The sequence below is a fragment of the Nelumbo lutea genome, chromosome 4, assembly GCF_056320005.1.
Source record: "Nelumbo lutea isolate HS-2025 chromosome 4, American lotus-T2T, whole genome shotgun sequence".
In the NCBI taxonomy this organism is placed as follows: domain Eukaryota; kingdom Viridiplantae; phylum Streptophyta; class Magnoliopsida; order Proteales; family Nelumbonaceae; genus Nelumbo; species Nelumbo lutea.
Window position 1 is genome coordinate 33,516,236 of NC_142687.1, and position 121,896 is coordinate 33,638,131.

At 39.3% G+C, this 121,896-nt stretch overlaps 4 protein-coding genes across 11 annotated transcripts; 2 read left to right on the top strand and 2 right to left on the bottom strand.

Annotated features, from left to right (window-relative positions):
* Positions 1-5,197: 5,197 nt before the first annotated feature.
* Positions 5,198-13,692, bottom strand: NUDX25 (nudix hydrolase homolog 25). Its single transcript, XM_088984288.1, has 6 exons — positions 12,900-13,692; positions 11,729-11,779; positions 11,018-11,110; positions 8,779-8,873; positions 5,626-5,737; positions 5,198-5,535 (listed from the first exon to the last, which is right to left on the bottom strand). The coding sequence occupies exons 1-6, from the start codon at positions 12,963-12,965 to the stop codon at positions 5,455-5,457; spliced, it is 498 nt and encodes a 165-aa protein (XP_088840414.1). The 5' UTR covers positions 12,966-13,692; the 3' UTR covers positions 5,198-5,454.
* Positions 13,693-40,510: 26,818 nt separating this feature from the next.
* LOC148855084 (P-loop containing nucleoside triphosphate hydrolases superfamily protein) lies at positions 40,511-91,317 on the top strand. 8 transcript variants are annotated; one of them, XM_088986413.1, is made up of 26 exons: positions 40,511-41,072; positions 41,670-41,782; positions 41,911-42,037; positions 45,766-45,864; positions 50,033-50,101; positions 50,194-50,328; positions 50,409-50,477; positions 60,320-60,378; positions 60,523-60,682; positions 61,905-62,069; positions 63,003-63,087; positions 63,237-63,470; positions 63,598-63,692; positions 63,836-63,878; positions 70,399-70,556; positions 70,856-70,966; positions 72,365-72,433; positions 72,579-72,722; positions 72,835-72,909; positions 72,994-73,170; positions 73,290-73,375; positions 74,036-74,090; positions 75,038-75,163; positions 75,281-75,394; positions 90,873-90,989; positions 91,079-91,317. In XM_088986413.1, exons 1-26 carry the CDS (start codon positions 40,956-40,958, stop codon positions 91,142-91,144), a joined length of 2,868 nt encoding a protein of 955 aa, XP_088842539.1. In that variant the 5' UTR covers positions 40,511-40,955; the 3' UTR covers positions 91,145-91,317. The 8 variants fall into 8 exon arrangements, with proteins under 8 accessions (XP_088842539.1, XP_088842540.1, XP_088842541.1 ...); XM_088986414.1 differs by having other exon boundaries at positions 60,323-60,378; XM_088986419.1 differs by having other exon boundaries at positions 40,845-41,072; positions 41,919-42,037; positions 60,323-60,378.
* A 2,268-nt stretch (positions 91,318-93,585) lies between these two features.
* LOC148855085 (uncharacterized) lies at positions 93,586-95,253 on the top strand. Its single transcript, XM_088941626.1, has 2 exons — positions 93,586-94,057; positions 94,157-95,253. Exons 1-2 carry the CDS (start codon positions 93,791-93,793, stop codon positions 94,994-94,996), a joined length of 1,107 nt encoding a protein of 368 aa, XP_088797752.1. The 5' UTR covers positions 93,586-93,790; the 3' UTR covers positions 94,997-95,253.
* A 470-nt stretch (positions 95,254-95,723) lies between these two features.
* On the bottom strand, positions 95,724-121,434 carry LOC148855086 (SEC12-like protein 2). The gene is made up of 10 exons (XM_088941625.1): positions 121,035-121,434; positions 120,080-120,174; positions 107,849-107,999; positions 100,065-100,156; positions 99,798-99,897; positions 99,276-99,351; positions 99,071-99,191; positions 98,487-98,603; positions 98,341-98,408; positions 95,724-95,947 (listed from the first exon to the last, which is right to left on the bottom strand). Exons 1-10 carry the CDS (start codon positions 121,329-121,331, stop codon positions 95,865-95,867), a joined length of 1,200 nt encoding a protein of 399 aa, XP_088797751.1. The 5' UTR covers positions 121,332-121,434; the 3' UTR covers positions 95,724-95,864.
* Between the last annotated feature and the right edge of the window lie 462 nt (positions 121,435-121,896).

The following is a 121,896-nucleotide window of genomic DNA, read 5'->3' on the forward strand; positions in this document are numbered from 1 at the left end:
CAAAGCTGAAAATTTTAACTTATAAAGTCACTTTTAGCTCAAAACTCATTATGCAAAAAATAATCCTTTTGGAATAGAATTTTAATCAAAACATAACGTTAGTGGCTTCCTTGCAAATAGTGCAGCTATATGGAGTCCGCGTTCTATGCACCCATGTGTGCACGGACGAGTGCATCTACCTAACAGATCTGCTCCTCACAAATGGGCGCCTCATATGCACATCCACCGTGCATTAAAAACATCTCCCATGAATAATAACAAATAAGTATTAAAGATATTCCAAATGCAAGATAAGATATGCATGTGAGGAGCAGATCCGGTCTCATCACAAACATCCACGCTGGCGTATTTAAAATTCACTAACTTTAACGGACGTTTAGTTGTTGTTGAACCGGACTCCTCTACAAGGCCGGTGTATACGATGCAGAGCCAATAACCTCCCCTTTCTCTCTCTCTCTATAAAGATCCCCAAACCACGTAGAAACTCGAACAGCAGAGCAGGAAAAGAAAAGAGGGAAAAAATTCCTCCCGGCAAGGAGGAAGAATTAGGGTGGAGAGATTACGAAGCTACGACAAACGAAGAAACCCCTCTCTTTCTCTATACTCTCTTTCTTTGCTTCTACTTCTCTTTATATTGGCCGGTATTTTTGTACATTAACGTCGTACCAGAATTTCTAGGTTTTCTTTTGTTCTCTTTTTGTTTCGTTTCTTAATTACGAAAATTACTACCAGATGGGGATGGTGATTTTACGCACTCAAGACTGTTTAATCGAATGCATGAGAGTATGCCCGGTGGCCTTGCCTCGCCATAAACCACGCCGGTAACTCCAGGTCTTGTCGGAGACAGGCCGCATGGCCTGAACCTAGAAAACGCTTCCCCCAGCAGAGCCCTCGATTTCGAAGGAATCGACTGCAAGCTCTGATGATTCGAGATCATTGTCATCGTCGTCCTCGTCATCGAAGGGTTTGGTTATGGGACAGGTGACCATCTTAAAACGTGGCGAGACTCTTGAATCCAAGAGAAGGAATGAATATTCCGCTAACAAGACCATAGTTTAGAGCGGGGAAGGGGAAGGAATTTGCAAGTTAATTGCGGGTTTCTCTTCCCCTTGTAGGGGTTAGAGTTGGGACTGAGGAGTAGCCATCTCGAGGCAGAGAGGGTGAGTGGCTGGTTCCCGGAGGCGCATCGTTGTTGAGCAACTTACAAATGTGGGGCTTCATGGACGGATGAGTGGATTGTTGGTGAGATTGGAAAACACGGTTTGTAGAGATAGAAGGAGTGAGAAGAATTGAGGGAACGAGAGACAACGTGAACAGAGGATCTTCAGATCTTGGATTTATATAATTTGTTTGCTTTTGGATTTGAAAATTCAGGTATGGACTATGTAGAAAGAGAGAGGGCTGCAACTGTTGTGGATGGAGATTGGATAAGAGAGAGAGGAGACAGACGGACAAATTGACGATGATTTGGAGTGGATCTGGATGAAGCTGCGACAGTTTGCAATTTGTAGTGCACCTGGGTTTGTAAGAAAACAAGGAAACTGCCTCCGGTTTTTGGGTTTGGCCAGTTCGACACTTCACTTCCCTACTGTGGAACTGAAACTAGAACTTGGCTTATGCGTTCACGATGCCGGTGGAACTGGAGAAGCGTTGCCGGCGAACCGCACGGTTGAGCTTTGGCTTCGTGGTCCCAGCGTTATGAAAGGTAAAAGGCAAAAAGAATGAGAACTCAGACCCATTCACACCTGCCGCCGGTGGCTTCTGCGACCAGTGAGATCGCCGGTCGCAGGTGAATGCTTCTGGGCTAGGGGTTGGCGGAGGAAAGTACGGGAGGAAGAATGACGTAAGGTGTGTTTTAAGTTTTTTGTCTTTTTGTGTCCGGTTCAACCGGATTTTTTAATTAACAGCTAAACGTCTGTTAAAGTTAGTAAATTTTAAACACACCGATGTGGACGTTTGTGATTGGCCGGTGCACTCTCAGAACACGGACTCAGGTACATGTCATTTTGGTCGTTCAAGATAAGGACCCATCGTTAGTGGTGAAGTATAAGGCATAGACCATATGATATGCAAATTACTTTTGGAATTTTGTTAATTATTTAAAGTACCCTTGAACTATCTGACATATACTTAAAGACCCCTGTAAAGAACTATTTCTGGGTCTTTGACAGAAATATAAAATAGTGGCATGCTTTGAAAATTTGAAGAACATCAAAGGCAAAAAAGACTTTTTGTCTAATTTAACGGCAAGACTTAACGGAACTCAAAATTCCAAAACTTTAAATAGGTTTTTAAATTTCAGGGGTAAGTATTTGTCAAATAATTCAGGGTATTTAACTAATCCTTTGGAATTTTAATAGTAAATCATCCACCATTAATGTGATTCTCCCTTTTTGGTATCTATTAGGTTGTTTGGTATCGATGGTGTTTATAAGATAAACATTTTGTATGATTTTATTTAAAAAAACGAGATAAAATCTGTTTTAAACATTATATACGATTTTTTTTACACCTAAGGGTCATTAGGTGCCATTAGACGCCATTAGGCATCATATAATTCAAACAGTGAAAATCGGTCTTGAAAATGAAAAATGTCAAAATTGATGTTTTTCTAATAAACGGTTTACACGATTTTTGAGAAAGCCGTTTATCAACCAAATAACTTTTTAAGCATTTTTTGGTTGAATGCATCTTCGATGCTGAACGGGCACCATTTTTTCCAAAAGTTACATCACACCAAACACCATCTAAGGAAATAAAAAGTAAGAAACACTTGTAAATCACTGCAAGAGGTGATGGTATAAGAGGCTACCCAAAACCAAATAAATAAGAGCAGAGCTACTAAGCTAGGCATGAAAGCGAAGATAGAATCCCTTCTCATGAGATGACATACAACTTGAAATATCCAAGCTACAGCTATAAGTCGTCTGTGTATTTTAAGAGGGATTAATTAACCATGGCCCTGTTTGGTTGGGCTTTTAAAAGCCTTAAAGCTCAAAAAGGAATTTTTTTTTTTTTTTTTGGTTTGGCAAAGTCCGCTTTGAAAGTCACAACCATACCATGTGATCCCATGTTGAAAGAGGTAGACATGGAGAAATCAGATCAACAGAGTAATTAAGACCTGGAGCTCGTCATAGTCTCATCGTCTCAGGGACAAGATTGATAATATCTCCATCTCGTGTAATTTCAAGAAGCGACTTTCCATAATCGGTATAGGTCCACGGCCAGGGGTGTAACTTGGATGGGTTCAACCCGAGCCCGGACCAATTCATCATGCAATTTTATATGGGTTAAGCTTGGATTTTTGGTCCTCGAGCTGGGTCTAGGTTGAGTGGTTGGGCCCAGGCCTAACCCTTAGTTAACTCAAATTCTGCCCAACTGTATCCCAATCTGAATTTATACATGCATGTATGCATATATAGACATTTGTAAGCATATATGCATATACATGTTTTTTTTGGTAAAGCATAGATATATGTATACATGCATATGTATATACATACATTTATATCAAATTTTAGTCTGGAATGATTGACCAACCTGAACCCAACCCTAATAAAACAAAAACAACCCAAGTGCATAAAATTTCAGTGTAGGCCGGGCCTGGGTTGAACAACTCAGGCTTGACCTTAGGCTCAATTCTTAGGGTTGGGCCTAGATTGAGCTTAAACCAAGCTGAGCCCACCCAATCTGCACAAGCCATGCCTAGCAATTCAAAAGCATTATCTGTCTAAAAGCCCATCCTTAAATATTCATTCTGTGGCCAATGTAAAAGACTGCTCCCACAGCAGTTAGTGTGCTTAATGAGATGTGCCAATGGGGATTTATAAGATCAATTAGCTGATCATTGTTAACCAGAAAAGTTCAAAAACTATGCATCCATTTGGTTCAAACAATAATCGGAATTGGAATAAGTTGGAATGGAATTTCATTCCCAAGGAAAAGGGAGGGAATGGCTATTCTCTCAAATGGGGGAATGTCATTCCAGGAATGAGAATGGGATTCCGATTCTACCCAACCAAACAGTTGGAATTGAAATCAAAATGACCCATTCCGATCCCAATTCCAGACCCCTATTCCTGTGAACCAAATGGTCCCTATATTACATAGAACGTCACTAATCCTTACCAGGTATTCACTTCCCCAATCAACGCCCTTGTCTATTATTGCAGTTTTCTTTTCTTTTATTTTTTTAAGGGAAATTGTCTAAAACTCACAATGAGTTTTCAGCATTTCTCTTAAACTCACAACTTTTCAAAATGTCTAAAACTCACTATGTCACTAACTTGACATTAAACAGACTAATGGGTGTTAATATATTACCATTTTAACCTTCATATAAAAATATAAAATATATACAAAATAAATTAATGAATGTTAATATATTACTATTTTAGTATTTAGACATGAAAAAGGAAAAAGTTCAAAAAAATATTTTCAAATATAAAATACATAAAAATTACAAAAAATTATAGAAATTGCAAACAAAATAAAAAATACAGGAAAATTTATAGATAGTAGAAAATAGAAAAATGTAAAAAAAACAGAAATCATAAAAAACATTAGAAACTATAACAAAACACTAAAAATGCAAAAAAAAAAAAACAAAAAGAAATTGAAAACTGAAAAACACCATCTTTCCTCTAACTCACCATTCAAGGGTAATTTGGTCATGAAAATTATTATTTATGCTGACATGGACACCTCTGTTAAGAAGCATTAACGGTACACTAACGGAAGGTGAGTTTTGGAAAATAAAAACTTACTGATATGGTGAATTTTAGACATTTTGAAAAGTTGCGAGTTTAAGAGAAATATTGAAAATCCATGGTGAGTTTTAGACAATTTCCCTTTTTAAATAAATATTTGTTGCAATTTTCATTAAATGCTATTAACGGTTGTTCACCATTCACAGTTCCACACTGTTAAATGCTTGCCGCATTAGGAATCAACTCAAGATTTGGAATTCATCTCTTGTAAATTTTCTTGTGTTTGCATTCGCTTAACTGAAGAGCATTGCTAGCAAACACAATGACCTTATGTGCAGCACCTGTATTTCTCTGTTGTATTGATAAGGTGGGACCATGAAAAGATATGTCCAACTTTGCCTGAGGTCTCATGGGTCTTACCATGTCTGTGGTCTGAATAGTCCAAGAGACACAAAACCGTTCTTTACTAGCATTCCTCTTGGACTAAATTCAGGAAAAATTACTGCTATTCCTTGAAACTTTTTTCCAAAGGTGGCAAACAACTTCTTAGGACACTGACGGGGAACAGACAACAAACCAAGTAATATCCCAAAAGCAATTCTACTTCTAAACAATAACTCTAGTTCAAAAACTGCAATGCCATACCATTTACAAAGTTACACTAGTCCAAATTTTACTATGCTAGTTCAACCACAGGGACAGATGAAAGCCCTAACCATCACCTGTACAGTTCGTTGATTTACATTTAGGCTGTCTCTTTTCCATTGAAGTAAGGCATAAAGGTTCTTAAGACTTCCTCGTATGTTGGCCTCTTGTAATCCACTGCCTGCATCAATTATCCCCATGCCCCAAAAAGGTTTTCAGATAACAGTAAGACTTGAGAAAATACCCTGAAGGGGATGCTTTTTCGGCATACCTGCTCAATTACTTCTTCGGGACTCGCCCACTTCCACTCTGAGAATTCAGGGTCAACCTCACCATTTGCCAAGTTAACCTCATTGTCATCTCCAGTTAGTCTCATGAGAAACCTGCCAAAATGCAGAAATGCACATAATAATTACTAACACAAAAGTAGATAATGTGTAATATTTCGTATAGTAAGAAAAAGGCATCAAGTAAACCACATATATCAACTTCATCAAATGTATAGATATGGAAGCCAGGAGAACAATGGAAGTATAGATATGCTGTAGGAGAGATTAAAAACATCATGTGTGAATTGGGCTCAGTTTGGAAGGAGTACAAATACAAATTTGTAGAGTACAAAACTTTGCATTTTATATTATTTTGTATGTATTTGTGCTGTACATATTTGTATTTGTACTCTTTCGAAACTGAGCTTTGAGAGCAAATGTAACCTGGATACCAAGATCTGCAAATGGATTGGCAAAACAAGAGGCCACAAGGGAAAACATGTACTGGGGTCTAGTGATGTATTGCTGTGATCTGTTTATGTTTTCTGTTTTATGGTGGGTGTTAGCCAACTCTAACTACTCCACAGAGTGTATGATTTGATCTTGTACTTATTTTAAATATTAATAAAATTCTTTCAGTTACTCGTCAAAATCAAATAAATAAATAAATAACTTCAGCAATGCTTGAAACTAAGTTACATGCATACAGCATTTTCAATATTTTACCATGATATGGGTATGCCATCTATCCACTATCCTCCTATCCTATGTAGTAAAATATGGTTGTTTTAAAAACTTAATTCTTCACAATTAATGTCATATAAGCACTTCACTCAAGGGTTTTTCTTAGAGTCTCCCATTTCGGGGACTCATATAACACTCAAATGCAAAGAATTCTTCAACATAAATAAATGAAAATTGGATGGCATGCACAGTGCAAACTTAAGTTTGTAAATTTTGTTAGTAATCAATTTTGTCTTGAACTAAGAATAAAACATAATGTATTGCAGATGTAACTAAAACTGAAGCAGTGACTATTTATCAATTCAGATTCCAAATAAGAGCAGTTTAATGTCTTTTCATTGTAGTGGCTGGGGAGGGCTGAAAAAGGAAGTAAATGCTGATTATTGGCCTTGATGAATTCAATCATCATCTAAGCCTTATCCCAACCATATATGGGATCTTGATGAATTCAATATCCATCCCAAATAATGTTGGTATGTTTTTCAGGAAGGATATAACTGAAGTTACTTTGAGTTTGCTCTCAAATGACAAGCTGTTATCAATTCCAAGCTTGACTCAGCCTCGAATCCCCTCACTCTGAAAATTCCCCAAGAAGATTTAAGCAAATTTGCATGAATTTCCTTGGAGAGATTTTTTCAACCACATTAAAAAAAAATTATTTCGTTCTGGTTTTCCTTTACCACATGGATGCACAAGTTCATCATTTAAATGGAGTCATTATGCTCATCACTAAAATGAAAATGAGTGTAACCATATTCATTAATTCAAAATCCTGAATAAGTTAGTTTAGACATCTACATGCTTGTGTATTTTTATAAAATCCTTGATGTACTCATTTAAAATGCTTCTTAAAACAATTTGACATAATTTCATCTTGACATGGTTGACAAATAGCATACCACATTTTTTTTTTTTTGTTGAAACTAACGTTTTTTATGTTTGAGGAATTTACTACAGCCAATAGGGATTTTCTCTTCTATATCCACAAATACCAAATCTACATTAGGGTCTTCTGCATCCACCACACCTTCAAGAGTAAAGAATGCACGAAAGAATTTGGCATCCTAATTGCTTTGTAAAACAACTTTGGACATTTAGCACCAAAGATCTCATCATCATGGTAGATTTTAGAAATTCACTTTTAGTTGCAACTCTTCTCAATATCTCCTACATATAGTTATCTCTTCCATTCTACTAGATGTAGCAATCCTATATGTGGAAAAAAAAAAAGGTTGTAATCAGGTCAATCAGGGATCTTACTAGATGTATTGTTTCATGGATAAGGGAATCTCAACTCAACTTAAGAAAGCCTTGTCCCAATTATATATATGCGGTAGGTTACAGGAATCCTGTTCTGCCATTCCACTCTGTTTAGACTTTAGTGTCATATACAATGTTAATTATGGACCCTCAAATCATTTCCCACCATTTAAAATCCATGCCCAGGGAACTCTTTTGATGTGTTTATTCCCTTGGTTTACGCCAACCCTATATGCCACCTTGTAGTGGAGCTTTTCCCAAGATATACAAACTGTGCAAATTTTCAATATTATAATTAAAAAATAGCCTCCAAAGGAGGGATTATTTTGCCCATGTGGCAAGGGGTTAAAAGTTAAAACTGAATTTGCTCCATGAATACAAGGAAATTGAAGGAAGAAGTGGTGTGTTTGGGGGCCTCAACCATATTGCAACGCAGAGGGTTCTTGGGTCATTTAGACTCCTCCACTAAGCAACCTGGCTAGCAGAGGCCAACATGCAAAATGAAAGATTGAGAAACAGTAAAAGAGTCATTCTGAACTGATTTGGAAAAATAGAGATGAATGAGTTATGCATGATGGGATACACATAATAACAGTCAAGCATACAGCTCTCTGTGCTAACAATTGATATAATAAGTTTGAAATTTCCACTGAACATTTCAACATAGATAACCTTATCACAACGAAATAAAATACTAAGTAATATTCAGATGCAATTAGGAACATTAAAATGAGCACAGACAAGGTACAATGGCTGAATATGCACAAGGGGGAACTGACCTACCAAACCAATTAACAGAACAAGTGGACTAAATTATAACAAACTGCTCTTAAGGCTTAAGAAAAACCATAGATATCTACTTTGGAAATCAAGAAGATAAAATTCTTGTAATAAGCTCAGTGAAGCTGCTAAAAGTGCCAGCAATAGTCACAGTTAGAGACATTTGGCTATGAAATGTGCATTATGAGTGACGCAGGAAATTTTGGTAATATCAAGGGAATAAAAAAAAAAAAAAACTAATTCACAAAAAAAACGATAAAAATAGAATGCCAATTCAATAAAGCTTTTGTCATTGTCTTCATTTTTCTTGTCAATGATGAGAAAATGAAACATGGATACAATGATACTGTCTAAAGAAGAATATAACTTACCACTTCTGAGCCTGCCCATGCCATTCACCTCCCCACAGGCGGTTAACTTTGGCCTTCACTGCAGGAGGAAAGTCATATGTCAACCAATGGGAAACCTGCCAATACACAACTTTATCAGAATCATGAAAAGCCCATTCATAATCTTTTTCCAGCACACTTTTTTAAGCCAACATGTGGAGGGATGTGTAGCAAATGCTGAGTGTTTCGTACATTATTCAGTCTTCAGAGATTGCATTGAGTATAAGTTAATAGAATATTTCCCTTGAAGTCATTGCTATGAAACTTGTATTAGATACTTGGACTGATAGACTATTACCCTTCAAAAAATGCGCAAAAATTCATATTTCCATAAAACAAAAACCAGAAAGTAGATGCTGGGTAGACTCCAAGGAAGGTTGAGGTTGGGTCATTGGTTGGGCTTGTTTTCTATTTGTCTTCCATTTGTGTCTTATACATTTTTATTATAGTTTTCTTCTTTTTTTTTGAAATTTCTCTAGTTTCTGGTCAAAAGAAAAGCGCCATTAGGCTTTTCAAAATTGAAACCAAGTAATACAAGTTGAATGAACTATTTGCATTTTATTGCTCAGATTACACCATAGTTGTCAAGGCAACGTCTAGGCGGGCACCGAGGCAACAAGGCGACCTTGGAGGCTCGCCTCGCCCAGTTGCCAAGCAGTTTTCTGTACTATGTTATAAAATACTTTTCTATTTTTAATTTTTTGACATTATAATTATAAAATAGATATTGTTAAACTAGAATATTCATTTTATGTGTTCATATACTAATTTCTTTTTGTAATTTTCTTATTCATTAGGGTTTAATCAATACAAACATTGCTAACTGCTGTATTGAACCCATGGTTCAAAGTATCGATACACTTCTATGTATCGGCAGAGTTGTATCGGTACTTATAACAATACTCCCCCTGTTTTTTTATTTCTTTGGTTTTCAATTTCATTTATATATATATATATATATATATATATATATATATATATATATATATATATATAATTTAAAAAAAAGGGTCCTCGAAAACGCCTGTAAACATGTGTATTGAGACCCCAAAGATACAATACAATACACCCAATATGGGGCATATCATATCGAAATTTTGATCATTGACTGAACCCTCAAAGATTTCAAAACCTGAACCAATAAGCAAGGGAAGAACTTAAAATTTTGTCTAATCAACACATTTTCTTCTTCTTCCACATTTTCTTTTCTTCTTTTCCTATAACAAAAGTAAGGGTTCAGTCCATATACTTTTTGAATTTTCTTTCCTTTGTTCGTTTTCTTCTCATAAAATTTTGATTTTCTAGATGGTTATGGAACCTAGGGAACTACACTAGGACAACAAGGCACCCCCCCTATCACCTAGCCTCGCCTTGGCGCCTTGAAAAATATGGATTACACCAAGCAAAAAGCGTGTGATATTAATTTTGATGCTAGGAATCTTTGTCATTTGCATAACAAGTATAACCTACTATGAACTTTACCCTATCTTATTCCAAATTGTTATTATGATCATATGGATGACTTTTAATGTAATATAGTTGTTAACTTTTATGGTTTCATAGAATTCCCTTAGTTTTGAAACTTCCAAAATATATGTCAATTCCATAGGGACAGAAATACACTTAGACCAACATTTACAAATACGGCTATGATAGTAAAATTGATTCAAACTTGGAGAATGATTGAAATGAATATTCTCTTTCCTTATCAAAACTCTCAGCCCGTATGATTCTTCAGGAGAAAGCTCTCAAACCTTGTCCATACTATTATTTGTGTATCTAGAACTTCTAATTCTTTTAAATACCTCTAATAAATTTCATCTTGCAAGTTGTAACCGCATTAACACATGCATGCCTCTGTGTGTATCATTGTTTGTCAAAAGTATCGGTTTCATTTATTCATTATATGCTCATACGGTTCATTAAAATACCACCAATAATCCATAATTACTAATACTCTCGTGCTATAGCTTTCCTTATTCTTCAGAAATTCACACCAACATGGATATAATTCTTTTCTTTTCTTTCTCTAGAATCTCTACCACTATTGAAGTTTATTGCTTGATTTAACACCCTATATTTTTCAAAATGGTTTTGTTGCATTCATCTATCTCCACCCCTACCCCCCACCTCCAGAGAGAGAATTAGACAAATATACAAACTATACATAAAATCATTAGTATAGATGATGCATCATTACAAAACCACTTTTTGAACTAACCTCTGCAATAATTTCAGCTGACACTACTCCAGTTTCTTCCCGTAGCTCTCTGACAGCTGCAGATTTTGGTTCCTCACCATCTTCTATACCTCCCTAAATTGACAATGTAAAAGTGAATTTACATGTTTGATACTGTTAGAAGATTTAGAAGTTTGTTCTTAGTCACCATATTCAAAACATTGTCAAACAAGCAAAAGGAGAACAGAAAACAATCTCAAGATTTTGATCAGAGTCCATGATGCAGAGATTCTTTTCCATGGAGATTCATACCAAAATGTTTGAAATTTGTTTTCCGAAATCAAAGAAAATTCAGAACATGGTAGCCGAATAGCAATGCAAAGCCAAAAAGGCATCCCCCATGACCTAGGCACCACAATAAGAGGCATGCATGTGGTTGTTCTTTAACAGGAATCCATACTCCTAGCTGTAAAATATCATAGATATGTCTATATTGCAGGTGTATGACATAGAAACAGCCCTGAACCTTTGAATAGCTGTAAAATATTTGAGACAATGTGTATAATGTCCTCTCATATAAAAGAACACGTTTCTTAGGAAACAAGGATTCGATGCTTCTTTAAGCAATAACTGAAACTAAATAACCTTTTTCTGAAATTTACTAGCTCTGAATTGTATCTGAATTTAAACCAGCTCTTCTTTCTATAAGTATATACAAATCACATTTGCTTTGAAGAATACATAATATTTTACCTGAGGCATCTGCCATGCTCCAGGAACATTCAACCTTGAAGCCACAAAAACCTACAAGGAAACAACAGAAGACTACTATGGTGAACCACATAATCACACAATAAGACCTACAAATTTGTGGAAAAGGGAAATATAGAAAAGTATCACTTTATGAAGAGAAAAAATCATAACTGGAAACAACTACTTACTTCATTTTCAAAGGTTTAATAAGCCCAAGCTTTTCAGTGGAAACATTTTTTCACCATTATGCTGGTTTCCTTCTTAGAATGGATCAAAGACTGTGATTACTTGGTATAAAACTATTAGTTGATAATAGTCCAGTCCATTAAATAATTCCATTTTTATAGATTATAAATATTTTTTCCTGGAGAAGAAATATCTTTAAGAGGATATGTACCAGCATACAATATCTTGTCATCTATGCTTCCAATTCTTTCTGGCACAAAATTAATAGCATTAAGTGTTTAGTTGCCTCCTTCTACACTAGCTCTAGTTTTGCTTTCGCACCCAATCTGATAGTAACTCAGATTTAAAGATTTTATTCTTCCACTCTTATTCCTAAAACCCTCTAAGTTCACTCTTAAAATTGGTCAAGTAAATGCTATTTATATATGTTATTGACTCCCCCTCCTACTCTACTAATCATATTGCACTCGACAGCTCTAGTTTGACAATAGATTGCACTCAATAATCAGTTATTTCACTCCCATTCCTAAAGTCATCTAACTTATAGCTCTTAAAACTAATGAAACAAGTAGTATATTTACCAATTTCCTTAATTCCATTAACGACGTTTCCAATCATATTGCTCTAGTTTTGCACCTGGTTCACCAGCAAAAATCACACCTAAAGATCGATTATTTCGATCAAATTGCTAAAACAATCTTAAAACTGTTCATATTACAAATTTTGAACCTCTTACAGTCAATTCCCTGTTTCTCCATCTCAAAACCAACCAAAAAAAAGACAAGTTTATTCCACTAATACCAACCGTGTCACTGGAAATTAGAAATTATCTAATAAAGCAACCAAAGAGAAAGCATACATACAGATCATTCACCCCAAGAGATGAAACTTAGGGTTCCAAAGTCTACCAAAAATAACTTATTTATTAATATCTGCATGAATACAAAACAATAACAAGAACAAGAACAAGAGCAGAGCGGAGTACCTGATTCTCAGAATTGATGAGGCAAACACCAACGTTGGGACGGTAACCAGCTGGAAGACCCTCCATGGATTACTCAGAAGTGAAGAAGATGCTCTCACTCTCTCGCTCTCGCTCTCTCTAAATATATAGAGAGAAAGAGCAGGAGGGAAAGAAGGAGAGTGAGAATGCAAGAAAAGGGAAGGAGGATGACTGGAGGAGGTTACGTCCCTTAACCTGCGCACTAAGCAACTGCCAAGTAAAGGCCGTGGATTGGAATAAAATAAATAATAAAATAATGCACTTCTGCCACTCTGGGAGGAGGTCGGTGCACATTAGCAGGCTGCAGGCCAGGTACATGCAGTCAAATAGGGAACACGCGGAAGGAAAAACCGCACAAAAGCCATAAAGCATGTACTGTGAGTGCGCGAGGTTGGCGTTGACTTTTTTCAGTGAGAAAAGCTGCAGGTGGGCAACTTTTGTTAGTGATCTTCATTATCGTCGTCACCATCATGACCGTCCTTTTCATCATGACGTTAGAACTGTTTTACCTGTGTCTCAGTGGGTCAGCGTGGATCCTGATTCCATGCATCGCATATATATATAGAGAGAGAGAGAGAGTTCTTGGCTTGGCTGGGCTTATACTGTGGGACCCATTTACAAGCACCAAAGCGGAGCGGCTGGAGCTGGAGGAGGTTTTTCTCGGGCTCGGGTAGGGGTCTTTATCTTCTGAGTGTAGCCACGTGGCGTGATTGACACACCAGGGTCCAGGGGTGGAGGGAGACTCCCATGAGAAATTTAAGAGAATGTTTAAGATGGAAGGAGGACAGAATGGCATAACAAATTTATAACCGTTAACATTAATACTATAGGAAAGACCTCGGCGGTTCACGGTCAAAAACTTTTTGGCCTTGTGTTAAGAGTGGACTTAATTAAGAAATTGTGATATCGAGATAAAAGACAAGCTTTTGGTGGGGTCACCAACTTACCATTGACTATTGGATTGAGATTCGGAATTTGGCAGTTTGGGAAAGTGGGAGATTCCTATGAATGACACGGAGGTGAAATCAGTTGCTCCCGTGGTTTTAGCCCCTGTGAAATTATGGCCTTTGGGCTTTGGAGTTTGGACGCATTGTTGTGGTCCTTGTCCTTGTGGTCTCAATTTGAGGTCATTTGTGGATTTGAGCCGAGTTGACCATTTGGTCAGCTCGGCATAAAAAATATGAGGTCTGAATTTGCGTTCGAAACATGAGTTCAAATTTTGCTTAATTCAAGTTCGATAATTAGCCAAAATTCATATAATTGAAAAAATGTATACATATAAAAAATAAAAAATATATATAAAAATTAAAAGTGTTATATATCATAAGATCATTTATTAAAATCCTTCCTATACTTTGTGTTTTATTAATACACTCCTATAATTTGCAATTGATTTATTTAATCCATTCTTAGATGACAGTGGAAAATAACAACTTTAACCTTAATGTCCATTCAAATAAATTCAATAAAAAAAAAGAAAATGGAAATGAAAATACCATTTTTCCCTAATAACATATAAGCAACCACTATATTTAATTATTTTTGGTCAACTTTATTTTCTGTTTGAAAAAATATTATAAGTATTTTTAGAATAAACAACTATAGAGCCATGCCTTTTAATATTTTTCACTCAGTATGGGTGTGAGGTAAATGAATATTTGCATTCAATATTATTTTTAAGTCAAAAAGACAAATAGGCCAGACTGTTTTTCGATTTTTCAAAAGCTAAAGTTTTTCTTGATTTAAGTACAGCATAACTTATATTGGGTTCGGGTCAGTTGGATTGCCCAGGACCACCGGGGCCCTTTTTATGCTAAATCCAAATTTCAAAACATTGATCTGTAGTCAAATCCACTAACAATATTATAATTTACACCAGATTGTTGGGTTACTAAAGTTGGTGACTAGATAAGGATATTTTCATGTGATAATTCTACCGTATCTCTATCATTCATTGGTTAAGAGATTCAAAATATTAAAGATGTGGAGTTTTTTTTTTAAATAATTTCTAAATAATAATGACATAAGTAAATCTATGATGTTGGAAATGTATGATGCGGGAAGAGCTTTAACCAATCGAAGCCCCTTTGAATTTTGATGAATACCACCTAATTGGTTAATCGCTTTTATGATAATAAGTGGTTTTTGAGTATCATGCATTTCTCCTATGATAGTTGAATGGTAATGTTTCTTACTACTGTTTATGATAGTGTTCCTTTTTTTTTTTTTGTTTGGTAGAAAATGAGCTTGGAGGAACTTGACATCAACCAACGCATTAAGGGGAAATACATTTTCTTTCTCTGAGTCAAGTGGTCCACAACCTCTTTGGAATCATTTTTTTCTGATTGGAGTTTAGCTTCGAAAGTTTGGATTTATTCCTCACAGATAAGGTGTCAATGGTATTCAAAAATCCGATGTCTAATTCAAGATTTGATATAATCGGATCAAATTCGGATATGACCTTATTTGATTCGATAAATATCTGAATTCAATCGATTATTTAATTCTTATATATAATATATAGAATATTTAAATATTTTCTATAATTTATATATAATAATTAAATTATATGAATAATTTATATATTGATATTCTTTATATAAATAAAATGTTTATTTTATATATTTATTAATTACCTAAAATAATTATTTGGTTGAATTCAAATTTGAATATTTAATCAAATTCGAATTTGAATATTAATTTTCAATATCCATCAGATATCAAATCGAATTTGGATGTTGAATTTTCTAATCAGATTCGATTCATTTATACCCCTACTCACAAAGCGCTCCTCATGGCATTTAGAGCTGCACATCTAAAACATCTCTGTACTTGAAAGTTATCATTCATAGAGAGATATTCCCATTAGTTGAATCTCTTGTATACCTACAACTATTGAATTTGTTATAGATTTGATGAATGAACACCACGTATTCTTTGCAAGGTGATGGTGTTCCCATGTATGCTTTACTTAACACTATCCACTATTAGTCTAACAACAATATTTATTTACTTTTATTATTTATTTTTTAACTTATGTAGCCCATAATTCATGAACCCAAAAATTGCAAGTTTTTTCTTCCCTTTATATTTTGCACTCTTCATATTTTCTTTACCCTATTTCCCTTCCCCAAACCCTAATCTCCTGGTTTTCTACTATACTAACTGAACCAAAGCAATTGAACACTTCATAAAAGGATTAGCATACTCCAAACTCTTATGCAGATAACTATTATGTGACAAATATATTTGTCATTGGATAAGTCTTCATTCTATTTTGAATACTGGTAGTTCTTTTTGGCCAATACTGGTAGATTTCAACAATATAACTTAAATGATTTGATTAGTTGAATATGGCTTTCCCCTCTTTTGGCTACTAACAAATAATTCCTTGGATTTGATCCTTTTCACATTGAGAAGTTTAGCAAACTGTCCCCAAGAGATGTTTACTTGAGCAACTGGTGACATGTATGATTAATACATCAACAGTTCTTCTATTCAAGATCCATATGTGAACAATATTTACAGAAAAATAAGCTTTTGCTTGAATGACAAATCAAGTAAACAAATTAAGTAGAGAAGCAAGGATATATTACAATAGTTAACCTTTAGTTGAGGACATGGCTTCAGGTATGAAGACGAGTGGGTCGTTAGAGTTTGGGAAGCAAGGATATAAATAAAATGTGAACAATATATATTGGGACAGGTAAAAACTGGAGCTGACCCAAATATTAATTTGACAAAATCATGAAACCAAATTCGAACAGTAGGGCTGAATCAACCAATTGACAACCCTAGCTATATCTAAATGCCCAAATTAAAACATCCCAACCATCCTGATTCAACAAAGGGAGGGATGGTTGAAAATGACCTTTACCTCACTTTTATTGAACAAATTCTTCCACTCGATGGATTATTCATTAGGAGCTTCGAGACTTTATTGAGATGGCATTGCTGTAGATGGGGGTAGAAATCTTGAAACCTTGTAAAAAGGGAATCCAAGGATATGATGCCATCCCTATGTCTCCCCATGCCCTGTCTTAAATTGGGCTGTTTCGGCTGATATGTATTGTATTAGGGGTTTTCTAGTACGTCCTTATAGGGGGTATTTCAGGGTCTCGATCGATTCATAGGTGGATGGACTTTAAATCGGCCCTTCTTAATCAGATTCAGAAAAAATAAAGAAAAAAAGCTACTGATACTGCCCGATATATCACTACCGTCTAACAATATTTTAAACCTTGCTTAAAATTTCATGCCCCATTCTCATTTTAATTTTACATAAATGGCCCTAGTGAACTCTTTGGGATTGACATACCTAGCTTAAATACAAGGCACACATTTTAAAAAGATTTTTACACGATAGGAGGGTGGATTGGTCAACATACATGCAAATGCAATGTGTATGGGCTTTAAGAATTGATCTTTGTTAACAATAGAAGAGCTGAATATAGTAATAGCAAAGAAAGTTGTTTCATGAGACGATATTTCCTTGAAAAATCCGCTTGGTACATTCACCTCACGAGGCATTAAAAAATAGTTTTGATTAGCTCGAATTATGCCCTCTACACATATTTTATACTAGGCATCTAGAATATAGTTAATGGGACCACTGGACTGGTAGACGTTGAATGCATCTAAAATGATGCAATGTAACAAGTGCGTGGTGTATATACGGCTGAAAGTCGGGTTGCCCCGCTTGAAGAATTTGAATTACATTAGGCTAGGATTAGGATTCGGGTCAAATTTTAACAAGTTGAAGAATTTGAATTACATTGGGTTCGGGTTAGGATTCGGGTCCATTGAAAATTTAACAAATTTCCGACTCAACCCAACACAACACAAGTTATATTACTATGTGTTTTTTTTTTTTTTTTCGTATTTGCTTTTTGTTGAAAAAGTTGCATTCATACGTTAAGACCCAATATTGCATATTGGAGACTAAAGTGAAATTCTTTTAATTTTAATTTTTGCCTTTCTTTGTCGTGACAGACCAATTGTAAATGGTGGCGGTCAAGGGTTCAACCGTCTGGATCAATTGGACTAACCTGTGATGTTATAAGTCAAATTCATATCCATGTCATACTAATATTAATATTAAAATTGTGAATGACGTGGAGCTTTTGTTTGACTAAAAAAATAAAATCTTTAAATTTTGAATTTGGTTCTTTAATTTTAATTTTAATAATCACTTTTTTCATCATTAAAATTCCTCTCATTAAATATTATATTTAAGGCATTAATTCCCGTTAACATTAATTGAGTCTCATTCTTGATTACATTTTTCCTCATTTAATTCCTTGTCATTAAAGTCAACTTTGGGAGTGAAGTAATTATTTGAGAAGCCTGAGTTCTCGGGCTTATTCTCAAGTGTTTATTTAATAAGTGCTTATTTCCTTTATGGCATATTTTGAACTGACATATCATTTTAAAAGCATCTATACTGTCATTGTTTAAAATAAGTGCATTTATTTTTAAGCACTTGTTTTTCAAATAAACACTCCCAAACTTGGCCTAAGTCTTATATTTAGGGTATTAAATCCCATTCTTTAATTCATGGTTTTCGAACCACCGTTGACCCGAACAGTTAGACCATTCGGCCCAGGCAACCAGTTTTGTTTTACCCCAAAACTAATCCCTGGTCCAAAACAATTGAACCAATCAACAACCCATTGATCCAGGTGGCCGAGCCATCGACCCGTTTGACCCATTCAAGGGTTTTGGTCATTTTTTATTTTAATTATTTTTTAATTTTAAATTTTTTTTGTCAAAACGAGTCATCCGTTCAAATCGAGTGGTCAAATTGTTTTTATTGATGACAAAACTAAAATACCAATTTAAAACCAACCAAAAAATAGAGTTGTTTTCCACTTGATGGTGAATCAACAATTCAACCTTTTGGGTAAAATGTGTCAAACTCTTGATGTTATAATTAAATAAAAATAACAATTAAAATTGATAAAAACTCACAAAAATATAAAAGTTACAACAAATTTTATGAAAACGTTTGGACACATCTCTAATGTTGTGTATTTGTCATATTAAACAAAAATAAATGTATCAAATATGAATAATTTTGGAAATATATTATTTACCATCATCATCATCATCATAAAAAACTGCCACATGCAAACTTATTAGTAATATTTGTACCATTTATAAAAACAAGGATGGTGACAATGTTTCATCAAAAAGTCTGATTTTCACTTTCCATTTTTACCCTTTTATGTTTTTTATTTTTCCAGATTTATTTAATTAATGGTTAACACTTGTAATTGGATAAAGCAAACAAACTAATAATAAAACTGATGTGGAATCTATTCCTTTCTCTGCTTGGGTCTTATTTGATCTTTTCCCAAAGCACCTACCTAACGAACCTCTTCACTGATTAGAGCCAACACGTGTCAAGTATCGGATAGTTTTTCCAAACCACGAATTGGAATTGAAGGGAGGAATGGACTTTTTTAAACCTCTCTGTTTTCATCATCATTTAGCTAATTAGATGATTAAATAAAGCTTTTTTTTTTTGTTTCCTCCCTATTTTTTCAGGTATTTTTCCCATTTCTCCTCAATTTTGATCGTCTCTGTCAACATAATAAGTTGTATTTGATTGGGAAACACTTTCATGTTCATTATATTAATTTGTTTTAGGGTGCTTTTTCTCGACAATCATTGGGCCAGTCCAGTAATCTAACACCCTACCAATGTAATACCATAGGAGTTTGGTACTTGGTAGAATCATAGGGTTTAGAATGCGTTTTGTTGGCAAGAGACCCAAACTCTTCTATGTAAATCGGACGGTTGTTCAATTCGAATCAGAATATAGATAAATCAGGATCAACCTATATCTAGATGCTAGCCGTTAGATATGCAAATAACGGCCCCACCATTGACAAGCAAAATGACAGGAGGCAAAACGCCAAATGTCATTGTTCACAATGAAGCCAAGACAATTTTTAAAACCCCATTTCTCTCCTGTAAACCTCTCTCTGTATAGTGTATATCTTATCCATTCCCTCCTACTTTATAGTAGGAAGGAGGAAGGAGAAATGGAGTCTCTTTTATCCTACACACATTTCTCCTCAAAATGAAGAAAACAATATAATTTACAAAAAAATAAATAAATACACAAAAAATTTACAAAAAATATAGAAAAACATAAAAATTTCTATACCATATTAAAAAAATGAAACTATTACAATTGGTTTGGTCAAAACACCCTAATTTTAGTTTCCAATTTTACCCTTAGCTTTCTATTTTTTTCATTGTATATATTGTCATTGCAAAATAATTATGAAACACATAAAATGAAGAAAACAATATAAATTACTAAAAAAAACAAAGGAATACATAAAAAACTACAAAATATATAGAAAATCATATAAAGTTCTATACCATACTAAAAAATGAGAATATTGCAATTGGTTTGATCGAACACACCCTAATTTTACTTTACAACTTTACCCTCAACTTTCTATTTCTTCCCATTAATGTATATATGTCATTGCAAAATAATTATAAATAAACACATAAAATGAAGAAAATAATATGAATTACAAAAAACAAATAAATACATAGAAAATCATAAAAATTGAAAGAAAATAATATAAATTACAAATCTATACCATACTGAAAAATGAGAATGTTGCAATTGGTTTTGTCAAAAGACCCTGATTTTACTTTCCAACTTTACCTTCAACTTTCTATTTTTTTCCCATTGTATATATTGTCATTGCAAAATAATTGCGAAAAAACACATAAAATTAAGAAAATAATATAAATTACAAAAAAAGAAGCATAGAGAACATTTAAAAAAATATATAGAAAATCATAAAAGTTGAACGAAAAACATAAATTACAAAAAAAAGAAGAAAAACAATAAATTACAGAAAAATCAACGAAAATGTAGAATAAAATAAAAATTTATTTCTACTATCATATATAAAAAATGAGAAAGATTTAGTTAGTGTGGTTGAAAAACATTGATTTTTCATACTAATTCTACCCCTTAGTTTGGGTGGGTTAGGTACTTAGGTTTGAGTTGAGCTTCAACCCTACCCACCAACCTGCTAATGACCCATTTTGGGTTCAACCCAAACCCACCATAACCCAACCCATTAAATTTTCACATAAAACATAAATTCTATGAAAATATATAATATATAAATAAAGATAGAAAAATAACATAAATTAAAGAAAAATAGAAATTTAAAAATAATTATGAAAAAACACTAAAAATGAAGAAAATAATATAAATTACAAAAAAAAAAAGAAATATACACAAAATTTGCAAAAAAAAATGTAGAAAGTCATGAAAATAGATGAAAATAACATAAATTACAAAAAACAAAAAAAAATCCGTAAATTACATAAAAATGAAAATACAAAAAACTTCATTACATGGGCCTTAGACACGTTTGTCAATTAGGCCTAGGTCTTATAATGGTATTTGGCCACTGGGACTGCATGTTATCATATGTGCGGTTGTTAAGTAGGGCCTGCAACTCATGTCCGTTGTTGTATCACGTATGCAACATTGTGACACATTATGAATTATTTGATTGTTTTATTCTTGAACAAATGTGTGGAGGCGCTCAACATACTTAGAAGGTGTTTGTATACATGCTACTTTAGTGGTTGGTTGATAAATTTTGTTTCCAACTAATTTTTTTTGTATCTTCTTAGTTAAAAAAGTAAGAAGAATTTGTTTTTAGGCTTAAATTTAAGTTATTTAATAGTCATCTTAGATAATGGCTTATGCTATTCAATGATTACTTGAGTAAATTAATATAATAGCTTTGTTTACTCCTAACCATTAATAGTAATTATTTTCATAGGTTTTAGGTTATCGCAAAACAGGAGATTGGTTAAGAGTGGCATCTCCTATTCACCATAAATTTTGCGTTTCATTGGGATGAACTATATTTGAATATAATGTTGAATGTAATTTTATCATTGATTTGGTGCATTAATGTTTCATTCTAATTTCTAAGCATAGTCATGTGAACTTTCATCCATGCCCAAGATATAAAAGCATAGTCAAACATCACTATCAATATCAAATACCACATGCATTGCACGGGCCATTCCACTAGTAAACATTAAAAATGGATTGTGATTCCCAAAATTTGTAGAAAATAGGTATATTTTTTATTTTATGCACTCTTCATATCAAATATAAATAAGTGTAATAAATGAGAAATATCACCATAAAAATGTTGGAAATGGCTTAAAAATACCAAATAAATAAAAATAGAATTAGGCCCTTTCACTTTTTAGGAAATTACTTACCCGGGTAAGTGTTTCTTGGCAAATACTTATCTAGGTGAATGCATTTACCCATGTTCTTTTATTTTTCAAGTAAATAAGAAAATGACTGTTTTATTCATAAAAAGCCATTATTAAAAGGGGGAAATTTGTCCAATCCAAGTATTGGAAACTTTTTCCCAAGGTGGGAAATTTATTTCCCCACATGGAAGATGGGTATCACTTATTCAGATAAGTGATGCCTAGGGAAAATAAGTTTTTCAAAGACCCCGCATAGATATGAAAAAAGAGCATGGGTGTCTTGGTCAATGGGAACCAAAATCTCATTAACTAATTTTCCTATATCTCAAAATTCAAAAAAAAAAAAAAACTTAATGAGATATGCACATTAGAGAATGGGCAACACCCCCTAAAAATATCTCTTTCCAAAGCTCTCCTCAAAGCATCTTTCTCACTTGACTTTTATTTCCAAGTTCATATTGTTTGTTCACTATTGTGTCTGCTTGCTTAGGTGGTCTAGTTTTTCATAGACCCCACATAAATATGAAAAAAGAGCATGGATATCTTGGTTAATGGGAACCAAAATCTCATTGACCAACTTCCCTCTATCTTAAAATCCAAAAAAAAAAAAAGAAAAAAAAAAATTGCCCTTAATGAGATATATAGATTAGAGAATGGGCAGCCCCCTAAAATAACTCTCTCCAAAGCTCTCCTAAGTGCATCTTTCTCACTTGGCTTTTTAGTTCAAAATTCATATGGTATGTTGTGTCAGGCTTGCTTAGTGTTGGAATTGTGTTTTGACTTAGTTGTTACGGAATGCATGTTGGCTCAGATTTCTCTATTAGAGTTTTTTTCCCCCTTCATTGTTGGCGGTTCTTGATCTTTAATGCCGTGTAGAGGTCTCACCAAATACCACTCTTGATGCTCAATTTACTATCTTCTTATTAGACCTATTCATGGGTTGGGCAGCCCGATGGGCTGGCCTGGCCTGGCCCATCCTAAATTAGGCTTGAATAAAATTTTAAGCCCGCGGGCTCGGGCCCAGGCTCTAAAAACTGGGCTCGACTATTTTTCGGGCCGAGTTCATATCGACTTTCTCAAATAAGCCTAGCCCGAGTTTGAGCCCAACTCAATAATATTAAATATATAACAGAGATATAAAATATGTAAATAATACATAATATATTATATAATAATTGATGGTGTGCAATCCGGCCGGTCCTAACTGTCAACAATCTTGCCTCTGGCTGGAGCAGAAGGTGCCTGAAATGGAGAAGAAAGCAAATATCTCCGGGGAGGGACCCGGTGAGAATGCTCCGAAGCTCAAGTTAGTATCCTCAAAGGCAAGATGATAAACCAGATGGCGCAAAGTTACATACCTCGTTCTTGGGGGGTAGAGAGCCTTTTATAATCACTTCGTGCACTCATTCCTAAGCTTTTGTCAGGTCAGGTATGATTACCTGTGCTTCTTCCATTTCGGGTGTCCTCACCTCTGCTGGGGCAGAACCGCCACTGCTCTCTTTGTCGGAGCTGTCTCTGTGACTGGAGATGATAGTGGCAGGTGGCGGTGGTAGGTGGCCGTTAGAATGCGGCTGTCAAGCGTCAGGTCTCAAGTCAGTCAGGTGCGCTGCCTCGAGATACGGACTCCTTCGGTGTCAGGTACGGTGCGGTTGTCCAGTTCAATGTTCCGGAAGCGAAGTGTTGGAGTGGTGTGCGAGGTGAAGTCTTGAGTTCGGATAGAGATGTAGCCTAAACTGCCATGGGGTGGGCCAGTTCGAGTTGTTGCCTTTTGTAAGGCTCGAGGTCCAAGGGAGAGCTCGTTCTCCTTGTGGGGAGTTCGGACCGCGGGTTCCTCTTTTCGGAGTTCACGCCATGGGCGTACTGTTGTGCCGAGCTGTTGCCTTTCCACGTGTTGATTGGTTACGAGGTCAGGCCAAATCTTCCTTCATCAATTGCTCCCCACTCCTTGCGCTAAGGGACTTGCTCTGGCGCGGGGAGTTTGCGAGGTGACGGGTGGATTTGTCCCGTACTCCGAACTGGTTGACTGCTAGCAAAAAGTGCATGTTCGTCAGGATTTTTTTGGGTTTCTCGAGCGCCGAAAAGACGGAAAACGTGCCAATCTGTCTACAAATGTTGACAGACGTGACAACGCACGTTTATTTCAAAAATTCAAAAAGTGCGCCATGGGGGACGTGACAGCGGGCATCTTTTCAAATTCAAAAAAACGCGTCGCTGCCACATTTAATGCGAAGAGACGTGCGCTAGTGCCCTTTTCAGTTTCAAGAGACATGCGGCCAGTCACGTCTTGGTCTCAGGAGACGTGTGGTCAACGCGACTGCATGTCGTTGGATTTGCTTTGATCAGAACCATTGATTCTCGGTTACTGTGGGTATAAATAGTGGGGGACCATAGTTGCTGTCATTATCCCGCATTTTGCTTCTTGAGCTCGCGTCCAAGTTTCAGCTCGCGTTCACGTTCCCGTAGTTTGTTTGCTTTTTTCCAGGTGAGTACTTTCTTGGGATCCTTCTCCTTCCGGTGTCTAGCTCAGATAGCTCAGACAATTCTTCAATGGGGTCAGATGCAGGTTCTATGAACCGAGTTGTATCCCTCGACAGTCCTATTGAACCAGAGGTAATACTCGAGGAAGAGTTCGAACCAATAGGCCGAGTTGCCTCGGGTGGTTTGGCGTCCTCCTCCCGTCGATGTTGGACATTGGACAAGTTTGGGCCCTCGACCATGATGCCTAAGGGGCTTCGCTCCCTTATTACCCAGTTCAACTTGCCTGGGGAGTATACCTATTTTATACCTTCAGGCAGTTTCCCTTGGGAACACGGCCTTGATGAGATCATGATATTCCGGGAGCAACTCAGTGCTGGTTTGCACCTGCCTTTCCACCCCCTTATAGTCGAGGTCATGAACCACTTCGGCGTTACTATCGACCAGCTTCACCCAAATTCTATTTGTAACTTGGTGGGGACAATCTCCTTATTTTGTGAACAGATCTTGCCCTTAGACTTAGAGATTTTTTCTTCCATTCTGATGCTTAAGAAGCAAGCGGGTCCCCCTTCTCGGGCGTAGGTGGGTGTATTACCTGTCTCCTTGTCCGGGTTTTAAGATTTTACACGATCTTCCCAACAAGGTCTTGACTTGGAAATGGGACTACATTGGGGTGCGAAGTGCATTGGGGTGGCCATTCCAAACCGGGTGGGGGTGGCTACCCCTGATACTGGTGTTACGCTTGACAAGGAGATGGAGAAGGGCCTCCGACAATGGGCACGACTTGGGCTAAAATTCCATCGGTATCTAACGGAGGCCAAGCCCATCGCGGCCGGTCTGAGTTCAGGTAGGTTCCTTACTCAGAGGTTGTCCTTTATTTTGCTATGTTCTTTCGATATCCCTGATGCCGAGCTCTTTTGCAAGTGTGATGGACTCAGAGAAGACTCGTGGTGGGAACCTGTTTCACGCCATGAAGAGGAGGAAGCGAGTCGCCAAACAGACTCGTGCCAAGCTGCCCCGAGATGCGGAGCCTGAGGAACCAAACTACCCATCAATGGATCTACCCATGGAGCCCGAGATGGCCCCTCCAATGCAAGAAGCGGCAGAGGCCCCTTATGCCGAGGCTACTTACATGGGGGATCCCGCTTACTCTGGGCCTGCTTATACATGAGCTGGGCCCTCAGGCTCAGGAACCCAAGGTGAGTTCAGGAGCGTGTTGTCGTCGAACCACGCTCTTCAGAAGAGTAGGGAGGCCATTTACCCTGAGGAGGTCGCGGCATGGACCGATCTTCCTTTGAACCAGGTGGCTTGTCGTGCTGCCACTCATGCCATGGTGGTAAGTCAGCAATTTCTTTGTCGAGCTCTTTGCTTTCATCTTTCTTGCTATTGTTCATTTGTTATTTTTCCTTTTGGTAGGTGAATTCTTCTATCCATGCCTTGGCGGCTCAAGTGGAAAGGAGCTTGAGGCAGGTGCGAGCTGCCGAAGAGGCTTCCCGCACTGCTGAGGCAGCTACCCAAGCTGCTGAGGTGACTTCTCGCACTGCATAGGCCAGGCTGGCAAGGTCTCGGAGAGATACCGAGGCAATGGAAGTTGTGGTGAAGCACATGGCGGACATGAGGCTGGACTTGCAGCATCAGGTTGAATACCTTCAAGAGGATATGAGGGAGAGGATGGAGATCTTTTCTCAGGGCATCGAGAATGCCAAGAAGAAGGTTGTCGATGAATATATTGCCTCGCCGCGCTTTGATGACCTGATGGTGGGCTCGTACAGAAGGGGATTTAAACTGAGCCAGTGGATGATCCAGAATACGTACCCCCAGCTCAATATTAGCGCCATAACCACTTTGCACATTACTTAAGAGATGGCCAACGCTGCTGACGATGAGTCGGATTTTGAGGACGAGGCAGGACCTTCAGGTGTCGTCGAAGTGTCTTCTGATGGTGAAGAAGTACCTCAAGGCCTGTGAGCTCACCTTTTCTTCTTCTTTTTTTTTGGAATGTAAACAAAGTATCTTGCAATAGAATGTTCTTTTGGTTAAGTGTTGTTGTCGCTCTTTCTTTCGAACTGACCATATTACCGAACTGGCCATATGTCGATGCCCCTATTAGTTCATTGTTGGCACTTCGCTTGGTGCCCATGCCGAGGTCCTTGTTAGCCCAGCATCCTAGCCCTTAGGCTTTGGTATCGACTTGGTCCACTTCGCTTGGTGATCTATAGGCAGTATCATCTCAAGTTAACCACATTCCAAGCTCGGGGTACTTGTTTGCCCTCTAAAGTTTCGTGCTCGTATGCCCCCCTAGCACGCTCTTTACTCGGTAGGGCCCTTCCCAATTTGGTCCAAGTTTGCCCACGCTGGGCTCGGGTGCCATGATCTTACGGAGGAGCAGGTCACCAACGCGGAAGTTCCGCTTTTTTACTCTGACATTGTAGTACTAAGCTACTCTTTGCTAGAAAGCTACGGCCTGGATGTATGTGAGGTCTCTTACCTCGTCCAATAGATCGATGTTTGTATGCAACTCATCTCCGTTTGACTGGTCGTCGTATGCTTCTAGTCGTAGTGTAGGTATTTCGATCTTCACTGGGATTACCGCTTCGATGCCGTAGGTGAGGTTAAAGGGGGTTTCTCCCATGGTGGTTTTTTTCGTAGTTTGGTGAGCCCATAGAACACTTGGTAGCTCGTCCGCCCACAACCCTTTAGCTCGGTCTAGTTGTGCTTTCAGTCCATGGAGGATAGCTTGTTCATTACTTCTGTTTGACCGTTTGCCTGTGGGTGCGCAACCGATGTGAAGTTCTGCCGAATCCCCATATCTTGGCACCATTCCTGAAACTTGATATCTTCGAACTGTTTGCCATTGTTGGAGATCAATACTCGAGGTAACCCAAAGTGACATACTATATTCTTCCAAAATAAGTTCTGTACGTTTCGGGCTGTAATTGTTGCCAAAGGTTTGACTTCTATCCACTTTGTGAAGTAATCTACCACCACCACTAGGAACTTCCTCCCACCTGTTGCTGGCGGGAATGGCCCTAGGAGGTCGATGCCTCATTGCGCAAAGGGCCATGGACTGGTGAGGTACTTGAGGTCGGCAGCAGGCTGATGGTGGATATTGGCATTGCTTCTGACACTTGTCGCATTTTTTGACGAGCTTGATAGCCTTTGCCTTCATCGTTGGCCAGTAGTACCCTTGTCGAAGTGCCTTTTGGGCAAGGGCCCTACCTCCCAAATGTCTGCCGCACAGACCTTCATGAGTGTTGCGGAGTACGAGCTCGGCTTCGGCAGGTCGCAAGCAACGCAGGTAGGGGAGCGTGTAGGACCGTCGGTACAGTCGTTCATCTATTATGACATATTTGGCTGCCTGGCGCTGCACCCTCCTGGCTGCATTGCAGTCCGGGGGGAGGGTTCCATCTAGCAAGAAGCCCGCGAGTGGGTTGATCCAGCTCGACTCTGCTTCAAGGATGGGAGCGACCTCCTCTGCCCCACCGAGTATGCTAGGATGAGGTAAGTCCTCTATGTACACGGTTCTCATGGTGTTGTGACTCGTGCTGGCTAACCGGGACAGGGCATCGGCCTCAGTGTTCTCTGATCTCAGGATTTGCCTGATGAAGTGTGAATGGAAGTTGAGCAGAGCCTCCTTTACTTTTGCCAAGTAGGCGATCATAGTCAGCTCGCGTGCTTCGTATTCGCCCGTGACCTGGTTGACCACAAGCTGGGAATCGCTACAAATAACTATGTGTTTTGCTCTTACCTTTTGTGCTAGGTTCAGCCCGGCTATCAATGCCTCATACTTCGCCTTGTTGTTGGATGCTGTGAACTCAAAGCGTAGTGCGTATTCTAATTTCATACCGCCCGGGGCCGCGCACCACTACTCCAGCCCCGCTGCCCTACTGGTTCAAGGAGCCATCTACGGGAAGGATCCAGGGCTCCTCATCCCAATTCGCGTTTGTCCTAACCAGGAGAAATGCCACACTAGCTACTACTTCACAGGGTTCAGACTCTATTGGCTTGGGAGCTCTGGGCTCACCCGAACTGGGGATCTCAGGCTCAACCGGCCTAGGGACTTCGAGGTTGAACGTGCACTCAGCGATAAAATCTGCTAAGGCTTGGGCCTTAATAATAGTTCGTGGCTTATATTGGAGGTCGTACTCGTTGAGCTCGATGGCCCACTTCGTCAGCCGACCAGAAACCTCAGGCTTGAGTAAAACTTGCCTCAGAGGTTTGTCAGGCAAGACGATGACAATGTGAGCCTGGAAATATGGGCGGTGTTTCCGAGCTGCGGTTACCAGTGTGTACGCTAGCTTTTCTATCTACGGGTATCTCGTCTCTACTCCCTGCAGAATTTTACTAACATAATAGATGGGCCGCTGGACCCGATCTACTTCTTTTGTTAGTACCGAACTAATCATCTCGTCGCTTGCCGAGAGGTACAGTTCTAAAACCTCGCCCTCCTCGGGCTTGGTTAAGATTGGCACACTAGCAAGATAGTTTTTTAGCTCATCGAACGTGAGCTAGTAGTCTCGGGTCCATTCAAACCCTTTGCCTTTGATTGCTTTAAAGAAAGGCAGACAGTGGTCTGCCGATTTGGACATGAAGCGGCTCAGAGCGGCTATGCAACCGTTTAGCCACTGAACCTCTTTCACTTTTCGGGGTGGTCTTATATCTAGGATGGCCTTATCTTGTCTGGGTTGCCCTCAATGTCGCGCTGGTTGACAATGTACCCTAAGAACTTACCCGAGGTGACACCAAAGATACATTTGTTTGGGTTCAGTTTCATGATAAATCGACGCAGAATTTGGAAGACAGAATCTAAGTCTTGTATTAATTCCTGTGAAAACTGCGTCTTGACGACCATGTCGTCTACATAACACTATTTTCATGGCAATTAAGGGCCAAAACAGCTTATTCACAAGTCTTTGGAAGGTCACCCCAGCATTCTTCAGCCCGAAGGGCATGACCTTGTAGTAGTACAGGCCAAACTCGGTTATGAAGTTGGTTCTTTTCTCATCGGACTGGTCCATCCTGATTTGGTTATAGCCTGAGTAGGCGTCCAAGAAGCTTAGCAACTCATGTCCCGAGGTCGTGTCCACTAGGTGGTCAATTATGGGGAGGGGGAAGCAATCTTTCGGGCATGCTCGGTTCAGGTCAGTGTAGTCGACGCACATTCGCCACTTGACGTTTGCCTTTTTCACCAGCACTAGGTTGGCTACCTAACTCGAGTAATGAACTTCCCTTATGAAGTCCGCTACGAGGAGCTTTTTGACCTCCTCGTCGATCGCCTTCCAGCGCTCTGGGGCTAAGTTGCATTTCTTCTGTCTAATGGGTCTAACTATAGGGTCAGTATTAAGTTTGTGAATTGTAAGGCTTGGGTCAATACCGGGCATATCGGCTGCGGACCATGCAAAAATGTCTAAATTTTGAAGTAAGAAACTCACCAGTTCGGTTCATAGAGGCTCCTTGACGGAAGCACCGATCTGTAGTGTTCGGGTCGGGTCCGTAGCTGAAGTTGGGATTGCGACCGTTTCCTCTGTGGGCGAAGCTCGTTCCTCGCCCTGCTCCGTAGGCCGCTCCAGTTCGAGGTCGTCGGCCGCCTTGGTTTTTTCCTTCAGGGCAGTAACATAACACTTGCCGGACTTAAGTTAGTTGCCCCGCGCTACCCCCACATCGAAGTCTGTAGAGAATTTCATTGCCAAATAGTAGGTGGAATCCACTGCCCGTAGGATGTGCGTAATTGGCCGCCCTATTATGGCATTGTATGGGGAGGGGGTCGCGACCACCAGGAAATTGTGGTTGAGTCTGACCACACAAGGTCATGTGCCAACTTCTACAGGTACTGTTATTTTCCCAAGGGGTCTGACTTCCTCTCCGCTGAAACCCACTAGAGGAGTGTTCGCAGGCTTCAACTCACTTCTCTGCAACTGAAGCTGGTCAAATGCCGACTTGAAGAGGATGTCTGTCTAGCTACCTGAATCCACAAGCACGCGCCTGACTTCGAAGTCACTGATCCTTAGTTTTATGACAAGCGCATCATCGTGGGGGTAGTGGACACCTCGCGCATCGTCTTTCATGAAGAAGATCGGTTCTTCCGCCTTCGGCCTCTTTGGAGGGTTCTATTCTTCTCGGGCGCTTCGCGAACTGACGTCCGAGCCATTGCCGAAGTACAACCTACTACCACCAAACCTCTCACTATTACGTGGATGGTTCCCCGAACTGGCCTCTCTTCCGAAGGCTATATTTGCGATGGTTCGGTTGGCCTGTTGCTGGATTCAGGGGCATCTCTTCCGTGCTCCCCTTGCTGACTTGTCTTATATTATTATGCTGTACAAAATTTCTCAAGTACCCACGACGGATGAGTCCCTCTATCTCGTCCCGGAGATTATTACACTGTTCGGTACTATGACCGTGATCTCTATGAAAACTACACTACAAATTTTTATTTCTCTCATTTGGGTTCCCTTTTAGCGATGTGGCCATTTTACGTATGAGGCGTCTTTGATCATCATTAAGATCTCAGTACGCCTCGTGTTTAAGGGTGTGTAGTTCGTCCGAGCTACTAAGGGAGCTCAGGACGGCTGGCTTGGCTTCGCTTCTCGGGCTGAGTTTTTTCTTCTGTTGGAGGGCTCGCCTTCTCTTTTCCTTTTCTCGACCCCACCTTTGATCCTTTGGTTGATCTCTTCCTCTGTTCTCATGAACTTATCCGTGAGCTTGAGGAACTCGGCCACGGTCGTGGGCTGGCTGGCTACCATGTGCCATTTGAACTCCTTGTGTGTTACTCCTCTCTTGGCCGCTGCGAGCTGTACCGCGGGGTCCAGTCACGGTATCTGTAAGCACGCGTCGTTGAATCGCTTGATGTAGCCCCCAATGGACTCTCCTTCCCTCTGGACTACTCCGAAGATGCTTTCCTCGGTTCTGGGGCACCGCTTGCTGGTAACGATGTGTGCGGTGAAGATCTGCATGAACTGGGTCCAGCTTCTTATTGACCCGGGGGCCAGGTTCCTGTACTAGGTGCGGGCCACCCCCTGAAGGTGATGGTGAAGGCCATGTACATGCAGGACTCACTGGCCCTTACCAGGTGAATTTGGGATTGGAAGGCATCGACGTGGTCGTTGGGGTCGAAGGACCCATCATACTTGTCTAAAGGGGGGAGTTTGAAGTCTCTGGGCATGGGGACTACAAGGAGTTCTGATGAGAGGGGGGAAGGAACTGAGAGAATAGGGGAATCTTTTACCTCGTCCAAACTTGTCTCTTCTTTACCTTTGAGCTCGGGCAGGACACGGGTGGCAGTTCGACGACTTCGTCGGCGCCTTCATTGATGAGTGAGCCTGGTACTGGCGCTGCTGGCCTCTGTGTTGCCAAGCTCAATGGGCCCAGAATGTTGGTAGTCCGCTGCTAGGACGTTGAATTGGTTCTCTGTGAGCGGGAGCTCAGGCTTGGAGCGCCGAGGTGCTAAATTTGTGGGCGAGGTTCCCGACCCGCCTACGAGCTGCCACGCGGGGGTGATTTTTCTTTCCCTTTGGCCTGGGGATGAGGCCTGGCTGTTAGGGGGTTCTGAAGTTGGGAGGCTTCTCCTCGGTGGTGGCATCCACCCTGAGGGGAAGCCTTAACCACCTTTGGAGCAGGGGGCCGGGGTGGAAGCTGCGGTTGGTTCATGGGCAATTGGGGGAACTGCTACTGATAGTGATATTGAGAGAGGTGGTGCAGTACTTGGTGCTGCTGGAGCTGATGTTGCTGGAACTACTGCATTTGGGCCTGCATTGCCCGCATGCACTACATCATGTCGTCAAACTGGCTTTGGCTAGGTGCCAGGGGGATAGCAGTTGGTTCAGTAAAGGTTGTCTCGATAGGGAGAGGAAGGGGGATGCTTACGGCGGGAAGGTTTATGGGCACCACCGTTCGTGGCGCGTTCAGGCTGGGGATCCCATCCACTGGAAGGGGGATGGTGAACTGTCCGATGCACACCACGGGGACTTTAAGTTGTTCCTCGGCGGTGTTCATCTCCGTGTCATGTCCGACATTATTGGAAGAAGGCATGAGTGTTGGGGTTTTATGGAAAAAAAAAGAGGTTATGAGAGTTTTAGAGGGAGGCTTTTAGAAGCGTTTTCCCATAGACGGCGCCAATTGATGGTGCACAATCCGGCCGGTCCTAGCTGTCAATGATCTTGCCTCTGGCTGGAGCAAAAGGTGCGCTTGAAACGAGGAAGAAAGTGAGTACCTCGTTCTTGGGGGTAAAAAGCCTTTTATAACCACTTCGCGCACTCACTCCTAAGCTTCTGTTAGGTCGGGTATGATTACCTGTGCTTCTGCCAGTTTGGGTGTCCTCACCTCTACTGGGGCAGAACCACCACTGTTCTCTTTGTCGGAGCTGTCTCTGTGATTGGAGATGGCGGTGGCAGGTAGCCGTTGGAATGCGGCTATCAAGCGTCAGGTGCGCCGCCTCGAGATACGGACTCCTTCGGTGTTAGGTATAGTGCGGTTGTCTAGTTTGACATCCCGGAGGCGAAGTGCTGGAGTGGTGTGCGAGGTGAAGTCTTGAGTTTGGATAGAGATGTGGCCCGAACTGGCATGGGGAGAGCCAGTTCGGGTTGTTGCCTTTTGTAAGGCTCGGGGTCCAAGGAGAGCTCGTGCTCCTTGTGGGGAGTTCGGACCGCATGTTCCTCTTTTTGGAGTTCGCGCCTTAGGTGTACTGTTGTGCCGAGCCATTGCCTTTCCACATGTTGAGTGGTTATGAGGTCAAGACAAATCTTCCTTCATCAATAATAAATTAATAGCAAAAAAGTAATATATATTAAATGTATAAAGCAATATATAATATATCATATATTATTAATAATATATAATTAATATGTTATAAAATACCTATCGAAATTGGGCTTTACAAAGGACCGGGCTTAGGCTCGGGCCTAGTATTTTTTTGTTTATAAAGAGGCAAAGCCCAGCCTAGACCCGCCCATGAACAAGTCTACTTCTTATCTAATTGTTGACTCTGCCTTTTTTGTTTAATCTAGTAAATTACTTGCATGTTATTGTTTGCTGTTTTTTCATTATTGTAAATTTGTAATCTAAGCATGATATCAATGAAATTTAGCCTATTGGTTAAAAAAAATGGGTGAAGTGGTTCAACAATTCAATTGAGGTGTAAAGCAAATGATGTGTGATGGAAAATAATAAAATTATTCTAACTTTAAGTGAAGGAACAAAGTTTGAACAGTCTTTATCGACCTCACATCTATAACTCTCTCGCCGCAACCCTCTTGCACCCATAACCTTTACATCTGACACTGGTTTTCCTTTCTCCTACCCATTTTCCCAGATAAAACATGTTATATTGAAAGGGTAGCCATTAGATCGTCATGTGTTGGGCCAGATTTCACATCTAAGAAGTTGTGGTTGGTTATTATCTCCCTGCATTATCTTTTCAGTGAGAATCACAGTATTTCCACTGTGAATCACTGTATCACATTGTGATTCCCGCGTCAAAATGGAAAAAGAAAGGAAGGGTGGTGTTCCAAAAGGGAAAGATGTTCTACAACATGAGGACACCTTGCATGCACGGAAGGAGCCTACCAAAAGCCACACCTACAAGGGTAAAGAGGTAATCTCTTATGATGAATTGATGCTTGAGAAGACAGGCCTCACTAGTAAATTGTCTAAAGCTATAACTCTAGCAACAGAGCACCAAATTCCTTCTTTTAGCCCAGTGGAAGAAGCAGTAAACCTCACCAATTTAACCTTGAAAGGGAGAATATTCCCTCGACAGCAAGTCAGTGAAGAAGATCTAGCAGCGTACATTAAAGAACTATGGAATATCCTCACTACAGTTTCAGTTAAATTTATTGACAACAACAACATTGAATTCATTTTTGAACATGCAGACAAAAAAGCAGCCTTGGAAGGAGGTCCGTGGTTCTATAAGTCAACCTGGATTTTATTGGAAGAATGGTCGAACTCTGCTACCAAGGCAGTAGAGAAAGTATGGACCAAACGAGTTTGGTTGCAGATTCGCATGATCCCACGAAACATGGTAGAAGACACAAGAATTTGCTTCTTGGCATTTATGTCCAAAAAAAATCATCATCAATTTACAGGAGCCCCTTCACACAAGCTTCTCTAGGAAACCTATCTGGCTTCAATATTGCTACGAGCAGTTACCAAGGGTATGTGCAAACTGTGGTTAGTAGGGCATGTCTGATACAATTGCAAAAGAAGAGATCCAACAATGAACAACTACAAAGTCTGTCTTTCTGGAAAACCGCACAATAAACCATCCAAGTGGTTGGTTACGAGCGGAGCATGGGCAAGATGCTCCCCTAAAGATTCTGACCTTCTCTTCGCAATTGCATGCTCCGAAACCTTGCAACACCAGACATGGAGACCATGGATCCAATGAAGATATTGAAGATGAAGACCGATGTCCCCATAAGCGCAGATACCTCAACACCTCTGGCGAAGGTCACCAACAACACAACAAAGCTGAGTTGAACACTCGGTTCGAGTCACACCCTCAACTCGGCCTGAACACCCAAGGCTAGATGGACTTGTTGCATGCACTAGCAATTGAAACGTTAGCTCAGATAGGTGCTGGCCATGCAAGCTCATCCAAGCCACATGTGCCACTTGCAGAACAATGTCAAACCCCAGCTGAAGGAACACTAGCAATGCCAACTAGTGAAGCTTCTTTTTGGCACGTTTCGAGAGGTTGCCACGTCTCTTACTATCTCACAAAATCTGGCTGACTCGGGGTCTACAATATGGCAACGAAAAAGAGAAAGCATGGACCTCCTTTTAAATACTTTGCAGATTCTAACTCAAAACAGCTAATGATAATAGATAAAGGGCGAAAATCACAGCTCCACTCAGGATTCCTGATGGATGGAAAAGAGCTCAACAATCCCACAATGGACCAGTTCCAAAGCTCTTTGAGAGCCCAAGAATTCCATCAGCAACTTCTTATCAACATCAATCCACAATCCTGGATAATCTTGCATTGGTCCAATACATGACTGATCTGATGGCTTTAAATTCTCACTATAACAACCTCTCACTTGTTCAGAACAACACACCATATCTCCTTCAGGTACTTCCCTTTCTCGCCTTTAGCTTCCAATTTAAGACAGGTTATTTCTTTAATGAATTATTATTTATCATGATCTTTCTGGCATGGAACATAAGAGGAGCAAATGGCTCCAAAAAGGTCAGACATCTCCAGAGCTTGAATGCCACTGAGAGACCCGACCTAATTTTTCTAAGTGGGACCAGAATGACTAAACAAAAAAGTGAGGATTTAATCAATAGCCTATACTTACAAAACTCAGTGATTTCCGAGGCTCAAGGTCAATATGGAGGCTTCCTATGTGGCTGGTCAAACAGTCTACAAATCAATGTTATATCAGTTAGTAGACACTTGATCCATCTCGTAGTAAAGAATGTTCCACCAGGCCACCCATGGAATCTTCTATTGTTCTATGGCCATCCTCAGAAAAGCCATAGGAATCTCCTTTGGAAACAAATATCATCATTAATGGATCAAATGCAGCACCCTTGACTCCTTCTAAGTGATCTAAATGATATTTACCAACTTCGTGATAAAAAAAATTTCAGAAGTGCTCCTCCAAAACTATCCAAATCCCTATAAGAACTAATCTCAACTCACCAACTAGTGGACTTGGACTTCTCTGGTCCTCCTTATACATGTACAAATGGTCAAATGAGACACGATAAGGTTATAGAAAGAATGGATAGAGCCCTAGCATCCGTAGACTGGGTAAGATTGTTCCCAAATGCTATTATCTTCCATCTCCCAATCATTTCCTCAAACCATGCTCCAATCAAGCTAAACACTTCTCATATCCAATCAACCTTTATATCCAGAGTGCTCATCTGTCATTGAGGAAGCTTGGTCCCAGCCACTCCAAGAAAGCTAGGGTTACAGGGTGACACAAAAACACAAAGAATGCAAAAAAAAAAAAAAAAAAAAAAACTGAAACAATGGAACAAAGAGAGTTTTGGAAACATCATAGATCATCTACAAAAGATAGTTATCAAAATATCAATTTTTCAAATGTCATACAACTCTGCTGAACACATGGATGAGCTAAATTCTTTGAAGAACCAGTATCACTATTGGCTCCAAAAAGAATAACAATTGTGGAGACTAAAATCTAGAGAGCTATGGCTCAGAGATGGAGATAAAAACACCAAATTCTTCCATTAATCAACAAAACATAAATACTTAAAGAATACAAACCTATGGATACAAAAATCAAATGGGACATGGGTGCACGAGAAAAAGGGCATCTCTAAACTTCTTCTGCAATTTGTACTACAAACAGGGGACATACCAAAAAATTTTGATTCCAACTCCTTAAGTCATCTGTCACTCCCAAGCCTGAAACCACATAAGATAGAATCCCTATTACAAGAGCCACCAATGGAGGAAATTTATAGCACAGTGTAGCAACTACACCCTTGATCAAGGATTTCTTTCTATCAGAGCAACTACCCAAAGAATTAAACAACACAAATCTAGTCTTCATACCAAAAATCAATGCTCCATCAAATGTGGCTCATTACAGACCAATCAATTTATGTAATGCCATCTACAAGATCATCTCTAAGTGAATGGTAAACAGGATGTAACTGTTACTGCAGGACCTCATATCACCAACTCAAGCGGGTTTCCTAAAAAATAGGCAAATAACAGATAACATACTCTTAATGAAGGAATTCACCCATCTCTTGAAGACAAAAAGAAAAAAAAGAAAAAAGTTACGTAGCAATCAAGCACGACATGTCAAAGGCTTTTGACATAATGGGTTGGCAGTTTTTGAAAGCAGTTTTGAGAAAAATGAATTTCCCAACAAAATGGTGTAATCTCATACATCAATGCATCTCCACCCCCACCTACTCTATCAAAATTGGAGGGGGAGCCTTTGAACATTTATCTCTGCACAGAGGAATATGGCAAGGAGATCCATTGTCACCATATCTCTTCATCACTGGCATGGAAGTTCTCAACAAGCTTATGGACCAAGCAAACATGAATGGAGAACTCAAAGGCATAAAACTGAGCAGAAATGGGCCTGGAATTACACATCTGCTATTTGTAGATGATGTGGTTCTCTTCTGCCAAGCATAATTATCACAAGTTAAAACTCTGGCGGACACCCTCAAAACTTTCGAGTTTCTATCTGATCAGAATATAAATCATGGAAAATCATCCATCATGTTTAGCAATAATGTGGCAAGACACTACCAGAAATTCATCTCTGTAGTCCTACAAGTCAAAAAACCTAATTGTTGGCTCAAAATACTTGGGGTTAAAGATTGGTACAAATGATAGAAAAATCTCCTCTCACCAAGATGAATAAAGCACTCTTTAGTAAACAGGTATGGAGGTTGTTACAATCTCCAAATTCTCTTTGGAGCCAGGCTATCAAGGGCAAATACTTTCCAAATACAAGCCTACTTAGAGCTAGAACTAAGCAAAACAGCTCCTTCTGGTGGAACCAAGTTCTGAAATTTATTCTAGAACTGAAGGAAACATGCTTTAGCTGATCAAGGATGGAGCAAAGATAGAGGTCTTCATTGATCCTTGGGTTCCTACTTTAACAAGAAGAACCCCAATGCCAATCAGTAACGGCTCCTTACACCATATAGATCTTAGAATAGCGGAACTACTAAATAGTGATGGCTCATGGAACCAACAATCTCTTGAAGATAGATTGGAGGGCAGTCACTTTCCACATGTCAAGGAAATAAATCCAAATATCTACTTGGAGTTCGATACCCCAATATGGTTGAAAACCTCAAAGGGAACCTTTTCTGTGAGCTCCATGTACAAAAATCTAACAACATCCTTGGCTTCAGCGTCCTCCGCTTTCTTTGATTGGAAGTTTCTATGGAAACAAAATCTCCTTCCAAGAGTGAAAATCTTCATGTGGAAGTTCTTATAGGAAGGGTTGTTAACCAAAGACAAGTGCTCTTCGTGGTTGCAACTAGAAGAACTAACTTGCTCCTTCTGTAAGCAAACCAAAGAAACATTTAAACACCTCTTCTTCACATGTCCTTATGCGCGAGTAGTATGGCTTCAAAATCTCTCGGCCCTCAATCCAAACAAAATCAAAGAGAAACCACCCCATGAAATCATTTTGAGTTATTTAAGGGCGATAAAAAGATTTTCAACTCCCTCTATGGTATCCACTGTCTTCTGTATAGTCAGCATAATTCTATCACCGATTTGGAAGGCTCAAAACAACCTAGTGTTTAAGAATAGGGGTAATAGCATATAAGGGCAACTTTTGGGGTTTAATATCAATAAAAGTAGTATATTAAAAAAAAATCAAAAATAGGTTAACTTTTTAAAAATAATATCAATAAAGGGAAAAAATACTATTCATCATATTCTTCTTGCCATTTGTTCACCAGAGCCGCCATCCGCCGCTGCTCGCCACTGCCGCCTGCCATTGCCTCCGACAATGTTGCCGGAGGGGGCCGGAGGCGGCGTTGGTGGTTTCTCTGTCCAACGTTGCCACCTCCGCCTCCACCTCTGGCAACGTTGCTGGAGATGGGTGGAGACGAAGGTGGCGGCAACAGCGGGCAGAGGAATGACCACCAGCGTCGCCGCCACCTTTGCCTCCGGCCACCTCTAGCAACGTTGCTGGAGGCAGAGGTGAAGGTGAGCAGAGGCGACGATGGGCAGCAGCGGTGGCGGACGGTGAACAAACGACAAGAAGAAGAAGATGAACAGTGTTTTTCCCTTCATTGATATTATCTTTAAAAGGTTAACCTATTTTTGAAAATTTTTTAAATATATTACTTTTATTGATATTAAACCCCAAAAGTTGCCCTTATATGCTAGAAACCCTTAAGAATGTTCTAATGAGCCCCCTTGAACTGCTGAACATCTTGCGAAGCTATCAAGTTGACACCTCCACACAAAACAACAGTACATGTATTGCTACTCCCTCTAGCTTGAATCTCACGCAAAATGTGTTACAGGTTGATGGATCTTTTGTCCCTTTAATAGGAACTGCAGGAAGAAGTTTTATCTTCAAACGAGTAACAGGTGAAACCATTGCTGAAGGAAGGCCATGCTGGGCGGTTTCAAGCTACGATTCAGAGATAAAAGCTTTAATAGCGGGTCTTGAAACAGCTTCTACCTTAATGACTCCGAGAAGTTAGTACGTTTTTTGAGTACCATAGAAATACCCTCTGGATGGATCGAGCAGCTCCATTGGCCAAAGCTCAGAAAGCTTATATCACTTTTTGCTAAGACACTTTTTGTTCATATAAATAGAAGTCTAAACAGAACTGCTCATGCACCGGCTTATTCTGCTTGTAAAGGACAAATGGTCAAACTACAATCCTAATCAGTCTGCGACAGTACAATATCTGCAATGAAGTAATATGAGTGGAGCTTCTCTTTTTTTGTGGAAAAAAAAAAACAGTTCAATTGATTTGTCTAGGTTGTTTATCAAGTCAACACTATTCTACAAGTAAATTCTTCACGGTTAATGAATGGAACTAAAAACCTGAATGGGTAGGATGTCAACTCGTCTCATCAGCAGATTCAACCGTGGGTTGAAAACATTGTTTGTGAAATGATGCACAATAGTTTAATAAAAAATCTGGATATCCATTCACCACACGAAACTCAAACAGAACTTGGGGCATAGAGTTTTGATGTCATCGGAGGCAACACATGGATGAATAAATCTGTCCACGTGGCAAATTCATGCTCTGTCATTCACAAGAGGCTCAAATTTATTATTCCTTCTTCCTTGTTTTTCAAGGAAAGTTTTATATATTATCTTCGGCTCGCACGTCATTGCTCTGAGGTTGGACCGGAATGAATTTATTCTGTCATTACTGGAAAATGGAAAATAAAGAAAAAAGCAAAGCTTTTTAAAAAACACACACAGAGGCCAGAACATCGGATTGACGGAAGTCGCGAAATCCATAAAACAAAACAAGGAAAGAAGGAATACGGATCCCAAGACGCTAACGTCGCAACATCGGATCCCCGTCGTTGAACAGGGATCCCAAAAGCTTTACCGGTAAGAAAGAGAGAAAAGAAAAGAAAAAACTAGTTAACGGAGCATCTGTTGCCGGGGTTTCTCTTCCGACGGAAACAACATAAAAAGCAGAGTAAACGCCACAAATCAACTGAACCCATCCGTGGATTCTCTAAATTCTGTTAATCTGAGTGTTCGTTATCTCGCTCCTTCATGATTGGGCTTTTCTTCCGGTACTAATTTTTTGGAGCCTGGAGGAGGGGCCATGGATGACAAAGTTGTTCAGCGAGTGTTTCAGGAAGGAGGCCGAGATTACTTCCAACAGCTCGCTGCCTCATCTTCCTCTTATTCTTCCATCCTACAGTCTCTTCCTCTCCATGTGGTAATTTCCTTTATTATTTTTGGGCACAGATATGGTATGCTTCGGTCTGATCAAACAATTCCCAATGGCATTATTTGGACCTGAAATTTGTTGTATTTCGATTAAATTGTATGGTTGTATATTCTATTGCACTTTAATTTGCAGTTTCTTTTATGATTCTATGACGGATATTTGATTAGTTAGTTATGGTCAATGAACGAGAACCGATAGCGATGAAATGGGGATGCTTTTTTTTTTTTTTTAGATTTTTATTTTGCATTCTGTCTTATTGATCTCCTCTAACTAATAGAAGCTTTATTTATTTTTTGTCCATTTAATTGCTTCTGCTTTTAGTTGGGTCGTAAAAAACACTTGGTAGAGGGAAAAAAAAGCAAGAGAAAGAAAGGTAAAACAATTGACATTTAAAAGCGATTGAAAATTATCCAAACTCAAGAGACCATGTTGTTTTAAACTTGGGCAATACATTGTTTTTATGCATGTCTTGTGCTTGTTTATTATACATTACTTTCCTATTTGTTTGTGTTTTAGAACTTTTGCGTTTGGGTTTTCTTGTGGCATTGTTAAGAAACTTAATTATGATTGGGTTGGATTTTGCAGTCCTTTGATCATGGGTATTATTTACTAGTTAAAGCTGTTCAAGAACTCCGAGAAAAAAAGGAGGGCCTTGTCACGGTCGGCATTGGTGGTCCAAGTGGTTCTGGTAAAACAAGGTATAGTTATTGTCGTTGTTGCTAATGGGAAATGATTATTGTGAGTTTTATGTTCTTTTAAAAATTTTATTGTTTTCACCAATGTAGTTTTTTCTGATCAATACTTGTATGTTTATCTATCTCTGAAGCTTAGCAGAGAAGGTAGCATCTGTACTTGGTTGTACTGTCATATCAATGGAGAACTATCGCGATGGAGTTGATGATGGGAATGATCTTGATTTGATAGATTTCAGTACTTTAATTCAAAATCTTGAGGTTTGCTTCTGTTCCTTGAAAAAAGGATGGTATAACAATGCAAGCTTAATATGGGTTTTCATTTTATTTTCACTCAGTTGGATGAATCATTTAGAGATCAGTCAGCCCCATCATTTCAGTTTCAACTGTCTTTGAGACTTCATCTCAATTTTGAGTTACACTTTGCTGAATGTTTTCAGATAGGGTTGATACTTCAGAAAGTTGCCTGAAACTTTCAGGATCCAGTTGTTTACCTTTTGGTTTCTGGCTGGGTTTTCCAAGTCTGGATTGAGTTATAAGGTGGTAACAATCAGTAGGGATGCAAACGGATTGGATCGGATTTGAAGCAGGGTATATCCGAATCCGATCCGAAGATCTGATTGGATCTTACAAACATGGATTTGAATTTGAATCCGATGATGAAGTTGGATATTCGGATATGATTTGATCTGATTTATTTATTTATTTTAAAATAATAATTATTAAAAGACAAATAAAATGTAACAATTTAAATAAAGAAAAACAAAAAATACAAGTATCTTTTCAACTATTTTTGTCATATATGCATTTTTTTAATAAAAAATAAATAATATAACAAATTTACAAAAATGCAATATAAATAATATATTTTTAAATGAATACATAGCATATATATGTGTTGTGTATGTGAATGATTCAATTAACACTAGTCCAGTCCTAGGTCTGAGATAAGTAAGAAGGAAAGAAAACGAAGAAGAGAAAGAAGAGGGGAGAAGAAAGGGTTTGGTCTAAGAAGAGGAAAAGTCAATTCCCTCTTGACCCACCTTATATTTATACTCTTTGTATTAGATTACAAAAGACAAATTTGTCCCTCATTAAGTATGGGATATACAACTTAAACCCAAACAAAATAGACAACTCAACTTTAATTAAATAATCAAATGACCAAACTACCCTTGTACTGTCAATTCTAACACTCCCGTTTAAGTTGGAGAGTATATATCATATAGTCCCAGCTTGTTACATATGTAATCCACTCTTCCTCGACTCAACCCTTTTGTGAATAAATCTGTTGACTAGTTTCCTGAACTCACATGTGTTGTATTTATCACTCCACTGATCACCTTTTCTCTTATAAAGTGGCAATCAACTTCATTATGCTTTGTTCTCTCGTGAAAGACTAGATTAGAAGAAATGTGGACTGTAGCTTAGTTATCACAGTACAACCTCATGGGTTTGTCAACTGAGAACCTTATCTCTTGCAAAAGATTTTTCAGCCACACTAGTTCAGATGTAGTATGAGCCATGACCCTATATTCAACTTCAATACTGCTTCTTGCCATCACAGTTTGTTTCTTGCTCTTTGAAGTTACCAGATTGCCACCTAGGAAGGTACAATACTCTGTAGTGGATCTCCTGTCAGACACATATCCAACCCAATTAGCATTTGTATACCCCTCAAGTATCTTAACAATTCATAGAACTGTCTCTGAATGTGGAACTCGAGGATGTTGCATAAACTAACTCACCATATTTACAGCAAATGATATATCTGGCCTAGTAATAGTTAGATAGTTCAAATTACCCACCAACCTCCTGTACCTTTCAGGATCATCAAACTCTTCACCTACATCAATACTCAACTTGACATTTGGTTCCATGGGTGTTTCAGCTGGTTTGACACCCAACAACCCTGTTTCTTCAAGTAAATCAAAGATATACTTTCTTTGGCACAAGTTAATACCATGTCTTGACCTTGCAACTTATATTCCCACCAGTTATGACAATATCATCCACATACACCACTAACAAAATCTTCCTAGTTTCTGATTCATAACTGAATTCAGAATGGTCTACCTGTCACTGTTTCATGCCAAAGTCCCTCACTATTTCATTGAATCTACTAAACTACGCACGTGAAGATTGTTTCAACCCATAAATCGCCTTCTTAAGTCTTCAAACTTTACCATCCTTCCCTTGAGCAACAAATCCTGGTGGTTGCTCCATATATACCTCCTCAACAAGATCACCATGTAAGAAGGCATTTTTGATGTCAAGTTGAAAGATGGGCCATTCATACATTGCTGCTAAAGAATTCAACACCCGAACTGAACTAATCTTAGCCACAGGAGAAAATGTCTCCGTGTAGTTAACACCATAAAACTAAGAATAGTCTTTGGCCACTAACTTGGCTTTCAACCATTCCATACTGCCATCTGGAAGATGTTTTACCATGTATAACCCACTTACATCCAACAACATGCTTATCAGGAAGGAGAGGGATAAGCTCCCGCGTGTGATTGTGTGCACAGTGCAGAAATGTGAGCAATGGAAACATAATGGGAAATAGGATGAGATGTACAACTACGTTTACCTTTCCGCAATGCAATAGGAAGATCATGGTGGAGAGTTAGAAGATGGTTTCTCCTCCCACACATGTTTCACCATCTTCTTGGTTCTCAAGAACACTTCCACTGATTTAGCCCATGGTACATGATTCTCACTATTTAATTTAATAGAGGTCATTTGAATACTCAAGTAATCGGGGGAAATCATAACACCAGTTTTATTATCACTACCCTTTCCAGCTGTTGCCATTATAACAAAATCACCACACCAAAAAAAAATGTCCAACTACAAGAGACAAAAGTCACCCTTCACTATTCAGCACTACACCACACACCACACAATAAAACACTATTGTTACGACACTGTTGCTGTCATAGGTTCAGCACCAGAAAACCGTACTGCTACCACACATATTCAGACATAAACAGAGAGAAAAAACAGTCCATATGCATGCCTATCAATCAACATTGCCACATGGATGAAATCAATCCAAAAGAGAGAGAACATACTACACTATCAGCCGATTAGAGAGTTCTATTCACACCTGCCCACAACCAGCCCTCTTTGAGTCATTGATTAGAGGGTTTCTAGCAAACCACCACCACAGAAACCGGAAGCAATAGTTACCTCCAAGAAGGAAAAAAAAATGACCACTCCTTTTTTGGCCCCTTTATCAATCCTCCAATTAGTTTGGGAGTTATTTCAAAAAGAAATTCTGATGTGGCGATCCCGGGAGAAAGGAAAGAAGAAAAAAAACCGAGTTCTAGACTGATTTTTTAGCGCTATGATACCATGTGAATGATTCGATTAACACTAGTTCAGTCCTAGGTCTGAAATAAGTAAGAAGGAAAGAAGAAGAAGAGAAAGAAGAGGGGAGAAGAAGAAAGGGATCGGTCTAAGAAGAGGAAAAGTCAATCCCTCTCAGCCGACCCACCTTATATTAATACTCTTTGTATTAGATTGCAAAAGACAAATCTGTCCCTCATTTAGTATGGGACACACAACTTAAAACCAGACAAAATAGACAACTCAACCTTAATTAAATAGACAAATGACCAAACTACCCTTGTACTGTTGATTCTAACAATATATATTTATATAAATAAATAACATATATATCAGATCGGATCTTCTCGGGTCAGAGTGGGGGGGGGATCCGATTTCTGATGGGATCCTATTATCCGATCTGAAGATCTGAGATGGGGATATCCAAATTTGACAAAATAGGATCGGACTTCGGATCGGATGGGATCATGATCTGATCCATTTTCACCCCTAACAATCAGGTCCTGCATGAGATGAACAAACTTGAGTCTTGAATAATCTCTCAATCAATAAAACATGGCCAATTATTTTGTCCTGAACTCTTAGAAGCTGTTTCTTGGTGCTCAGAATGACTAACACAGTCTTATGTCAAATAGGATTTGATGAAAGGTAAAGATATGTTGATGCCAGTGTTTGATTTTCAAGAGAAAAGTCGTATTGGTTCAAAAACAGTGAAGAGTTCTTCTTGTGGGGTGGTAAGTATTCATATATCCAAAGTTTTACTCTAAATCAAGGCTTTTTATATTTGCTTCTGGACTATTGTTTCCATCATAAGTGATATTGGTACATATTTTGGAGTCATATAGAAGAAAATTGGAATTTTTTTCTTCAGAGCTCTGTTTGATGTTAGGAAGTGGAAATGGAAATGTATTCCACTTCTGCTTTGATACTATGAAACATAAATGACCAGCCCCCTGTAGCAATGTGGGATTGAATTATTGAAAGCTTAAAGTCTTCTAGTGACTACTTATGCTCCACTATGGAATTAAAGGCCAAAGAGCAGAACCTAGAAACCTCCAGACGTTGGCTTACTAGTTCTGCCATTAATTATATTTCCACTCTGATAAAAAAATACTATAAGGGACATGCGAGTGAAGACTGATGGAAATATTAGGAGACATGTGCTAAAGATTTGGAAAAACAAGAACTCAATATAGTACCGTTGATACATAATACACCTATTTTTGGCAAAATAGTGCCATAAAAACATTGGAGATGCAAAGGATGTAAATGCACAATTGCCTGAAAGGCAAGAACCATATATTGCACACATCAATGGCCAAGATTTTGTCCATCTTCTGCACATGCACACACAATGCAAATTTTTGTAAAGCATTTAAAATTGGTTAAGTATGTTCTTTCACATTTCTTACCCCATTTGGAAAATTTTAGTTATTTATATTTTTTGCAGTCAGTTTTTCTTAATATCATTGAACTCTAGTCAATGCCAATTAAAATCCAATAAACACAAAGATATGCTAAATCTTGGTTGGAACTGTGGAACATTCCATTATTAACATTTTGTTTTTTGTTTTTTGTTAAGTAAAAGGCTTATATTTTATTAAGCTGCGTTAGATAATAGTTTGACAAAAATGTTAAAATGAAAAAGCAAAATGGAGTATGGTTGAGGTGTGTCTTGAGGCATGTCATCTTCCCATCCCAAGGGGCATTTGTGGGTGGAAGATAAATACTCGATGGCCCTCTCATTACAAGTAAGTATGTAAACTCAAGAATTAGGCAAGGCATTCTTGGAATAATTTGCAAACTGGATCTTGAAAAAGCATATGATATGTCCATGGAGCTTCATTAATTATGTTTTAAGAAGGGTGGGATTTAGGGTGCCTATGGAGAAAATGGATGTCCAGGTATTTTTCTACTCCCATGTTCTCTATGACAATTAATGGGTTTTTTGAAAGCTGTTTTTGTGGGAAGAAAGGCTTGGGACAGGATGACTCATTGTCACCCTTTCTCATCATTTTGGTAGTGGGGTCTCTTAGTTGCTTGATCAACTATGTTTTTGAGGGAGGTTATATTGAAGGTTTTAAGGTGGGAGGTGATGAACCACCCATTGCAGTGCTGCAATTTGCTCATGATGCTATTATCTCCTCAAGAGGCTCTCACGATGACATGCTTTTCCTTCTATGCCTCATTTACATTGAGGCAACATTCGACTTGAAGATCAACCCAAAAAAAGTGAATTAATTCAAGTTGCTGATGTTCCTCATACTGGTGAGCTTGGAAATACTCTTTGGGTTTTGAGTAGGCTCTCTTCCCTAAACCTTTCTAGGCTTGCAGTTGAGTGCCAATTAGATATACAACTATTTGGGACCCCATAATTCAAAGGTTCAGGTGCAAATTAGCGGGATGGAAAAGGAATTATCTCTCAAAAGGAGGCAAACTCATACCTATTCGGAGCTTCCTCTCAAATTTGCTGACTGACCCTTGGAGAAAACACAGAGAAACTTCCTTTAGGAAGGACCAAATGAAGGGGAGAGGAAATATCACTTGGTAGGATGGAAGGTGTTTGAACCCAATATGAGGGGAGGAATGTCCTTAAGGCAGTTGAAGAATATGGCTTGGAAAAGGATCACCTTTGAAGGAAAACCATAGCAGCAAGTATGGAATGGTAACAATGGACTGGGAATCCCAATATTCATTGCAGAGCCATTGCAGTGCTGCAATTTGCTCATGATGCTATTATCTCCTCGAGGCTCTCACGATGACATGCTTTTCCTTCTAGGGACAGTGTCACCATGGTTCAACTCGTGCATAGAGGGATGTTATTGGAAATATCTGTAGTCAGTTTTGTGAGCAGGATGAGTCAGTTAGTCACCTGTTCATTCATTGCAGAGCTACTGGTCAGCTCTGGGCCCATTTCCTATTGCATTTTGGAAGATAGTGGGTCCTTCCTCCTTAACTCTGTTGTCTAATACCCTCCTATAAAGTAAAGGGCTTTTTCATCAGAGGAAGGATTCATTGGAAAACAGTCTTTAGCTGTTTGCTAGTCTATCTGAAAGGAATGAAACAGCTGGGTTTTTGAAGCCAGATCAGCCCCCATGGAGGCTCTTACTGGTAAAATTAAAATGGCATCTCATGAAGTGGGTGGAGGTGTTGAAACTTTTAGAGATGTAAGTTAGATCAGTTCAGAAATCAGTGGTACAACATCATATTCCAGTAATTTCAAGTGTTTTGTCAATTTTTTTTTTTTGGATATGTATGACCATGTGCATGCATATTAGGTGTATAGTTTGTACATATCAATAGTCTTCTGCGTACATAATTTGAGGGATTTTCTCTCTCTTTATAGCAATACAAATTTCTTACCATTTATTAAAACAAAGAAAAATGAGCTTGAGCCATCATATTAGGCATGTCTGAGCCTTGTCATCTAGAGTGTGCACCTCTTTCACATAGAATCTGATGTTTATTGACTTGCCAAGAATCTTGCTAGGATGTTGTCAAGAGGAGCTCTTTGTATTGGGGTTTGCAATTTTGTTTTTTCAATTAATCAGCAATAGTGACCAAGTAGTTTTATTAATGGGAAAAAAAGCTAAGAGACCTCTTTTGTTCCAGAACTGAATGAGGGGGACTAAGGACATGCTTATGGGATTGAAACACTAAAGAGCCTGGATCTCCTGCAAGCAAAAACTCTGCACACATGGCATCCATCTGGGCTCGCCACACTAAAACATCATTGACAAATACGGCTTAGTTCCAGAGCCCCATTACAAGATGTGTGATCCTGAAGCACCTAAAGTCCCTCCCACCACCACCACCACCACCACATACACACAGAAAAAAAGGAGAAAAGGTCATCCCTCCCCACCCCTTCTGTAGCCAGGAAACTGTGTCATTGGCTGATCTAAGAATCAACCTAAACAGGCAGTTTAATTTTTGATTCCAATGCTCTAGCAATTCTTATAAGATGATGGAGATTCCTAGTTCTGTCTGAATTAGAATGTATCCACCCAATCACAACCTGACAACCACCTTATATAACCAGATTGTTCAGGAATTAGTTTACCAAAAAAAGTTAAGGAATTAAGGAAAAGAGAAATCCATTTTACAAAGGCTATGATTTCTGCTATTGTGGAAATTTCCAACTTAAATGGACCTGGTGGGCTATTGTGGAAATTTAACCACCTTCCCTTCTCTCCTCTAAAGGTGTCTCCCACTCCTGGTGGGCTAGGATTGCCAAGGAACACCCATCAAAGTTCAATATTGCTCTACCTGAGGGGCTCCTATGAGGGATGCAGTTACTGTCTACCATCCTCTAATTGTAGACTCCATGTGAAACCCATTAAATTCCTCCTTTGTCAATACCACCATTCTTACAGTGATCAAGTCTTTGATTATATTTACTTCTTGTTGAAAATTCTTGAGTTCCTTTAATAACAAATGTATTGGCACACCAACTTTCCTCCTTTAGATGGAGGTCCAAGGAATTTAGAGCTAGAAAGCTCCAATATATCAGCTCGGATAGTGGAACCACTGACCACTGTTCACCAAATAAAGGGTGGGGGGGATTGTTACATATAGTCATTATGAAGGAACAAGATATGAATACCTGAATGGGTGGTTGGAGAAAGAAGACAGGATCACATACCGTTGTAGTTTTCTCTGTTGATTTTGTGTTGGCAAGCCTGTTGAGACTGGGATTTTACTCTAGTCATTTATTAACATGCTAAAAAAAAGGCTAGTATATTGGTAAGAAAAGGCCAGTCCATACATTTAAAGTTAGAAGCATCGTATTGTAGCGTGCTCTGTTTTTTGGTAGAAGGCTATCACATTAACTATTCCATTATAGCACTTTAGGCATCATATTGTGGCACTTTTGTTTCTAAATTTGTGAACTTCCTACAGGTAATCATTGATGGAACTTATGCTCTACACTCAAAACTACGCTCTTTACTAGATATTCGAGTTGCAGTGGTAAATTTTTGGTTCCTTGATGCCATTTTCGTTTGATTGTATGCTTGTTTTGTCTAGCATAAAATTTTCCTTTTGAAATGCCTGGTGATCAGGTTGGTGGTGTTCACTTTAGCCTTCTTTCTAAAGTACGATATGACATTGGGGATTCTTGTTCCTTGGATTACCTTATTGACAGCATCTTCCCATTATTCAGAAAGCACATAGAGCCAGATCTACATCATGCCCAGGTTGGTGTTTTGATGACCTGCTATTTTGGGGATTCTTTGCTCCAATTGATGATCTGCTATTTTTGGGGTTCATTTTTCAGATTAGAATCAACAACAGCTTTGTTTCATCCTTTAGGGAACCTATTTACAAACTGAAATGCAAAAGTGAGGTATGTGCATGATTTTACCACCAAACACAGGCTCCTTTTAATTTCCATATAAACTACCTTTTGATGTTCCAGTTGTAAATCACACCTGCAATAATCTGAATTAAAAGAAAAGAAACAGGAGAAAAGAAGGAGGTTGAAGAGAGAGAAGTGATGGGGGAAGATGGAAGAAAAGGAAGAAGAAGAGAGAGTTGTTCTCAAACCTCTCTTCAGCCCCCAATGATCTTTTTTATTCTTTTGTTGTAAAAAATAAGGACAATTAGAGTGCCCTTAATAGGGCGTCCATCACTAAAGACAGGAATAAAAAACAAGAAAACAGGTCCATAACTAAGGCCCACTACCCATTAGCACAAGTCATAACAATAACTTAAAGAAAAACAAAGAAACTAAGGCCCATTTGGCCCATTATCTCTACAGTTCCATATGCAATAATCTGAATTAAAAGAAAAGAAATAGGAGAAAAGAAGGAGGTTGAAGAGAGAGAAGTGATGGAGGAAGATGGAAGAAAAGGAAGAAGAAGAGAGAGTTGTTCTCAAACCTCTCTTCAGCCCCCAATGATCTTTTTTATTCTTTTGTTGTAAAAAATAAGGACAATTAGAGTGCCCTTAATAGGGCGTCCATCACTAAAGACAGGAATAAAAAACAAGAAAACAGGTCCATAACTAAGGCCCACTACCCATTAACACAAGTCATAACAATAACTTAAAGAAAAACAAAGAAACTAAGGCCCATTTGGCCCATTATCTCTACAGTTTCATATTCTGTTTGATATAATTTTCTCATCATTAACAAGATCAAAGAGGCTTTATTGAATAAACTAATCTGAGGAATACAAGAGTTCAATCATCTAGAACACCCAAAAGTGCTAGATTCAAAGTCTTCCACAGGGGAAAGACCACGACAGCTTTTACAAATAAGCAAAATACTGGGGATGGTTCACTCATGGTTGGCAATTCACTCTTTGTTTGAAAACAGACATTCTAGCTCTTTTTTTTTTTATTTTGATTTTATTTTTGTAAGGAGTGGATAGTATTTTTTTGGGGATCTTGGCTGTAATGGGCTGAATTGTATATCCTCTGTTCATCTCTCATTGTTGTACAGGGTCTTCATTGTTGTTGGTTTTTTATTTTAATGAAATACTTTACCTTACAGTTTCAAAAAAAAAAAAAAAAAATCTAACAATAACTATCTGGGAAGAGAAGTTCAAATACAAACTTGCCATGCCTGGCAAGGCTTTCAGCTATTTAGTTTGTAAACCTTCAGATCTACCAGATCAATACAATACTGTTACAAAAGAACCCCTCCAGATCCACCTGAACGAGATATGCACAACTTAAATTAGATACCCGAGATATGACCTTTCTCGCAGGTGTCTAAATCTTCAAGGGCCTTCACTTCCACTTCTGGAGCAGCCATTAACCACCTTGAAACCTCCTACCTCCAAAATCGGAAATACTAAAACTGCCAAGATCTGTAAACATTTCTCTCATGCCTCCGCCTTGGTAGTCTCAATCACCATTTGGGCCTGAAAAGGCCATTAATATCTCCTGAGGGATCCCTAAAAACTGCCACTATCCCTGAGGGCACTAGGAGAATCCATTGAATTTTAGTTTTATGCTTCGTAATGCTGGTGGCGTCTATGACCAGCTTAATACCTGTCTATTTGTGGTTGAATTTGCTTTCTGTATCATGTCATCTGTGTTAAATTATATAAACTCATCTCTTGATTGCAATTAACGAGACACTAATAGATAGAATATTTATTTGGTCTTCCGCCATTCTATGTGGATAAATTGGAACCTGAAGTGGAGGAAGAGTTGGATTTTGAAAAGGTACATACCAATAGATGAAGTAGTACAAGATTTGCAGAATTCATCACCAAGAAATGATTTGAAGAAAAGAGTATAGAACATTTCCATCCAATGAAAAGGCAGATGTGGGGGTGAATAGTGATGGAGATGGGCTAGTAGGCATGGAGAATTCAGAGGAAGAAGAGGTAGTAGAAGTTGATAAAGTACATAAAGTAGGTAAGAAGGTAAAGGAAATTAGGGATGAGCTGAGAGAGACAAGGCATTTAGCAAGAAAGATGAGTGTTAGTTTTCATAGGATCCAATCATCTGCAAACGATTTGGCAGTTGCGTTAGCTAAACAAGGGGTCACTAAGGATCAATTGTTTTGGGCTTTATTGTGAATAACTTGGTGCATGTGATTATGGGATAGGCGGTTTATCTGGCTTTTCTGGGTTTGGTCTTGATACTTGTACGTAATACATTCTTTCTTTAAGGCCTTGTTCGTTTAGAACTTTGCAACTTACCCGGGTAAGTGCACCTAGGAAACATTTACCTAGGTAAATTCACTTACCCATGTTCTTTTAATTCTCAGGTTTTCCAGGTAAGTAATAAAATTACATTTTTATCCACAGAAAGTTAATATTAGAATGGACAAAGTTGTCCTAACATGTTTTGTAAAATTTCCCCCCAGGTGGGGAAGTTACTTACCCACCTGGGAGATGGGTAAGTTTTACCTAGGAAAGTGGAGCTGATTTTACCATGGGGCCCATTCATAATACAAAAAGAACATGGTAAAGTTGGTCAATGAAAAGAGATACCCATTGACCAACTCCCCCCCCAATTTACCGGTAAATGAACAGGGCCTAAAATTAATAAGATCTAAATTACCGATGGAAAAAGTAGATAAGAAGGTAGATTTAAATGAGTAATACAAAAGAAGATGAGATAAGCATGAAACTCAGATTGTTCATTTTTGAAGGAGAGAATTTTGCCATGGTAGAAAACAAAAAAATGCCAAAAAAGTTATTCTGGAGTTAGAGGAGAAAAGAAATAAGAGTGTTCAGGAAAAGGGAAGGAGGTGGGATTTGGTTGTTCCGAAAACAAGGAAGAATCTTTTGATTGAAGGGTTATGAAATATAAATAGAAGGTGTTGTAATCTGAGCGGGGTGTATATTGCTGAAGAGAAAAGATAGGATATTAGGAAAAGAGTTGGATAATCTGTGTTTTTCTGGGAGCCCTTTGACTTGCATTTGAGGTTTGGTTTATCTGTTTGTTCCAAGAAGGGTGAGGTGATTTTGTTTGCCTTTTGGCTGGTGATTTTTTATCACTTTTTTTGTATTCTGATTTTTTATTTCAATAAATCTTTTTATTTACTATAAAAAATCTTTTGAACTTTGGAGGGGGGGGTTGCTGGAAGGTTTTGGGGTGAGAAGCGTGCTGGTTAATAACGGTGTCTTTGTTTTGTGTAAGACAACCTGTTCATGCATTGTGGCCTCACTTGGAGTTTATGGGGCAGGTTGCTGGATACCTTTGGAGTTCAGATCTGTTTCCCTGCTACAATGGAGGATTTGCCTTGGAGTTGGCAGCTGGCTGAGTAGGAGAAGCAGACTGATTTGAGATTTAATTCCTTTAGCCCTGGTGTGGACTGTGTGGGCTGAAAGAAATAGCAGAATTTTGAAAATAATTTTAACTCTGTAAATGAAATTGTAAAGGCCCTGTGGGGCAGAATATACTCTTGGGTGGCTGTCTATGGGTGTTTTGGGGGGTATCCCTTATGGTTCTCTTTTTTGTTGTATCTAACAGGCCTGACAGATGGTGTATAGGCTTTGATCTTTTTGGGTGCAGCTTCTTGCTGTTATATGGTTGTTTTTTTGTGTTGATTAATACATTACCTTTTATTGTGCAGGAAGAAGAGAGAAAGGGAGAGAGGAGAAGAGAGATGAGAGGACTGAGAGCCCAAAAAGATACTGCAGGCGGCGAAGTATGTTATATTTATACTAGGGCGACAACAACTAAATATAAAGAAAAGGAAAAGTATAATAGTACCCCTGTGGTACTATACATATATAAAATAACATCTGTTAACACTCCCTCTCAAGTTGGAGCATAGATATCAATCATGCCCAACTTGTCACATAGATCATGATGTCTTGAGTGGTGTAGTCCTTTTGTAAAGATGTCTGCAAGTTGGTCCTCAGAGCTGACATAGGGAGTACAAACTTCGCTTGTGATGACTTTCTCTCTGATAAAATGCTTGTCAACTTCAATGTGTTTTGTTCTATCATGTAGCACTGGGCGAGCAACAATATTTATGGCTGCTTTGTTATCACAGAATAGGGTCATAGGCCTGTCCACAGGAAAGTCCAACTCACTCAACAGATTCTTTATCCACATACTTTCAGTCACTCCATGAGCCATTGCTCAATATTCAGCTTCAGCACTGGATCTAGCCACCACACTTTGCTTTTTACTTCTCCAGGTAACAAGGTTTTCTCCTATAAAGGTGCAGTAGCCACTAGTAGACTTTTTGTCATTTAGAGATCCAACCCAATCTGCATCAGTATACACTTCAACTTTCAAATGCCCGTGTCTTTGAAACAACAAGCCAACACCTGGAAACCTTTTAAAATATCGGAGGATTCTTTCTACTGCTTCAAGATGAGTGGACATAGGTGCATGCATAAACTGGCTAAGGACACCAACATCATAAGCAATGTCTGGGCGAGTCATAGAAAGATATAGCAATCTCCCTACAAGTCTCTGAAACTGTTTCACATCCTTGATAGGTTCACTTTGGCTGTCACCTAATTTATGGTTGGGATCAATGGGAGAGTTAACTGGATTCACTCCCATTTTTCCAGTGTCCTGGAGTAAATTTAGGACATACTTCCTTTGGGAAATGAAGATACCCCTTTTTGAGCAGGCAACTTCAATTCCAATGAAGTATCTTGGAGGCCTTAGATCCTTTGCTTCAAACTGTGGCAAGAAAGCTCTTCAACCTCTGGATTTCATCCTTCCAGTCACCAGTGACAATTATATCATCAACATATACTATCAAAACAACAATCTTACCTTCTCCTCTTTTCACAAACAGTGTGTGATTAGATTGACATTGCTTGTATCCTTTCTACTGAACCGCAACATGGAATCTGCTGGACCAGGCTCTTGGTGATTGTTTTAGACCGTATAAAGACTTCTTCAACTTGCACACATTCTGTTCATTGCCTTGAGCCTGAAAGCCAGGGGGTTGTATCATATAAATTTCCTCTTCAAGGTCACCATTCAAGAATGCATTCTTGATATCAAGCTGATGTAGATCCCAGTCAAGGTTAGCAGCAAGAGAATAGAACTCTAATGGAGTTAATCTTGGCAACAAGAGCAAAAGTCTTTGCATAATCAACTCCGTACACCTGTGTAAACCCCTTTGCCACTAAACGAGCTTTATACCTCTCCACTGTGCCATCAACCCTATGTTTGATGGTGAACACCCATTTACATCCAACTGGGAAGATCAACAAGTTCCCATGTGCCATTTTTATGAAGGGCATTAATTTCTTTCTTCATGGCATCTGTCCATTTAGGTACTGAAAGAGCTTCTGCCACATTCTTAGGGATAGGGACACTGCCAATGGAAGTAAGAAATGCATGAAAAGAGGGTGAAATGTTTTCATAGGAAACAAAGTTGGAAATGGGGTGTTTAGTGGTGCATGATCTAACACCTTTCCTGTGAGCAATAGGACGGTCAAGGTCATTAGCAATAGAGGTATCAATTGTAATGGGGCCAAGGACATCATTGGGAACCAAGGTACTTGAGTGAGTATGATCCGCCCCCGAAGAGTTTGATGGCACTAGAAGAAAATGAGTTCTACAATGTTTACTCAATTGACACATTTGACAAAAGAAATCTGAAAAGGACACTGACTTAAACAGATCTGTAAACACAACTTTCAAAGACTCAAAAGATAAATGACCAAGGCGACAATGCCATAAATAAACTTGATTCTTACAGGACTGACTCTTAGACTCTGTAACATGTAGACCAGCCTTATTCTCCAGCATGTAAAGTCCATCAACCATACGTCCTCTACCAATTGTCCTCCCTGAGGCCAGATCTTGGATCATACAGTAAGAAGGGAAAAAGGTCACTGAGCAGTTTAAGGAATTAGTAACACTATTAACATAGAACAAATTGATGGGAAATTTTGGAACATGTAAAACATCAGAGAGGGTAAGGCCGAGGGGAAGAGAGATGGTTCCTTGACCAGCTATGGAAGCATATGATTCACCAGCTAGTCTCACCTTGTCTCTTCCAGAATGAAGGTGATAGGTTTGAAAGTAAGAGGATGTACCAGTCATGTGTTTTGATGCTCCAGAATCAATGATCCATGGAGAGTCAAGGGTATGAGAAGCAACATGGAAAGTTGTGGCAGAGTTACCTAATGTAGATGCAAATGAGGTTGAGGGAGGAGCATCCATCTGACGAATTGCTCTACCATAAAGCTCTAAATGGTCACGGAAGGAATTCATAATATCCTCCCTTGGGTCAGATCCAGATGAATGTGTCTAAGTCACAGTATGGATGGGGAGCTGATTCTCTCGAGTAGCCATGTTGGCCATAGTGTGTTTCTTTGTACCTTGCTGTCCTGACCTTTTATTCACATCTTGACTTTGCTTCTTATTCAGATCTTGAGCCCATTTCGGCTTTCCATGAAGATCCCATCATGTATCTCGGGTGTGTCGGGGCTTCTGGCAATGAGTACACTACAATTTATCTTTGTGATCCATTTTTTCTGAAGATCTCCTTTCCTGGAAGAATTTCCTCCACTAGTAGTAACACTCCCTTTCGCGGCCAACACAACTGCATCTCCACCAGAACTGTTCATTAAATTCCTTTTGCTTTCTTAAGATTGTACAAGAGCATAAACTTCCTGAACTGATGGAAGATCCTTAGAACCGAGGATCTGGACCCTGATAGACTTATATGTAGGGTTCAAACTATGTAAGAAAGCAAACACTCTCTGCTGGGAGACGAGCTTTTTGTACAGTTTTGCATCTTCATATCACTTCCATTCCACACTCTAATAATGATCCAACTCCTTCCAGACAGAAGTTTAGAGTAATATATAGATAGACACCTCTCCCCCTGTTTACAAGTAGACGATTCTGCCTGTAGTTGGTAGATTTTTGCATAGTGTTGCAGTTCCGAATATGTTGATTTTGCTTGTTCCCATATCTCATTTTCCGTTTCAGCCCACATGAAATTCCTCCTTATTTGAGGTTGCATAGAGACTAAAAGCCAAGACATAACAATGCTGTTTTCCTGATTCCATCTATCATATTCAGTACTCCCAGAATGTGGTTCTTTTATTCTTCCATTAATATAACCTATCTTCCCCCTTGTAGTGATGTACAGCTTGATCCCTCTTGACCACTCTAAATAATTCAAACCATCAAGAGGGACAACAACCATGGGAAAGGATAGGTCCACACCCCCACTCATTCCATTCAGCGTGGAGGAAACTCCAGATGTAGCAGAATCTTCACCACTCATGATTTAGATTCAAAAAACAACACCCAAAAGAGGAACACAACCTTAAAAAGCTGTACAGAAGGTACCAGCCACTTCCAGACCTTCAGTCCACCAGACAAGCTGCTGTTGCAGCACATAAACAAGGTCCTTACGACCTACAATTTCACAGGGATCAAACGGCCCCATAAAAAAGGAAAAGAAAGAGGTGCAGCTCACCTCACATCCAATCGGCAGACCTAGTACAGGTCCAGCGCAGGTGCACACGACCAGAAAGGAGAAGAGAGTAAAAAAAAGTGGTACTTCAGTCGAACATCAGGACAGCCGAACAGCAGATGAGAACAAAGTAAAAGAAGGTTACTTCAGTCAAACATCCGGACAGCCGAACAGCAGATGAGAACAAAGTAAAAGAAGGTTACTTCAGTCGAACAGCAGATGAACAGCAATGATAACTTCTGAAAGTCTGTCACCCTCGAAACAAAGACTGTCACCCTCGAAACAAAGTCTTCTACATGCTGGAAGAGGAAAAGACAGACTGCACGACTTCACCCTTTAGACCTGGACGTCCTGCTCTGATACCATGTTGTGCAGGAAGAAGAGAAAGGGAGAGAGGAGAAGAGAGACGAGAGGACTGAGAGCCCAAAAAGATACTGCAGGCGGCGCAATATGCTATATTTATACTAGGGCGACAACAACTAAACATAAAGAAAAGGAAAAGTACAATAGTACCCCTGCGGTACTATACATATATAAAATAACATCTGTTAACACTCCCCCTCAAGTTGGAGCATAGATATCAATTTGGCATAACTGGATTTGTGTACCTGAACCCAAATAGTTGGGGTTAAGGGCTAAGGCAGCTGAGTTGACTTGATAGTGGTACATGATAGCATGGGGTATTGTCATCCTGCTGTTCAACAATTAGGGATTATCATGGGACAATCCAGGCCAGGCCTGGGCTGGGTTTTTAGAAGGTAGTAACAGCATTTTGGGCTGCCTGGGCCCAGCTTGGCTTGCACCCAACGTCTGATGGTATATGTCTGGGCCCACGCTGAGCATCCAGTTTTGCATCTGTAAATTAATGAATTTGTATTTTTTAAATAAAAGTTTAATCTTAGTTTATGTTTAAATTTTAAAATTACAGAAAAAATATATAAAAATTTATTATACATATATTAATATATTAATATATGCACATATACTATAAATATAATTTTTATAATACACATATATTATAAATATTATATTATTTATATTAAATTTCCAGGCCTGGCCCGTGCCATGTGTGTGCTTGATGTGGGATGGGCCAGTCAATCTGGGCCCATGCAGAAATGATCAACCATACATATTGCATGGTTGTAATAAAGAGCTCCTTGGTGCCTTTTCTTTCCCAATTTGTGTAAAGCAAATTAGAGGGTTTGTACTCCCTGTGAAACCCTATAATCAGATTAAACTAAAATCTACATTTGGGGTATTTCTTGCATTTTTTTTTGTTTCTTATGCCTTTGGAATTTACTTTTTTCATTCTTCCAAGTCATTTATGTCAATTAGCTGAACAGCTGATATGCCTAGTTTATTTGCCTTTGCCTGGAGGGGTGTTGCACTGGATTTAAAAAGATTGGCATTATGCCTTTTTATGATTTCTTAACATAAAGCCAATGGTTCTTGAGATCAATCAAAAGGAAGTATTTCAAGCAAGTTGGCCTAATTGGCCACTAGAGTTCTAGGAGGAACAAAAAAGCAGAGAGGAAAAAAATGGTACCTTCAAAGTCACATAAAGTACTATTCTATTATGAACAATTATTGAAAGCAGGACACTGCTTTCAAGAATTCTCAGTCACAGACATTCTAAGAACATGGACAGAAGTAGCACAGTCTTCAAGAGTGAAAGAGAAAGTATGGATGGAATGGAAACCCCCAGAAGGCAACAGGATTAAACTGAATTTTGATGGGAGCTTCTTTGGAAATCCGGGACTATCAGGTATAGGAGGAGTAATCAGAAATTCTGAGAAGAGGATATTGACTTTGTTTTCAGGTTTGATTGGCACTGGTAATTCACTAAAAGCTGAGGTATTAGCTCTGTTACAAGGGCTGAAGCTAGCTAAGCAGCTAGGACTTAGGCATATTGAGGTGGAGAGGGACTCAAGAGTGGTCATTTCATGGGCTAAAAATAATAGACTTACTCCATGGACTTTCAAACACGTGATTAAGGAAGTGGAAAAGATTGCAAAGGAGGTAGAAGCTGATTTCAAATGGGTCAGAAGGAGTGCTAATGGGCTAGCTTATGCTCTTGCAAAACAGGGGGCACTGAGGCAACAATTATTTTGGGCTGAGCTGTAAAGTGGAACAGAAGTATGTACTAAATCGGGAACAACATTCCCATCTACATGTTGCAAATCTTTGTCTTAAATCTATTTTAAATAAAATTTTCTTCTACTGATAAAAAAAATAAAATGCATGCACTTTGTGCTTGCTTAATCATTCGGTTAATACTTTTTCCCTTTGGCTGAGACATTACACCTTTGCAGCAGTCTCCTGCTGGACATTCAGCTTACTCTTTTCATGGAAATGAGGCCCAGTCAGAGAAGTGAGTGTAGCAATAAAAGTATCTCATTTTGAAATTACTTTTTTTTCCTTCCATACTGTCAAATCAAAAAATTTTGTTACTCTAGGAGGTGAAGTGTCGTTGACCTTCAACGTTGATTAGCTTTTGGGGACATGTTATTTTCAGTTTTATTGAGATGTATCTCAGACCACCATCTGCAAGTGAAGAAGCACGGATCAATGACTGGATAAAGGTGCGGCAGTCTGGCATCAGATATTATTTGTCTCTAGGTGATCAGAGGATTGTTGACAAGAATTACATAATCAGACCAAAAGCAGAGTTTGAGGTATTAATGAATATTAGTTTTACTTTATCTTTTGCAATCAATATTAGGTGATCTTCAATTGTCTTGAAGAACATTGGGTCTTTGTTCCTTACTTGACCACTTAATGCTATAAGACCTGATTCATGTATATTTTTATCTTGAAATTACTTGACAGATGTAAGCATAATAATTTTCCACTGAATGTCTGGCTTGCTTTGCTGCATTTTATGTCGTCGAGTTGGTGATTTTTCTGCATACTTGACATTTTAAGATAATAGTCTTACGTTTCTTCATAGTTCTCTTATTAAGTTTCAATTTCATGTAATGTTCTTGATAACTCATGTTGGCTTGATTCTTTTCTAAGAAGATGCTTGAAAAATAATTTTTTGTTCAGATTACCACCCCTCTTTTTGGTGCTTAAACTCTTTTTGTTATCATGTTCCAGTTATGCTAGTGATATGAAGTCATACGGAATGTAAACAAGGCCTCTTGCCTGCTGATGAGTAATTTGTAAATTTTGTGTTGTCCCTTGGGATTTCCTTGTTTAGTTTACCTTTAATTGTCAAGCTTAGTTACTTAAATATATTGATTTCCATGTTACATCTTTGGTTGGAGGATCATTGGCTAAACAAACTAAAAGCCTGCTTACCAGAGGAAGAAACAATAACAGACAATAGAAATCTAATAGAAGAAGTTTCCATTGTATGGGAACCTAATCCAAGAGGAAGGTCCCAGACATGTTCAAATCATCAGAGATGGGCTTGGTCAGTCTGGGTACCTGGCAAAATGAACTCTGCAATCTGGATAACAAGTAACCAGGAAAAATATTAAATTATAGATAAAAATAAACAAGTACAAAAAGAATGAAGGTATAGTGATATCCTAAAAAGAAGCTTTATAGTTTGCCATGGTACCATCATCTACAGAAAAAAAAAAAAGAAAAAAACATCCCAATTTGAGTACACCCTTAATATGACAAACCAAAACCTTGTCAATAAGATTCATTGATATCCATGGGATATTTTTTGTCAAAAATCATTTACATTCTTCGTATATACTTGTATTCTTTTCTTTCCAAAGGTGCCAACAAATGGCAGAAGGGTTACACCCTCCCTCTCGTGGCTAAATCACCATTTAAATTCTTGTCTATTTAGTTTTAGTTGTGAACATAGGCACTGGATATCTGGATGCTACTTATCATATTCTGAAGACCTTTATTTTTCCTTTATATCTTTTGTAACAGGTTGGACGGATGACTTTGGGAGGGCTGCTAGCTTTGGGATACACTGTGGTAGTTAGTTATAAACGTGCATCTTCATCAGTCAGTAATGGAAATGTGTCAATATCACTTGAAATGATTGATACTCTTGGCGAGACATTCATGGTGTTGAGGGGCACAGATAGGAAAGTATGGATTCATTATTGAAGGGAGTTTTTGTTTGATAAATATTGCCAGTTTCTATAACTTTAAATTTTTTGGTATTTTATGGAATTAAGATTTGTCCATGGTGTTGATAGACCAATTTTGTATTCAAGTGGTCAAGCTTTAATGGAAAGTGGTGTTTCTATGTCTAGTTTTCTTTTTCTTTTTCTTTTTTCTTTACTGTGGATTCTATACCCTTTTGTAAACCATTAAATCTTTCAATTTTCATATTATTAGAACTTCCTGTTGCTGTTCAAACAAGAATGAAAAGAGTAAAGGAGAGAAAGAGGGAAAGAAGCATCCGTTATTGCGAAAATGCATTCACTAGATGAAATGATTTTAACATCCATTGGCTTCACAAGTTAGCCATGATGCAAGTCCATTCCAATAATATGAGGCACAATGAGCTAGACAAGGGGTGATTAGGAATTCTGTTTTCTGGGCTCAGATGCAATTGTTCTTTTTCCTTTTGGGTGTCTGTCGACATACTTGGGGAGTTAAGATATTTTAGTTCCCCTCTGTAAGCTTATTCTCTTTTAGTGAAATTTACTGCTACGGATAAAAAAAATGAGGCAAAAAAAAAAAAAGAGGCACAATGAGTTGATTTCCTACTGGATTTTATACATGCCAGGCATGCTCCACAATTTTGATCCTTGATGGTTGGAACTTTTGTGGTGTGTGGTGTGTCTGAAACACTGAGGATGCACAAAAACTTCCTTAAATATCTTGTGGTTCAGACTTTAAGAACATCACCTCGTTGTCCATGGCCTTCACTTGCATATTCTGAAAGATTGCAATTTATTTTTTCTTCATAACTTATTTATTTATTTATTTTTACTGTCTTGTTTCCAAAGCTTTTATGATGAAGTTATCTAAGGTGTTATGGTGATTTACATCCCTCTTGGTCCTTTTCTCTAGGTAGTTGGTGCAGAAGCTTCTAGAATGGGCATCAGTGGACCATGGATCACTAAATCATATTTAGAAATGATCCTTGAAACCCAAGGTATGGATCTTATTTTCTATTTTTTGTTTTTTATTTTTTACCTTTTTGCTTTTCTGCACAATTGTACACCCATTTATTTATATATGTTATATTTTCCTTGTTTTGGGTCTTAATTGTTGCTTGACAAAATTAGTTCTTCCCACTTTCAGGTGTCCCACGTCTTAATACACCACCACCTCTGTCCAATACACCTTCAGTTGGGGGTCAAGAAAGGGTGATTGGTGCCCCAAAGCCAATTCGTGTTACCCCTAACCTTGTTAAGAGGCTTGAGGATCTATCTCTTCCTTGGACTCGATCCCCAACAAAGTCCCAAATGGAGCCTGTGCTAGCAACATGGCAGTTCATCTCCTCAGACCATCCACATGCTGACAGCTCAGTCATAGGTTAGGATTTATGGATCTTTTTCCAGGAGCACTTATTCTTTCTCTCCTTTTCTTCATAGCCAGGTGCTTTGCATGCCATTATCTTATAACTATATAAGTTTAGGCTTCTCTCATGAAGCAACCACAGATTCTTCTGCTTTCAGGGATAACTTGCAACTTGCTCCAATGCCTGATTCATGTGATTTGGATAGAGGCTTGCTTCTTTCTGTTCAAGCAATCCAGGTAAGTAATATTGAAAAAGTTTCCATTAAAGCTTTCTTTTTTTTTTCCATGAAAGCTTTCTGTAGGTTTTCTTTGGATTTGATTAAGCTATTTAATATCTTTGATCTTTCCAGTTGATGCACTCTCTTTCTTTTGTTTCTCAGGCATTATTGGAGAATAAGGGCCTCCCTGTTATTGTTGGCATAGGTAATATGGGATTGCATGTGTAATTGCCATCTCCAACACACACACACACACAAATATGCATTATATAGCTAATAGACAAGTAAAAAATTAATAACTAGTACAAAATTTCCAACAGGAGATTGTGGAACATGCTTTCTATTTGATTTTATATATTATAAAGAGAGAATAGAGGTGCCAGCTGCATATATAAGAAAAGATAAGGTCAAGAAGGATAGTCTGAACCAAGTCTTCATAGAACCCCCCCCCCCCCCTAACACGAATCTCATAATGAGCCCCAAGGAATGGGAAACCCCTAGTTCTTTCCTGTTTACTCCATATCTGGCTATACTATCTGCCAGTTCATTTGCTGATGTTCTCCCTAGATGAAATGTCATGTCTTCCAGACCACCTTCCCTTATAAAATGTCACATCTCCATCCAATGCTTTCAATATCCTGATTATCATTTTTATCTGTTTTGCTTGACAGGCTTATAGCCTTGCTTGTTAGACCAGCACTTGTAAATGGTTAAGATTAAAAATAGAACTAATAAATCATTGACATGACTTTCTCTTCTTACGATTAGCATCCTTACTTCCTCATGAATATGATTGATGTACTCTATAATGTTTCTGTAGAGAAAATGGGCCGAATGGCCCATAGGCTGTTACTGTATATTATCTTTATGTTCTTCTCTGTAATGGGCCTTATTCTGGACCCATACTCTTTTATGTTCCTCTTTTGTAATTTTTTGTCCAATTAAGGACCTCTCTTGTAATTACTAAAAGATTAACTTAAGAAAAGTGTATTAGAGAGTTAGAGGGAGGTAATGTTCGAGCTCCTCATCCTCTAACTCTTCTTGCCGCAACTCTCTCTTCTTCTCTAATCTTCTCTTGCTAGTTTTCTTTGTTTCAAACACAGTCCCTACTTCTAAGACTGTTTTTCAACTTGGTATCAGAGCAGGCCATTGCTTGGCGTGTCCCTCATGTGGTTCTAGTTCAGCCAACTACATGAGGAGGTTCTAGGGCTGAGAGTTTACAGTCATCCGCCTGATTCTTGGAGGTCATTGGAGGGTTCCCAAGCTTCTACACACTTGGAGAAGGGTTCGGTGACCAGGAAGAATCAGAGAACAAGTTGCTTTGCCTGATTTAAATTCAGAGAAAAGGGTTTTCGAAGTCATCCTAAAGGACAAGTGTTCGGCCTGGTTTATACTTCAAACCAGAGATTTCTGGGTTGTTTTTCATTTCTTTTCTGGACTGTTAAAAGTCCGAAGTTTCTTTGGAAGCAGTACAACTATTCGGCTATCCTCTGGTCTGATTTAATCCAGAGATTTCTGGGTTGTTTTTCATTTCTTTTTTGGACTGTCAAGTAGCCGAAATACCTCTGGAATCACTACTACTGAGACTGCTTCATTCTGCCACTATTGCTGGACTGCTCCTACTCAGAAATTTCTGGGTTGCTTTGGAGGTCCTATTCGGCTGATTATTGGGTTGGGAAGTTGCTGAGACTGTTTTAAAACTAAGTGATACTAGTCTCATCTTCATTCCAGCCCCTTCTTGAAGTCTGAAACAGTAAACAGTGCCCTGTACTTTGAAGGCTGAAACAGTAAACAGTGGGCTGTTAAGTATTGCACACTGAGTGTTCGACAAAAGGTCTCTTAAGGACTGTGGTCTTTTGTCTTCCTCTTTGGGACATCGGTTGTTAGAATCTGAAATACCTTGTGATTGGAGGTTGCTGGGTGTCTTTTTGAAGGATGAAACAGTAAAGAAAGAACTACCACCGAACTTTGCATGATGGATTTCTCAAACTTTGAAAACAAGAATACTGCTGAATATGGGCAGATTTTGGGAACCCCAACCGATTCTATGCTGGCTGTAACTACAGTCAAGCTTGATGGGACCAATTACTTGGCTTGGTCACAATCAGTGAAAATCCATATTTGTTGCAAAGGAAAATGGGGTTTTATTTCTTGGAGCAAGAAAGCTCCTTCAGAGGATGATCCATCTTATGAGAGATGGGTACAAGAAAACTACACTGTGATTGGGTGGCTTGTGAGCTCAATGCAGCCACAGATCAGTCAACATTATCTGTGGATGAATTCGGCTAAAGAAATCTGGGAGAGTGTTGCAGAGACTTACTCCCAGAAGTTGAATGTTGCTAGAGCTTACAAACTGAGAAGTGATGTGAAGAATCTAAGACAGGGGGAGAAGTCACTTGCAGTATACTTTTCAATCTTAAAATCTATATGGCAAGAGATTGATTTGATAGAGGCTGTGACTTGGGATACCCCTAAGGATGCTGAAACATTCAGGAAATTGGTTGAACGGAATAGGGTCTTTGAGTTCTTGACAGGGCTGAATTCTGAATATGATATTACAAAGCAAAACATCTTGTCCAAGGAAGATGTTTCATTGTCACAAGCATATACTCTGGTCAGCAGTGAAGAGAGTAGAAGGCAAATGCAGGTTCAAAGAGTTGGTATCAATGGTCATTTTGCAAATATGGGAATTAAACCCAAAGGGGTTACGGAAGCTCACAGTGGCACAGGAAGGAAGGAAGTGGTGTGTGAATATTGTAAGAAGCCGAAACATACAAAGGACAAGTGCTGAAAATTGCATCCCAATCTTGTACCTATCAGATTCCAGAAGAAGAATGATAGTAGAAAGACAGGAAATGCACATACAGCCACAGGTACAGATACAGAGGTTGAATCTACCAGTGCACAGTTGGCAGCCATGAAAGATGATCAGTTAGCTTGAAGGTGCATCTTCATCATCCATCCCTTCTGGAAGTCCAGCCACCATTGCATTTGCTCACTCAGGTATAAGGGCTTCCGCTAACCATGCATCCACCTCAGGTAAACACAAAACCCCTTGGATCATAGACTCAGGTGCTTCTAATCACATGACCAACCTTTCCACTTTATTTGTTTCATATGATTTACTTCCTGGCCGTGACAAAATCACCTTAGCTGATGGTTCTCTTGCCCTTATTTCCGGCAAGGGAATTGTCAAGGCTACAGACTCCTTACTCTTATCTTCCACTCTTCATGTGCCTAAATTAAATACCAACTTATTATCTGTAAGTAGCCTGACCAAATCATTGAATTGTTGTGTAACCTTTTTCCCTTCTCACGGTGTGTTTCAGGACCTGAAGTCTCAAAAAGTGATTGGAAGTGGCCATGAAGCGAATGGAACATACTTGCTCGACACCCCTAGCCAATGCTTTGATCATCCCAAGAATGTTGCTTTTGGTTCTACTTTTTCAGAGTCTGTTAGTCAAATTATGTTGAGTCATTGTCGGTTGGGTCATTTACCTTTTTTTGCTTTAAGCCATTTGTTTCCAAAACTGTTTAAGGGAGTCAGTGTGTCCAGTCTCAATTGTGAGTCCTGTCAGTTGTCAAAGCATTGTAGAAAAAATTACCCTGTGAGCAATAAAAGATCATCTTTTCTTTTTCATATTGTGCACTCTGATGTGTGGGGGTCATACCATTTATCCTCTATGGGGAGTTACGGATATTTTATCTTGTTTATTGATGACTTCTCTAGATTCACCTGGTTATACTTAATGAAATCCCGGGATGAAGTCCCAGGACTTGTGAGGCAATTTCATGAGCTTGTTTTAACTCAATTTGGTACCAGAATTAAGGTTTTCAGATCTGACAATGCAAAAGAGTATTTTGAGAAGAGTTTATCCTTGTATCTTTCAGACATGGGAGTTATTCATCAAAGCTCCTGTGTTAGAACCTCTGAACAAAATGGAGTTGCTGAGAGGAAAAATAGACATATTGTTGAAGTTGCAAGGAGCCTTTTGTTTGCCTCACATGTTCCCACAAGATTTTGGGGTGATGCTGTACTTACTGCTACCTACCTCATAAACCGTATGCCATCCAGGGTTTTAGGGTTTAAATCCCCCTTCTATCTTCTTCATCCAGACAAGGATCTCTACCCAATTCCTCTTCGTGTGTTTGGCTGTACCTGCTATGTTCACATTCCAAGTGTGCAAAGACACAAGTTTGAACCAAAAGCCCACAAATGTATCTTCCTTGGTTACTCCCCCACACAAAGGGGTTATTGTTGTTTTGATCCAAAGACTGGCACCCGACATGTCTCTATGGATGTTACCTTTAATGAACTTTCTCCTTTTTATGGTTCCTCTCAGGATGAACATTGTCCACAGGGGGAGAATCTGTCACAAGTTTTTGCTCTTCCTCTTCCTGTCCCAGTTGAGTCTCTTGACACACCTGTATCCTCACCAAATGAGTCAAAGGAGGATCAATCACTTCATACCTCGTCCCTGGGACCCTATTTCTTTACCCCCTCGCCCTATCCATAATCCCAAAGTGTATCAAAGGCAGAGATCTAGGAATGAGCAAGTGGTTTCCTTTACAACAGACGAAGCTCATACATTTCCAATCACAGATGAGATAACAGGTACTGCTTCAACTCCTTTGGAATCATCTTTTCCAGACCTTGATGTCCCCATTGCTGTTAGGAAAGGGAAGCGGAAATGTACTACACATTGCATATCCAAACACCTTTCTTATAACCTGCTTTCTCCTTCATACTTTGCCTATCTCTCTTCTGTTGCTTTTAACCCCATTCCTTGGTCTGTCTCAGAAGCTCTTGGGATTCCAGAATGGAGAGATGCCATGGAAACCGAAATGGATGCTCTACATGCAAATGGTACTTGGGAGGTGGTGGATTTGCCTAAAGGGAAGGATCCGGTTGGGTGCAAATGGGTTTTCACCATTAAATACAGGGCTGATGGAACTATTGAGAGGTACAAGGCTAGGCTTGTTGCAAAAGGCTACACACAGACATATGGGATTGACTACCTGGACACTTTTGCCCCTGTTGCCAAGATGACATCAGTGAGGGTTCTTTTATCTCTGGCAGCTCACTTTGATTGGTCTCTCTATCAGTTGGATGTAAAGAATGCATTTCTGAATGGTGACTTACATGAGGAAGTCTACATGTGTCTTCCCCCAGGGATGTATGGGAAAGATATGCAAGGAAAGGTATGCAAATTGAAGAAATCTCTTTATGGTCTCAAACAATCTCCTAGAGCCTGGTTTGAGAGATTTAGAGCTGCACTCGTTAAATTCGGCTATGTTCAGACACAGTCAGATCATACTCTGTTTGTGAAGAAAAGTAAATCTCTAGTAGTGTATCTCATTGTGTATGTTGATGACATTATAGTGACTGGTGATGATGCCTCAGGCGTTCTGGCCCTTAAGTCTTTCCTCCGTACAGAATTTGAGATTAAGGATCTGAGGGAGTTGAGATACTTCCTTGGCATAGAAGTTGCCAGATCCAAGGATGGGATCCTTATTTCCCAAAGGAAATATGTTCTTGATTTATTGTCTAAAACTGGAAAACTGGGTGCAAGACCAGCTACAACTCCCATTGATATGAGTCACAAACTTTCAGCTACAGATGGAACTCTGTTGGAAGACAAAGGGGTTTTTCAGAGACTTCTTGGGAAGTTTCTGTACCTGTGCATGACTAGACTAGATATTGCGTATGCTGTCAATTGCATTAGCCAGTTCATGCATGCTCCTAGAGATACTCATATGGCAGTAGCAGAACGGATTTTGTGCTATCTGAAAGGCTCTCCAAGGAAAGGGATCCTATTTACCAAGCATGACCACTTGAAACTTGAAGCCTATATTGATGCTGATTGGGCTGGAAATATGGATGACAGAAGATCTACTTCAGGATATTACAGTCTGGTGGCTGGTAATGTTGTCTCTTAGAGGAGTAAGAAACAATTTGTTGTGGCCTGATCCCCCGCAGAAGCAGAGTATAGGGCCATGGCACATGGGGTCTCGGAATTGTTGTGGCTAAGGTCCTTAATGGAAGAACTTGGGATTGATCATGACAGACCCATGATGTTGTACTGTGATAATCAGGCTGCCATCAACATTGCTCACAACCCGGTACAACATGATCGAACCAAACATATTGAAGTTGATAGACATTTTATTCGTGAAAGAGTCTCCTCCGGAGAAGTGTGCCTTCCATTCGTTACCTCTGAAGGACAATTGGCAGACTTTCTCACCAAGGGCATTTCCAAGGCAAGACTTCATCATGACACTGGCAAGCTGGGCATGATTGACATCTATGCTCAGCTTGAGGGGGAATGTAGAGAAGATGGGCCGAATGGCCCATAGGCTGTTACTGTATATTATCTTTATGTTCTTCTCTGTAATGGGCTTTATTCTGGTTCATCTTTTGTAATTTTTGTCCAACTAAGGACCTCTCTTGTAATTACTAAAAGATTAACTTAATAAAAGTGTATTAGAGAGTTAGAGGGAGGTAATGCTCGAAGTCCTCATCCTCTAACTCTTCTTGCTGCAGCTCTCTCTTCTTCTCTAATCTTCTCTTGCTAGTTTTCTTTGTTTCAAACGCAGTCCCTACTTCTAGGACTATTTTTCAACTGTTTCTTTTAAACAATGTAGTATATTTGTAGCCCTTAGATTTCGTTCCACTCTTCGTTTGCTGTTTTAACAGTAAATTTATGGATAATATTTTCATGCAGGAGGTCCAAGTGGATCTGGAAAAACCAGTTTAGCTCATAAAATGGCAAATATTGTTGGTTGTGAAGTCATTTCTCTTGAAAGCTATTATAAATCTGACCAAGTAAAGGACTTTAAGTATGACGACTTTAGCTCTCTTGATCTATCTTTGCTCTCGAAGGTAAGATGGCAAATATCCTTTTTATTTTATCTTCTTAATTGTCTTCCCTGATTTTTATCCGGATCAAATTCTTGATTCCTTGCACTTTTCTTTTTCTTTTAATACCTTTTTTTTTTAACTTTACCTTCAAAAATGTTTTCAAACAGCATATATTTTTTTCTGGTTGGTAGAAAGAAACATCTACTATATAACAGAAATCATATATGTCTTGACATCACTCAACCTACCTTAAGATATTAATAGGAGCTCTGCTTTACAGTATATATATCAATGATCTTGTTGCCGTAACCTTTGTGCAGAATATTCATGATATAAGGAACTGTCGAAGAACTAAAGTACCTCTGTTTGACTTAGAGACTTGTACTCGAAGTGGTTTCAAGGAACTTCAAGTTTCTGAAGATTGTGGAGTGGTACATTTGAAATATTTTGTTGCATATTTTTCTCATTATTTACTTGCCATCTTACTGCAGTTCTTACATATAAGAAACATGTTTTACATGAAGAAGTAAAGCCAATTGGTTTAACATTTAAAGCGAAGATTGAGCAGGAATTACAAATACCCTTTAGGAGAATGAATCATTAAACATGAACATGCAATGAAATCTGTAGTCTGAAACTTTTTTTGACATGATTCTTATGCCAAATGAGTTATTGCAATCAGCCCCAAGTCCCAATACATGGTTGCAGAACTTGGTCCAAGTCAATAATCAGGTTCTAATAACAATCTCTCATTTCATCAGTAAAGCTCTTTTGATTATTTTACTGATAAAAAAGAATTTCATTGAAACTTACAATCCAATTATGCGGTCCCTTTCCTTCTTGCCAAGAATGGCTTGGTATTCCTCTTATGGGGAGGCAGGGAATAGATTAAGCCACAACCTTTTGGCAACCCAGGCTGAACAAGAATCTTTGATGTGTTCTGGGTTTGAAATGGTAATGTCTACTAGGAACTTTGGCAGCTTCTTGGTTCCATTTCGCCATCATCATCCAAGGGCCAGAGCAGGTCATTATTTTCAGTTATTGCCTTATTGGTAGCTAATCCATATCATTTTGGAGATTAGATCCTTCTCTAGCTCCTTACATCCTATTATAGTTTGTCCAATGGAATCTAATGAGATGTCGAGTGATCATCTTTCTGTGTTTCTTTCTTTCTTTGTATTTTGTATGTGTGCATGAGAAAGGGAATGGAAGTTCAAATTTGAAAAAGGAACATCCTGGTAGTTGAAAATCATTTGTAATAGACAATCTAGGATGGAGAGTTCAACACTTCCCATAAGGCCCTGTTTCTATTTTATATTGCAATTATGATCTTCTAAGGCTGCCAATCACATGGAGAGTTCAACACTGCTAATATGACACTGACACGTTGACAAACCAACTAGGGGTGATAGTGGTCTTAAAACTGTTGCTGTGATAGTTTGCTTCTGGCAAGGCCATTTATGATATTTGTTGTACCTCAAGATTCCACTTTTATGGTGATCCCTGTTGTTGAAAAGCAGAATTTCTTAAACATTTATTTATTTATTTAATTTTGATGAGTAACAGATGCTTAAACATTCAAAATCATAAAACTGGCACCTTTATTATGATGGTTACATTGGCAACTGAATATTGAGGCATTTTGTTTGTATTTTATGTGGAGATGTATTTTGCTTGTTAGGACATCTATCAGATAATCATTCATCTAATATATATAGCTACACAACTTTCACAATTTAAGATGATCACTATTCTCTAAAGCTGTTGACTTTCACCTAATGCCTAGTTCAGAGTCTTTCTGATCGTTTAATTTTTCTCTATCTGATCAGGTTATTTTTGAAGGAGTTTATGCTCTGCATCCTGATATCCGAAAATCACTTGACTTGTGGATAGCTGTTGTAAGGATGGCATCTTCTCTTTTTCTGAATATAATTTTTATTTCTCATTATTTTCTTCGCCTCCAAATTTCCTGGTGACTGGTTTCAGATGATGGAGAGAAGAACTCTGTGATCCTACAATTTATTTTTAATTAATAATTGACAGGTAGGAGGCGTGCATTCGCATCTCATTTCTAGAGTTCAAAGGGACAAAAACCGGGTTGGATGTTTTATGTCACAGAATGAAATTATGATGACAGTGTTTCCCATGTTCCAGCAATACATCGAACCCCATCTTGTTCATGCACATGTTAGTTGACTGGGAAATTATCTCAGAGTACTTGTTTAAGACATTTTTTCGCTCCTGAGAGTTGGTTGTGTGGATAACTTCATTAATGTTATGTTTTCTGGTCTTATTTCAGCTTAAAATTCGAAATGACTTTGATCCTGTGCTTTCTCCTGAGAGCTCACTGTTTATTCTTAAAAGTAATAAACAGGTAAAATCATTCAAAGTGCTTTTGTCCTGAAATTCCTCTAAAGTGCTTTCACATGATATTTTGTTGTTTCCTTCTCTATTTCAGGTGGCATATAAGGACATATTGGGAATACTTGACCCTGCAAAGTTCTGCAGTTCTGCTCAGAATTTTACTGATATATATTTACGGCTACCTGGAACACCTTCTAATGGACAGCTGGCTGAAAGTGAATGCATACGAGTTCGGATGTGTGAAGGCAGATTTGCATTATTAATACGTGAGGTTGGTCCTTACATTTATTAAAACATTCTTTTTCTGGTCTATGTTCTGGTTTATGCTTTATCAAAGTGGCTTTAACTTGCATGCGAGAGCTTGACTGCTTTATGCAATGTTTCTGTTAGCCAATTAGAGAAGGAAACTTTATCATACAGCCTAAAGTGGATTTTGACATCAGCATAAGCACAGTTGCTGGACTTCTTAACCTTGGGTAAGAAGAGCACATTGAAGTAGGACCTAATTGTCATATGTAATCCTTTTCTGGTGGTGCATCTTATGCTTCTTGGCAGTGGGGAAATCACAGATGCCTTTTCTGGATATGCTATCTATCTCTCTTCCTTTTTCTTTTGTGCTTATTAGTATGTATCAAATCTATTGCTCTTAACTTTCTTCTATTAATGTTATTTAAAAAAAAAAAAAGCTTTCTTGATTAATGTTAGAGTCATCAAGAAATTGGTCCAAGCCTTGAAGGTACTTCCTTTTCTATGAGATTTGTAACAAAATAAACAGCATACTATTCCAATTCCACTAGCAGGGCCATGTTTTCAGAACCTAGAAATTGAAATTGAAGTTGATTTTTCTTTCAGAGCTTATCATCCTGGTAGTTTCTATGGGACTTTTACAACCTACTGCAAAATTTTTGGTTGGTCTATAGAGTTATGGGGCCCACAGGAACTCTTGACTCTAAAAAACTTTATTTCAAGTGACTTATTTTTCCTTACAAAACTGATCTAAAAAATGCAAGAAAGTTCCAGAATGCAAAACTGAATGATGTGGTCCACTAACAGTAAAATTTTCTTTATTTTTTCTTGCCAGCCAAGCATCTTACAGAATGTTGATATGCCATTTGCCTGTTCTTGTCCAATGCCAGGTATCAAGCTGTGGCATACATTGAAGCATCTGCATTAATTTACCAAGATGGAAAGGTTTGTTGATTTTTCTGTTCTGCCATTTTTATTGGATAATTCCTCATAGAAAGATCACTTGTTAGACAAAGTTAACATTATGAGAATAAATTTGCTTACTTGGGGAAGATGTAAAATAGCAAGAAAATATCTCATTATCATTACCACTCAGGAGCTTGTCTCTGAATACTATAGGCCCTTGGATCTCTAGCTGTGATTGTAGGGAAACTGATGCCAGTGCTCCTTTACTGCCCTCAGGTGGTGCTTGCACCAAAGAATATGTGTCATTTTCACTTTAACCCACTTAAGTGCACAGTACTTCACCCATGATGGTTCCCATTTATCCAGCAACTTCTGCTATCTAAGGATTAACACTCATCCAATTTTTGGATTTTGATCCAATCAACCCCAGATTGTCTTAAGCCTTGTAAAAGAAGGCCATTACCCAATGTTGGTCTTCAGCCTCATCTTCCAAGAAAATTGGGTAAACCTATTATGTATTTGATAACAATCTCAAGGAATATTTGTGATACCATGTCGGTGAATCCAATCAACCCCAGATTGTCTTAAGCCTTGTAAAAGAAGGCCATTACCCAATGTTGGTCTTCAGCCTCATCTTCCAAGAAAATTGGGTAAACCTATTATGTATTTGATAACAATCTCAAGGAATATTTGTGATACCATGTCGATGAAGATGAAACCAAATTTTTTATTTAGGGAAAAGACTCCAGTATGATTCATCTATCTTGATCAGTTACTCTTGATGAGGAATATTTTATACAAATTTCTTTCTTTTATCATATCATTTGTTTCTTGAGTTCCTTATTTGCATATTTCTTCACGTTGGAATTATTTGATAAGAGACTTGGAAACATGTACTTTTCATTTTTTCAACATGAGTATGTTAAGGGTTCAGAATCTGATTTTCATAGCTTTAAGCTTACAGTGCATATCTATCATGTCCATAGATTCTTATTGAGGTCGATCATCTACAAGATGTCCCAAATCCTTACATTCAAATTAAAGGAACAAATAAAGATGTAGTGGCTGCTGCTGGTTCATCGCTTAGCCTGGATAGTTCATATACAACCAAGGTTTGTTATTCAATATGTAATCCAATTCCTAGGTGTGCTTACCTGTGTATTCGTGTGCTTGAGCATGATGACATTGATTTCATTGATTATTCTTATTCCCCTCCTGCATCCGCACAGAGTTATCTTCAAATTATTCTGGAAAGCTTGCCAGCATTTGAAAGAAGCTCAATAGGAATTCATAGTCACCAAGCTACAAGATTGCAAGAACTTGTGGATTTCATTCAATCTCAGGTATGTCAATCGGATTTCTATTTGCAAAATATAATATAAAAATGATCTATTATAGAGAGAAGTTCTTGGGTACCTTGCTATGCTTATTTGTTGAGTCAGATAACTGTGACCAAGGTTTAAAATCTCAAATTGAACTCATTGAAGGGAATCCAAATTACTTTGAAACATTGATAGGAACTTGCTGAAGTCAATCAAACCTTGTACGTTTGTGGTAAAAGTAATTTAATAAATTGAAGTTTTCTATTGTTAGAATGGTTCGGGAAGAAGGTCAAAATGCTTCCACTTTCTGTGTCACCAACGGTTTGTGTTATATACGCATGTGTAGGGTGGTTGGCATTTAGAGGGAGTTGAAAGTTACACCTACAGTGATTCAGAGTGAGAATGGACTGAATGGGCCTTAGTGTTCTTTATTTCTTTTTAGTATTTAAAAGTGATATTTCTTAGTTATGGGCCTTATGGGCCTTCTTTTATTTTCTTTAATTATTTCTTTAGTACTGGCTGCCCCATTAAGGGCATCCAAGTAATTGTACTCTGACTTAGAATTATTAATAAAAGTAATGAAAGGGGGCTAGAGAGAGAGGTTTGAATTCTTCTTTTCTCTCTTCCCTTCTTTTCTTCTTCCACAACCTATTGCTGAAGCTTCTTTCTTCTTCTTTCTCTTTATTTCTTTTCTTTTCTTGCATTATCTGAATTACTGTAGGTGTAATTTTCAACTTTCTATTAGAGCGAGTTCTCACTTTTGACTTTTTTCTCCTTTGTTTGCCCATGCATAGTGTGTATGAGAACTGATCAGTTGATCAATCAGCTACATATGCAGCCCAATTAGGAAGGTTTTTGGAGAGTTTTGTGGAGGCTTTTCATCCTTAGTTGAAGCGTATGGCAGGTTCTTGGAGATTTTTCCCGAAAACCCTAGATAACTGGAGAAACCTTGTTACAGGTCATAGAGACAGTTTGAACCAGGCGCTTGGGGATCATAGGTAAGCCTTTTGATTTCTATTAGGGGTGGTTTTGGTTGGATTGAATTCTAGAACCTTTGGAAGGGGCAGTTGAAGTTTCTCTCTTTCTCTCATCCCACAGGACCTTGTGAAACCCTAATTTTTGGGGGTCGAAAGGCTTCTTTTTGCTTAGAACAGTAAATCTAGCCTAGTAAGCCCTAATTTGATTTTCGTTTGCATTTGTTACTCAATGGAGCAAGCTGGAGGAGAGACCAAATATTCCACAATTTTCGGGTTTGGACATGGGGGTCAGTGGAGAACTTTTTTGGGGTTGTGACTACTGTGAAGCTAGATGGGACCAATTATTTAGCTTGGTCTCAATCTATTAAGATACATGTGTGTAGTAGAGGAAAATGGGGTTATATTACCGGGAGCAAGAAGAAACCGAAGGGGGATGATCCTACTTGGTTAGTGAATTCTATGCAACCACACATTAGTCAGCATTACCTGTGGATGGAAATGGCAAAAGAAGGCCCATTCGGCCCATTCTCACTACAGAGGATCTATCTATCATCTATGGAATAAGCTGTTTGACATGGTGATTTAAGAATCTCTGAAAGAAGCACATTTGATAGTTACTTTTTTCCATATCATGAAATATTCCTTTAATATATGTCCATGTTATGTTCTTTGTAAATAGACTTCACTTGGCATGTGCTGATGGAAATGATTGTTTTTATCAGTATTGCCAATGAAGTAACATGATGGCTAGAAGGTGCCTAGGTGCTTATGGAAGTACAATAATGAGAGGAGGAAATTCAAGTGGCTGGTGCGGGAGATGGAAGTTAAGATACGTTGGGTTAAAAGATCGGCTAATTCCCTAGCTGACGGTTTAGCTAAACAAGGGGCAGAAAGGGATTCACTTTTTTGGGCCAAGCTATAACTTTAGTGTGTTTTCCTTCCTTTTCTTGAGGTTCTTTGTTGCTCTTGGAAGATAAGTGTGTTTTTCTTCCTATTGTAAATCTTCTATTGATGAATTAATGAAAGTGTTATTGATCAGAAAAAAAAAGGTGCCTAGGTGCTGAGTATTCAACCACCAAGTAAGATGTGCTAAATTTATGATCATGATGCAATTTAATCTTTTTGCTAATAAAGTTTGCAAATATGCAAATAAAGGATATTTTGTACAACATTGTAGCATAAAATCCCTATTTTGAAAGCACAGAAATTAAGGTTGGATGGGATGAGACAGGGATAGTCTTTGTTTTTCTGGAAGAGACTTTTGATTGTCTGATGACTTTTCCTTGTTCATCTCAAGTCCTCTACACTAGCATACCACTTTGTGGAAGATACCTAAAAAGAACTCCTTTATTGTTCTTTTATTTTATGTTGTGTTTCTGTTTTACATATCTCCACCCAAGCACATGCCACTACAAACACTTAAAACAATGATGTTAAGATCAGAGTTGCAATAAGTTTTATGGCTGCAACTTGGGTGGCCCCAACTGAAGAATGGCCAGGGCTAGCCCGAACTTTTTTAGGGTTTCTGTTTAAAATTTTGGGCTTTGGGTTGGGCCCAAGTTCAAAAACTAGGGCCTAGCAAAATCATGGCCTAGGCTTGGGGTAAGGCATTAGGTAGCCCAAGCCTGACCAAAATTTTCGCCCGTTGTAGGTCCAAATCCAATCATAGCTTGACTTCAATGAACATATATACTAAAAATATGCTGGAAATTATAAATATGGTGTCAAAATGCTATGTTGTAATATAATAAATATTTTTTTCAGAATTTTTAGCAAAATAAGGTTCATTTTCAATAATATGAAAGTAATGATACGTGCAACCCAACAGACCCACCCAACCTAAGCCCAACCCGATGCAGGTTGGGCTTGGGTTGACACAGTTTGGCCAGCCCACCCAAGTTGCAACCCTAGTAACTTTAGGGATGATTTATGGGAGAAAGAAGGTGGAATCTCATACCCTAGCTGTGATACAAAGTTTTATGGAGTTTTTATGTTGTAAGTAGTGATTTCAACTAGTCTTTGACCTGGCTGGTCAGATTGGTGACCCGATACACAATCCTAATTTGGGTCAACCTCTACCCCACTAGGTTGTAGAAAAAACCCATTGAATTGGTCAGCAACCCATTGATCTTAATGTAGAGGAGATGGGCCGAATGGCCCATAGACTGTCACTTCATGTTATGTTATGTTTCTTTTTGTTATGGGCCTTATTCTAGGCCCATACTCTGTAGTGTTTTATTTTTTGTATTTTTCTGCCCACTCAAGGGCTTCTCTGTAATTTATCAAAGATTAACTTAAATAAAAGGTATTAGAGTGTTAGAGGGAGGTTTAAGTTCGAACTCCTCATCCTCTAACTCTCCTTGCCGTAGTTCTCTCTCTCTCTCTCTCTCCTCTTCTCTAATCTTCTCTTGTTAGTTTTCTAGCACAGTCCCTACTTCTAGGACTGTTTTTCAACTTGGTATCAGAGCGGGTCGTTACTTTGCGTGTCCCTCATGTGGTTCTAGTTCAGCCAACTGCATGAGGAGGTTCTAGGGCTGAATGTTTACAGTCATTCGCCTGGTTCTTGGAGGTCATTGGAGGGTGCCCAAGTTTCTATACACTTGGAGAAGGGTTCGGTGACCAGGAGGAATTAGAGAGCAAGTTTTTTCCAGCCTGATTTGAAATCAGAGAAAAGGGTTTTCGAAGCTAGCTCAGAGAGCAAAGAGTTCGGCCTGGTTTGAAGTTCAAACCAGAGATACTGTAAGTTGTTTTCTCAAGTTCTTTGCTGAGTTATTTTTGTTATTTGGGAGGACTGTTAAAGCATTCAAAGCACACCTCCATTCGGCCCACTGTTGCTGAACTGATTTCTAGGTTATTCTAGAAGTATTGTTCGGCTGTTTTTGGGCTTCCAAACTGTTGAAAACTGATTTAAATTAAGTGGTACAAGCCTCTACTTTAGTTCAGCTGTTTCTTGGACCTAGACAAAGTGTTCTTGAAGTGATTTCTGCTTGTTAACAGTGAAGTGTTGACTGTTGCATGCATAGTGTTTGTAAAAGGTCCTCTTAGGTATTGTGGACTGTTTTCTTTGTTCTCCTTGGGAAATTATTGTTGGGAACCAAAAATACATATTGTTTGGAGGCCTGCTGATTGTTCCTTGAAGGCTGAACCAGGGTTTCTTCTCTTTGAAAGTGCTGCCACCGAACTTGGTTCTCACGGCTGTCAGTTCAGAACTGAGTTTGTGTGTTGCTGTGTTTGCTATTAGTTCAACTCAATCTGAGTTCTTTGAAGTCAGATCACTTTTAAAGGCTTGCCGAAACCCTAATTGAAACTATTACATAATGGACTACTCAGAAATTGAGAACAAGAGCACTGCTGAATATGGACATAATTCGGGAACTACAACTGATTCCTTGTTGGTTGTAACTACAGTTAAATTGGATGGAACCAATTATTTGGCCTGGTCACAATCCGTAAAAATTCATATTTGCAGTAGAGGAAAGTGGGGGTTTATCTCTGGGAGCAAGAAAGCTCCCCCAGAAGAGGATCCCTCCTATGAGAAATGGGTGCAGGAGAATTATACAGTGATTGGGTGGCTTGTGAACTCAATGCAGCCACAGATTAGCCAACATTACTTGTGGATGAACTCGGCTAAATAAATCTGGGATAGTGTTGCAGAAACTTACTCCCAGAAGTTGAATGGTGCCAGAGCCTACAAATTGAGAAGTGATGTGAAGAATCTAAGGCAGGGGAGAAGTCACTTGCAGCATACTTCTCAACCCTGAAATCTCTATGGCAAGAGATTGATTTGATAGAAGCTGTGACATGGGATACCCCCAAGGATGCTGAAACCTACAGGAAATTGGTTGAAAGGAATAGGGTCTTTGAGTTCTTGACAGGGCTGAACTCTGAATACGACATTACAAAGCAAAACATCTTGTCCAAGGAAGATGTTTCATTGTCACAAGCATATACTTTGGTCAGTAGTGAAGAAAGTAGGAGGCAAGTGCAGGTTCAAGGAGTCGATATCAATGATCATTTTGCAAATATGGGAATTAAACCCAAAGGGGTTACAGGAGCTCACAGTGGCACAGGAAGGAGGTGGTGTGTGAATATTGTAAGAAGTCGAAACACACAAAAGACAAGTGCTGGAAATTGCATCACAATCTTGTACCTATCAGATTCCAAAAGAAGAATGATAGTAGAAAGACAGGAAATGCACATGCAGCCACAAGCACAGATACAGAGGTTGAATCTACCAGTGCACAGTTGGCAGCCAGGAAAGCTGAATATGAGAATTTTGGAAAGATGATCAGTCATCTTGAAGGTGTATCTTCATCATCCATCCCTTCTGGAAGTCCAGCCACCATTGCATTTGCTCACTCAGGTATAAGGGCTTCTGCTAACCATGCATCCACCTTAGTTAAACACAAAACCCCTTGGATCATAGACTCAGGTGCTTCTGATCACATGACCAACCTTTCCACTTTGTTTGTTTCATATGATTTACTTCCTGGCCGTGACAAAATCACCTTAGCTGATGGTTCACTTGCCCCTATTTCTGGCAAGGGAACTATCAAGGCTACAGACTCCTTACTCTTATCTTCCACTCTTCATGTGCCTAAATTAAATACCAACTTATTATCTGTAAGTAGCCTGACCAAGTCATTGAATTGTTGTGTAACATTTTTCCCTTCTCACTGTGTTTCAGGACCTGAAGTCTCAGAAGGTGATTGGGAGTGGCCATGAAGCGAATGGAATATACTTGCTCGACAACTCTGGCCAATGCTTTGATCATCCCAAGAATGTTGCTTTTTGTTCTACTTTTTCAGAGTCTGTTAGTCAAATTATGTTGAGTCATTGTCGGTTGGGTCATTTACCTTTTTTTGCTTTAAGCCATTTGTTTCCAAAATTGTTTAAGGGAGTCAGTGTGTCCAGTCTCAATTGTGAGTCCTGTCAATTGTCAAAGCATTGTAGAAAAAATTACCCTGTGAGCAATAAAAGATCCTCTTTTCCTTTTCATATCGTGCACTCTGATGTGTGGGGGCCTTACCACTTATCCTCTATGGGGAGTTACAGATATTTTATCTTGTTTATTGATGACTTTTCTAGATTCACTTGGATATACTTAATGAAATCCCGGGATGAAGTCCCAAGACTTGTGAGGCAATTTCATGAGCTTGTTTTAATTCAATTTGATACCAGAATTAAGGTTTTCAGATCTGACAATACAAAAGAGTATTTTGAGAAGAGTTTATCCTTGTATCTCTCTGACATGGGGGTTATTCATCAAAGCTCCTGTGTTAGAACCCCTGAACAAAATGGAGTTGCTGAGAGGAAAAATAGACATATTGTTGAAGTTGCAAGGAGCCTTTTGTTTGCCTCGCATGTTCCCACAAGATTTTGGGGTGATGCTGTACTTACTGCTACCTACCTCATAAACCGTATGCCATCTAGGGTTTTAGGGTTTAAATCCCCCTTCTATCTTCTTCACCCAAACAAGGATCTCTTCCCAATTCCTCTTCGTGTGTTTGGTTGTACCTGCTATATTCACATTCCAAGTGTGCAGAGACATAAGTTTGAACCGAAAGCCCACAAATGCATCTTCCTTGGTTACTCCCCCACACAAAAGGGTTATTGTTGTTTTGATCCAAAGACTGGCACCCGACATGTCTCTATGGATGTTACCTTTGATGAACTTTCTCCTTTTTATGGTTCCTTTTATGAAGGACATTATCCACAGGGGGAGAGTTTGTCACAAGTTTTTGCCCTTCCTCTTCTTGTCCCAGTTGAGTCTCTTGACAAACCTGTATCCTCACCAAATGAATCAAAGGAGGATCAATCACTTCATACCTCTTGTCCTAGTGCCCCTATTTCTTTACCTCCTCGTCCTATCCATAATCCCAAAGTGTATCAAAGGCAGAGATCTAGGAATGAGCAAGTAGTTTCCTTTACAACAGATGGGGCTCATACATTCCCAATCACAGATGAGATAACAGGTACTGCTTCAGCTCCTTTGGAATCATCATTCCCAGACCTTGATGTCCCCATTGATGTTAGGAAAGGGAAGCGGAAGTGTACTGCACACTGCATTTCCAGACACCTTTCTTATGACCTGCTTTCTCCTTCATACTTTGCCTATCTCTCTTCTGTTGCTTCTAACCCCATTCCTAGGTCTGTCTCAGAAGCTCTTGGGATCCAGAATGGAGAGATGCCATGGAGACCGAAATGGATGCTCTACATGCAAATGGTACTTGGGAGGTGGTGGATTTGCCTAAAGGAAAGGATCCAATTGGGTGCAAGTGGGTTTTTTACTATTAAATACAGGGCTAATGGAACTATTGAGAGGTACAAGGCCAAACTTGTTGCAAAAGGCTACACACAGACATGGGATTGACTACCTGGAGACTTTTGCCCCTGTTGCCAAGATGACATCTGTGAGGGTTCTTTTATCTCTAGTAGTTCACTTTGATTGGCCTCTCTATCAGTTAGATGTAAAGAATGCATTTCTGAATGGTGACTTACATGAGGAAGTCTACATGTGTCTTCCTCCAGGGATGTATGGGAAAGATATGCAAGGAAAGGTATGCAAATTGAAGAAATCTCTTTATGGTCTCAAACAATCTCCTAGAGCCTGGTTTGAGAGATTTAGAGCTGCACTCGTTAAATTCGGCTATGTTCAGACACAGTCAGATCATACTCTGTTTGTGAAGAAAAGTAAATCTCTAGCAGTGTATCTCATTTTGTATGTTGATGACATTATAGTGACTGGTGATGATGCCTTAGGCATTCTGGCCCTTAAGTCTTTCCTCCGTACAGAATTTGAGATTAAGGATCTGAGGGAGTTGAGATACTTCCTTGGCATAGAAGTTGCCAGATCCAAGGATGGGATTCTTATTTCCCAAAGGAAATATGTTCTTGATTTGTTGTCTGAAACTGGAAACTGGGTGCAAGACCAGCTGTAACTCCCATTGATATGAGTCACAAACTTTCAGCTTCGGATGGAACTTTGTTGGAAGACAAAGGGGTTTTTCAGAGACTTATTGGGAAGTTTCTGTACCTGTGCATGACTAGACCAGATATTGTGTATGTTGTCAGTTGCATTAGCCAGTTCATGCATGCTCCAAGAGATACTCATATGGCAGCAGCAGAACGGATTTTGTGCTATCTGAAAGGCTCTCCAGGGAAAGGAATTCTATTTACCAAGCATGGTCATCTAAAACTTGAAGCCTATACTGATGCTGATTGGGCTGGAAATTTTGATGATAGAAAATCTACTTCAGGGTATTGCAGTCTGGTGGCTGGTAATGTTGTCTCTTGGAGGAGTAAGAAACAATCTGTTGTGGCCTGATCCCCCGCAGAAGCAAAGTATAGAGCCATGGCACATGGAGTCTCGGAATTGTTGTGGCTAAGGTCCTTAATGAAAGAACTTGGGATTGATCATGACAAACCCATGATGTTGTACTGTGATAATCAGGCTGCCATCAACATTGCTCACAACCCGGTACAACATGATCGAACCAAACATATTGAAGTTGATCGACACTTTATTCGAGAAAGAGTCTCCTCCGGAGAAGTGTGTCTTCCATTCATTATTTCTGAAGGACAATTGGCAGACTTTCTCACCAAGGGCATCTCCAAGGCAAGGCTTCATCATGACACTAGCAAGCTGGGCATGATTAACATCTATGCTCAGCTTGAGGGGGAGTGTAGCGGAGATGGGCCAAATGGCCCATAGACTGTCACTTCATGTTATGTTATGTTTCTCTCTGTTATGGGCCTTATTCTGGGCCCATACTCTGTAGTGTTCTGTTTTTTGTATTTTTCTGCCCACTCAAGGGCTTCTCTGTAATTTATCAAAGATTAACTTAAATAAAAGGTATTAGAGTGTTAGAGGGAGGTTTAAGTTCGAACTCCTCATCCTCTAACTCTCCTTGCCGCAGTTCTCTCTCTCTCTTCTTCTCTAATCTTCTCTAATCTTCTCTTGTTAGTTTTTTTTGGTTTTCTAGCGTAGTCCCTACTTCTAGGACTGTTTTTCAACTCATAACAATTGAATCATTGACCCATTTGACTTGTTCAATGGGTTACTAGTAGGGGTGCAAGTTGGGCGGTTGGGCCGGGTTTATGATCAACCCGGGCCTGGCCCTAAAATTTGGGCTTAAGGCCCGAGCCCAAGGTCAAGCTTGATTTTCCCAACTCGAGCCCAGTCCACACTGTAATTTGATGAACTCGGGTTGGGGGCCCAGGCTGGGCCTAGGCTGGTCAATGAACCCACTCTAAAATTATACATATATATATGTATTTATGCAAATATGTATACTATATATATATAATATATGCAAAATATGTATGTATATATATGTAACTATGTATGCAAAATTAACATATATATACGTGTGTATAGTTGGGCTGGGTTCAAGCTACCTAAGGGCTAGGCTTGGGCCCAGCCCGAAAAATAGAAAAGCCTAATTTCTTGGGCCCGAGCCCAGCCTGTGTAAAATTTTGGGCTTGGCTGGTTTGGGCTCGAGTTGGGCCGGTTCGAGCTTGGGTTGGGCCCACCCAAGTTTTTTTTTATCAGTAATAGGAAACTTTCATTAATTTATATGAAAATTAAAATACAAAGGTAAGGGGAGGTAAACCCTCTTACCACCCCCCAACAATAAGATTACATAGTAGCCTAAAACAAATGACTTCTTCACACCCCATGTTTGGCCAAAGTATCTGCAAATGAATTAGCACATCTTTTAACCCACCAGACATGCACATCCATTCCTTGGGTTAGCCACTTGAAATGTCTTTTTTCATTAATGTAAGCCCATAACCCGTCGTTTTCCTTCTCTATCCAACCAATTACCACTTGCGAATCACCTACAATAATCAACTTATTTATATTCAACTCCTTAGCCCTTTTTACCCCCTCTAGGAGGGCCTGAATCTCTTCTCTCAAAGAGTCTCCAACTCCAATTGGTCCAGAAAAAAGAGCTATAACTGAAGTATATTGAACTTGCCTCTGTTCTGAACACACCACCAACCCCTGATGGCCCTGGGTTTCCTTCATTGCTCCCATCAAAGTTGAGTTTGATAAAGCCTTCCATCGGAGGGGTCCACGTCGGAAAGACATTCAGTCTACTGGGAGCTAAGACAACTATCTCCTGCCAATTATTCATGATGGTCTCTATTGAAACATCGTCAAAGAGATTCATTGTTTTTACCCATTGTGCTACCCTCAATGAAATTACTTATATAATCGTGTCCCTACTTCTTTCTTTTTCAGCAAATATCCTTTGGTTCCTTTCCTCCCAAATCGTCCAACAAACTGCTGCCTTAGTACACCTCCACAAGATTTTTTCCCTCTTTTTGATCCGGCAACCAACTGCATAGGTGAAGAGGCTACGAATGCATGATGGAGGAGTCCACCTGCAACCAAATAAAGAGAGAAACCACTCCCAAATAGAAGAAATAAAAGGGCAGGATATAAGTAAATGAGAACAAGACTGACCATCCGCTTTACAAAGGGTACACCAGTGCGGGGACAAGCACCAAAAAGGCTTCTTTCTTTGAAGAGGATCGTAGGTATTAATTGTTTCCAAAGCTATTTCCCAACAGAGTGCTCCAACCCTAGGCGGGACCGGTCTTCCCCACACTTCTTTAGAAGGAAAGGGTGAGGCAGGAGCAACAGAAGAGTGGGCCAGGGCACTGAAAAAGGAGGCACAACTGAAAGAGCCAGAAGAAGAGAGGGTCCAGATTCGGGAATCCCCCTTAATCGGATCTAAAGAAACCTTTTGGAGAACCTGAATCAAGGACCACACCAAATCCTTCTCAGAATCTCTAAGGCCTCGTCTGAAACCCAAATCTGAATTAATCTGAAGTCCTGGGCCAACGGAAGACACTAAAGAAAAGGCAGTTAAGTTTTTTGTATCTAGAAAGGGAGAAAAGGGAAGGAAATTGATCTTTAAGAGGTGTCTCCCCCACCCACACATGCTCCCAGAATCTCACCATATTTCCAGAACACAAATTATACCTGACAAAGGGTAGAAAACAAGGTAGAATGGCATGGATGGCTTTTCAAGGTGTTGTTGCTGAAGCTCTAGCCGAAATTCCAGCATCCCAACCATCTGCCGTCAGCCCGTGAATGCTCTTTATCACTTTTGTCCACAGTTTGTCTTGGTCCACGGGAAATCTCCACAGCCACTTACCCAGTAAGGTTGTATTCCCTCTTCTGAATATTCCCAATTCCTAGACCCCCTAACTTCTTACTTCTAATCATCAATTCCCATCTCACCCTATGATCCCTCCTCTCATCATCTGGTTCCCATAGAAAGCCCCTAGTTACTAGGTTTTGTAGTAGGTAGTCAAGGGTATTTTAGTCTTTATGTTCTCTTATTAATAGTTGCTTTGTCTCTTTTATCTCAGTTAAAGTTATGTATCCCATACTTAATTAGGGACATAAAAGTCCTTGTACTTAAACTCCAAAACATATAAATAAGAGGGTGGTCATTGAGAGAGGGCGATTTTCTCTCCAGCCATTTCTCTCTATTCTCCTCTTCTCTATTCTCTTTCTCTCATTTTTGACCTAGAAATGAACCAGTGTTAATCAGACCACTAACATGATACACTACAAGAGTGTATCAACTTTATCAAAGTACTTTAATCTACAGTAAGGAAATTAGAGCCTTGAGGAGTATTATGCTAGTATGGAAAACCTCTGGAATGAGCTTAATTAATGTATATCATCCTTTGACATCTAATGTTAAAATTCAGTAACAACAATGGGAACAACTTCATGTGACTAGGTTTTTAGTGGGTTTGAAATTTGAATATAAGTCAGTTAGAGCACAAGTATTAGGTGGTTCTGCTCTTCCCTCTCTTGAGGAGGTGTTTGCCCAACTTCATAGGATCTCTATTAGGCCTTCAGAGAGTCATACCATCTCTGGCAAGTCTGCTTTTGCAGCAAGAGGGGGAGGTCATTAGAATAGAGGTGGAAATGGAGTCTAAGGGGATTGAGGTGGTCTATGCTTAACCATATTGGTGGACGTAGTGGAGGTTGAGATTCAAGGAGAAGTTGTGGTAAGGATGCAGCAGTGGTCCTAGGAAATGCACATATCATGGAATGGAGGGGCATACTATTAATTTCTATTATGATATGCATGGGCCTCCCTCTACATGGGCTAATCATGTTGTGACAAGTGGTGGTGGTGAAATCAATGAGAATCAACAAGCTGACCAGACACCTACATCCACAAGTGCATCTGGGAAGGAGATGGCGAGTATTCCACATGATGAATACGAAAGGTTTCTTCAGGTTTCCTCTTAGCAAAACACAACTACCCTTGCCCACTCAGGTATGGCTTGTTTGGTATCCAAACCTTCTCATTGGACTATTGACTTTGGAGCTTCCGATCATATGACTAGGACTCCCAAGTGTGTTTTCTTCCCTCTCTCAATCTTCCACATCCCAAATTGTTACCTTAGTTAATGGTTCTACTCCTATTTGTGATGCCAGTAATGTTAACCTTGCATCTTTATCTTTATCCCCTGTTTTATATGTACCCAAATTCCCATTTAATTCCATGTGTTAGTAGATTCTCATTGCTTTTACCACCGCTTGATCATCCATCTCTTAAAGCACTCAAGTTACTTGTTCCGTCATTGAGTCATCTTTCTTCTTTGGAATGTAAGTCGTGTTAGTATGAGAAACATTGAGAATTTCCTTTAGTCTTAGAGTCAATAGTTGAGTTTTGAGTCCTTTTTCTTTGGTTCATTTAAATATTTGGGGTTCAAATAAAATTGTCTTATAATGGTTACAAGTACTTTGTAATTTTTGTTGATGATTATCAGGGATGACATGGTTTTATCTTATGAAAGAAAGAAGTGAATTATTCTCCATTTTCCAAAAGTTTCATGCTAAAATTTATACTCAATTTTGTGTTCACATTTAAAATACTTTGTTTTGATAATGGCAAAGAGTATTTTTCTATACCATTTCAGAATATTTGGAATAACATGGTGTAATTCAGCAAACTTCTTGTACATACACACCACAACAAAATGGGGTGGTTGAATGAAAGAACTACCTTGAAACTGGTCGGTCCATTATACGCAATATGAATGTTCCCAAATGGTTTTGGAGTGATGTACTTAAATCTTGTTTTCCCATTAATTGGATGTCCATGTCTATCCATGAAGGTTACTCTCCTATCTCAGTTTTGTTTCCTACTTTGTCTCATTTTCCTCTTACTCCTAGAGTTTTCAGTTGTGTATGTTTCGTTCATAATCTAGAGCTTGGGATGGACAAGTTGGATGCACATGCCACAAAATGTGTCTTGTCTTGTCGGCTATTCTAGAACTCAGAAAGGGTATAAATGCTATAATCCCAATTTCCAACATTCATTTGTTTGTCCAGATGTTGCTTTCTTTGAATTTGTTCATTTCTTTATTAGTCTTGATGTTCCTCCCTTACCTCCTGCATTTCCTCTTCTGGTTCCAATTGATGACCCCATTCCTGTAGTTCTAATTGTGTCCAAACCTTTATCTCCACAAAACGTATCTTGTCTTGATGGCTATTCTAGAACCCAGAAAGGGCATAAATGCTATAATCCCAATTTCCAACGTTCATTTGTTTGTTCAAATGTCACTTTCTTTGAATTTGTTCATTTCTTTATTAGTCTTGATGTTCCTCCCTTGCCTCCTGCATTTCCTCTTCTAGTTCCAATTGACGACCCCATTCCTACAATTCCAATTATGTCTTTGCTTCTCACCTATATTTAATGTTTTGATTCGAATCAAATTGTGAATTGTATCGTAAATTGTAAGATTATTTTTATTTTTACAATCTTTTCAAAATATTAAGTATAGATATATTAAAAGACTAAATAATAGAAAAGTTATTTTATCCTATTTTTAATCTATATCTACCATATGTGTACCTCAAACAATAGAATTTACCACATGTACAATAGAAGCCCAAGATCCCAAGATGATATAATCAAATTTGACTTGAAAGTCAAATAAATTCACATAAAATGGCTCTTTAACCTATATATGATGCAAAATAAACTCAATGATGGTCTTAAATAGTGTAAATAAATCATTTTATAGTAAGGGCTTTAAAACAAGCGTCCCTTGATAATACTGAATATGAATAGAAAAATGAAAATGTAGAAAACTAGTTTTTAATTGAATTTATTTGAATTGCAATGAATCGCAGGAATCATATAAATCCTAAGATTTATGAATCAAATCATAGGGTTCAAACAAAAATCATAAGATTTTTGCAAAAGAAGATTCAAATATAAGATTCGAATCGAAACCCTTGGGATTCATGATTCAAATTGTGAATTGTATCATAAATCGTAAGATTTTGACAACATTGACATTAAGAATGCTTTCTTACATGGTGATCTTCTTGAGGAGGTTTATATGGAGTATCTACTAGGGCTTGATGCTTAGGGGGAGGATGGTAAAGTGTGCAAAGTCAAGAAGGCAACCTACGGGCTAAAACAATTTTTGCATGCTTGGTTCAGCAGATTTAGTGAAGTGGTAAAAGTCTTTGGTATGAAGTAGTGCAAAGTGACCATTTAGTATTCAACTATGATCTGAAGCTAGGAAGATTTTGTTGGTGGTATATGTAGATGATATTGTTACAACAGGTAATGGTAGTATAGAGATTGAGTCAATTTACAGATTGAAGGCATTTCTACATGGTTATTTCCAAACAAAAGATCTTGGTAAGATAAAGTATTTCTTGGGAATAAAAGTTGCAAGGTTGAAGCATGGTATTAACTTGTGCCAAGGAAAGTATGTTCTTGACTTGTTAGAGGAGACGAAACTGTTGGGTGCCAAAACCAGTTTAAACATCCATGGAGCCAAATGTCAAATTAAATACTGATGCAAGTGAAGAGTTTAAAGATCCTAAGAGGTACAGAAGGTTAGTGGGTAAGTTAATCTACCTGACTATTACTTGGCCAGATATATCATTTGCAGATAGTGTGGTAAGTCCTTTTATGCAGAATCCTCGGATTCCACATTAGGATGCAATTATAAGGATTGTGCGATATTTGAAAGGAGCTCTGGGTCATAGTTTGTTATACAAGAATTGAAGGAGTCTTGAGATAGAAGGTTACATAGATGTTGATGGGTTGGTTCAATAGGATTGTTGAGATGTCTACACACGTAAGCCTATAAAAATGATCCAATATAGAGGTTAATTTGATACCGGCGGGCTGAAATTAAGGACTTGTGATTGGTTTGTTGGCTGTTGATTCCTAGTTTAATATCTAGAATTATATGAATTGATTGCAAATATAGTTGAGGAATAAGCAATCTTGCAAGGATCATCCTAGTTCATGTTGAAGATGCTTTGTGATGCATTTGAGACCTGTACCTAACTTCAGTTTTATCCTTTGAATAAAAAAAGGGAAGGGAAAGTAAAAATGGCAATAACACGATGCATTGAACAATGAATGATGTAGAGGCATCAGGGTTTCCCCCCTCTCTTCATCCTTTTTACTCTCTACTTTTCAATTTTAACTTGAGTGGTCAAACAGGGCAGCAGTTCTATTGCAGAATCCTCACCAAGAAGGGGGGTTTCGCCAATGGAAGTTGTAATTGAAGACCTGCAATTGCGGATCAGAAGGCTTGAAAGGTGGCATACAATCAACACGGTACTAATGAGCCTCCTTTCTCTATCCTTTCTATCAGTTGGATTTTGATTTTTCTGTTAATTATTTCCCATTGGTTTGTATTCCTGCAGGTCCTATGGACATTTCTCATGTCTGCTCTTGTTGGCTATTCACTTTACCAGAGGAAGCGCCAATAGCAATAATCTAATTAATTCCTTCTAACATGTTAAGAGGAAGTCCTAGTGGTTCTTCCTAGCTAACCACATAAATATCAAGCTACACAGAAGGAACAGTGCTAACATTTTTTGTCATCAAAATTAACTTAAATGTCAATGAGTTGTTTATAAATGGAAAGGCCTGCTATTGTGTATACTGGCATTCTAGTTGCATCATATCAGCTTCTGTTATCCGGTTGCTCCAAGGGAAACCTGAGCATTTACTTGAAAAGGCACTCTTACCATTGCAGCTAAGCAGTAGCAGGCCGTTTGTAGTCTCAATCAATATGCCCAGACATGAAACCTGTGTTCAGAACTTCAGATCCCATCAACAGTACTTACCTACTGAAGAAATGATATTATAAGTTGACTCTAATGCTGTGTTTGGTTTGACAAGAAGTTGAGGGAAGCAGAATATATGAAATTTCTCTCAACTTTCTGTTTTTCTCTTATTTCCATCAAACCAAGCCTAGCTTAGCCTTGTATTGGTCAGACTCCTGTAAACAAGCATTAGCCAACCACAATCAGTTCCTGGCCTTGTGGTCCAAGTCAACTCCTAAAATCACTTCTCGTGGAAATTAGTCCTTTGACATTGTATAGTCACTGCTTGTGCTTGACTTTGAAACCTATTTTGGACTCTCCTTTAAGTTTTTTATTTGAAGAACCTTCATTCACAACGATGAATGTCAGTCTCCTTAATTATTTATCTTATGACTTGTTGACGTTCACTTGTTTTAGCTTTAAAAGAGCCATTGTTGCAAACTGATTGTTGACTTAATTGCAAATTACAATAGAAGCTTTTCCCATGAACTCTCTCAGCAATAGTTTGAATCCATTTCGGTGATTATTATATTGCTATATCAAAATAGTGGTATCTTGGAAATTTGGCCTCTCGGATTAGTAATATAATCAGGAGTCTAAAACCAACCGAGATTGTAACGAATGGTTAATGGATAATGCCAATTGCTAAGTCTTCTTGATGCATTTTAATCTACTAATAAGTGGTAGGTTGAGTACATTCCTCTATCCTCATGGATGATGATGATTGAACCCGTATTGCTAGCAACTACGATTGGGCTCGAAATTTGTTAATTCAGGGAATTGTAGAATCACAGTCGGAAGGTGGACCTTGTGGTACACTGTCCCAGGCTGTAGCCAGCCCAAAAGTTGGGCTATCAAATAAAATACAATTTTTTACCAATTAAAAAACAACAAAATACAAGTATTATAATTTTCAAAAGAAGCATTTTAAAATAAAAGATTTTGTATTTTTAACCCAACATTTTTGAAATTCCACCACCATATGCGTTATATTTTTTGTTAACAATTTATGTGTTTTGATTCATTTTTGCTGGATTCCCCATACTGATTTGTTAAATAGAAATTAATTATTCAAATTTCAAAACTTGGGCATTATCTTTATAATGAGCATGATTAGTGACATGAATAATATGTAAATTTGGAAAATTGTCCTCTTAAGCTTAATAAATTAATCCAGTTGAACCAAATTGAAATATGAACTCGAATAATCAGTTCAGCTTCATCCAACTATATCAAATTAATCTGATAATCATGGTGAAAAATGCCTTTTATATAAAATTCCAATAGCACTGTACTAGTAACCCCCTTAATTTTTCATATTTTCCTTGCTCATAGCATGTGGTATCACTAATTGTTGGTGTGAACATTTTTGGCTGAAAATATGAAATTTTCATTCAAATTTTGGTGTGTTCCCGCCAAATAAAATGGGGGGAAATCAATAAAATAGGCAAGATACTATTATTTGCTTTAAATAGCATGTAAAGGAATTCTGAAAGAAAAGAGAAAATAAAATCATAACAAAGAAAAGATAAAATGGAAAGTAATTCGTAAACGTGATGCTCCGATGTGGGATGCCAATCCTTTTTGGCCCAGCAGATCTACACGGTGGGGCCCACTTGATGGTGAGCCTCGTACTCTAATCACGGGAAAGATGGCAAGATATTGGGACCCAAGCCCACCAGCCCGTCTATCCCTATCCGTCCATCCAGTGCTCCAGGGTCCACTGTACAGATCCCCAGATTTAAGCATCTAAAATTCAAAACATGATACCTACCGTACAATTAATCTCCACTGTCCAAGTGGCCATCATATCTTAGTCAAAGCCATGAGAGCCAAGCGATGTAAATACCAATCAGAGCATCAGATTCCTTGCTGATATTTTCAAGGTAAGTATAACTGAAACACTAAAAAAATTCTTAGTTAAAGCCTTTTTATGACTTCATTTATTATTATAATAATAAATAAAGGAAAAAAATAATTAATTATCTGAGAGGGGGGAAGGTGAGTGAGAGTGAGAGAGTTGTAGTGTCATTCAAGGATGATGAGCTCCTCAGACTCAAAATCCACGTTAAAACAACATCATTTTCCCTTTGAAAAAAATAAAAGCAATTTTTTATTGCTAAAGAGGAGAAAAAGACATGAAATTCCACGTCATCGATCCGCGCGAGCGATATTTCAAGTGTTTGCAGCCCTTGGATCTCCACCTCTCTCATCCAATATCAGCGGTAAAGATTCCTTCCCCACTTTTCCCCCCTTAAAAAACCACCTGACTTTCGCTCTCTGTGTTCTCTCTCGCTCTCTGATTTGATGGATTCATCAACAGCAACTGTTCCTCCGGCAACCGCCGGGGCTGAGGTCTCTCTCCCACCTCCCGTGGACTCGTCAACAGTTCCCTCTCCTCCTCCTCCTCCTCCTGCTCCTCCAGTGACCGTGGAAACCAGCGTGCCACTTCCGGCTGCCACCGACTCGACTACTGCTCCTGTGGTCATTATGGAGCCTCACATAGCTCATGCAGCCACCGCCCCTCCCAAGCAAGCCTCCAGCTACCACCCCAGCCACCCTCCTTATGCAGAGGTACTTAAAAACATCGGAGCCCATCGCAATCTCACGCTCCCTCTTTCCGGTCTCCTGATCGGAACCCTAATTTTGTTTTGTTTGGTGTGTCTGTTTCAGATGATAGTGTCTGCGATCAGAGGTCTGAATGAGAAGAAGGGTTCGAGCAAGAAAGCCATAGCGAAGTTCATCGACGCGGCCTACACCAACCTCCCACCGACCCACTCCGCTCTGCTAAGCACCCATCTGAAGCGGTTGAAGAAGAGCGGCTACGTCGTCCAGGTCAAGCACTCCTACAAGCTTCCCAAGGCTGCTCCGTCAGCTCCCAAGAAGGGTCGCGGCCGTCCACCGAAGAACAAGCTCCAGATCGTCCAGCAGCCCGTTCCAGTGGTTATAGGCCCCGATGGCGTCCCTATTCTGCAGAAGAGAGGACGAGGTCGCCCACCAAAGCCCAAGCCTCTATCTGCTGCGGCTAATGGCCATCTTTTGATCAAGAGGGGACGTGGGCGCCCACCCAAGTCCAAGTCCAAGTCCAAGCCCTTCATTATTGCTGGGGCGAATGGGCCTGTCCTCGCGCCCAAACCAAGGGGCCCGCCTAAACCTAGGGCCCCGCCTAAGCCCAGGCGCGTCGCAGTTCCTGGATACCAGGGACCACCTAGACCAAGAGGTCGGCCCAGGAAGATCCCCGCGGTCGCACCTCCTGCTGGGGCGGGGTCGGTCGTCGCTCCCATTGTTGTAAAGCAAGGCCGTCCCCGTGGCCGACCACCGAAGGTGGTGACGAATAATGTCGATGTCGGTGGTGCAGCTGGCGCCGTGCTCGTTGTTTCTAGTGGTGATTTGCCCGCTGCTGGTGTAGCGTCGCCCGCAAAACGAAGGGGTCGACCGCCGAAGGCGGCTAGCACGACACCGACGCCAAAGAGACCGGTTGGACGGCCGAGGAAAGTAGCTGCAGCGCAATGATAGGGGAGCGTTTGGGTTGTGCTGGACGTTTTAGACTTCTAATATGTTGTCAGTTATTTGGTAGTGTTTGTTTAAAATTCGAAGGGTGGGGGGGAGGATGGTTGGTGGGGTTTGTGTTGTAATTTGGTTCAATGTACAAATCGTCCACACTTGAGAAGCTTACCCAAATTTTATTAGAATTCTCAGTTGGGTTTGTTTTAGAGACTCTATTGGAAAGTTCATAGTCTGATCTTAATAAAAGACTAGTATTTATCTTTTGTTTGGGTTCTTTCTTAAGGTAAAATATGGGCAGTATTGATTTTTCTGCATGGCTTCTTTTAGGGATGTGTTAATGAATGATATAAGGGAAGGTACGAAGAATGACAGTTTGCATGCTTTGCCGTATATATAAAATAAGCCCATCATGAGATTTCTCACTCTGTTTTTCTGGGTGGGAGTTGGCTTGTGACTTGTGAGTACTCCTGATCAGATTTGTCAAGTCAACGACTGATTGCCTATAATATAAAGATTCCTGAGTTTTACCAGTACAGATCAATGAAAATGTAGATTTCTTGGAATGTGCAATGGAGGCCTACATGATAGCCCTCGTCTGAATACCCTGGAAAGTTGCATTAAGCATTTTACTCTTTGAGATGAGATCATGGGTGAATTAAAACAGAAATCCGCATTCAAGGCTCTTCGCAAGCCATGTAACGGGTGATCAAAACCTAGATGGATGAGACAGAGAAGCCTGAAAAAACTGCATTTATTGTCTTTGCTGACAAAATGTCTCCATGGACAGCTTTTTCTGATGATTATGGTTTGATTTCCTGTTCAGTACTAAACAAGTCTGCTCTTGTTTTTCATCGGAAAATAGACCCAATTCTAATTAACGAATTACTCCTCGACTCTTCAGAAGATACACGAGAATTGCTAGTAAAATAACGAAAACAATGGCCAGAGAGCTCGATCCTGCAATGCAAAGGTATAATCATGGCCTTAGAAATAGAATTCAATACATGAAAAATGGAATTATGTTGCCTTCGAATTTAAATAAACAAGTTCATTTTATTTTTTTGGGGTTAGAATCAATAAGTTGGTGAAGTGCACATGAACAGTATAAAAAATGTTGATAAGATTTTTTTATCAGTTAAAAGCAATAACATTATAATAATATTTCCTATGATTTGTAGGTTATTCTCTTAGTCACTCAGGAATGCACAACCAAAAGAGTATTTGCACAAGCAGTGATGGTTATTGCAAAAAAAATACATGGGTTAAACTGCTTAAACCTCCCGTGTTTTCTGGCAATTACTTTGACCTCCCTTGTATTTCATGTTAAATTGGAGAAAGATGAAGGGCCTCGTATAGGAGGCCGGGAGATGATAAACTGTTGGGTACGTGCTACACAAGTTGGACTCTATTTGTCAATGGATATGGCAAGGACGGGATACGAATATATGATCTTTTGGAGAAGACCTGCTACCAGTGCAGGCAGAAAACTCTTGGTTGTCGTACCCATTGCAGTAAATGCAACCTTGTCCAAGGACAGCTTTGTGGGGATTGCTTATACATAAGACAAAGGGAGAATGTAACCTAAAAAAAAAAAAAGAAAACAAATCAGAATCCCAATTGAATTTTCCCCGTCTCTGAATTTGCAACCTGTGCCAAGCAGGACGAATTCCCACTGGAAGTCTATAGGAAAGTCTCAAGATTTGGCTTTAAGTCAATTGCTCATTATCTTATTACTCCAATCTCAGCCAAATTCCATTGACAACTCAAGTTCAAAACACTAGGTTCTGCAGAGGGGTCAATTGCCTTTAGTGATACAGGAAGAACTTAACAAAATCATAAGGAATCTGCAGAGGGGTCAATTGCCTTTATGATGATTTTTTTTTTTTAATTTCTTCTGAAGGGTTACACAACCGGGGGGTAATCCATCCCCAACCCAGGTGCAGGCGGGATTCGATCCCAAGTCTCTGCTATGACCAGCAGGAGACCTTGCCAACCCACTGGTTGGCACCTTGCGCTTTATGATGAATTAATGGGGGAGGAAAATGAATTGGGTGGTAAGGCTTGTAAGTTTGACACTTTTAATGCTGCATTGAAGAACAACTCAGAAACTGCTGTCTTTACCAAACTAAGCCCAGATAGTATTGCTGGAAATTTCAAGCGGGGGCTTAACAAAGTGGCAGCCATGATGATGGTAGCTCCAACCATATGTTTGAAGACCAAGGAGTTGCTAATCAGTTCAAAGGGGATAAAGAGGACCACAATTTGGATGGTTTCAGAAATATCATTGGAAATTTGAAGCAGGGGCTCAGCAAAGATGACAGGCTGGGAGCCATGATGATGGTAGCTCTGACCATTTTTGAAGACAATAAAGGTGCTGATGAGTTTAAATTGGGCAAAGAGGATCACAATCTCCCTTGGTTCGATCCAATCTACAAGCCCTTTTTCTCAAAACTAGAAAAGAAAATCTCCCTCTATTTTCAAGGTCTCTCACTAACTTTTCAGCCATGAAAGATTGTCCCCTTCGTATTTTGAAGTGATCAGGTAATCTTTCTTTCTTTCTTCCTCTTTTTTGGTTGAACTATTGTTGAAGAGCTTCAGTTGTACAAGCATTGGGTTCAAAGAAAAAATCTTCAGAATCTATTTTCAAGGTCTGAAGCATCTCACTAACTTTTCAGCCATGAAAGATTGTCCCCTTCGTATTTTGAAGTGATCAGGTAATCTTTCTTTCTTTCTTCCTCTTTTTTGGTTGAATTGTTGTTGAAGAGCTTCAGTTGTACAAGCATTGGGTTCAAAGATAAAATCTTCAGAATCTATCTGACAAGGTTACAGCCGAGAACCACAGATTTTCTAGTTTAGTGATGTTTCCAGTATGCAATGGCAAGGGACAGGATTTTTTTTTTTTTTTGAAGAATAAAGAAAAAAATTATTAAAAAAGAGAAGAGAAAGGGAGATCAAGAGATAAAATACGGATGAGGCACGGATTCTATTGACCACTGGAGGTGGAGGACATCATTGGAATTTTGTATTCTCCGATTGTCCAAACTAATGGAAGAGGCATGGATGCAATTGACCCCTGAAAAGTGAAGGGAGTTTTTTACCACGTGTAAAATACAGGGAGGTTAAAGCAATTGCCAGAAAAGGCAGAGGGGCTTAGCAATTTACCCAAAATATAAACCACTAGTACCCACACATCGTGTTCTATTTGTAAACAGATACATCAGAGACCCATACATGGCTAAATTCTAAATGTACATAGTATATCATTGTCCCAGTAGAAATACTCATAAGCAAATGCTTGAAAACTAAGACCATAGGTGATGCATTGACAACAAATACAAGGAGTTGCATACCTTCATCTTTCTTGTCCTCAATTAGTGTCACCCTTGCACTTGCATCCATGGATGCAGAGACCAAAGCCCTGTATTCAAAGATTATGTGCTTCAGATGCAATGGTAAATCCTAAATAGAATTTACTAGGAATAGAGGAAGATGGTACCTGGAATCTTGGGAGAACATCAATGCAGTAACGAGACCAAGATGTGCTTTTCTAACTACTGTGTGAATCCGCATATTGGCAGAGTTTATTATAAAAGTGTCTCCTTGAATTGTTCCACTGCAGTTTGACCAATAACAAGATAAAGGACATCAATGATACAACTAAAGATAAACTGTAAGAAACTAAAGTTTTCATGTCAATTTGTTTAATCTATTCAACCCACAGTAAGTAGAAGCTATTTAGAAAGTCAAATTAACCATGGGGTACTGTTAAAGAATTGAATTTTGACATATAAGGACACAGCGTCACCAAGTGAAGCAAGCCACTATGTATGCAGAATGCTATTTCAGAAAAGTTAGATGAGAAAAAACAAATACATGTGTAAAGTTGTAGACTTTGAATGTGCACAAGCAATAACTAGAATTTGAAAATCCCTATAAGGAAAGGTGGGGTATACCATACTTCATGTCATTCATCAAGACATAAGCTACAGTTCAATGGGGATGAACTAGAGCTATCGGAAAAAACAATTTTCTTTCTGGATGGCTAACCATAGTTCTAATTAGCAATGAATAAAAGATTACATTGCAAGGAATTTTCCATCAGCTGAAACATTGAATGCAGAGATAGGGTCACGGACTATTTGTTTAGAACTGATTCTTTTCCAGGAATCTGTGTTCCAAGAGACGACACTTCCTCCTTGACCTGTGTAAACCAATGCACATAATGGTTAGCTCAAAAAATAATTAAGGGAGACTAGAAGAATGGCATCAAATAACAAAAATCTACCTCGCATTGCAGTGATATAAAGAATCTGATTATTATCAGTGGTTTGTGAAAACCTGCAGAAGCCAAAAACCTCATCCTGCATGATAGATGAGTTGGTAGAGTCGAAATATGCAATAAGAAAAAATAAAAATGAATACATAACAGCAAGAACCCTTTATGTTCTCAAAAACATGAAAATTTTTCTTTTTTGCTTCATAGATGGCTCACATTGTTTATTGATTCCACCCAGGAGATATACATTAACAATTTACTCAGTCATGCAGTGACCGAATTAGATAGCAGGAATACCCACCACCTTTTGCACAACCAGAAAAAAGTAATGGGAGAATAATTAAATGGAAGATAAAATAAAATTTTCAGATCACATTAACAAATATCAAACCCCAATAACTCAATTGACCTAGATTTTCCCAGATCATATGTAATGGAACAAGTCCCTGACCAACATGTATGCATATTATGCACATGGTAAATATTTAATAAGACTGAAAATTTGCCTTGTCTACAAGACTGAGTATTTACATTTTCCTTTGGTAAAGTAGCTAAAGCTGTAGCTGATTTTACATCCCAAATCCTGCAAGGGCCACCATTTCCAAGGGAGACAAGGAACTTCTCATCCAAACTGCAAAGCATAAACTGAATGATAATCAGGACATCTGGTGTAGCAAATGCAATTCTTGACAAAATCAATGCACCAAATAAATTAAAGGGGAAAAAACTAAAATTTTCACTTGTGTAACTCCAATCAAGTGAGCTGATGTCCTATTTAAAACACTACATTTAATGAACCTGAAACCCAAATCCTTCACAGTTGCATAAGCATCAGCTTTGTCAACAATCACTTCCATACTAGGCCATTTGAAGACTCTTAAATAGCCATCCTGCACTGAATAAAACATTATATGATATACCAATTTGTCAAAGAAAATTGCATTTTCTAATAGATAAGTTATAATGATGTTACCCAAAAAAATGGAAATAAGAACATCATTGAAGAACGCATCAACCTAAACTTGTATTCATGCCTTGGCCTTGGTGAGTCTTGGGATGCAACATGGGGTAATGTAGATGGGGCTGGACCCTCCTATAGTGGATCTTGTCATTTACCAGAAGATAATGTAGTAGATTGCAAGAAATGGATGAAAAACAGCAGTTGTGCAGGAGTTATTAAGTTAAAACAACACAATAAATGTTGCTTTCTAACTCAAAACTTCAGACCAAGACCTGGGATACACACAAGAAATTCTGCTACTTACTTTCATCCATCTTTTCCTATATTAATATGAACCAGAAGGAAAAACCCTATTCTAATTCCATTTGATACTAGTAGACAAAATTGCACAACCTAGGCCTGATTTGAACAAGCAAACCAGATTTTGGAAAAGGCACTAACCTATCACAGGATATCCATGGTTGGAGTTAGTTGTGTTCCACTTTCTAGTCCATGGTTTAGTGTCCAAAGCAAGTCATTTTTAGCTTTTAAGAGTTTCAGAAAGTTTTATAGGATGATCGTACCCTTTCTGGATATTCTGAACCAAGAGTCTTGATACAGCACCAGTAGGCATTACCCATTGGATTCTTGAACCTCTACATACATTTTTCTTCCTGTTTTTTTTTTTTGAGAAAAAGTTGAGGTGTTGTCTTCATTCATTCACTTCAAACTGTAAGTCTGTAACATGTACAAGTATAGCCTTGTACAGTGAGTCACTAGAAAATATTCATCTAGCTATACTTGCTTGCCCATATTACAAAAACCAATAAGCAGGATAAAAAAAAAAACCGGTTATGAGAGATAATTACAAAACGACTCAACAGTAGCCACCCGTGAATAAACAGTTCCCATCACTTTCCTGATGACCTCTTCTACTGACTCACATAATATCTGGTTTCTTTCTTTCCGAGTACACCATGCTATGACCACAGGAATAGTATTCCAAAGCAGCCTGCCTCTCTTGTTAAGGCCCCTGATTTTCCAAGATTTCAGATGGTTCTCCAAACTGCCTGGGAAGCACCATCTAAGATTAAACATCCTGCAGAAGTGAGAGTATATATCTCCCACCATCAGACCATCTTGCAGTGTATCATTTGATTGTTGACTATCCCCTTGTTATGTCCACATAATACACACCTACATCTTGCAAGGATACACCTCTCCTGCACAACAGGTTATCCAGTATGACATTTATCTAGAACCACAGTCCATAATGAAAAGAAGGCATCCTTTGAAGGCATTTATCTAGAGCTGCAGTCCATCCATCTCTGTTTTGGCCTTCTGGTAAATAGATCATCTGCCTTTTGCCATATCCGAACTGCTCTGTAAGAGTTAGGAACCAACCCTTCCATTTGTGTTTTTGTTCCACTAAATAGCCCCTACTATATGCAATGTACTCTTCCATCCTTGGGTTCTCACTGCATGAAATACCATGTCTAAGAACCCCTTGAACCAGCTGATAACATCTCTTACGAACATCACAGTTCTTTCTTATCTCACCTTAAAAGCAGCTTTCCCTCTGATTCTTGTCTCCTAAAGCAGAAACCTTTTCGCTTCAAGTTTGATCTCCTTCCTCCGACTCGTTGTCAGAACAAAGCCTCAAACAGGAACCTTTTTGTTACCTCTTTGATATCTTACGATCGATGTCATTGCATATTTCTACATATTCCACAATGTTTTCATGCCTATAATTTTTGCTATATTTCTAGACGATATTTCCAACATCTCTGAGATGTTTCCTTATGTTTGGATGAACAACATTTCCACTAACACTTACATTTTAAGGCTGCATTTAGCATTCCATATTTTAAGGACTTATCTCCTTTTTGTAGTTCAAAACTTAGTGTTCATAAGGGCATTTTAACAGCAAAAAGGAGGTAAGTCCTTAAAATAAGGAATACCAAATGCAGCCTTGATCATTAGAAATGTCTTGAAAACTGCAAAGGAATAAGATGGAGAAAAGAGATTGCACACCCACTTCATTTTTTTTAGAGGGCCTCTTATTTATTATAGGGAAAAATTACTAGGATTATCTAACTTGGAGCAAGTAAAAAAAGGGATTGCTTCATTTTTGTGCCCCATTTAAGATTCTATAACACATCAAAACTCAAGGATAAATTCCCATCAACCACAGGAAGCTGATATAGAACTAATTGGCCTCACCGGCATGACCTTAGGCCTATGCCCATATAGCTTTGCTATTGCCCTTATAATCATAACCATGGTGGGTTGTCTTTGTTTACATGGCCAATATTTTGGCCCATAGCCTTAAAACTTGTTGTGGAGAAACCTGTTCTGTTATTGTTCTTGAACCTGACTCCCAGACCCACTTACTGTGAATTGCCCCAGATATGATCCCTTAAAACAAATTATAAAAGAATAACTAAAAAGAAAATATTGATGTGACTTTGTCACTAACCCCCTAGTATAAAAACTTATTTATTTTGATGAATCAGGAAATTTATTAACAAATATAATTTTCCCCTTTCATCACAAATGCCCCAGAAAACTGCCAGTGTGGCACTTCTCCAAGGTTATGAAAATCTGGCAAATTTTATTAACAGTCTATTTTTTTACATTTCATTTCTCTACCCAAAAAACAACAGGGTAAGAAAAGAAAAGAAATCTAAAGCTGTTAATTTTAATTAACTTCTTTATTGTTCAAAATTTATCACATCTTTTCCACATTTTAGGTTGATTCAAACCAGTTATACAATTGATACCTCTGCCATTTTGAGCCTTTATACCTCAAATTTTCACATGTGTCACAATATTGGAGATTCATGCATATGTGGTGATCAGAAATGTTAAGGTAACATGAAATAGACCCTCACGATGCTTGACAACCCCAAATAGAAGAGGCTGCCCAGTTGCTCCCATCTAATCTCAAAACTGGACAGATTCCATTTTTCCATTGATTGGGAAGAGTTGTGGGGAACATTGACACTGAAAGCCCTACCTAGAGTGACATCTGATCATTTCCCTTTAAGCCTCTACCAAGAAAATTTTATTGGAGGCCCCACACCTTTTAGATTTGAAAACATGTGGCTAGAAGTTCCAAATTTTTTGCAAAAGGTAAAAGAATGGTGGTCAGGAGGTGGGGTAAGGGCTAGAAATAAAGTGGTCAGGCTCTCCCAGACACTGAAAAGATTGAAGGAAAAGGTCAAGGAGTGGAACAAAGAGAAATTTGGAAAACCTGAGGTCATAAAGGAGGAATTAGCCAGGAAAATAGAGGAAGTAGACCAAAAGGAGGTCCCGAAAGAGTGTGGGATGGAGGATAGAGTAGAAAGATGGAATTTAAAAGTGCGATTGGAAGAGATCCTAAGAAAAGAAGAGATTTCCTAGAGGCAGAAATGTAGATGTAAATGGCTTCTGGAGGAGGATGGAAATACCAGATTTTTCCACTCCCTAGCAAACGGGAGAAGAAGGAAAAACCAAATTTCAAGTATAGAGGTGGAGGGAACAGTAGTAACTGCAAAAGAGGAAATTGAAAGATGCTTTGTGGATCATTTTAAGTCAATCCTAGCATCCTCTAATGAAAACATTACAAAATTGGGAGATTTACAGTGGGACAGGGAGCCAGAATCCGAAGTTGGCCTCCTAGAAAGAGCCTTCACTATTGAGGAGATACATGAAGCAATATTCTCGATGGATAGATCTAAAGCTCCGAGGCTGGATGGATTTTCAATGGCTTTCTATCAAGATTGTTGGGAAATTTTGAAAGATGAATTAATGGATGTATTTGTGGAGTTCTATCAAGAAGGAAAATTATCGCCTGGAGCAAATGCAACCTTTATTGCTTTAGTGCCAAAAAATGAGGCCAAAACCCCTAAGGATTACAAACCGATAAGTCTAGTGGGTAGCTTGTATAAAATCATTGCTAAGTCCCGGCCGGTAGGTTAAAGACTGTACTACCCTATGTTCTCTCTCAGAACCAAGGAGCCTTTGTAAAGGGGAGACAAATTGTGGATCAAATCTTAGTGGCAAATGAGTGTGTGGCAGTTAAGAGAAAACAAGGAGGCAAAGGTTTGATTTGTAAGTTGGACCTAGAAAAAGCTTATGATATGGTGGATTGGTCTTTCCTGTTGAATTTAATGGAAAAGATGGAGCTAGGTGAAAGATGGCGGATGTAGATTAAAGAATGTATTAGCTCAGCACATTTTTCTATTCTGATGAACGAGGTAGCAAAGGATTTCTTCCAGGCTAAAAGAGGACTAATGACAGAGTGATCCCTTATCGCCATTCTTATTCACCTTTGTGGTTGAGGTTTTGAGTAGACAAATCATCAAGGCTGATCAAGAAAATCAGTTTAAAGGTGAGGATTGCTCTCACTTACTTTTAACCTATCCTTTTTCTGCTGCTATTTGGGGTTGGATCTTTGCTTTGTTCGGTTGCAGATGGAATATGACCACAGCCATAGATCAGATCTTTGATTCTTCCTTTTTTGTGTGGCCCACAAAAACTGGTAAAACAATGTGGAGGAGCATTAGAGTTGCGGCTCTGTGGACAATTTGGGAAGAAAGAAATGTGAGGATATTCCAAGAAAAGGAGAGAAATGTGCAGAATGTGAAGGATTGTATTTTGACCAGGGCAATCCACTGGCTGAGATCATCAGATTCCTTCAAATTATATTCTTTTGATGACATGTGGAGGAACTAGAGGGCTGTGGTTAGTAGCAGTAACAGAAAGAACAGGGTACCAGCTGTAATGGGTACCCCCTTCAGAAGACTGGACAAAGCTGAATTTTGATGGTAGCAGTCAAGGAAATCCGGGACCTTCAAGGATTGATGGGGTGCTGAGAGATAAAGATAGTAACATATTAGCTTTGTTCTCAGGCTCTATGGGTATAGGAGACTCTATCAGAGCAGAGCTCCTAGCGGCAGTACAAGGCATTCAGGTTGCGGATCAGTTAGGAGTTCAAATTTTGATTATTGAAGGAGACTCCAAAGTTGTTGTGGGTTGGCTAAATAATCTAGATTCAGTGATCTGGTGCTACAGGGGTATTATGAGAAAAGCTAAATGGTTCCCAAGGAACATGAATGTTATTTTTCAGTGGGTGGGCAGAACAGCTAACACCATAGCGGATGGGTTAGCTAAACAAGGGGTATCAAAGGAACAGTTTTTTCTGGGCCGCTTTGTAAACTTTTTGTTACTAGTCTGAGGTAGCACATTGTGGCTATTGTGGAGAGGTACCAGCTCGTGCCCCTCCTTTGGGAAGGTTGTATTGTAATATCTTATTGATTCTATTGAATAAAATTCAATCATTTATCAAAAAAAAAAAAAAACAGTATAAGGTTGGAGGATGGGTAGATCAGAAGTGGTGGTGTATCATTTGCAATTTGCTGATGATATTATCGTTTTCTGTGAAAGCTATGATGAATCCAGTTTAAGGAATCTGAAAAGACTAGTGGATGAATTTCAACAGGCCTCCAAACTAAAAGTCAATTCGGGAAAAAATTGTGTAACTGGAATCAACATTAAAGGAGGGAACATCCAAGCCATGGCAAATCTGCTAGGTTGTGAAGTGAAAAATTGGCCTCTGAAATACTTAGGTATGCCCTTGGGTGGGAATCCAAAAACTGAAAGTTTCTGGAAACCGGTGGTTGAGAGGCTCATAAAGAAGTTGGCAATGTGGAAGAGAAATTATATATCCTTGGGGGGAAGAATCACCTTGATAAAATCAACCCTAGCAAACCTACCCACTTATTTCCTTTCCACCTTTAAGAGTCCGGTGAAAGTAGCTAGGAAGTTGGAGAAGATTATGAAGGACTTTTTGTGGGAACCAGGTGAAGAAAAAAAAGATCATTTAGTGAAGTGGGAACAAGTCTGTTACCCTAAGGAGTAGGGTGGATTAAGTATAGGAAACCTATTAAGAAAAACAAGGCCCTTCTAGGGAAATGGCTGTGGAGATTCCCTTGTGAAGAAGAAAGATTATGACACAGGGTCATTAAAAGCTTACATGGTGAAGCAGACAATGGTTGGGATGCAAAACTAGCCCCCAATGCAGCTCCATCTTCTCCCTGGAAGGCAATCTTTGAGGTATATCCAACATTTCTTCAATTTATCAGGTTTGATGTTGGTTGTGGTAATAAAGTTTTATTCTGGGAAGGCCTTTGGGTTAGGGAAGTGCCTCTTATGATCAAATTCCCAGACCTCTATTCCTTATCAAACCATAAAAACAAACCTGTTGCTAGGCTTGGTGTGCTCTCTGATTCAGGGATCTCTTGGGATTTTGGTTTCAGAAGAGGGTTGAGGGAAAATGAGTGTGAGTCTCTAGTGCTTTTGGTTTCAATACTTGAGAAGGTCTACTTGGATTAATCTATAGCTGATTGTAGTGTCTGGTCCCTAGCTTCTGATAGTTTATTTTCTTGTGCATCTTTCTTTGGTTTTGCTCACTCACATTGATCCTATGGGAGTGAACTTCCCAGCGAGAGAAATCTGGTCTAAACCGATCCCTCCAAAGGTACAAGCTTTCTGTTGGGAAGTGTTCCTAGGGAAAGTAAACACTTGTGATGTGCTATAGAAAAGAAGGCTAAACAATTGCCTCTCTCCTCATGTGTGTGTCCTTTGTTTGGGATGTGGTGAAACCCTAACCCACTAACTTTTATCCTGCTCTTTTGCTTCTGGTATTTGAAATGTTGTTTAATCTCTCTTTGGATGCAGATGGTTTCCCCCACAGGATGTGGTATGTCTATTCAGTCCCTCTTTCCTGTGTTAACAGAAGAAAAGAGGAAAGTTCTTATAGAAGGCAGTATGAGCAGCTACAGTATGGACTATATGGGAGGAAAGAAACCTAAGAATCTTTTCTGGAAAAAGAAAAACAAAGGAGGAAGTTATTGAAGCCATAAAAATCAGAACTGCACATTGGGTGAAAAACCATGGGGTTATTCAGAAACTACTCCACGAATGAGATCCTAAGAAATTGGGCTGAAGTAGCACAAACAGAGATACCCAAAGTACTTGTATGTATGGAATGGAAGCCACCAGCACTGAATAAACTAAAACTGAACTTTGGTGGGAGTTCTCTTGGCAACCCAGGAAGGGCAGGCATAGGGGGGGTGTTTAAAAATCATTTGGGTGTGGTGGTGGCACTCTACTCAAAACCAATAGGTTTTGGTGATTCAATACAGGCTGAATCTCTAGCCCTACTTCAAGGTCTAAAGATGGCTGAGCATAGGAACAACAGACTTAGAAATAGAAGGAGACTCACTATTGGTCATCTCTTGGGCTAAAAACATCACATCAGTACCTTGGAAGCTCAGATTTGTCTTCCGAGAAATTGACAGACTTGCAAGGAAGTTCAACTCTCAGTTTGGTTGGGCCAAACTGGATGCAAATGGGATGGCAGATACCCTAGCAAAACAAGGGGCAAATAGATCTTCATTGTACTGGCAGAATTGTAACTAATTACTGGATATTGCAGTTTGTCCCTCTGCAATCTTTATCTATTGTAACTTAATTTCTCTGTTATTAATGAAAGTTTTTTGCTGATAAAAAAAAAAATACTACACAACTTTTTGGTGCCATTCTGACATACTTGCGCATCAAATGATGAAATGGAATTTCATTTAATGAACTATACCTCTCCGCCCATGGCAATTAAGGAACCTTCACGGTTAAATGTCACTGCTAACTGTTGCCCAATACCTTCCAACTGAGTAATCACTTTTTCAGAAGATTTTAGACCCAATCTGCTGCCTTCTGTGCACTCTAGCGCATCCCACTCAAACCACCTATACAAGTTCACATAATATGATTGCACCATAAGAAACATATATCCCTTGTATGATGAATAAAAGCAAGTCTAAGGAAACATGGAAGCGCAAGGAACTGGTAAGTAAGTTTAGATCTAATATATTTTCTTTTGAACAAAATGGAATCAAGAAAAAGATAAAAATATAGAACTTCTGAAGGACAAGAAAAACTCAGATACATAACATTTTTGCCTTAAAGAAGATGAAGTATATTTCATTGAACTTTCAAAAGGGAACAAAGTACAAAGTTAAAGGGGAGATGCATATAGAAACAATCAAAATTGAAAATCACATAATGAAGAAATAGTAAGATATTTTAAGGTTAGTCCTAAAAACTAGAATGTATACTAACAAAATTGTTGATGCACTAAAATTGTAATGCCCTATTAAACCAGGTGGCATTCTAACACAAGCAGTACACATAATCATCAACTGGAATTCTGAAAATGAGCCATCCAGATTGGCAGCAGACAAAAGAAGTACACTATAACAAAAATTCTCAGTTTCCAGCAATTTCAATGCTATGTTAACTATCAGATATGGTTATTAAAAACTTACAATGATGCCCAAATGAAAGCAAAGTATTGGACAGCTTCAGATGTTTAAAGGTATTTGTTAGTGGTGTTAGTGAAGGGGTATTTCGGTCTTTGTACTTGTTGAGAAGGTTGATGTGTACTGTTATGTTAGTTCAAGTGCTTCTTACTTAAAGAAGGGCACTTAAGTCTTTTCCATTTAGTTAATAATATAATAACAGGTCTGGCCGAATCTAGGGAGAGGAATTTTTCTCTAATTCGAACCAGCATTTCTCTCTTTCCTCATCTTTCTCTCTTCTTCTTTCTCCTCCTACTTTACTTTACTTTACTTTACAGTCAACGAACAAGACAGAATTCTAGGGCAGGTCAAACTTTAACATGGTATCAGAGCAAGGTTCAACAAATCAGACTTGCTAGAATTCTGTCTTTTGCGCATTCGAATTAGGGTTTCTCTTGGGTTTCTCAGCTGTGAGTTGGAGACTGGGAAAAGGGCTGAAAAGGAGTGATCGCCCTCTTCCCTAGGAGGTTCCTATGCCTCCGATTGTGTCGTTGGTGATTGGTTGCTGTGGTCTCTAAGCCCTAGTTAGGGCTGGTACATGTGGTGCAGTGGTGTCTCAGCCCTTCATGTGGTTGGCCTTTAGGTGATGAGGTAAAGTGTTTTTTTTTTATGCATATTTTCTGTTATGGAATACATGAGAGGTGTAGTACAGTTCGCATGATGGGTTTCGATTGCAGTGTGCTAGGGTTTATGCTAGGGTTTATTCTGGTTTGTGTGTGATTCAAAGGGCAATAGTGTGGATTAGGGTTTGTGATGTTACAAGTGTGGTTTTCAGCACTTGATATCGCTGAAATCAGGTTGTAGACTTCAGTGAGTAGGGGCTGTGGTGTTGCAGCTTTTCAGCATTTAATACTGCTAAAATCAGTGTGTAGATTTCGGTGATTAGGGTTTGTTGTGTTGCAGTTCTCAGCATTTATTACTGTTGAAATCAGTGTGCAGATTTCGGTGAAGTGTCTGTGTGTAGTGTGCAGTGTGTAGTGCTCATAATTCAGTGATAAGGGAGTTCGGCAATGGCAGATAACAGTGATAGTAAACCTAGTGTCATGATCTCTACTGCCTACCTGAATGTCCAAATGACCTCCATTAAACTGAATGGAGAGAATTATGTTCCTTGGGCCAAGTCTGTAGAGGTTTTTCTGAAGGCAAAGAAGAAAGTGAAGCATATAAGAGAGGAGAAACCCCCCGCTAATTCTCAAGAGTATGAAGACTGGGAACAGGAAGATGCACAGATCATTACATGGTTGTGGAACAGTATGGAACCCAAAATCAGTGTGAACTTCATGTTTCTTGACACAGCCAAAGAGGTGTGGGATCATGCTAAGAAACTGTATTCAGGTCAGGATAATACCACTAGGGTATATCAACTGTATCAGGAATACTTCAATCTGCAACAGGGAAGTCAGAGCCTTGAGGAGTACTATGCCAGTGTGAGGAATATCCGTAATGAGTTAAATGTCTATCACCCTCTCACTTCTGATATCAAAGTTCAACAGCAACAACGAGAGCAGCTTGATGTGACACGGTTTCTGGTGGGGCTGAAGTCTGAGTATGAACCAGTACGAGCTCAGATACTAGGGGGATCTGCTCTTCCATCTTTAGAGGAGGTGTTTGCTCGTCTTCGGAGGGCTTCCATTGGATCTATGGATTCTAATGTCTCCGATAAATTGGCATTTGCGGTGTCGAGAGATCGAGGTGGCAGAAGTGGGGCTTGAGGAGCCCAGCCTGGCAGAAGTGGTAGTGGTGGATCTACACATACCCGTGGTGGTGGTCGTACTGGAAACAGAGATTCAGGGGGAGCTCGTGGTAGAGGATGTGGCTCAGGTCCACGAAAGTGTACTCATACCATTAACTACCGCTACGACTTACATGGTCCTCCCTCGACGTGGGCCAACCATGCCATGACTAGTGACACCAATTTCAGCTCTAGACAGGAGAATCGGTCAGCTGACCCGTTGCCTTCTACTCCCTCAGATGGCTCAAGCAAGGAGATGGTGAGTGTTCCTCGGGATGAGTATGAGAGGTTTGTTCAATCCAAGTCGCAGCAGAACACAACTTCCTTTGCACACTCAAGTATGGCTTGTTTGGCATCCACACCCAACCCCTGGACTATTGATTCTGGAGCCTCCGATCACATGACGGGAACTCCAAGTGTGTTTTCATCTCTCACTCATTGCTCAACATCACAATTTGTTACCCTTGCTAATGGCTCCACATCATCTATCTGTGGTGTTGGTAATGTTGACCTAGACCCTGTATCCCTACCCTTTGTTTTATATGTACCTAAGTTTCCATTTAATCTTATGTCTGTTAGTAAGCTGACCAGGTCCCTTAAGTGCTCCATCACATTTTACCCTTTTATGTGTGTTTTTCAGGATCTCAAGACGGGGATGAAGATTGGTGGAGGGCATGAAGCCGATGAACTGTATTATCTTGATGGTGGTGGACGAACGTCGACGGCCCTTCAGTCATCCATTTCTCCTCTCTAGTGGCATTGTAGATTTGGTCACCCTTCGTTGAAAGTGTTGCAGTCCTTAGTCCCTTCATTGAGTCAACTTTCTGTTTTAGATTGTGAGTCGTGTCGATTTGGGAAACACCATCGTGTTCCCTTTCGTTGTAGGGTCGATAATCGTGTGTCGAGTCTTTTTTCTTTAATTCATTCAGATGTTTGGGGTCCTTATAAAGTGATGTCATATAATGGATGCCGATATTTTGCTATTTTTGTTGATGACTGTTCAAAAATGATGTGGCTCTATTTAATGAAAGAAAGAAGTGAATTATTTGCCATCTTCCAGAAATTTTATGCTGAGATCCGCAATCAATTTGGCGTTCACATCAAAATTTTCCATTCTGATAATGGATGTGAATACTTGTCTTCGTCTTTTCAAGAATACTTGGACCAACATGGCATTATACACCAAACTTTATGTACTTACACTCCGCAACAAAATGGGGTGGCTGAGAGAAAGAACCGTCATCTTGTAGAAACGGCACGCTCCCTCATGCACCACATGAATATTCCCAAAACCTTTTGGAGCGATGCAATGCTCACCTCTTGTTTCTTAATTAATCGAATGCCCACGTCTATCCTTGATGGTCGTTCTCCTTTTAGTGTCTTATTCCCCAACATGTCTCCATTTCCGCTTCCTCCTCGGGTATTTGGGTGTGTCTGCTTCGTTCATAATCTGGGTCTCGGGACTGACAAGTTAGATGCACGTTCCCTGAAGTGTATCTTCCTTGGCTATTCCCGAACTCAGAAAGGGTACAAGTGTTATCATCCCAGTTCTAGTCGTTCCTTGGTATGTGTTGATGTTACATTCTTCGAGACTACTCCGTTCTTCGTCGGGTCCGGTGCTGCTGCTTCCTCCTCATCACCACCTCCTCTTCCTCTTCCCGTGGCTGATCCACCTCCTCTGGTTCTAGTCATGCCTACGTCCTTGCCTCCGATGCCACCATCGGTTGACCATCCACCCATCCGTCACGTGTATACACATCGCCCGCGTGTACCGGCTGCAGCTCCTCCAACTTCATCACCGTCGACAGATCCAGCTCCAGCTCCGACACCAGCCTCCGACCTAGATCTTCCTATTGCCTTCCGGAAAGGTAAACATACTTGCACCCTTCACCTTATTTCCAATTTTGTTTCACTTACCCACCTCTCCGCCTCCCATCGCTAGTTCATCTCTTTGTTATCCTCCGTGGTTGTTCCTAAGGATGTCCAGGAAGCCCTTACCTCTCCAGAGTGGTGTTGTGCTATGGAAGAAGAGCTCTCTGCTCTGCATCATAATCACACTTGGGATCTCACCGCTCTTCCTCCTGGGAAGCAGGTTGTCGACTGTAAGTGGGTGTATAGTGTTAAGTGCTTGCCAGATGGTCGTGTTGAGCGCCTGAAGGCGCGGCTGGTTGCCAAAGGGTACTCCCAGACCTATGGCATTGACTACACAGAGACATTCTCCCCGATTGCTAAGATAGGGTCAGTTCGTGTCGTCATCTCTCTTGCAGCTATGTATGATTGGCCTCTCCATCAGCTAGATATCAAAAATGCCTTTTTGCATGGTGATTTGCTCGAGGAGGTCTACATGGAGCAACCACCAGGATTTGTTGCTCAGGGGGAGGATGGTAAGGTATGCAGACTTAAGAAGGCTATTTATGGACTTAAACAGTCCCATCGAGCATGGTTTGGTAGGTTCAGTGAGGTGGTCAAGAAGTTTGGTATGAAACAGTGCCAAGTTGATCACTCTGTCTTTAGTTTTGACTCTTCAGCAGGCAAAATAATATTGGTGGTGTATGTGGATGATATCGTTGTGACTGGGAATGACAAAATGGGCATTGACAGATTGAAGGCATTCCTACAGGAACACTTTCAGACAAAGGACCTTGGCAAGTTGAAATACTTTTTGGGCATAGAGGTAGCAAGATCTAAGCATGGCATTAATTTGTGTCAGAGGAAATATGTGCTCGATTTATTGGAAGAAACAGGATTTTTGGGTACTAAACCGGCTGAGACACCTATGGAAACAAATACGAGGCTGAGCAGTGATATAGGTGAAGTATTTGAAGACCCTGGCAGATATCGACGGCTTGTAGGCAAACTAAACTATCTAACCATTACTCGGCCAAATATTTCATTTGTGGTTAGTGTGGTGAGTCAGTTCATGCAGAAACCTTTGGTCCCATATTGGAATGCAGTGCTAAGGATTGTGAGATATCTAAAAGGAGCTCCTGGTCGTGGTTTGTTGTACAGGAGTGGTGGAAAATTGGTAGTAGAAGGATACACTGATGCTGATTGGGCATGTTCTATGTCTGACAGACGATCCACCAGAGTCTATTGCACCTTTTCTGGGGGGTAACCTGGTAACGTGGAAAAGTAAGAAGCAAACAGTTGTGGCAAGAAGCAGTGCAGAAGCAGAATATAGGGCCATGGCACATACTGCTTGTGAATTAGTGTGGCTGAGGAACCTTCTACAGGAGATAGGATATGACATCAGTAATCCAATGAAGCTCTATTGTGACAATCAGGCAGCAGTTCATATCTCTTCCAATCCAGTGTTTCATGAAAGAACCAAGCACATCGAAGTTGACTGTCATTTTGTGAGAGAGAAGGTGCTGAATGGGGTGATAGAAACTGCATATGTTAGTACGGAAAACCAGTGGGCAAACTTGTTTACAAAAGGTTTGAGTCGGGGTAGAGTGGATTACATATGTAACAAGCTGGGATTATATGATATATACTCACCAGCTTGAGGGGGAGTGTTAGTGGTGTTAGTGAAGGGGTATTTTGGTCTTTGTACTTGTTGACAAGGTTGATGTGTACTGTTATGTTAGTTCGAGTGCTTCTTACTTAAAGAAGGGCACTAAAGTATTTTCCATTTAGTTAATAATATAATAACAGGTCTGGCTGAATCTAGGGAGAGGAATCTTTCTCTAATTCGAACCAGTCTTTCTCTCTTTCCTCATCTTTCTCTCTTCTTTTTCCTCCTACTTTACTTTACAGTCAACGAACAAGACAAAATTCTAGGGCAGGTCAAACTTTAACAGTATTTAATCCAATAAGTGGCATACTATAACACACAGATGCTTGAACATGCTTATGGGCATTGCTAGAGTCGGCTGTTGAGGGGTAGTATAATCAATTTACATTGTTTTATATGCTGATGTAATTACAAGTAGATCATAAGTTAAGTGATGTGTCCCACACTTAAGTTAGGGCACAATAGACTTTGTGCAATGTTTTAGAAAGCTATAAATAGAACTGGCCAACTAGAGAGAGATCTCTCTTGTTTGAACCAGACTTTGTTTTCTCTTCGTCTCCTCTTCTCTTCTCTTTCTCCAGTATTTATTTCCATTCATTATTTCAAACCTAAGAATATCATAGGTCTGAACTTTATCATGGCATCAGAGCCAATATAATCCAGTTCAGACCAACCCAGTTTTCTCATTCTCAGCGCCTATCCTCCTAGGTTTTGGCAGATTCCTCAATAACCGATAGGAGATTCAAGAGAGGCTAAAAAGGATTCATGAGGTTTCCATGCCTCCAATGGGTGGTGTTGTGGCTGTTTTGTGTGGTTGGTAGAAAACCCTCTATTCGATTCGAAGAGGGCTGGTTTCAGTGGTGTAGTTGAATGACAGCACAAGTCTGATTTGTGGGGGTTCAAATATGTATGTGAGGTATATTTTGGTGGTTTATGGTGCTGAAAGTGGAAGACAGCAGTGGTGTGGTTGCTGAAAGTGGTGAACAAAAGTGAGTGTTGTTGCTGAAACTTGTGGCAATAGGTACTCTTAACAATAATAAGCTGTTGGGGTGTAACATTGTGACTCTTTTAGTGAAGTGGAGTGACAGACTATTGATAGTTTTTTTTTGGCAGCCATGGGAGACAGCAGTGAAGGCAAGTCTAGTGTAATAGTTCCCTCTGATTATCTGAATGTGCAGATGACATCTATCAAAACTAAATGGTGAGAATTATGTGCCTTGGACTAAATCTATTGAAGTTTTTCTGAAAGCTAAGAAGAAAGTGAAGCATGTGAAGGAAGATAAACCCTCAGCCTTTATGGCCTGGGCTTTGTTGTAATGTTGCTTTGATGAATAAATTACCTTACCTTTTCCAAAAAAAAAAAAAAAACTCAAATGACTCTCAAGGGTACAATGAGTGGGAGCAAGAGGATGCATAGATTATGACATGTTATGGAATAATATGGAACCCATGATCAGTTTGAACTTTATGTTCTTAGATACAGCCAAGGATGTTTGGGATCATGCAAAGAAGCTTTATTCTGAACAAGACAACACAACTAGGGTTTATCAATTGTACCAAGAGTATTTTAATTTGTAATAGGGTAATCAAAGTCTTGAGGAATATTATGCTAGTATGAGAAATCTTTAGAATGAGTTGAATGTGCATTACCCCCTAAAATCTGATATCAAGATTCAACAACAATAGAGAGAGTAGTTGGATGTCACTAGATTCTTAGTAGGGTCAAAGTCTGAATATGAACCGGTGAGAGGACAGATACTAGGTGGGTCTGCTCTTCCCTCTCTTGAGGTGTTTTCCCATCTCCAGATGATCTCAGTAGGACCTACAGAGAACTCCACTATACCAAATAGGATTGCATTTGCAGTGACAAGAGGGGGAGGCCATGGAGGTAGAGGAGGAACCGAGAGGTTCAACCTGGTCGTGGTGGTGGTGGTGAACCCATATACAGTCGTGGTGGTGGTTGTATTGGAGGTCGAGATTCAGGGGGAGCCCGTGGTAGATGACGTATTAATGGTCCGAGGAAGTGTACACATTGTGGTATGGAGGGACATACTATCAACTATTGTTATGATCTACATGGCTCACCTTCAACATGGGCAAATCATGTAGTGACTACTAGTGGTGGTTTAAGATAGGAAACCCAACAAACTGATCAGATACCCCCTACATCTACAGATGCCTCCGGAAAGGAGATGATGAGTGTCCCATTTGATGAGTATGAGAGCGGTTTATTCAGGCTACATCTTAGTAGAACACGGCTACCCTTGCACATTCAGGTATGGTTTGTCTAGCATCTAAACATTCCCATTGGATTATCAATTCTGGAGCTTTCGACCATATGACTGAGACTCTATATGTGTTTTCCTCCCTTTCTCAATCCTCCACGTCACACTCTGTTACTCTTGCTAATGGTTCCACATCTTCCATATGTGGTGTTGGTAATATTGACATAGATTTATTATCCCTATCTTTAGTTTTGTATGTTTCCAAGCTTCCCTTTAACCTTATGTTTATTAGTAAATTGACCAAGCCTCTTAATTGTTCTATCACTTTTTACCCTCCATCTTGTGTTTTTCAAGATCTCAAGACGGGGATGAAGATTGGTGGAGGGCATGAAGCTAGTGGACTGTGTTATCTTAATGGAGGTGGTTCGACAATGTAGTGAGAATGGGCCGAATGGACCCTAGTATTCTTTATTTCTTTTAAGTAGTGCTTAAAAGTTATGTTTCTTAGTTATGGGCCTTCTTTTATTTTCTTTAATTATCTCTTTAGTGTTGATCGCCCCATTAAGGGCATCCAAGTAATTGTACTCAGACTTAGAATTATTAATAAAAGTGATGAAAGGGGGCTAGAGAGAGATGTTCGAATTCTTCATCTTCCTCTCTTTTCTTCTTTTCTTGCATTATCTGAATTACTATAGGTGTAATTTTCAACTGACAACAGTCCTTTGGACATCTCTTTCTCCTCTTCAGTGGCATTGTAGATTTGGTCATCCGTCCTTCAAAGCACTTAAGTTACTTTTTTTGTCGTTGAGTTGGCTTTCTAATTTGGATTATGAGTCATGTCAGTTTGAGAAACATCATCATATTCCCTTTAGTCCTAGGGTTGATAGTCGTGTGTCGAGTCCTTTTTCTTTAGCCCATTCGGACATCTGGGGCCCGAATAGAGTAGTGTCATACAATGGTTACAAGTACTTTGTAATTTTTGTTGATGATTATTCAATGATGGCATGGCTTTACCTTATGAAAGAAATGAGTGAATTGTTTACCATTTTTCAAAAATTTTATGCAAGATTCGCAATCAATTTAATACACATTAAGATTCTCCGTTCTAATAATGGCCGAGAATACTTTTATACACCGTTTCAGGAATATTTGGAATAACATGGCATTATCCATTAAACCTCATGTACTTACACCCTCAACAAAATGGGGTGGCTGAAAGAAAGAACTGCCACCTTTTGGAAACTGCTCAGTCCCTTTTGCACCATATGAATGCTCCCAAACACTTTTGGAGTGATGATGTGCTTACATCATGTTTCCTTATTAACCGCATCCCATGTCTATCCTTGAAGGTCATTATCCATTTTTTGTTTTGTTTGCTATTTTGTCTTTCTCTCTTACCCCTGGGTTTTTTTTTTTTTTTTTTTTTTGGGGGGGGGGGGTGTTTTGTCCATAATCTTGGGCCTATGATGAACAAATTGGATGCTCGATCCACTAAGTGCATCTTTCTTGGCTATTCCAGGACTCAAAAAGGGTATAAGCGTTACAACCTCAGTTCCCGACGTTCTTTTGTGTGTTCTGATGTTACATTCTTTGAGTCCATTCCTTTTTTTCTGGGTTAGATGTTTCTATTCTTCCTCCATCTCCACTTCCGGTTCCCGTGGAAGACCCCATTCCTCTTGTTCTAGTTGTAACCAAATCTTCGCCTCCAATGCCACTTCCTATTGAATGACCACCAATCCGGCAAGTGTATACGCATCGCCATATACCAACTCCACTAGCTTCATCACTGTCAACAGATCCGCTAGCGTTAACCCCTATTTCTGACCTTAATCTCACTATCGCTTTGTGGAAAGGTAAACACGGTTGCATTCTTCATCCCATTTCTAATTGTCTGTGTATCTGACCTTTGTGCTTCCCATCGCCAGTTTGTTTCCCTATTATCCTCTGCTTCTGTTCCTACGGATATCCAAAAAGCACTTCTCTAGGGTGGCACCAAGCAATGGATGAAGAACTCTCAGCCCTAACTCATCATACGTGGGAACTTACCACTCTTCTGCCTGGTAAACATGTAATTCGTTGTAAGTGAGTGTACAATATTAAGTTTTTTACCTGATGGGAGTGTTGAGTGGTTGAAAGCCTAGTTGGTTGCTAAAGGTTATTCATAGATGTATGGTGTAGATTATACAAACACCCTCTCCCCTTTTGCCAAGATTGGCTCCATTCGTGTTTTGATCTCCCTTGCTGCTATGTATGATTAGCCTTTGTTTCAGCTTGAAATAAAAAATACATTTTTACATGGTGATCTCCTTGAGGAAGTATATATGGAGCAACCACCAGGGTTTGTTGCTCAAGGGGAGGATGGGTAAAGTGTGTAGACTTAAGAAGACTATTTATGGGCTTAAACAATGTCCTAGTGCCTGGTTTGGCAGATTCAGTGAGGTGGTGAAGAAATTTGGCATGAAATAGTGTTAGGTCGACCATTCCATATTCAACTATGAGCCCAGTGCTAGAAAGATTTTTATTGGTGGTATACGTAGATAATATTGTTGTCACTGGTAGCGGCAGGTTGGGGATTGATAGGTTAAAGGCCATCTTGCATGATCATTTTCAAACAAAAGACCTTGGAAAATTAAGATACTTCTTAGGGATAGAGGTAGAAAGATCAAAACATGATATTAATCTGTGCCAAATGAATTATGTTCTTGATCCGCTAGAGGAGATAGGGTTGTTAGGTTGTAACACCCATGGAACCGAATGTCAAGTTGATTAGTGATGTGGGTGAGGAGTTTGAAGATCCTAGAAGGTATAGAAGGTTGGTAGGTAAGTTGAACTACCTAACCATCACTCGGCTTGACACTTCATTTGTAGTTAGTGTAGTGAGTCAGTTTATGCAGAATCCTCAGATCCCACATTGTGATGTGGTGCCAAGGATTGTATGGTACTTGAAGGGAGCTCTAGGTCGTGGCTTGTTATATAAGAGTGGAGGGAGCCTTGAAATAGAAGGATACACTGGTGCTAACTAGGTTGGTTCCATATATGACAGAAGGATTGCATGGTACTCGATTAACACACCTATGAAGTTGTATTGTGATAACCAATCTGCAGTTCATATTTCTTCCAATCCTGTGTTTCATGAAAAAATGAAGCATATAAAAGTTATTCATAAAAAAAAAAAGCATATAGAAGTTGACTGTTACTTTGTAAGAGAGAAGGTGCTTAGTAAAGTGATAAGCACAACATATGAAAATACGAGAAATCAATGGGCAGACTTATTTACTAAAGGATTGAGTTGGGGAAGAGTGAATTATATATGTAACAAGCTGGGACTATATGACACATACTCACCAACTTGATGGGGAGTGTTAGAGTCGGCTGTTGAGAGGTAGTATAGTCAATTTACATTGTTTTAGATGCTGATGTAGTTACAAGTAGATCATAAGTTAAGTGATGTGTCCCACACTTAAGTGAGTGCTCAATAGACTTTGTGCAATGTTTTAGAAAGCTATAAATAGAACTGGACAACTAGAGAGAGAGAGATCTCGTTCGAACCAGACTTTGTTTTCTCTTCTTCTCCTCTTCTCTTCTCTTCTCTTTCTCCAGTATTTCTTTCTATTCATTATTTCAAACCTAAGAATATCACAGGTCTGAACTTTATCAGGCACGAAGTTAGATTTGCAAACTAATACCATGCTTCTATGTTTAATGTCTTCAGCTAACTATCATTTCTTAATACGCATATAATCCTCTTAACAAATTTAATTTAACTTCTAACAAACACAGCATTTTAAAGAAGGTGCCAGAAAATGTGCTGGTAAGGTCACTCACTTGTTGTAGTATAGACTTGGGATCAAATCCCACCTTTTATACAGGTGCAAGTTTTCATATATCATGCTATAAGCAACTTTAAAAAAAAAAAAAAAACAAAATAGAAAGGATAAGATTTTCAAAGGAACTTATAAGTAGCACCAATAGGTGATAAAATGAGAAAAAGTACCTACAACTTTTGGGCAATGAACAGATAACACCTTCCCCACCTGGGTGGACAGCCATTCTATAAGGTAAATCATCACCAGTATTGAGCTTAGTCAGCTGAGAATACAAGTAGCACACTTTCAGAGAATGTCTAGACAGTAATGTCTCAAAAGGATGACCACATTAATCACAGTAAAGTATTAGATGGGAAAAAATGTGGATAGGATAACAGAAAACTACTACAGCACAAATATCAACGTAACTGATAGGAGAAACTAACATAATAAAATAAATAGATATACAATAATGGTTGACACAATTACAACTCTAACGTCAATGGTGCATGCGTTTGCTCACAAGCTCAAAAAGGACCGGGATCCATAATTTAGTTGGTTAAAATTCTAAAACTCAACAAGGTGGAGAATTCTCTTGATGAGGAATTATGAGAAAAGGAAGTCGAGTGAAAATTTTAAATTCTACGATACAGTGCCAAATGGTTAGTGATGGAGATATGTTAATAGTAAGAAATATGCAAAGGTTACACTTAAGGGATGCCCCTACAGGCATACAATCAAGCGGAAGGCAGAATGCTCCATTCCAAGAAAATAGGTAGAATTTCCAACACCAAAGTATTACATAAAAATACACAAGCTTTGGAAAGCTAAGATCCCGACATTATAGAGATCAGTTTAAGCTGGCTGTTTGCCAAAACTAATTTACTTGTAGAGAGAAGCATAAATCTGGGAATCAATACAGAAGATAAAAGTAGAAACAAACTCAGAGTGCCATGTATCAAACATTTAACCAAGAGTACAAGAACAGTCCAATATAAAACACCAGTTTCAGACTATATTGGACAGGGTACGAGTCACAGACTAGAATAGAAGAACTTTCCATAGATGCGGAGAAAATTTTCTGATTTCTCTCATCAAGAAAGACAAGTAAATATTGGAATACAATACAGAAATAAAAAATACCGGGACTTGGGAGAGGGAATTCGAAGCGAAATCAAAATCTAGGAGCAAGACAGCATTAGGGATCCCGCTGTGGCCTTCACCACCGCCACCAGCACAGACCAAATAACCCTTAGAGGTGGTATCAACTGACGGAGGAGGCGATGATCCTTCATCGGTGGTGACCTTGTCGCTATCCTGTTCCGGTTCTTCTTTCGGATTCTGCTTGAGGGCCTCCTTCACTGGAACCCAAGCAGCTCCATAGAGAGGCACTCCGTACTTCTGGCAACATGGGGGATCTGGATCTCTCCCTCTCGCCATTTTCGACTGCTCGACCTGCCTGGTTAGTAGCCTTGATGGACTCGGATCGCTTTTCGAGTTCTTTCACCTCTAGCGTTTTATTCCCGCTGCTGCTGCAGTGGTTACAGCGCAGCTTGGGGCTTGAATAGAGGTGTAAATCGGGCCGGCCCGGCCCGGGCCGGCACGAAGGGTAATGGACCGTGCGTGCTGGGCCGGGGGTTCGAGGCCCTTGGGCCTGCACGGCACGGCACAACTGTAACAAGTGTTCTCTTCGCCGCGCCTTCAAGTACCAACCACCATGCCTACAGCCGCCACTCCAACATCCAAGTGTGTGTCATGGGTGGACTATGCATGTACTTTTGTACGGGGGATTGGCAATGGCACTATTGTAATATTGTAGTATTCTTTTTCACCTTTTTGATGTTTCTTATTGTCACTCCCCCAAAAGCTTAACGTACTCTTTGAGGGGGGATTGCCAATGGCACTAATTCACGTTCCATCTTGTTGCCTTTTTGTGTGTGTTTGCTTTGTTGTGTAGGCTTATTCGCCCCTTTTGAGTGCTGCACGGGGCCCCAACAATTATCCT

What these genes read in the sequence shown, in the direction of transcription:
- NUDX25 (XM_088984288.1), bottom strand. Translation starts at nt 12,965, where the DNA reads ATGGAGGGTCTTCCAGCTGGTTACCGTCCCAACGTTGGTGTTTGCCTC. An exon ending in CATGGGCAGGCTCAGAAGTG is followed by an intron (nt 5,738 to 8,778) that starts GTAAGTTATATT and finishes GCATTTTGGCAG; the next exon opens with GTTTCTCATGAGACTAACTG. An exon ending in CCGAAGAAGTAATTGAGCAG is followed by an intron (nt 5,536 to 5,625) that starts GTATGCCGAAAA and finishes TAATTGATGCAG; the next exon opens with GCAGTGGATTACAAGAGGCC.
- LOC148855085 (XM_088941626.1), top strand. Translation starts at nt 93,791, where the DNA reads ATGGATTCATCAACAGCAACTGTTCCTCCGGCAACCGCCGGGGCTGAG. An exon ending in GCCACCCTCCTTATGCAGAG is followed by an intron (nt 94,058 to 94,156) that starts GTACTTAAAAAC and finishes TGTCTGTTTCAG; the next exon opens with ATGATAGTGTCTGCGATCAG.
- LOC148855084 (XM_088986413.1), top strand. Translation starts at nt 40,956, where the DNA reads ATGGATGACAAAGTTGTTCAGCGAGTGTTTCAGGAAGGAGGCCGAGAT. An exon ending in CTTTAATTCAAAATCTTGAG is followed by an intron (nt 42,038 to 45,765) that starts GTTTGCTTCTGT and finishes TATGTCAAATAG; the next exon opens with GATTTGATGAAAGGTAAAGA. An exon ending in GGTGGCATACAATCAACACG is followed by an intron (nt 90,990 to 91,078) that starts GTACTAATGAGC and finishes GTATTCCTGCAG; the next exon opens with GTCCTATGGACATTTCTCAT.
- LOC148855086 (XM_088941625.1), bottom strand. Translation starts at nt 121,331, where the DNA reads ATGGCGAGAGGGAGAGATCCAGATCCCCCATGTTGCCAGAAGTACGGA. An exon ending in GATGGAAAATTCCTTGCAAT is followed by an intron (nt 98,604 to 99,070) that starts GTAATCTTTTAT and finishes GTCAAACTGCAG; the next exon opens with TGGAACAATTCAAGGAGACA. An exon ending in ATGTTCTCCCAAGATTCCAG is followed by an intron (nt 98,409 to 98,486) that starts GTACCATCTTCC and finishes CTTTGAATACAG; the next exon opens with GGCTTTGGTCTCTGCATCCA.